General features: G+C 43.1%; 2 protein-coding genes across 7 annotated transcripts; one reads left to right on the top strand and one right to left on the bottom strand.

Moving 5' to 3' along the window:
- Window positions 1–37,569: 37,569 nt before the first annotated feature.
- Window positions 37,570–56,973, bottom strand: MFAP3 (microfibril associated protein 3). Of its 2 annotated transcripts, XM_059174107.1 has the most exons (4): window positions 56,812–56,973; window positions 55,529–55,702; window positions 45,150–45,614; window positions 37,570–41,924 (listed from the first exon to the last, which is right to left on the bottom strand). In XM_059174107.1, the coding sequence occupies exons 3-4, from the start codon at window positions 45,442–45,444 to the stop codon at window positions 41,131–41,133; spliced, it is 1,089 nt and encodes a 362-aa protein (XP_059030090.1). In that variant the 5' UTR covers window positions 45,445–45,614; window positions 55,529–55,702; window positions 56,812–56,973; the 3' UTR covers window positions 37,570–41,130. The 2 variants fall into 2 exon arrangements, with proteins under 2 accessions (XP_059030090.1, XP_059030091.1); XM_059174108.1 differs by lacking the exon at window positions 55,529–55,702 and having other exon boundaries at window positions 56,812–56,963.
- Window positions 56,882–91,403, top strand: FAM114A2 (family with sequence similarity 114 member A2). Of its 5 annotated transcripts, none has more exons than XM_059174103.1 (14): window positions 56,882–56,945; window positions 61,236–61,480; window positions 61,822–61,921; window positions 62,374–62,466; window positions 63,922–64,013; window positions 65,152–65,286; window positions 65,787–65,945; window positions 66,818–66,941; window positions 72,551–72,630; window positions 80,563–80,685; window positions 81,192–81,331; window positions 83,215–83,287; window positions 86,655–86,708; window positions 88,881–91,403. In XM_059174103.1, exons 2-14 carry the CDS (start codon window positions 61,250–61,252, stop codon window positions 88,980–88,982), a joined length of 1,506 nt encoding a protein of 501 aa, XP_059030086.1. In that variant the 5' UTR covers window positions 56,882–56,945; window positions 61,236–61,249; the 3' UTR covers window positions 88,983–91,403. The 5 variants fall into 5 exon arrangements, with proteins under 5 accessions (XP_059030086.1, XP_059030087.1, XP_059030088.1 ...); XM_059174104.1 differs by having other exon boundaries at window positions 56,902–56,966; XM_059174105.1 differs by lacking the exon at window positions 56,882–56,945 and adding an exon at window positions 57,071–57,224.
- Window positions 91,404–144,179: the final 52,776 nt, after the last annotated feature.

Genomic DNA, 144,179 nt, shown 5'->3' with positions numbered 1-144,179 from the left:
CCTGCTTCCTCCTCTCTCTCTGCCTGCCTCTCTGCCTGCTTGTGATCTTTGTCTGTCAAATAAATAAAAAATCTTAAAAAAAAAAAAAAAAGAAGATATGGTCCATATATACAATGGAGTATAATGTCTCTATCGGAAAGGGTGAAAACCCAACTTTTGTATCAACAGGGATGGAACTGAAGAGATTATGCTGAATGAAATAAGTCAAGCAGAGAGAGTCAATTATATGGTTTCGCTTACTTGTGGAGCATAAGGAATAACATGGAAGACATTGGGAGGTGGAGAGGAGAAGTGAGTTGGGGGAAATCAGAGGCAGAGACAAACCATGAGAGACTGTGGACTCTGAGAATCAAACTGACGGTTTTAGAGGGGAGAGGGGAGGGAGGTTGGGTGAGCCAGGTAGTGGGTATTATGGAGGGCACATATTGTGTGGAGCACTGGATGTGGTGCATAAACAATGAATTTTGGAACACTGAAAAAAATATAATTAAATTTTTTTTAAAAAAAGGATGGATGTTCCTACAGAATTTTGCATAGCGTCAAGAACACTGATTTCATTTTTTAAAAGAATACTAGTTTCATTTTTTTAAAGATTTTATTTATTTATTTGAGAGAGAGAGGAAGAGCATGAGGGGGGGAGGTCCAGAGGGAGAAGCAGACTCCCTGCTGAGCAGGGAGCCTGATATGACTTGATCTTGGGACTCCGGGATCATGACGTGAGCTGAAGGTAGTTACTTAACCAACTGAGCCGCCTGGGTGCCCAAGAACATTAATTTCAAATCAGAGAGAACTGCCCTCAAATCCTGGGTTTTCCACTTGCTAGCTGTAGGTATGAGGCAAGACACTTAATATCTCCAAGTCTGGCTCAAATGGCTACTTTAATCTTATATACTTCGCAGGACTGTTGTGAAGAGTGAATGAAACTATCTATACAAATCAGTTGGCTCATGTTTAACAATTGGTACCTTTTTAAAAGAAAGATGTTTTATTATTCTGTACTCTCCTGATGGCAAGGATAATGACTTAATTAGCCCTTTATACCTTATTTATCATGTCTTAGTTTTCTTTTTTTCCTCATTCTATTGTATAGGCTTTAAACATAGTAGATGTACATATTCATATATATATATATATATATATATATATATATTCTTATATATATAGGCAAGATGATAAGGAATCTGTCCTCTCATCCAGACAACCCGGTGGTTTTCTTCCTGGTCATCCAATCAATCCAAGGTAGGAAAATGGCTGATTTTGAGGAGGTGTCAGGTTAGAGTCTTAATTACCTAGCATAATTTTCTGGTCTTCTCCTTTGGAACCCCATGAGAACATGAAATATTATCTTTGCTAGTAGTGTAGCTTGGTTCTAGGGCAGCAGCCTGATAAAGTATGTGTTGCATGCCAGGTCGTATGCTAAGTGATTTATATATATGATAGTGGGAGGAATGTGGCCACTTGTCAGCAGTGTGATTATAATGGACACTGATCTTTGTTGCCTACCTGTATTGTTACCGCCCTCAATCATCCCTGCTCTGTGATATCAGAGGGGCAGGATCTCCTCAAGCTCCGGCTGTGGGCCATTGAATCAGGCATGGCCAACTAGGGCGCTCCATCACCCTGACCACAGTGCTTGATTTGGAAATGGCATGTGACCCTTGCTTGGTCAGTGGGGGTCAGTTCTGGGACTTTTGCTGGAATTCTAAAGGAAAAGAAGCTCATTCTGTACTGGAGTGGCTAGGCTAAAAGGATGAGGCCAGGAGGTGTTTGTGACCTCCATCTTGTGAACAAGAAGAAAAGTCTGTCTGGGGTGATGGTAATACAAAGGAAAGCCAAGGTAAGGGATAGATATGTTTAAGTCTTTCTATCTAGCTGAACTGGAAGACTATCTTATGCCCCGACATTTTAGTTACTTGAGCCAATATTTTCCCTTTTTAGCTTAAGCCAGTCAGAGTTGTGTTTCTATCCCTGAAAGAGTCCTAAAAAACCTCTCTCAGCTTCAGGTTCATCTTCTGCATGGGGTTTAATAATACCTCTCCCGCACATTTAGGTTATCTAGCACTGTGTTGGCACATACTGGGATCTCTACAACTAGTAATAATGCTTAACCTTCTTCCTCTGAACTCTGGGAGTGAGGGTGGCCATCCCCCTCTCTTTCAAGGCAACAGCTCCTCCTCTGTTGGCCAGCTGGATGGAAATTGCCCAGAAGGTCAAAGAGGGGCCAGCAGTCTTTTTTTCTAACTTGATGCAAATAGCATCATTTTATCCAGACGGATGGAGGAGCTCAGTGGAATGTATATTTGTCCCTGGGCTCCGGTTTCTGATTGCCACCCGGGATGTACCCAGCAGGCAGCCTGCTGTATTCTATGCACCACAACCAGATGACAAACCTTTGATTTTTGCTCTTCTCTACTTCTTGGGAATAATGGGTCCATAATGAATTACATCCCCAAGAATAGCTGTAATTGTAACAATGCCACAGAGAGGGAGCTGGCAAATCAACCAGTCCCATGATATGTGCCTACTTTGTTCCAATCACTCTCTTTGGAATGGGTACCAACTTTGTTTTTTCCATTCCCAAACTTTTAATAAGTAGTGGGCTTTCTGTGGGAAGTAGAGAATGAAAGCCTTATATCTGGGAGGTTTTATTCTTTGTTTGCTTGCTTTATTCCCTTTTCTGTATAATTTTCCTGGGAATTTGGTTTAAGGGAAGGAAGACTTCGGAATCTCTTCTTCCCAAATACATTAGCTGTCACCTGGCATTATGGCAAGGAATTAATACCTCCCTGATAGCTGAAGATGAAGAATCATTTGCATGCTGTCCAAGGTGCTGATAAATGATATTCTTATGGAAATCTCAAGGGAGACATCTTGGCCCAACTCAAAGACGGCATTGTGCACAAAGAGATGAGTGGTTGGGGCTGGGAAGGGGTGCTGCAAATGTTGGAAAAAGGGGAGGTCTTTGGCCACCCTGAGTCATTTCCTGTCAGCATATCTTCTTAGAAGTCCATTGCTATCTTGGCTGTTGGTGAGACCCTGGGATCTACACAGAACCACATTACGAGCAGTTAAGAGTTAGGATGGTAAATATGGCTCCGTAATATTCAACTGACATTGTAGGTAAACATAAGAAGAGTCAGTATTCATTATATTTACTAGCTACAATATTCCATACTTGCTAAGTGCCAGGCATAGTACAAAGTACTTGGTATCCATTTTCTCATTTTTTAAAAAGGTTTTATTTATTTATTTGACAGACAGAGATCATAAGTAGGCAGAGAGGCAGGCAGAGAGAGAGGAGGAAGCAGGCTCCCTTCTGAGCAGAGAGCCCGATGCGGGGCTTGATCCCAGGACCCTGGGATCATGACCTGAGCCAAAGGCAGAGGCTTTAACCCACTGATCCACCCAGGTGCCCCCATTTTCTCATTTTAAAAAAAAGTTTTTATTTTTAAGTAATCTCTATACCCAACATGGGGCTCTAACTCACAACCCAACATCAAGAGTCACCTCTTCTTTTAACTGAGCCAACCAGGCTCCCATGTTTTCATTTAATCCTTACAATAACCCAGTATTTAGGGACTATCATTGTCCTTATTTTTTAAGTCAAGAAAACTGGAACTTCAAAGAAAGATGGCTTGACCCATGGTTTGGCCCCAGAACCCATCCTTTTAACCATCATGTTATGCCTGATGAACATGCCCAAGACTGGGTTCTGTAAGACCCAGGAAAGGCAGCCTCCAGCTCATTAGGTGACTTAGAGCAAGCCAGTCTTCTTATCCGGCCTTGAATTCTGCATCTGAATTAGTGGGTTAGTTCTAAAATTTCCATGTAGAACCACATAGCCCTGGCTTAGTGCTAAAATCCTTGTCATTGGAGGTAAGCTTCAGTCATAGCTAGGGAAGCACATGACAGCAGATTCGTTCACTGAGTGGCAATAGGTCCCCATGACCTTTACAGTTCTTTTTCTATAAGAGCTTGGTGCCAGTATGATTTTTCACCTATTTTCAAATGCAATGGTCCAACATTTGTGCTCCCTGGGGCCTGGTCTTGCTGATCGCAAGGCAACTCTAGCTGCCTGTTGAAATTTGCTACGGTGACTCAGCAGGAGGTGGGGAGGAGGCACCCATCTACTCAGTCTTGCTCCTGAAGGCCTTGCTTGGCTGAGCACAAGGGCACTGGGTGGGAGGGCCTCATAATAATTGCTCAAAATATATTTGTTGCTGATGGTCCCTTTGTTTTCTGCGGGCTCCACATTCCCCTACCCCTGGCAGGGTTCTCACTTCATCGGATGCTGAATGCACATCAGGGAAACTTGTCACTTTCTTATTTGTGGGAAATGTCTGACATAGAGGGGCAGGTACCACTTAAAATGTCAAGGCAGCAGTGCAGCTGGCAGGTAAATTTCTGTATTAAAATCCACTTTCAGCTTTGGAGCAGGGAAATGATGTAAGATCCTGATTGCCGTCGGACGTGAAGGCTGCCCTCAGTCAGAGAGGAAGAGGAGAGCAATCTCAATAGTTCCCCAGTTCTTTGACCCATTTAAAATTCCAGTGCTGACTCCCTCACACTCACATTTCCAGTTTTTCCAACAGGGCACTCAGTTCCCCTCTCAAGGATCCTCTCTCTACTCCTCATTGATATACTCCTCCTCCATCATTACCTGTCCTCCCTCTCTGCCATGGCCTAGTGGAACAACGCCCTGACTTATCTTCCAGCCTCTAACGTCTCTGTATGACAATCTGTTCTGCATGTAGCTGCTACTTGAAGACTATTGAAGGGGAATTCTGAGCAGCAGATTCCCAGCATGTAACATTTTGCTGATTTCTTAAGTATTTACAGAGAACACCCCAATCCCCTGAACCCCCAAGCTTAACACTTCCTGAATGCTTGTTACGTGATGCCCGGACAACACTAAGCACTTTGTGCATTAACGTGTTCACCACAACAGCTCTCCGAGGTGGGTGTTACTAGCCTCATATTACAGCTGAGTAAACTTAGGCTAAGAAATTAAGTAACCTGCCTAAGAGCTCTCAATTTTTAAGTGGCTGAGCCAGATTTAAACCAAGTGGTCTGCATTTTTTCTCTTTTATTATTACTATGAATAAACTTTATTTTTAAGAGTATCTTAGGTTTATAGAAAAACTGAATAAAAAGTACAGAGAGTTCCCATTTATCACCTTATCTACACCCCTGCCCCAACAACTTTCTCCTGTTATTAACATCCTAGATTAGTGTGGTACATTTAATGAGCCAATATTGATACAGTGTTATTAACTACAGTCCGTTGTTTACATTACAGTCCACTCTTAGTGTTGTACATTCTGGTTCTGTGGGTTTTCACAAATCTGTAATGACATGTTTCCACTATTACAGTATCAAACAGGATAGTTTCCTTGCCTGAAAAATCCCCTGTGCTCCACCCATTCCTCCCTCCCTCCCAAGTCTTCGCAACCATTGATCTTTTTATTGTCTCCCAACTTTAGACCCAACTGTCTGTAGACTCTCAGCTCAGTAGTTTCCAGCTTCTTCCACTCCCTGTAAGAATAACGCAGGGCAGGATCCAACAAAGTCAGACTCTCTAGCACCACCATTGTGTAGGAAGAAGCTTCTTCAACCCACTCAGCCCGGTTCTGATTGGGCTTGTGAGTGCCTAAAAACTCTTCATCTGTTTGCCTGGACCCACACAACTGGCTGGTGGCTGGGAGTGAGAAGCATCTTCTACGTGCAGAGAATTCAGTGCAGAAGCTGAATCAGGTGGCGGACTGAGGCAGTAAAGGGCTGTTGGTTCAGGGGCTCACTTGGGTTGTTATAAAGTAGCCCATGCTTATTGCACCTGCCTGTGGCAAGCAAACCTGCAGCATGCTTTTCTGAAGAGTGTCCCCCACCCTCAACCAGATATGCACATCAGCATTTCTGAAGCTTGAATATGCATGTGGATTTCCTGGGCACCTTGTTAAAGTGCAGATTCTAATTCAGTAGGTCTGGGGTGAGGTCCGATATTCTGCATTTCTAATAAGCTCCCAGGTGATGCTGAGAGTAGCAAGGATGTAGGAAACAGGAAATGAATTTATCTTGGCTGTTTTGCCTGTTTTGTCATTGGGCTTGCTGCCTAATTTCCTTAAAAGCTCTGATTGTTTTTTATGCTTCAAAGAAATACTTGCACCTGGCTGAGTTCAATTCTAAATTCTACCATTAAATAGGGATATTTTCAACCGGCGGTGTGCTCAGATGAAGGCACCTGGGATGGAAAATGAGGCCAATTATTCAATAACCAATTTTGTCTTTCAATAAATATCTGCTGAGCTCCTATAGCGTACCAGACACTGTTCTCCTGGGATTCCCAGTCTAGCAGCCGAAGGGACCCAAACTAAGCAAGCAATCAAAATAATTTTAAGTTGCACTAAGTGCATGGAAGGATACTCATAAAGGGTTAAGCTGGAAACTAATGGGGGGAAGGGAGTATTTTAGAATAAGTAGTTGTGTGGTATTCCTACTGCTGCTGTAATAAATCAGTACAAACTTAGTGGTGGAAAACAACACAAATGTTTCTCTTTTAGTCACAGAGGTTAAGAAGCTCAGAATCAGTCTCACTGAGCTAAGGTCAAGGTGTCCTAGGGCAGCTTTCCTTCTATAGATTCTAGAGAAGGATCTGTTTCCTTGCCTTTGTCAGCTTCTAGAGGTCACGCATATTCCTTGGCTTATGACCCCTGCCTTGAATCATGCCAACTTTGTCTGTTGTCACATCTCCTCTTTGACTCTGACCCTCCCACCTTCCTCTTACAGGGACCACTGTGATGACATCAGGCTCACCAGGATCATCTCTCCATCTCCAGACCCTTAATCACACCTGCAAAGTGTGATTTCTGCCACACGAGCTACCATATTCATAGGCTTCAGGGATTAAGATATGAACATCTTTGGTGGGGGAGGGGTGTGGGGGGGTAGATATTATTCTTCCTACCCCAGAGATCAAGAAGGCCTATCTGAGGAAGTCATATTTAAGCTAAAGACTAAGTGCAAATCAGATATGAAGAGAGGAGAAGAATCAGCTTTCTCAGGAGGGGAAGCAGCAAGGGCAAAGATCTTGAGAAGGAGAGAGCGTTGAAGCCCCAGCCCGGGAGAGAACCCCGGTGCGGTGGAGCATAGGGGACAGAGAAGATGGGCTGCAGCAGACGGAGGGCCAGGTGTGTGGGCCCTGTGGGCTGTGGTGAGGACTTTGGAGTTTAACGCATGTGTTATTAGCAGCCATTGGAAAGCTGAACAGGTTCCTGACGTGATCTGATTTGTGCCAGGAGGAGCACCTGCCGCGCAGCTCCCACTTACACTTGCCGTGAGGTACTGTGCCCAAGGCCCAGTGGGCCCAGGTCCTCTGACTTCTCAGGAAAACATGGAAGTCGGGTTATTTTAAATGTCAAGCTCCCAATTTTAAATTCCTAACAACATATTGGAAAATACAAAAGCACACATCAAGTAAGGTTTGGCCAGGAGCTGCCAGACCAGCATCTCGGAAGCACCTACTTACTGTATGACCTGGAGTGAGTGATGGAAGGTTCTGGACCTCAGGTTCCTGGTCTGTATGGCAGAGAGAATAATGTTGGGTACTGGGGAGGGTTGTTGGGAGGATACGGTCTGTTAATGAGAGAATCCGGAGAAAATACTTAGCACAGTGCCTAGAAGCATTCAGTGGGCACATATCCATGTATATATGTGTTTTAATTTGAGGGGATTAGATGAAGGTTTGAAATAGATGACCTTTAAAATTGCTTTTGGCTCTGAGATTCTAAGATAAAAGATTCCTCATTAATCAGACCATATATTTAATAGCAGGAGACCTGAGTTGTCTTTCCTCACTTGAATTTAATTTCCTTACCCAGTATGCATCACTCAGAATACATGTTTGGTAAGATGACAACAGGCTCCAAGACAACTCTGCTGGATGGCCGAAACCACTGTGGTAGGTAAGGAACAAGGCTCCCTATAGCTGATCATGTACATCAAGGAGGTAAAGCCCTACTAGAACTTTGAGATTAACACCTCCGGAGCTCCTCAAAAGCCGGCACTGTGATTCCTTCCTTCTCTCTACCCAGGGGAGTAAAATCTGGGGAGGAGATGGGTGTATAGAGTTCATGGCCTCTAGGTAGGTGTGCCAGAAGATTAAAGGCTGCTGGGGCCATGCTAGCTACTTCTCCACCCCCAGGACCCTACTCAGAAAGCACAGAGTAGAGTCACGGCAAGCCTGATTCCAGGCAGAGCGCCAGGGACTCTAGGTTGTCACCAGGATCTGCGGGATGTGGTGCGTTCGAATTTTATCAACAAGAGCGATGCTTGCAAATGACAATGACAAATAAGTTGCACGGCTTCTTGGACTATCATCCAAGGACACTTGGCATTCGTACATACTCACGTGCACACAGAACTTTGATTTCTTTATTAAGCTTCAGAAGCAGTTTGGAGCTAGGAAGATAAAAACCATCTCCGATCACCAACATCTCTTTCTAACTTAGCATTCCCAACAGGAGACTGAGGTGACAGTCGTGGGCTGGGAGGTCCCAGTTCTCTGGATTGCAACTTTCAGGATCTCGAGGGTGAGTAAATAACCCCAACTGTGCTGCTTTCTGGGAATGTATGCAGAATGGCTCTGCACTGTGCAAACAGAAGGCATGGGGTCTGAGGCTCCTCATGCCTGGTGCTCGCAGCTCTCTTACGGTTTCTCTGTTAGCAAGCCACCAGACTGACTCCGGCTAACTCAGGCCCGAAGGGGTTGCTAGTGCAAGGCTGTGAGGCTGACAGAAGCAAAGGAAAGGCTGAGGCCTTGCACAGGGCCTGCAGAAGGCGTTCTAGGATCCAGGGCAGAGATGGGCTCACTCCTCGGGGACTCCATCTGGTATCGTGGATTTCAGTCTCTATGTCTTTCTGCTCAGGATTTTAAATCCTGAAAGATTCTGAGAGTATGGATTAGCTGTCTCCTGGCTCATGTGTGGTCGGTCCCCTGGAGTGCATACTATGGGGATGCAGATATCCCCAAAGAAATAGTGATGTACAGTCAGCCACCCAAACCCAAAGAAAGGAAGAAGGCAGGCAGCAGAAACTGCAGTCTCGTCTACCACAGAGGCCCTGCATGGTGACCCGCATGAAGGGGTTCCAGCCACCCCTCCTGGCCCATTTCCCATGACTCCCAATGTAAACCGTCCCTCTGCTTCGCCGCATTCTCCATTTCTTCCACTTTTTGCCCTGCTCACTCTGGGATGCTCTTCCTGCCTGTTTCTGCATGTTCCCATGCCCACGTCGCGGCAGGTAGGCCTCTTCCTGGTCTCTGCCTGTCATGCATCAGGGTTTGGGTTGAATGACACATGGGTTAGGGAATAGGCTTCACTGGGGAAAGGGAAAACTCATGAAGCTGGGGCGTCCACACCCCACAGAAGGAAGCCTGCTGGCCTCACAGCAAAGATCTGACTTCCAGCAGGGACCACCTTGTCCCTGCACTTCTCCTAGTTACGGGGCAACAGTAAAAAAACAACCCTGGAACCAATAGCAACCAATAACTTGGTGCTATTAGTTCAAATTTAGGGTACCAACTGCTTATAGCTGCCCCAAACTTGAACTTGAGATCCACAGAAAGAATCCTCCCAGGGTACCTGTGTGGCTCAGTCAGCTAAGCTGGCTGCCTTCGGCTCAGGTCAGGGTCCTGGGATCATGCCCTGCACCAGGCTCCCTGCTCAGTGGGGAGTCTACTTCTCCCTCTGTCTCCTCACCCTACTCATGCTCTTTCTCAAATAAATAACTAAATCTCAAAAAAAGAAAGAAAGAAAGAAAGAAAAAGAAATTTAGAGTACTTCCTCGCAGATGAAGGAAGCTATCAGCCCTGTGGAAAGATGTGTTTGGGTACCGTCCTCTGATGGGGTGAATTGAGAGGGATCCCGGTTCTAGCTAGCTTGTTACCAGGCAGCCCACATACCCAACTCTAGTGCCATTCCTTTTACAGTTCTTTCACTGATCCACACTCTTCACCCCCAAACCCCACAAACCAGATATTTCTCACTGCTCAGAACTCTTTGATGGGGCTGCTTTGAGAATGTGTCCTCTTTTTCCTGTTTCTATCTTTATGCATCTCTGCTCAGGCTCAGACCCTTGATTTCAAAGGCCCACGTTCCTGCCTCCTCCACTGAACCAGCCTCTCTTCAAGGGTGTCTTCTCTATGTCTCCTATCTTTGCATCCCTGTCACTGTTTGGAAGCTTGGCCCAAATAGGTCCTTCATACAATGTAGGATCAACAAAAGAACAAATTGCGGATTCAGCTGCAAGATGGAAATCTACCTAGAGGTAAAATGAGGACAGATCATGAAAGCAGATCCCTGGAAACCCAAGGAGATTACCTGGAAGCCACACTACCAGGAAGGGACTAATGGGAAGAAGCCTTTTGTGATATGGGGGTGGAGGTAGTCTTAGAGAAGGACTCTAAGGTGTTAAAAACATTGATTTCTTCAACAAATACTCTCAAGCAACTACTACACACACATCAGGCCCTGAGCAAAGCCATGGGATTCACCAGTGAATACGGCATTTAGGCCCCCTTGCCCCCCTCCCCATAGAGGGAACTGGATATTCTTTAACTTCCTCTAAACCCTGTGAGTGAATTTCCTTTGCTTCACTAAATCCTTCATATTTCAAGATAAATTAGGCCCTCCAGATTTACTGGTGCATGACGTTGAATCAGAGGGAAAACTGTACCAAAACATCCCTGTCTTTCTAAAGGATTAAAAAAAAAAAAAAAAAAAGAACTCTCTACATGTTCTCATGGTCACATGGAAGTTGAGTCAAGATCTACCCTGTTCAGTCCTGGGATCGAGTCCCGCATCAGGCTCTCTGCTCAGCAGGGAGCCTGCTTCCTCCTCTCTCTCTCTCTCTCTCTGCCTGCCTCTCTGCCTACTTGTGATCTCTCTCTGTCAAATAAATAAATAAAATCTTTAAAAAAAAAAAAAAAAGATCTACCCTGTTCAAGCCCGTTATTATGCCACAGACACAACAGGGGGTGGCATTGTTTTGACAGACTTAAAAGGCTTCAAAACCCAAATGGCTTAAGTGTATCGTGCTGTCTCTCTGAGCTGTCACTCAGAAATTTCTCCAACTACTGATCGAGCAAGAGTGAGGACAGATCAATGGTGGGGTAGCGAGAAGTCTGGCTTTCAAGTTCCTGCTTGTCTTACTCACTGGCTTTAGCCTTGGAGAGGGATGGGGGAGAGAAGGCATTGGTTTATTCTGAAAACCTTGACTTAATCACAAGGAATAAACCTTAGAGATGGCAAAGCCCAGGGCACGCATTCTACAGGGATGATGGGTGAGGAACCATGTTAATAACTTCCCTAATTATGTCCCAGGTTCTGTTCCCCACTCCTCTCTACCTTATTCACCCACTGGGATTAAGGAGCCCCAAAGGAGGGGAAGCTCCTTTTCCTACTGGCTCATGACATACAGTGAGGAAAACTGAGGGTTACTATATGTTAGAACAACTCAGTCTGTTTAGGAATATTGGTTCCTGTTGGACAAATGCATGTTCAGGTCACAGCTATTGGAACGAAACCAAGAACTACAGTTGATTTAAAAACCTGGACTCACTCCTCGTGTCTCAGGCTCAGGACCTACTCCTTGGGAATAACTTTCTCAGTACCACTCAACCAGAATCTGGCACTTCCTGCCTACGTCAGGGCTGTGCATACTTCCAGAAAAGCACCCCATGCCTACTTCTGAAACAGTCGTAGTTATTTGGAAGCATTGTGTATTGTGTGTTAGTCCATCTCTTTGAGAACAAAGAGACCATCTTATTCTTTTCTGTATACTCAGCACCTAGGAAACCTTCAGCAAACATCTCCTGAGCTAAGGAACTAAACACCAATGATTACATGTACTCCATATTAGAGCCGAAAGAGAGGGAAGCATTGGGGGTCAGGCAGGGGAGTTCTGAGAGCCAGAAGGAAAGAGGGCCCTAGAAAAGGGAACACAAAAGAGGAGCAGACTGGAAGAGAGAGAGGTGGAAGGTAATGCCACAAGAAGGAGGTGCGAACTCAGAAGGAGCTCAGTGGCTCTGAGTAAGATTCCAGGAAAGCATTGATCAGCCCCTGCCATTCCCCGGAGCCTGTTGCAGGGAGTGGATTCCCGTTATCGCTTCTCTCTGAAGTGCTAATTAGAAGATTAGCCATAGTTCGGAGCTCTTTACCTACTCTTTATCTTCCACAGCCCCAGTCTGAAGGGGAGGACTTCAAGGGAACTAATTTTCTGTACTGATGCCCAAAAGCCAGAATACTACTACAAGAGCTGGATGAAATCAGATTTGGCTCCTTGAGCTGGCTCACAGGGCTTTTCTTTGTTCCTCTGGTTGAAAAGCAAGGCTTCTGCATCTACCCTGATCATCCGTAGAACTGGATTTCAACCACATCTGTCATGAAAAGGGAGCAACAGAGATAGAAAGGCAGCAGATGAGAAAGGGAGTTTTGGGGTCCACATCCCCCATTTACTGGAGTCTTACCTTGTGCCAGGCATGGTGCTCAGCCAAGTACGTGGCTGGTCTCACGAGTCCTCACCTTGGGGGTAGGTGTTTTCATTATTCCCATCTGCAGAACGAGAGAACTGGAGCTGAAACTAAGTGACTTGTCCAAGATCAGATACCCAGTCCCCATTCAAGCCCATATTTGAGACCAGGATGGTCTGACTCTAAAACACACTCTCTTCACCATGATGCTGCTGAACTACCACTCACGGGGAGGTACAAAATCACTAGGGGGTCCTGCACAGGGATGACTGGGATGATACTAGGAGCTAAATGGTTATTACTGAGAATCGGTTCTGTGCCCAGCACTGTACTAAGTGGTTCGCCTACGTTTTCCTATTGACAGCCTCCCCAACAGCCCAGTGAGGGTGTCTCTGTGGTTTAGTTGTAGGTGAGAAATGTAAGGCCTTAAGAGTCTCATCCAAAGGGCTTATGCAGGTTGACTATTGAGTGGTGTGGTAGCAGAGCTCAGAGTGGAGACAGTCTGTCAGACTCCAATGAAGATGCCACGGTTCTTGGGACATCTTCAGAGGCTGGGGTTCATTCTGATTTACAGAACCTTCCTAGAGGAAGGGATCTCTAGGGATCTTTTAGTTCACCCCCTCTGCCTTTGGGTAGGTCAGTCATTCATTGTCTGCTTTTAACAGTTGCAGTGGGGTCAGGGACTTTCAAGTGCAGGGAGGTGATTTTATCAACTCAAGTCCTCCTAAGATGGGTAGGTGACTAAGAGTTTTCTGCTCCATCTCCCCGAGCTCCTGAGGACTTTCTCCATTTCATTCTCCCACCCGGTGCCCAACGTCCTTTGGATGTCATGGGGTCCTGGACCCCTTAATACCTGGCCTTGGCTGCCTTTTTCGAATCCCTTCCTCTCCCTAGAATTTATCTCTCTGTGTCCCTCCTGACCCAGTCAGGTGGCTAAAGTCAATTTGATCAAACTCATTTGCACTAAAGCATTAATGGCTTATTATAGCAATCCTTCCGGGTGAGTGCTGCATTCCGAAACACCCCATCTAAATCCTGAATGAATGCTGTACACGGCAGCACAGTGGCAGGTGGGCTGAGAGATATTTTGGTGAGGGGTTCCTTCTGATTAGGCAAAGTGCTTGACTTACACACAGAGGCAAGTCTCCCCCAGCATTTAACAGTTCAGAGATGTCTCCCAGGAGGGCTTCAGTTGCCTTAATCTGCAAAATGGGGATGGGGATTTTTGGCCGGGAGGAGGAGGTTGGGTCTGCTGTTCTCCTAGAGCATTAAGATCAGTCTAATGCCAGAAATCTAATCTAGGGAGGCACACGCTGTTGGGCAGCCACCAAAATTAATGAGAAAAATTGGAGTAAACACAATGTGTGTTTTGTCAACTGAGTTTGGGAGAAGGTGACTGGGTGCCAGTCTGCAGAGTCAGGCTCTCTGGGGTGTATGTACTTGGCGTATGTGCCTATTTGGAGATGCTGTGTGCTCCGAGCTAATGAATTCAAAGGCACGAATGAGGGCTTAGAAAAGAATGCCTATACCTGGATAGCTTCTGGAGAACCTTTCATTTACTTGAATCACGTCTTAGATCTGCCCTCTGTGATCAAACTAATGAGGAGTAGCACACACAATAAAGCCCCTCGGTGTGGGATAAAAAAGCCACCGTGCTCAATAGGAATGGCAAGAGAGGAAAAGCAATAAGTGATTGAAGGGCTTCTGTGATTCACTGCCTGGCATAAGCTTTACAAAGCAGGGCTTCTTCTTTTCTCTGCATCGGGGATGCAAGCATCAGGAATGAGCGAGAGTTGCCCTTTGATTGAGTCCTTTGTCATGAGGAGATCTTTTTATAAAGGACAGACTCTGGAGGAGCTGCCATTTTCTGACAAGCCACTTGCTTTAATTGATCAAATATTTTCATTGCTGGCTCATCCCTTTGACGGAAAATTTGCTTGGTGGAAAACAGGTACAAGATGGGTGATGGGGAGCTAATGCAGGAGTCTGGTGCTCTGAAAGTGGGAGGTGAGCTTTAGCAACAAGTCTATAGGGTAATGGTGGCACAGATGGTCCTAGTGACTGCAGGGGTTTTGGTGACTGGGGAAGATGGAGTAAAAGGGCATGAATTACCCCTAATCTTCATTATCTAGGATCTACAGCATAGTGCAAGATTGCATATGCAATGCTGGGGGAGGAGGGGGGGGGGCAAGGCATCTAAGTAAACTGGGTTGTGTGTTGGAAAGTCAACAGGAGAGCCTGGAGACAAACAAGAATAGACCCTCAGGGTGTGGGATTCTTAGGGAGTTGTGGGGATTGTGGTGGACTGCAAAACAATCAGGCTATCAGGGATCAGCCTCGAGAGAATAGTTCAAAGCACAGTCTTTTCAATCAGAAAAGCTTTGATGAGAAATCCAGCTCTCTGGGGCAGCTGGGTGGCTCAGTTGGCTAAGCACCTGACTCTTGATTTGGGCTCAGGTCATAATCTCAGAGTTGTGAGATAAAGCCCCAACTAGGGCTACGGGCTGGGTGTGGAGCCTGCTTGAGATTCTCTCTCTCCCTCTGCCCCTCTTCCACATGCTTTCTCTCACTCCCTCATCCTCTCTTAAAAGAAAAAAAAAATCCAATTCTCCCTCTTCTTGGTTTTTTGACCATGGGAAAATTACTGAACCTCATAAAATGAAAATAGTTTTAAAAGCAGCATGAGAAAGAGAGAAAGATGATCCCTGTATCAGTCAGTTTTCACTAAGACTTGGTGTTACAATAAATATCCACTCTGATGGGTTCGGTTGTGTCCCCCAGAATTCATATGCTTAAGTCTTTACCCCTAATACTTCAGAATGTAGCCTTATTTGGAGGTAGGAACATTATATATATATATAATTAGTTAAGGTGAGGTCATTAGGGTAGACCCTAATCAAATATGACAGGTGTCCATATTAAAATGGGGGAAACTTGGACAAGACATGCACACCAGAAAGATGGCACGTGAAGAGGATGAGGGCAGAGACCAGGGTGATGCTTCTTCTAGCTGAGGAGAGCCAAAGACTGATAGTTAATCACCAGATACTAGCAGAGAAGCATGGAACAGATTCTCCTCCAGTCTTCAAGAGGCGACCGAGGCTTGCTAACATCTTGACATCTTGATCTCAGACTCTGCCGTCAGATGTGAGACAATACATTTCTGGGGGTAAGCTTATGGTTTTGCTGAGTTGGTTACAGCAGCCATAGTGAGCTAATCCATCCACTGAATCCTGATGGCTTCGAACAAGTCGCGTCGCGCATAGGCTGCATGCCCGTTTTGGATCGGCAGGGGGCTCTGCTTTCCTAACCTTTCAGACAACCCAGGCAGATAGAGGGGCCGCCATCTCAACATGAAGCTTCAGGGCTCAGCGGGGAAGAGAGCATGGAGAACGGCACGCCAGCTCTTAAATACACTGCTTGCGTTTCTGATCAGGTCATATGATCCTGCCAGATACTAAGGAGGAAAGGAGGTCTAATTGTACCATGAACCTGGAAGGACAAAAGAACTAGATGATGGGCACAGTCATGTCTGCCACAATTATTTAAGAAAATCTGCATGAAAAAGCAATATCCACAATAGCCAAACTATGGAAAGAGCTCAGATGTCCATCGACAGATGAACAGATAAAGAAGATGTGGGGGGTGTGTGTGTGTGTGTGTGTACACAATAGAATATGACTCAGCCTTCAAAAAGAATGAAGTCTTACCATTTACAACAACGTGCACTAGAGGGTATAATGCTAAGTGAAATAAGTCAATCAGAGAAAGACAGGAATCATATGATTTCACTCCTATGTGGAATTTAAGAAACAAAACAGATTAACATAGGGGAAGGGAAGAAAAAAATAAGAAGAAAACAGAGAGGGAGGCAAATCATAAGAAACTCTTAACTCTAGAAAGCAAACTGAGGGGCGCCTGGGTGGCTCAGTGGGTTAAAGCCTCTGCCTTCCGCTCAGGTCATGATCTCAAGGTCCTGGGTTCGAGCCCCACATCGGGCTCTCTGCTCAGCAGGAAGCCTGATTCCTCCTCTCTCTCTCTGCTGGCCTCTCTGCCTGCTTGTGATCTCTGACTGTCAAATAAATAAATAAATAATCTTAAAAAAAAAAAAAAAAGCAAACTGAGGGTTACTGGAGAAGAGGTGGGGGGAGATGGAGTAACTGGATGGGCATTAAGGGGGGCATGTGGTGTAAGGAGCACGGGGGTCAAATGCAAGTGATGAATCATTGAATTCTACCCCTGAAACTAGTAATTCAGAATATGTTAATTAAATTGAATTTAGATTAAAAAATTAAAAAGCATTAAACAAAAAAAGAAAATCTGCATAGGAAAAATAATTGGGTAAAAATAATTGGGTAGAAATTTCCTAAAGAGCACTAGCTGATACTAGGATTACTATACTTTTCTAAATTTTCTAAAAATTTTCACAAAAGACATATATTACTTTAATAAGCAAGGGGGGGAACCTTTCACTTTTTAAAATGAAATAAAATAAAATTAAAAAGATCACTTATCTGAGGTTAACAAGTGGATGAACTGGAAGAAACTCAACTCTAAATGTCTTATTTTTTTTGGGCGCCTGGGTGGCTCAGTGGGTTAAGCCGCTGCCTTCGGCTCAGGTCATGATCTCAGAGTCCTGGGATCGAGTCCCGCATCGGGCTCTCTGCTCAGCGGAGAGCCTGCTTCCCTCTCTCTCTCTGTCTGCCTCTCCATCTACTTGTGATTTCTCTCTGTCAAATAAATAAATAAAAATCTTTAAAAAAAAAATGTCTTATTTTTTTCTTTCTATTGAGAGAATGAGATGCCATTATGTATCGTGAAATTCCCTTACCCCAGAGGCTTATATATAAGATGGACATAAATACCACTGGGCTGAGCTTATTATCTCCTAGACACCTGTTGATGGACTAGAGTGGCACTCCCATTTACCATGTTTATATCTGTAAGACAAACTTCTGTAAGGGAGACAGATTCAGGAGATAATGGGAGGGGATGTTTGCTCAAGGCAAGACAGCCTGCAGACGCGGAAGAAGAGAGGGTAAGTGATGGAGGGGAGATGCTGTCTCCCCAGAAGGAAGCCCTGAGATATCCCATGTTTGCACGTGTTTTTTTTTTAAGGGAGTGCTCCGAAAAGAATCTGGTGAGGTGTGGGGTAGCAGAATGGGGTGCAAAGGGACCAAACAAAGGTGCGATTTTGGGTCCCATCCAGGCCTCATTTGTGGGGAGCTCTAGAGTGTAGATTACACCTTACAGATGACCTTGACCTGAGCTGGGTTTTCATACTCCTGCCCTAGTCAGTCATTGACTCTCAGGCACTTCCGGAGCTCTGAAAACCAGCAGAGCACATCTCTGACTCTGGAGAAAGTCACAGGTGTGAGCCCTAGGAAGCTGGCCCAGGGATCACAGAAGTGATAAAAGGGCTGTGAAGGGCTCTGAGGGCAGCACTGACAGTGCCTACTATCATGGATGGCCCCTCACTAAAGAAGGAGGTTCTGTCCACCAGACACCTGGGCTTCACAGATTACACAGAAAACTTATCTCTGCTAGCACTGGTGGGAGGGACTCAGGTGGCCTTTGGAGATGCTTCCATCAGATGTCACTGGGAAGGACTGGCAGATGGTTGCCAATTTCCCTGCATGGCTGGGGGAAATGGGCATCGTATTGACCACATAGGACACAGAGTGAGGAATGGAGACCACAGTGTTGTTGAGTGGGATTGGCGCCTTTATAAAGATTGACAGGAGGGATGTTCCTCTTGACTTTTCTTGCTATCCCTCTGGATTCAGCCCACCTGCTTCTCTCTGTCTCTCTCCCTGTCCCCTGCTAAGTGTTAGAAGGCAAAAAGGCAGTTTCCTGAGGTCTGCATGAGTGGAAACACAGGAATTAGACTTGCAGAGTCAGACCTAGGTTCAAATCCTAGCCGTGTTACTTCCTAGTTGACTCAATGAATCTCCCAGAAGCTCAGCTTCCTTACATATAAAATAGAGAACAACACCTAAACTTACTGGGATCGTATTGAAGCTGGAGGGGACTGCAATCTTTCTGAGTCTTGATTTCTTCATCCATACACTAAATTATCATACAATTAATGATATATGATGTTGATGCTGATAACTCCTATCTTTCAGGATTGACGTGGGGGTTAAAGAACTAAAGAACAGATTTTTAACACAGTGGACTTTAATAGGACCCATCCTGGCTGACCTGCACCCTTTAAGTCTTAAGAGTTACGAAGAATGGTCTTTCCACTCATGCCACTACCGGTCAGGTGATTTTTCATTTAGGCTTGAAGCCCATTTGAAGTGCTACATCGTGTGCTTGCTTTCTTTCTTTTTTTAAAAGATTTTTATTTATTTATTTGACAGGCAGAGATCACAAGTAGGCAGTGAGGCAGGCAGAGAGAGAGGAGGAAGCAGGCTCCCTGCTGTGCAGAGAGCCCGATGTAGGTAGGGCTCCATCCCAGGATCCTGGGATCACGGCCTGAGCGGAAGGCAGAGGCTTAACCCACTGAGCCACCCAGGCACCCCCATCATGTGATTTTTGATAAAAATCCTTCTCTTTTCCTTCCAGCCCTTAGGAGCTTATGATCACAGCTGTCTCTGGGTAAACAGACACAGCCCTCTGGAGGGAGAGACACCTCATCACGCCGGGTCTCTGGGGGGGAATAACAACGGACAAGGAAATGTCAAGGAGCTTCTCTTTCTCCTGGTAAATGCCCTGGACCAAACGGGATCTGTTCAGTTTCTGGGCCAGAGGCACAAATTGAAAGCTGCGCCCATGCACTTGTCTCCTCACCTTTTCCTGCAGGAACCCAGAGGGGGATGAAGAGGCTCACTCTAAGAGCGAGAAAGATGCAGGAGTGCCATCGAGGCCTTCGTGTTTACAGGCTTTGAAAGGATGGATCTAATTTAAGTCTAATTTAATCTTGGCTCTGTGAAAGTACGGTAAATTCCAAGCCAGGAAGAATAAACTGGGATGCCATAGAATGTTAGAGATAATTTAATTCAACTCCCTCACTCAGTAGATAAGGAACCCGAGGTCCGGGGTGGAGGGGAGGGGAGGGGCCCCCCAATGTGTCCACAACCACCCATCAAGCTGCTGCTGGCTGGAACCCGGGCCAGTGCGCGGGGCTCTGTCATTCATTTCTGTGCCGTTGTCATGATTTTTTGTCGTATTTACACACCATCTGCACCTTTATTAACATGGTTTCTTTAATAACTGAATTGACTCTATTTTTTATTCCTAAACAAATTTATTTTGAAAGGAAGCTTCTGTAAAGGGAGAGCGAGGATCGTTGGCCACAAATAGAAGGAAACCGTGAAAATAAATGCTATGCAACGAAGCAATGCAGTCACGTTCTAGCGAAGGTATGCGAAGAGACCACCCACTCTCGCGGTTCAATGGGAGAGTCATAATGTTAATGAGAATTTCAAAGGGAATAGCTTTCTTACCACAGGAAAGGATGTTTTAAAATGTGCTTGTGGACCAGGTAACGTCTCTCCTATCGCGAGTGGCTCAGGTGATCGGGAAAGAAAAATAGGTGTGCAAGTTACTAAGGAGGCCTAATATTTAGCACTAGGTGAGTTCAAATCCCGCCTGTGCCATTTTCCAGCTATACAGCCTTGAGCAAGTTACTTAACCTCCTTCTGCTTCAGTTTGCTCGCTCATCAAATGGGAATAACAGTGTGTGTGGACTGTGGGGTTGTTGGAAGCATTAAATTAGATCATATGTTCAAGGTCCTTAGAACGGTACTTGGCACAGAGCAAGTGCACGACAGTAACAGGTACTATTGTAATTATCGCCATTAAAACTGAAATGGCGTTTACTCTTCAGGAGGATTGCAAACTCTATTTGAAGGATCACAAAGAAAATATTTTAGCCTTTGTGGTCTCTGTGGCCTCTGTTGCAATTACTCAACTTTGCCTTGCTGTCGAGAAAGTGACCATAGGCAGCACATACATAAAGGAGCACAGCCGTGCTCCAACGAAACCCCGCACAAAAATAGGCAGCAGGCCGGATTTGGCCGGCAGGCTCTAGTTTGTGCTGGAGGCTTCCAGGTATGGAAAGCAAAAACAGGCCAAATGCTTCATGTACGATTTTGAATAAAACATGGACCCACGTGAGGTAGCATCACATCTCACACCTTAGCCCAAATCCCAAACTGTGGAAGTCACGTTTCTGCATCTTAAATTTAGCCTTTCTTTCTTACTACCTACCACCATCTCGACTGTCCCCCAAATGGCCATGGGACTGCACAGCTCCCGAACTTGAGGTGGAGTCAAAGTTAAAAGCGTGGGCTCGGGCAGGCGTCAGAATGACTTGGGTTTGGGGCGCCTGGGTGGCTCAATGGGTTAAAGCCTCTGCCTTCTGCTCCGGTCATGATCCCAGGGTCCTGGGATTGAGCCCCGCATTGGGCTTTCTGCTCAGCGGGGAGCCTGCTTCCTCCCCTCCTCTCTGCCTGCCTCTCTGCCTACTTGTGATCTCTGCCTGTCAAATAAATAAATAAAATATTAAAAAAAAAAAAAAAAAAAGAATGACTTGGGTTTGCCAGTCACCCTGCCAGGAGGTCGTTTTCTCTCCGTACTTGAGGACATTGCTACTCAGCAGGGGGCAGTAATTTGCTCAATGTTACGCAGCCAACCAATGGACATCAGTTCCACAAACCTGAAATGAGGTTCTAATCTAGAAACCCCAGGACAAGCTGTGGGTCATCCTGACATTTTCTTCTCCTGTTTCTACTCTCCCTGATAAAGGAGGGAAAGGCTTGAGAAGGATTGATACTAAGTTGGAAATGAGGCTGATGGCTTGGGGCACTTGAGACCTGAGGAGGAAGGAGAGTCGAGCCCTCAGAGACCGCAAGAGAAGGTGGAAAGTGCATGAGGCTGACCTGCTCTTTCACTGGTGAACCCTCACCCTGTACCTGGGCAGGTCTTCCCACCTCTTTGTGCCTCATTGGCCCCCAGTGTAATAAGAAGCAACATTTATCGAGTTCATACACAGGGCACAGTGCTTTCCAATATCTTTATCTCATTTTCTCCTTACAACAACGCTGAGATTTTTATCCCTGTGGCACTGATGTGTTAGTGAGGCTCGAAGAGCTCATTTGAATCGCCCCAGGTCACAGAGCTGGAAATAGTGCTGCTGAGATTTGAGGGCTAGTTTGTCCAGTTGCAAGTTTTTTCAGGGCAAAAGACTCCTGAATAAAAAGAAGAAGAAGAAGAAGAAAAAAAGACTCCTGAAAGGGGTCCACAAATGAGAAGGCTGCACATGGATGTCCTAGAATCCTAGAAACAGAGTTAATGCATGTTGCAATATTGATGTGCATGGCTCTGTGCCACACCAGTCCTCCCCAAAACCCTGTGCACTGGGGGCTAACAGTATCCTCCTTCAGCACATGTGGAAACTGATGCTCCTAGATCTTAAGTAACTTGCCCAAAGTCACTCAGCTGCTAAGAAACAGGCTGTGGTTTGAATCCAGGTCAAACTCACTCCCAAGCCCATACTCTTAATAGGGTTTATTGTTCAGCCCAAAGCACTTTTTTTTTTTTTTTTAAAGTAGGCTCTGTAACCAGCACGGAGCCCAACATGGGGGTCTGAATTTACAACCCGGAGATCAAGATCGGAGCTGAGATCAAGAGTCAGAGGCTTCATGGCCTGAGCCACCCAGGCGCCACTGAGCCACAACACTTCTGAGAGTGAGAGTCGCCGTTAATGCCAGAGCAGAGGCAGACACGGCGATGTGTGGTCATCCCTGCCCTCGACTCCCGGGTCCTCCCCATTTCTCAGGGCCACCACGAATCATCGTGCCAGGAAGAACCTACCTCAGCTGACAGCACCACCGTTTTTATTAACAATTAACACTTACATTGATCTCAGGAAGCATTTTAGGAAAGGGGCAAAGTCCTGTGGAAGTGAAGCACTTAGGATTGGGTACTTGAGATTTTGAAGAAGGGTGAAGTTTAATTGCCTCTGGGGTTGCGACAAGAAATATCAATGAGCAGCTGCCACCACCCCCCTGCTTCCCTTCACACTCTGACTGCAGGCGCAGGATGAGAAGGAGAGATGGATTAAAAGAGCAGTCCAAGGCAATGAAGATAAGTGACTTCAGATTTGGTACGATAAGAAGACCAAGGCATTTCTTAGATCCAGAAAAGAGACCAGACCATTATTAGGCTTGAAACTGCACGAAAGTGACTCAAGGCTATTATCAGGTGGGGGCAGCGCTCGGGAGAATTGTCTCATCAGAATTCCCGGAATTCTGCCATAAGGGCCTTATCTCTTTGCATAAAAGTCTCATTCCTCTAGGACACTGTTTTTAAAAATAAACAACCCTAGAACTGTTTGAGTTCATTTTCAGTTATAAACATGGGGAACTTAGCACACATCGGATTTCCTTCTGAATTTGACAGATGGCTGAGAGGGAGGAAAGGCAAGTTTTGACAGAGAAATGGGCAGAGGGGAAGCTTCAGGACGTGGGTTTTTGCCTGAGGAGGTTACCTTAGCATGGGGTTCCTGGCAGCCAGGAGGCAGTGAAAAAGGGTTTGGGGCCTAAGTGCTGAGAAGATGGCACTAGGAGGGTCAAGCCCACCTCTGCTGCCTTGACCATGCCAAGTTCCAGGGCTACCAACCTGCAGAGAATGATGAGGACATGTGAGTCAAAGTGGGACAAGGCAAAGAGGCTGAGGAGCCAGGACCTTGGGGTGCTGGGGCGGCTCTGCTCACATGAGACTTCAGGCGAGTTAATCACCCTGGGATGCCTCATTGACCAAGCATGAAACTTGGCTGAAAATGAAATAATCTCTGATGTCTTCAGCTCTCCTACCAGAATAGGTTCTAGACTGTGTCACTAAGTGCATCTCCCTGTGCCTAAGTCAGTGGCTTGGAGCTAAAAGGCTCTTGCCTAGAGTGTAGGTATGGCCCAGGCCAGTGGCCTCCTCCTACCACCATGCCCCTTCTTGCCTTCATTCTCTTGGTGATCAAGGGGGCTTTCCACCTCTCTTAGTTGCATTTTTTTCTTTTTGATCTCTGGAGAGGGGACAGGAAAGAAGGGCCAGCAAGAGGGGAGTGAGGGTCCTACCCTGGGGCGTGGATCAGGAATTGTCTAAGAGAGAAGTGAGAAAAATAGTTGAGATCTTTGACTCCCAAATGGCAGCAAAGATAAAAATCTTACCTGGAGATGGCCCAAGGACTGACCACAACGTCTAAGAGGAAGTGTTCGGTAATGCCAGCTAAGATTTAGCTCCTTGGTGCTCTGGAGTTTTGTCATCTTCAATGAGGAATCAGGGGTGGACTATTAATATGAAATGGACATCTCCTCGGACAGGAGCTGGCTCTGTGCTTTATATCTCATTTAGTGCTCACAACAACCCTCCCAGGGAAATCGTATCTTCATTTCACACAGCGAAAGACAACAGCTTAGAGAGGGGAACTCATTTGCCCAGGTTTATACAGCTCAGAGGTAGAAGAGCTGGGATGCACACCAGGTCTGAGTGACCTTACGGCCCAAGGCTGGGCCCCAGCATTGTGCTACCATTTTATGAAGGAGCCAGATTTCATGATCCCTCTAGCTCACTCAACAAGTTTTGGTACAAGAAGAGGGGGAAGGGAGCAGGCTGCTGGGGTCCCAATGTCATTTACTAGCCTGTTACTTGGGGCAAGTTATTTAACCTCTCTGAGCCTTAGGTTCCTTACCTGTGCCAGGGGGGATCAGAATAGTCCTGATCTCACAGATGTGTTGTGAGGATGAAATGAACTTTCAAGTATGAAATGGGTTTACAGGCCTATAGTGAAGGCTTCATTCTTTGTAGCCATTATTATAATTCACGTTATTCTTATATAGTATGAAAATCAAATGGTGGCTTCCCTGACTTCTACATAGGGAGGGGTGAGGGGGGACATGAAAGGGGGACTTCTGATAAATCCCTGCTGGTTTCAAGTGTCATTTGTGAAAGCTAAGAAGTCAATCCCTCCATCACCAGAAAACCCGACCTGACATGGGGCTGGTTCACGAGGAGCTTTCACTAGATTTCGTCTGCATGACTCGCCCGTGAGGTGAGGTAGGGAACACGGATGTGCTGACCCTCTGGACAGGTAAGAGGAGTGGCCACAGTTGGAGGTGGGATAGAAGGCCTCTTTTGGATTTGTTCTTAATTCCCAAACCTAGAGTGTTCATCTCGTGTGTCACAGAGAATGAAAATAGCTTTTCTTGGACCCTTCAGGTGTCTCTGTACGTGGACAGATAGATGGCTACATTAATGACGAAAGGGGAGAGAGCAGGCCTTGGGACATTCCAGATGGAGAAAGGGATGTCTTCAAGCTAAGAGCTTCACCTAGCCTGCTGGGAATTCTTGGAAATTTGGTTTCTGGACTTGGACTTGGAGTAACTACCCACTCGACCTAATTCCGACCCTGGGTTGTGTCTACCTGCACCAGGCCAAGTCCTTCCCCTCGGCCTTTCCTCAGGAGCTTGTAGCTATCAACCTCCACTGACTTGTGAAAATGCACCCACCCTGTTGTGTTCCCTTCCCAAAGCTTCCTGGGTTTGGGTTGAGGCTGATCTCCAAGAGCCGCTTAGTCTGATGTTGGCCACAAGGCTTTAGGAGTTAATAACTCCTAAAGCGCTGGGTGCGCTTGGTTACCCTGATACTTTCTGCTATTTCCCACTTAGGACTCTATATTAGACTGGTGGGCTGTTGGGAGGAAGGGCAGCTGCTGGCCTTTCTGTCCGTTCTCTGTCCCAACAGCGGCCTCTTGTGTCCATCACCAGAACTACAGGCACTTTCGTCTGGTTTCCCGCTGTTTCTGTTTTCTTCCGTCTTTCTGTTCATCTTTGAGACCTACTGTGTGCCAGCCATGGTTCTAGACAGAGTGGACACACCAGTGAACAAAACAAAACCCTTTCAGTCATTACACTTTAATGCACGTGCTGGGGAGGCAGAAAATACACACACATGTATGCGCAGCCAAATGCCGGATGTTCAGAACTGTGGAAAAATAAAGCAGGGAAGAGGGGTCGGGTCATGACGGGACGGAGGATAACACTTTTTGATAAGGTGGTCAGGAAAGCTTCTGATGAGGTGGCCTCTAAGAAGGACCTGAGAGAGATGGGAAGGGGCATCTGGCTGGGTGGAAGGGCAGGAATGAAAGTCCTCGCAGTAAAGGTGCACCAGCTTGTTTCAGGGACAAGGAGGCCAGTTGGGCGGCAAGAAGAGCAGCAGGAGATGCTGCCTGAGAAGCTGTGGGGCCAGGCGGTGTAGGGCCTGGGTCCTCAGCCTGGTTTCAGTGTCACGTGGGAGCTGGTTCCAAATGCGAATTTCTGCGGAGGACGCCAGACCTTCTGAGCACAGAGCTCAGTGGGCTCCAGCAAGTCCTCCTGTTGAGGCGTGGCGGCTGCGGTCTGAAAACCACTGATTTGGGGCCTTAGAGGCCATGGCTTTGTCAGAGTCGAAAACTTTGACTTTTATGGAGATGAGAAGCTGTTGGAAGTTTGGGGTAGGTGTGGACCATGATACGACAACTTTAACAAAAATAAGGTTGAGATTCCAGTTTAATGAGTCTGATTGGGGCTGGGCAATGACATTTCTAAAACTCTCCAGGTAATTCTAAGGTGCATCCAAGCGTGAAGTCATTGGCTCCTGGCTGGAGAATAAGCCGAAGGGGGTCAAGGGAGGAAGCTGGGAGTTCAGTGGGGAGGCTACTGCTGTGACAGCTTGGATGGGAGTGGCAGCAGCAGAGGTGGGGAGAAGTGGTCCGATCCTGGATACACTCTGAAGGTCGTACTGCCAGGGTTTTCTGAGGGGTTTGATGGAGGGCATAAGAGAATGTGAAAAGTTAGGATGACTCCAGGTTCTTCCCTTGAGCAGGTGGAATGATGTGGTTTCCATGTGTTACCGTGGGGGAAGAACTGCAGAAGGGACAGGTCTCCCCAGGCAGGGCAATCAGGAGTTTGACTTTGAACATACTAAGTTCGACATATCTATTTGAGAGCCAAATGGAGATGCTGAATAGGCTTCAGGGAGATGGCCAGGCTGGACGTCCAAGTTTGTGCCTTGTCAATGAGATGATGTTGAAAGTCATACTGGACGATACTTCGGGAGGGAATATAGGTAAGAGAAGGCTGAGGAAGCCCTAGGGGCACTTTGATGTAGGAAGGAGGGAAGTAGGGAGAGAACCAAGGGCCAGTGGTGTCCCAGGAACCCAAGTGAGAAAGTACTTCAAGAAGGAGAGAATGGTCCAAGGTCACGAGTGGCTGACCCATCATGCAGCATGAAGACTGCTGGACGTAGCAGCCTCTAGGTCATGGGGGCCACAGGGACTGGGGACAGTCAGTGCAGGGGCTGGGTGAGGGTGAAGACCTGTTTGTAGAATGGGAAGAGAGGAGCTGCAGACACAAAGGATAAGTAAGTCTTTTGTAAGATGTTGCTGTAAAGGGCGTTGAGGAGAACAGGATCAAGAAAGCCCCTCCCCCCCTTTGAATATGAGAGAAATAACGACATGTTTCCGCCTTTGTTCGGAAAGATCTTCCAGCACAGGGAGAAATTAATAGACATTTTAATAACAACAAATATTTATTAAGCACATTTTTATGCTCCTGGCACCATGCTTAATTGTTGCACATGAATTATTTTCCTTACGTTTCCTCCTCTCCATAATCCTAGAGGAGGTTCTATTATTAACCCCGGTTTATAGACAACAGAGCTTGAGTGCTGAGGAATGAACTAATGTTCCCAAAGACACAGAGCCAGTGCAATGGGAGAGCAGAGTCGCTTTCAGGGCTCGAGCCTTTGACCCCTGCTCTAAAGCCTAGCTGTCAGGCTCCCTGTCTGTGGGAAACCCTTCTAAAGGCTTGGATTTTTGGTGCTCAGCTAGAAGAGACGAAACGACTCAGAACTGTCCCAAAGAAACCAACAGTCAATTAAAAGTCAACATGATGAAAGCACTGCTATCAAGTTTCCCAGTTTTAACTCAGGGAAGCTTCTGGATGGCTTACTCTTTACTCTGTCACCCCTAGCACAGCAACGCTGTTGCATGGAACTATTTACTGCCCGGGATATCCCAGTGTTCAGTCTGGTGGTGCTAGTCCTAGCGTCCCTGTCTGCAAGGCACAGTTGCTTTGATTCCATTAAACGTGCTCCCTTGCTTCAGCGCCAGCACTGATGCTCAGCTGTACTCCCAGCCCCTTCCTCACGGATGGCCCCTCTCTGCACCACCCTGCAGGCTGCCTGACCTGTCCAGCTCAGTGTCTGCTAACTGCACTACCATAACAGTCTGTATCCTCAGCAGAAACAAGAGAAAATACCTGAACAGACCCTCAGGGAGAATGCCACGTGGGCATGGAGTCTGAGATTTGAGTGATACAGCTACGAGCCCAGGAACACCAAGGATTGCTGGCAAGACCAGAAGCCTAGAAGAGGCGAGGAAGGATCCTTCTGAGAAGCCTTGAGAGTATGGCCTTGCTGACCCTCTGATTTCAGACTCCTAGCTTCTGAAACTGTGAGGGAATAAATTCCTCTTGTATTAAAGCCACCACATTTGGGGCAATTTGTTCTAGTAGCCCAAGGAAACTAATTCAGTGCCCATTGGTTGGGACATGGCTGTAGGCCAGTGAGATAATGCAGGTCAGGCAGCTTACTTTAAAGATGTGCACGGTCAAGTCCAAGAAGGGCAAGAAGTTTCTCCAAGATCCCATGGCTCTGTAGTTGCAGGCCTCGTATCTACTTGGTTCACTTTGTACCCTCTGGAACCTGGAGCCCTGCCTGGTACCTAACAGGGTACAAATGTTTTTTTGTTGAGTTAATGAATGAGTCTCTGGCTCAGGGTTCCTTCAAATCATGTTCTCCTGACTTGCCAAGTTTGAAACCAACACTGCTTTTACTAAATTGGCAATTCATTTTCTCCCAATGTTCAGATTAACACCTACCTGCGATGGATTGATTTTTGTTGTTGAAAATGTCAAGGCTTCCTGGAGAATTAGCCAGAGAAAATTTCTAATATGGAAGCATAATGCTTTATAGGTTTTCCTTTACTACCTAAAAAGGATTTTCCTGTCCCACCAGGCATTCCTCTTAAATAAAGGCCTGAAAACAATGCCACCTAAAGTTTCCTAATATTGTGCCAACCCACTGACTCCAGTTACATTCGGCCTCAGGCCTTGGGGATAAATTCTTGACTGGTTGTTCACAAGGATAAAGGCAACATGACTGATAGCCACCATCTATCAGGTAACTATGGGGTGCTGGAGATTTGTTAAGGACTTCGCTATGTTATCACCTATCTTACAATAAAGATTAATGATACCTTTCAAGGTATTGATTGTACCTATGTTGTCTAATAAGATAGCCACTCCACGGAAGGAGCTCTTTTCGGAGGCCTGACGTTAGCAATGACAAGCTTATGGTTTTGTGAACATATTGGAGGATGCTATGCTGGGTTTTAAAACTTCTAAGAACTTATTTTACAGATAAAGTCCCTCAAGTGTGCAAAGATATATGCCCAGAGATATTTGTTACAGGAATGTCTGTAAGAGCAAAAGGCTGGACATCTCTAAAATGCCCATCAGCAGGAGTTGGTTGAAGGGTACATTCCATTAACAGAATGCCAGAAAGCCACTCAAAAGAATGAGGCAGATTGATAGGTATTCCTACAGGAGAATGTTGAATACAGGGTCTGAACAGTTCCATTTGTGTATGGTTCCACTTGGGTAAAATAAACACAATGATAGAAGACACACATAGGAAGGAAGGTGGGAAAGAAGGAGAGTATAATATTATTTGTGTAAACGGAAGACAATTATGTAGAATATACAGAGAAAGAGAGGGAGGAAGAGAGAACATTTCTGGAAGAAGGTGTAAATTACTACTCATATACAGGGAGTACAACCAGGAAGCATGGTGTGGGAAACAAAGAAAAGATTTTTTTTTTTAACCTAAAAACCTTCTATACTGTTCCTATTTTAAAATAATATGCTTACATTCAACTTATCATTTAAAACCCAGCTATTTAAAAATAATAAGAAAAATAGAGGGTATGTGACTTGTTATTAACATCCTTGGGGACTGCAAAGAGAGCACAAAGAAATCATGCAAACATATTTCCGCATGGATGCTCAGAAATTAAGACAACATTGGCTCTTAGCAGAATTTATACTGATACATGCAAGCCCAGGTTAATAACATGCTCGGAATAGATAGACCAGGGATAGCAGCACTGAACACATGCAAAACAGAGTTGGCCAAGCTGTCAGAGGAAAGATATTCCAGAGCACAAATGTTGGACAGATGGATGGTGCAAGATGCTTTCCAAAATGTTACTAAGTCCCAAAAGAATACAGGAAAATATAATATGCAGCATGGGTTCTTAATTCATAAGGGGTCTCTTTTTTTCCTGGAGGAAACATTCACTTCCAAATTCTTTGTCCTGTTTTATTGGGCTAATGCGTTAGCCGTCAGATTTTAAGCTACACTGCTACAGAGTGATCTTAGTATTTCCCGACTGCTTTCTCTGTGCCAGCTGTTTTAGCCCTCACAACACTCCAGTGAGGTAGGGTTTTCTTTTCTCTCCTTTTTCTTTTTTAAGATTTTATTTATTTATTTGACACACAGAGAAAGAGAGAGACAGCGAAAAAGGGAACACAAGCATGGGGAATGGGAGAGGGAGAAGGAGGCTTCCTGCTGAGCTAGGAGCCTGACACGAATGGGGCTCCATCCCAGGACCCTGGGATCAGGACCTGAACTGAAGGCAGATGCTGAACGACTGAGCCATCCAGGCGCCCCTGAGGTAGGGTTTTCACAAACAGGTAAAGTGGTGTTCTAAGAAGTTACTTAAGGTTACTTGGTGAATAGGTGGCAGGAACTCCTTTGAGCCTCCTGCCTCCAAGCTGGCTGCCTCTCAGCATTGCTGAGAGTGGGGGTGCCCCTTAGGCATCTTATTCTGAGGAGAGAAAACTGAGGTCCAGAGGGGAAGAGACTTGCCCGAGGCCAGGCAGGCCTCTGTTCCTAGCACATATTCACTCACCCTAACAAACCTCTCCTTATAACAGAAGCTTCAGATGACGTCGAACTGAACTAAACTGGACTCTCAACATGAACAATACTGCCACAGGCCTCCAGGAATGAGGTTCCTTTCTGAAACCTGCATTTTCCAAGCCTGAATACCTACTTCTCGAATTTTGCGCTATGTCTGTGACCCTGAACACCATTTGTCAACTCCACAGTTTGTGGATGGCAGACGAACTGTGGTACACCTATTTTAACTTCGTCTGAACCAAAAACACACGTGAAAGCACACATGGGTTTAGTGGGTGCTTAATTTTCTTATAACACACACCTTGAGGTATAATGCTGACCATGTTACTCCTCTCTTTAAAAGCACTTCAGTTGTTTTTAGAATGAAGACTCAAATCCCTAGCCTGGCCCTCAGGGAGGCGGGGCCCACACTCTGGCCCCTGTGCCCCTGCCACTCTCAGGAGCCGTGTTGGGCATCTTTCCTCTGCTCCAGTGCATCTTGGCTCTCAGGGTTCACAGGCCCTACACAAGCTTCTCCATCTTCTGGCAGCACACTTCCCCTGGGCGACTTGTTTATTAGAGTCAGCTTAAAGGCCATCTCTTTGCGGAGGCCTTTCTCAAGCACCAGGGAAGGCCTTTGAGATTCCTGTCGTCAACTTGTTCACTGTACTCTTCCCTGGCAGACTGTGGCTCCAGGAACGCAGGGACCACATTCCTCTTGCTTATCACTCTGGGTAGGGTCCTCACTAACCAGTCTGCTGCTGGTGCTAATTACCCTCCTTGTTAAAGTCGACTAGAGAAGAGAGAAAAACTAGAGACCCCAGAAAGCATAATAGTTCTACATTTCTGCAATTTCAGAGTATGGCACTATTTGATACCCAAATATAATAATATAAGCTTATAATGATGTCCCCAAGTTAGCGGCAAAAAAGGCTTTGTTTAGTGTGCTGAGAAAGTGGCACTGAAATTCATTTGAAAACTATTTCCATTAAAAGAGTCAGAGTGAGGGGCGCCTGGGTGGCTCAGTGGGTTAAGCCTCTGCCTTCGGCTCAGGTCATGATCCCAGGGTCCTGGGATCAAGCCCTGCATCAGGCTCTCTATGAAATAAATAAATAAAATCTTTAAAAAAAAAAAAGTCAGATTGAAAAAAGTCTACTTATAATGGGAACATTAACAATCTAAAAAAACAAAAAACACTTAGCAAAATACCTATTGATGCCAGATAAACAAAGTATTACTCTACTTTGACTTAATGTAAGCTGTATTTATGAATTTTTATATTACGGATGGGTACATTTCATTTTCCCCCATCTTACACAGTCCCCAGGAGGTTCACGGGTAATAAAACAAATGAATTTCTTTCTCCATTAGGCTGTCATTGCCACTTTCAAATGGCTCCTTGCCCATACACTTCAATATTTTTCTCATAATAAGTGGTAAAGCCGTCAGCTTTCCCATTTATCTCAACTACCACCTTTGTGTTTCAGGAGACGCAGGAATATAATACCTTCAACCTACATCCAGGAAGGAGGTAAGTGGAGGCAAAGATGTTAAATGATTTAAGTTCACACAATTATTCAGTATTCGCCCATCCATCTTTATCAATCATGCAACAAATGTTTAGAGACTGCCAACCTTGGTGCCAAGCTCTGTTTTAGTTGCTAGAAATAAAATAGGAAACAAGATAGATTAGGTCCCTGTTTTCATGTAACTGATCCTCTAGCTGAGGGAAATTGCTGATTGATAACTAAACAAAGACATAAAAAATTAATATCAAATGGTGTTGTAGACTGAATATTTGTATCCTCTCAAATTCATATGGTAAAACTTACCCCTTAGTGTGATGGTATTAGAAGGCATAGATTTGGGGACGTGATTAGGTCATGAGTGTGAAGCCCACATGAATGGAATTTGTACCCTTATAAGAGAGGCCCTGGAGAGCTCCCTCACCCCTTTCCACCTTGTGAGGACACAGAGAGAAGACAGCCCTCTGTGAGCCAGGAAACGGGTTCTCACTGGAAACCCAGTCTGTTGGCACCTTGACCTCAGACTTCCCAGCCTCCCTGTGAGAAAGAAATGTGTGTTGTTTAATCCACTCAGTCTGTAGTATTCTGTTCTAGAAGCCCAAATGGACTAAGGCTGACAGTAACCAAAATTGTGATGATAATAAAAGGGAGTTGTGTAGCCTCATCTCTAACTCCAGCCCTGGCCGGACCTTCTGTGGTGTAGTCAGGGAGGCCTCTTGGGAATGGGGACAAATGAGCTGAGATCTGCACACCCGGAAGAAGCCAGTGAAGGGCCCATCTTGGGGAAGATCACTGTATGCAGAGGGAATGAGACCAGAGGTTTCTGAGGTGGCAGCAAGCTTGTTGTGTCTGAGGAAAAGCAAGGAGCACAGGATGACTAGGGGGTAATGAGTGAGCTGGAGTAGCAGGTGAGGAGCTCAGACACACAGGAAGCTTAACCCACAGGAAGGATCTACCTCCTACACTCGTTGTAGTGTGGAGAATGGATGACCTGGGAAGAAGCATGGAAGCAGGGAGCTCAGAGGGGCCTCATGTAGTATGGGCAAGAGGTGATGGTCTCTCCGACGGGGATGGTGTCAATGGAAGGAGAGAGTAGTGGGTGAATTAGATACTGATATATTGAAGTGAGACGATATAAAGCATTGATCTACTGGATAGGAAGAGTAAGGCAAATTGACTCAAACATGACACAGGTTTTTGGCTTGAGCACATGAGTAGAAGGTGGTGCCATTGGCTGAGAGAGGATGGTGGGGGTAGACACTGATGTATTCTTTTGGTATCAAGGCAGGAAAGCAAAATTTCTGTTTTGGGTTTATTAATTTTGAGATGCCTTTTAGAGATGCCCAGCCAAGTGGAGATGCAAAGTAGGGAGGTGTTAGATCCATGAGTCTGGAAGAGAGCATTTAGAGCCAAAGATACCATTTGGGAGTCACCAGTGTGAAAATGGCATTTAAAACTTTGAAAGAGGGTGATGCCACCAAAGAAGAGAGTGCGGTTGGAGAAAGGGCAGGCACACCCCCACAAGCCCTCAACCTTAAGTCCCAAACTGACCAATGGTCATATACCATAACACGAGAGTTTCACCCCTCCAATTGTATTAACTCAAGCAAACATTTACTGTCTCTCCCATATGAAACGTGTTACCCTGGGGGCCACGAAGATAGGTGACTAAAGCATGATGCTATCTCTCAACCTGGTCACAAGCTGGCACAGAAAGAATAACTATAACATAAAAGGAAGGCTAGTGTATTTCTAAGGGGGTGAAAGGGTCCTCAAATGATAAACTTGGGAAGACAGATGCTGAGCAGATCCTGGAGGGTCAAGAAATTGCATTTGCTTTCTGCTTCATTCCTAGGACACCTTCAAAGATTCCTGAGTTCCGTGATCAGATTAACCCACGTCTTTCGCATCCATGACTTCTTCGCCCTTCTGTGTCTAGCTCAAATCTCCCCCCAACCACAAATATTGCCCATCCTCTGCTACCACTGACTTTTCATCTTTAGCTCTTCTGCACTTACTATCTAGTGCTAATCTATTTAGCATTTTCAGGTGGCTTACTGCCGAAACATCTTACCTTTTCCACAGATGCCTGTAGGATGCCCTGCAAATTCCTTCTAAGTGCGATCCATGACTTAAATCCATAGTTCCTTGCTCAGGGCTAGGAACATAATACGCCCTCAAGCTGTGCCTATTGCTTCAAGTGTTCCTTCTTCAGGGAATTCTTCCCTGACCTCTGATGAGATTAGGCTTCTTTGTTCTTGGCTCTCACTGAATCGTTTTCTAGCGCACGTCTCAGTTTTTAATTACATACGTTCTATGTAACTATCTGAATAGGCTCTGTCTCCCCATAGGCTGTGAGTTCCCAAGAGCAGAGATCACCTCTGATTTCGCTTGTGGTAGCATCCCTAGTTTGCGTGCAAGAAACATTGGCTGAAAAATTGAAAAGGCATGGCCTGTGGTGCTCAAGGGGTCAAGGGGGCTGAGTGGAGTAGCCTCAGGCATGGTCCAACGGTCTGCCTGCGGTTTCTGAAAGAGCAAAGAAATTCACATGGCAAAACTACTGCACAGAGGGAGTTTCTACTGATGAACTTCCCTTCTGCTTAGGGACAAACTATTTCCCAGCGGGTGGCTCTTCCATCAGAAGGAGGCCCCTGAAGGCTGATTTATCACCACTCAGGGCACTCAAGTCCTCCCTTTCGCACAGCTGAGCAGGAGGCAAAGCAGAGTTCCCAACTGTTGGGAAGAATAAGCACGCTGGCGTAGCCACAGATCTTCCAGGCAGATGGAGGGACATATGTATATTTACATATATATTTCCTAATCAATAGGTTCCAGCAAAAACATGAAAACTCAAGAACATGATTGGAATTTAAGGAACTCTGAAGGAGTTTAATTCCTTAAAGGAAATTAGCACAATTGTTTCTTTAGCTGCAGACAACTTCAGGACAAAATAGTGCTATTGAATGATCAAACTTTCCTCCCTAAATATGTAAATCCCCTCTTTCAAATTAGGTACTTTCAGCATGTCTTCATTAAAAAAATGCATGCATTTCTGGGGCCAGCCAAAACAAGCTTTAAAGTCCTTTTTTTTTTTTTTTTTTTTTTTTAAATTTATTTGACACAGAGAGAGAGAGAGATCACAAGTAGGCAGAAAGGCAGGCAGAGAAAGAGAGGGAAGCAGACTCCTACTGGGCAGAGAGCCCGATGTAGGGCTCAATCCCAGGACTCCGAGATCATGACCTGAGCTGAAGGCAGAGGCTTAACCCACTGAGCCACCCAGGTGCCCCAGGTTTGAAGTCTTTTCACTGTATTTCTGGTCCCTGCCTGCTTCTCCTTCTCACCTCACCAGCCATGCAGGCCTATTTCTACTCTTTCTCTCTAACAGGCCAAACTTGATCTTTAGGAGCTTTGTCACTGCTCATTCCTTTGCCTGGAATGCCCCTTCCTCTAACCTTTGAATGTCCAGGCCCTCATAAGTTGGGTCTCAGCCTGCTTTGGAGAGGGTTCTCTGACGCTGATTAAAGATACCACCCGCCAGTCACTGCCACTGTGGAGTACCTGGCCCATGGGAGCACCTGGCATATAGTAGGTGGTCAGTCCACATCTGTTAATGAACTAGATTAAGATGAGACAATGATGCCCCAGGAGAATCCTATTATCTATTTGAGCCCTGCGTATTGGAGACAACGTGACAACGTAAGTGATGGCTTGAAGATTAAGACTCAAGATTTGTTTCTGATTCTTGTTTTGCTGATGCATGTGAATATCTTCAAGGAACATGGCTTGCAACTTTATCCCCTACAGAACCCTATTTTGCTCCTGTTAATTCATGTGAGGATGACCTTGTTGCATATTACCAGTTGCCTACAACTTTGTTCTATCCCTACTTCCTTCATAATAGAACCCTTTAAGGCAACATGCCCAGTTAAAAAGATACACATTTCCTCTTCCTGGGCTTTCTTACAGTGACAGCAGGTAGCCATGTAATCCAGCTCTGGCAGTGACTGACAGGAGTCAGGTGAGACTTCAGGAAAGCGCTCTTCTTGATAAAAAAGTAGACTCAGCTGCTATGTGTCTTTGCCCTTTGACCCTCTACCTTTCCTCCTGCCTGGAATGTAGACATGATGCTGAAGGTGCAGTTGTCTCATGTAGCAGGTGTTGTCAGTGTTCCGCCCATGACCCCGACGCTCATCATTCCTATATTCAACACAGCCTTCCCTCCTGAAAGCTCCTGTAACTCCTAGGGCTTTTGTTGGTTATAGAATCATGCTAGCCTATGTGTGGCAGGTTGAAAGTGTCAGAGTTAGTGAACCTGGGGGCAGCCCTCAATGAGAGATGGGAGTTGGTGCATAAATATCTGAGCTCTTTGGCCTTCAGGTGAGATCTTTTGAGGCATGAGCTACATATACTGGGAGCAGACAGAGCTCCTTGAGGTCCCCAATGGGACTGAATGAACAGCAGTGGCCCAAAACAGTAACCCAGTCATTAACACACCCTGGATTTGGTTTTCTTTTCTGTTTCACTTCCCTACTCTATCTTGGGATCACCTTCCAAATCAACTACTTACAGATGAATCCTTGTCACAGGCACTCCTGGAGGAGCCCAATCTAGGACATTTTGTGACCATGTGGATGAAAGCCACATCCTAAGGGTGGAGAGGAATCTAGAAGCAGCCTGAGTCCTTAATGCTGGACTTGAGCCCTGTACCTGCCTAGGACTGGCTTCCTCTGGACTTCTTGTTATTTGAGAAAAATAAATGTCTTATTTAGGTAAGCCACCACAACTGGCATTCTGTGGCATGCAGCCAAATGGAACTATAACTGAGAGAGATCTGGAGGAAGTTTTAGTTGACTCCAAACACAACCAGTCATGGCTGCTAACAAAGCTGATGCTCCGAATGCACGATTATTGACCCCTTGCCCTCTATTGGCATGACACAGCTAGCAGTGTTTGCTGATGTGTTACTTTGTTGAACGCCCATGTTAAATTTGTGAGATAGGTATCATCACCTCCATTCTCAAGTCCAAAGAGGCCAAGTCACATTTATACATGGCTAGCGGTGGAATCGTGACTCCAAAGTCCAGTGATCTTTTGCCATAGGGACAAAGAAACTAGGTTTTCATTCTAAGAATGAAAGATCCGTGATTTTTAGGTGATGAGTTGTAGCGTTACCTGTTCCCTTTGCCTGTCTCCTGAGTTCCTGTGCTTTTCCATCATCGCCCTTCACTCCCATGGCACTGCCGGCCTTTGCTCATACTTCAGGTACCCCTCCTACATGCCAAATCTCATCAGACTTTATATACTAATTGTTTTTTCCAAAACATGTGCTAAATCCTCTTTAGGCCTTTGCCAGGAATGCTCTCCCTCAGAAGTGAAAACCTGATGCACTTGGGCCTGCTTACTGCCTCCTCATGGTAACTGTGGGCAAGACATCCATCTCAGTACGGCCCATAGCACCAAAAACATACGGATGCTCGCTAATTATCTACAAAATAAAAATGCGCAGCCATGGAAGAATCCAAGTTGAATTCAAATTTACTCCTGTTTGAAATCGTTAACATAAAATTCCATCACAATAGAAATGAATATATACTCAGTAGATTTCAGACAAATGAAATAATAGTCCACTGAACATTCGATAAATATATTCAAGCATGACTTTTTTTTAAAAGAAAGGACAAAATCATAATGAAAGTGTTCATTAGAATGGTGACCATTTAAATGTCACCTGAACCATACCAAATAACACTCACTTTTATGAAATGTGTTGAGAACCTAGGAGTTTATGTATAAAGCTGAGCATTTTCAAAATTCCTGGGCTAGATAAGACAAGGTTGTGTTCTCTTACCGATGACTCAGGAGATACATACTTGTGTTGTAAGTGCTGGTGTGTGGAGACAGGGCTAGCACCCATGACTGGCTGTGCTCTGGAAAACAAGCATGCCATGCTCCCATGCTATTCTGGGACCCGGGAGACAGAGTCTGATCTGGGGTAAAACTACATGCAGGTTGTGGAGAGGAATGCACCAAGGGGTTCATGAGGCTGGAGGACCAAATAGAAAGCAGCGTGCTTTGACTTCAAAATGCATGTCAAGCGAGGCAAAGAAGGAACTTCTCACAACTATTTCAGATCAGCAACTCCTAAGGTAATTTATACCAGGGTAGTTAGGAGAAACACAAATGCTCATTGGTCCTGAATCAAGAATTTAACTATCAGAACAGATGCGACTTTGAGGATAGGCTTATTAAACTACCTAAAACTCAAGTCAGGTATCAGCTCAAAAGATGCCTGTCCTGGTATCAGCTGGCAAGGAAATCTATAAAAATGTTTACATATGTATTTTTGGTAAATTTATTTCACAAAGCCACCGTTTCATTTCATAAGGACAATAAGGCTCATTAAGTTACAATACAAAATTTATAAATGAGATGACAGGACTATTGAAACACATTTGCTGAGTAAAGGCATTTTTACTAACTATAAAACCCAGTGAAACAGAAGATTAATTACACCACAGTTATTGTCAAAAGACTTTTAGACTGTAGGTTAAGTTCAAAAGGTTAAGGATTTTATAAAAACGATAACATGAAACTATTAATTATATATGAAAAGTATTTGATTAGATACAGAAAATAATAATGTGTGGTTTTCTTCCTCTTGGAAACTAGTTTCAGAAAGTAACACCATCTCCAATTAAATTTTGACTACTGTAATTCTTTATCAGTGGCACCTTAAACTGGAAAATTAAAAATAATCCAGTTATTTTGGCCTCCAAATTAAGTCACCATTATGTTTCTGAAGTAATTCAACCAGGACACACTGGAGTAGTCTATAGTTACACAGTATCATGCAAGCTTAGATTTTTTTCATTAGTTCTTCTATTTTTCTGAAATCCCATTTCCAAGGACTCTGACCTTTCGATATGTTTACCTAAGGTTCCAAACACTCATGTCCATTGTGAGAATGTGGGATAAATCCATTTTCTTTAATGTGAGAAGCTACATTCCAAGAAATGACCCTGAACTCACTACACTGGGACAGGGTTGGAACTACTACCTAAAGATCTGAGGGATCGTCAGGGAACAGACCTCAGACAAGAGATTTTTAGCATTTTCAATTTTTTAAGAGAAACAGCCTGGGAAGAGAAAAAGTGTTCTGTAATCTAGGGTATGGTGAAGAGCCCTTGCTCTCATAGCTAACCGTATGAAAACATTATTCCTTAAAGACACACAGGTCTACGAGCCAAGGCAAGCTTTGGTTAAATGATTGGTAGCTTTTGTTTGGCTCTGGAGGTTTCCATGGAAACAGCCTGAGAGACAGAAAAGGCAGCATTATCATCTTTATCCATAATGCCATCTGATAAAACTGCACACTGATTCATTCATGCTCTCCAGAAGAGATGTATTACTTGCGATAAGCCTGGACAAAGGGAGGTGTGAGCTCTACCTGGTTATGTTCTCTATTTCCTTGCCTTCCTCTATTTGAAACCTTAAATTATAATCCTCATAAAACCACTTCTGAGCATTTCCCTCAGGAACCTCTAGTTCAAGTAAGGCTTCAATAATCAGAAGCCAAATGAAGAAACATCAAGCACCAAATGGAGCTCCACTGCCAACTTCTTAAAAATCATATGACACCAAGCTTCCTGTAGCTGAAGAAATTATTCTGAAGAATATTTACAATTCTATTATACATCAGGCCTCAGCCAGGCAAGAAATACTGTCTTAAGTGTTCATTATTCATAGTTGACTCAGGTGGCATCATCCATAATTTTTCTCCCTCTCTATATCTAGAACATTTGTGTGTGAATATAAACCTATGTACTGGTACCTATCTCTATGCCTATATATTTAATATATTCATATATACCACACACCATTACCTAATCTCAGTTCAGGTTAGTGCGTTTAAGAGAGACCACAAAAGCAGCCCTAGCTCAGAATTCTATATCTGAAGTACACAGAAATAAAAACCTTAACAACAAAATATAAACAAAATAAACCAGTTAATGAGGCATGCAGCCTTTAGCACCATATTAATGATCAAGGAGGCCAAGAATATTGACAGAAGTCTAAAGATGAACCCAGCTCTGAGTTTTCCCCCTGGAATAGGATCCCAAACACAGAAACCTCTTATGAAGTCCAGTACTTTCAAAAACGGAAAGCCTGAGAAATTCTATTAACAGAAATGTCAAAAATCCATGATTTGCCAGAGATAGATGATTTGACATTGTTTCTTATTCTAGAAGCACTGAAGACATTATTCCTTAAGAACAAACTGCTCACTTTTGGAGATCAGTTGGGAAATCAATGCCAGTTCAATGAACTAAATGGTACTTCAGTAAGTTAAAAAGACATGATATATCCCCCCAAAGGACCAGTTTATTCATGGAAAATAGTTTATTAATGAGCAGTTAGCTCCCTGATTAACTGTGTAACAACACAGACACTGGCTACACTAAAGAGACCCACCCTAGCACATATAATTGCACACTCCACATGGCAAAACATCTGAAAACCACGCATACCTCTATGCACTATGGCATATATCACAAAATAAAGTCTCAGCTTGATCCTTTCCATAAGAAGGGACTTAAAGCCTAAGAAAGGGTTTACTTCAAGATGTGCTGATGATTTCTGGCGTTTAACGGGGACAGGTAAGAAGTTACAGGGCTAGAAATGACTTACCATCTAATGCAAATCCCTTATCTTACTGGTGGGAAAACTGAGGCCTCCAGGTAAGAGGCAGCCCTAAGCACTGGAAGAACCATGACCAGAAGAGAAGCCATGGAACTGTTAGTGTGGTACTTTGTTCATTATGTTTCTCTCTCAAGCTTCTTTAAATCTTATTGTCATTTAATCAAGCTCGAGGAAAATGACTGAGAAATATCAGATATGAAAAACACTGAATTTTTACAAAGATTTTGGCAATAATTCACATTCTGATGTGCTTAATATTAATGAGGGGGAAACCCCAGTTATCTTTTGGTAAAGATGTTATTTCCTGCATGAAACAGGTTCCTTTTGTTTCATTTGGTGCTCTCCAGTGAGAGCTGTTTTTGTAGGTACTGGCAGAGCTCACAACTGATGGCTTTCATATGTCCCATCTTTGGAGTAAGAGTTTGATTCAGCAGATCCTATGTCATCAGGTGGGCTGAAATGATTGCTGTCTTGAGAATCTGTATCAATACTTTTGGTTTCCGACTGAAGGTGGACAGAAACCTGAACTGCTATCTCCTGGCCTTGTTCATTCAGAGAACCATCATCCGAATCTCCTCCTGGTGAATTACTCCGGCCCATCCCTGGGTTAATGACATAGATGCCACCTTGAGCATTCAAGGCAGGTCTCTCTTTAATTCTTTCTCCCATGTCATCAGGGTCATCCATTCGCACAGCCTCAAACATCTCCTCAACGAAGGCCCGACAGTTTAGAATAAGGGGTGGAAGAGGGACGCTTCTGGCCAGTTCTTCAATGTAACGGGCAAACTCCATGGTCTTAAACTGTGTGACTTTGGCGAGCTCCAGAGTCTTGGCTGAGGTGATGATGGGGATGCGCTTTGCGATCTCAAAAGCCTTCTGAAGCTTCTCAGCTCCTTCAGTCCTGAAGAATTCATTGATAGCCTTCTCGGTCTTACGAAGATGGCTGCTCATCATGCAGAGCCGTGTGACATTCAAGATGAGGGTGATTATAAAGGCAATCAGGCACACAATCATGTAGTAGACACTCATGTCTCCCGAGGTGAAGATAACACGCAGGGTGACAGAGTAGGAGGCACGAATTGGAGACGTGACGAAACATGTATAGAGCCCTCGGTCATCAAAGACCACACTGGTGATATTCAGGAAGTTATCAGAAACCAACCATTTTCCACCTGATAACCCAACAGAAATAAAAAAATTACAGCATAAAGAATACTATTACTGAATAAGCCAACTGCCTTACTGTAAATTTGCCACCTCTTCATGAGAGTACTTTAACTCATCTCTTAGCTTCTTCTACTTGTTTGCATCATGGAAGAAAGGGCAGACTTTTATGTCCAGAGTAGGAATTTAAACAGTCTGGACGTTAAAAGGAAATATTCTTCTCTGACATGAACCATAGCTACATTTCATGGCTAGACATAACAAGCTTTTCAGGGAGATAGGTATGTCTATATGATGCTATGTGGCCAATCTTTAAAAAAAAAAAAAAGTGTGTGTATTTGTGTGTGTGTGTGTACACACTACAACTCTGACCTATAAATTTTCATATCTTAGAAGGAAATGCCTTAGAAATACCAAATAAGGGTTTTTTTCTGGGGTAATGGGTTGAGTGATTTATGTTTTCTTATTTAACTGTATTTGTTTACTTTTGATAAGAAGAGACAAAAATGAACAAAACAAAACAAAACAAACAACCCTACCAATTTAGTTGAATTTAGTTCAACTACTAACTGGTTCATCATGCATGGGTTGCACATTTAATTTGTTTTCTTAGAAAAGGTTTGTTGATGTTATATTGATTTTCTGGCAAGAGTAACTAAAGCACAAGCCAAAAGGTATGTGTCACAAGTCAGGGCAAACAAGCTGCCCGGCAAAGAGAATAAAGTTGCCCTTAAGATGCCTAAAGGATCTCTGGGTTCTGTTTTAAAACTAAGACACGCTGCCTGTCTTCCTTATACAAAGGTACCTGCACTCAGGGAACATGTACACAAGAGTATGAAAAGCAAAGCCTATGCACCACCCACCTTGATTCAAGACCCTTTAGTAACTTGGCTCTGCCCACGCAATTCTGTTTGTGGTCAATTCTCAGTATATCCTGTACTTTAACTACAAAAGTCATTCAAAGATGGGATGGACAGGCTAACCTGGGATACAGGCAGAGTCCCAATGACTAGAGGTGTTGTCCTGGAGGAAGCTGGGGGACTGCTTGTTAAGCACCACCTGAGCGCCTAATCTTAAGAAGCTGAAGTTAAGAAATCTTCAAGATCTCTTTCATCCCTGAGATTCTATGGTTCTGGATAATTTTAATGGTACACCCATGAGTAAGCATTCTGGATTGTGTCCATTTTTACTGTCATCAAAATTTATCTGAATTCTATAGTTACATTTAAGAGCCATCTCTTCACTAATGTAAAAACAAAGAGGAAAATATATAATTATGGAATATATTCATTATTCCACAAGCTTCTGTTCTATGAATATGGAGCTACGGAAAGGCTTTCCTATGAATCCAAGGTATGATGAAGTACATACACTCCATTCATCAACCACTGTACTACCACCGCAATGTAAACTCTCTAGCTTACTTGCTGCTAATAGCTCAAGATTTATGAACCTTATACTAGACTGACAGGCTCTTTAAACTCCTCTCACTGGAGATTCATAAAATTTAATGCAGTTTACTAGAGCTGCTACTGAAAGCATCATTGATAGATGTTAGTGGTTTTCAAATTAAAGGCAAAAAGGAAGATGAAACTGCCATTCCACTTGGTTGGTCTCATCCTAACCAAGGCTTTGTTGATGTGGTCAGTCTGTAATGATCACACCGACTAAATAATTCAAATCTCAGATATGTTTGGTCAGGATCCTAGAGCCCAAAGGAAATAAGAATTGAGATCATTGAGTCCAAATGTGAAACCCCAAGTCACATTCAAAATAAATATTCTGGGCACTACTCTAGAGATTCTGACTCAAAAGATCCATATTCTTAAGAAGCTGATTAAAAATATTCTGTTCTGGGCGCCTGGGTGGCTCAGTGGGTTAAGCCGCTGCCTTCGGCTCAGGTCATGATCTCGGAGTCCTGGGATCGAGTCCCGCATCGGGCTCTCTGCTCGGCAGAGAGCCTGCTTCCCTCTCTCTCTCTCTGGCTGCCTCTCTGTCTACTTGTGATTTCTGTCAAATTAATAAATAAAATCTTTAAAAAAAAAATAAAATAAAATAAATATAAAAATATTCTGTTCTAACAACTTAAACTCTTAAAACCCCTGGTGGCCAGTTAACTCAGTTTATACAAAGTTAAAACGTTTAGCATACACTTTAGAAGAAAACACCATCTGTCTCCTTTTCTGTTTTCCATTCTAATATGAATAACCAAATATGCTTTGTATTCTAAGAGGTTAGACTATCTTTCTAGCAAAAAGGGCAAGAAGGGCCTTTCCTGAAAGTGTAGCTTAGGAGTATACCAGAATTGAATCTTTATCCCATTGATTTTTCACGGTGTTTTCTTTTTGAGGTACTTTAATACAAGTAGTCTTTAAAGTTTTCTAGCAGAATATTAGTTATGGAAATAATGTTCTGATTAGGATGTGTTCACAGGTTCACAAACAGCAAAATCAAATAAAGGCCTGTCAAAAAGGAGACCTTGGTGCATTATTATGTTTGGGTGATTTTTAAGACTGAGAGGCAAAGGTATAAGAGAAGCTCTCCTGTTTCAAGTTAATTAAGGTATAGCATAGAAAAAAAAAAATTGTGCTGGAAGCGTTTAAAGAGCTCCTTCTCAGTGCCCTTCTAATTCTCAGATGGACTTAAAGTTTTATGCACAGAGATAAAATCTTTTAAAAACCATCCTGGGGAAAAACAAAACAAAACACATCCTGGATTTCCTCTAAAATTTTTAGTGACTCATTTCCAAACAAAATTTTAAAATTTATGAGAAATTTACTTAAGTCTAGCCACAACCCTTCCTCCTGTGTTCACAAAGGGCCATCACCCTGTATGTCAGCCTTCCTCCTGTGTTCACAAAGGGCCATTCACATTATAGCCTAGGTGAATGGGGTTGTGCAGTACACAGCCTGCACAGCTGTCTGCAGCAGTCCTGACGGAGTCTACCTTCAATGAAGAAGGAAACCAGCTCACCAGCAGGAGAGACAATAGCTTCCTGTCATCATGTGAACACCTTTTAAATTTATAACTATTCTATTTCTTTCTTCTTCTGGTTAAGTAATTATAATTATTTTGCTTTTTCTCATAGTTATAACATTCCAGGCTTTTCAAAATTTTTAACCATCCTCTGGCACATCATCATTGAGATTCCTTGTTGCATATGCCATCAAACCAAGGAGACAGAAGTAATAGGAAACGAGTAACCTTGATTAATTATACCCTGGCATAGTTACCTCTGCCTCTGCCATCCAGCTGCTGTCCTTTTGAGTTGTACCAATGGACATCTTCATAGTGGTTGACTGTGAGAAGACACTCGAGTGAAACACTAGTTCCCTCTTTGGCTATGATGACATCATCCCCTGAGTGGGAACCTGCTGAGAGCTCAAAGCTTGGAGGAAATGATGAATTGAAGGAACTATGATTTGTTCCCCGGGGGGCTATTTGGTTGAAGCTTACATCTTCCAAAACAAAAGCTGCTGGGAAAGTAACACTCAACACTAAAGTGAACAGATAACAATGTGGCTTCATGGAAAAATGGAAGGAAATTTTGTTTAGGTTTGGAGAACTCAAAAGCTTGTATTCTATAACAGGAGCACGGTGGGTAATTTATTGCTTGATACTGGGAGTTTTCCAAAAAAGTGGGAGATTCAGGCGTATTCTGAAATCTTCAAGATTAAAAGATGTGAGTGGAGACCAACCTAAAAGAAAGCCAGATATAAAGTTTAACCAACAAAGACTCATAATGGGGTGAAAGTTTTATGTTCTAGAAATGAATAGATGTGAAATTGATTAGAATAATTGGTGCTGACATCAGGGAGCAAAAGAAAAAGAACGCCACCTAAAAATCTCACAAAGTAGAAAGAGCACTGAATTAGGAAACAGCAGACAGACCTAGATTCTCCCAGCTGTGCTACTAACAAGTTTTAAGACCTTGGCAAGTAGCATTCTCCCTTGGCCGTTTTCTCATCTGTCAAATGAGAGACTAGATGAGACCTCTCTAAAGACTCTTCTAGTTCTGAAAGACTATGATTCTATTTTATTCTGACAAATCTTATGCAACAGGGATTCAATGAAGGCTAAAATATTTAGCTTAACGATCTTTTATTTCAACCTGCACCATTACCATCTGTTATTATGTCAATAATGTAAATCAACTGATACATCATGATCATAACCACGGAGCTCAAAATTTGAGCAATCCAAGTATATAATGTATTAGCTTTAAATAATGCATGGATACTTGAGGTAGTTTTCTGTTTGTCTTATTATCAGAAAGAAAACTGCACTACTATATACACATGAACAGTTATTGACTTCTGAGGCTTTAGAACCCCCCTCTTGAAGAAGGCTGTTGGACAAAAGCATTTTCCGTTAACACTTTCTTCAGTATCAAGAGACAAAATACAGTATTTTTAAGTTTGTGAGAACACCAAATTTTAGCTCAAAGTCTGCAAAATCAGCCCAGGGAGGAACTGACATCTTCTATGTCTAGTTGGTAGAAATGCAAATATAAACCACAGGGAAAGAGTGCCAGACAGATAAAATACCACGAAAAAAGAACAAAATATCCCAGCATAAGAGTTTATGTGATTATGATCATCTTCCTGGTAATTTGATTCCTCTTTTAAATCACTGACTCTCAAAGAAAAATTTCAAGTTCTATTTCTGTAAAAGATAGGATGAAATGCCTAGCTTTATTTCCTATAATGGCCCCAAATAATTAGTTTTGGAAATGACTCGCCTTTGTACTTACATGAAGGCTGCTTGATCACAGAACATAAAAAGCAGTGGATCATTGTATTTAGCCATTAAATCCCTCAAAGTCTGAATCACAGTAAGCTGTAAATGTCATTTAATTTTCATTAGCCCTTGAAAGGATGGTTGAATGATAATAATAATCTTCTTTATCTTGCTATATCTTTAAAATAAAAGAGTGGACTATTTAGAATAAACAAAAGACTTCAGACTTTGTTATACATAGTTGATTGAACACATGTGTTTATTTCTATTTCCTCCCCAAACCCAACTAAAATGACACTAAAGGAAACAAAGAACTTGGGCATTGGCGGGGATTTCAGAAATGATCTAACTCATTCACTTTACAGTGACTTGCTCCTTTTAATTATACTGTATGTTAGTAGGGAATCCTGGCCTCTATTGGGCCAGAGTGGCGAGTGGAAACAATGGAAAGAAAACTTAGTAAATAAATGACTGCCATAAGCCAGGCACCATGCTTGGAGCTTGACACATATAAACTCCTAAGTTCTTTTTCAGTACAATATATATAGTTGGTGGAAAAAACTTTTGTCCTTTATTCTAGACTGCTGCTTCCCAAGTGTGAGAGGACATGACCGTGCTGAAAAGTGCTCTTCCTTAGAATTTCGATAATGAGTTCCTGTAGCTGTATCCTGTAGCTGTATCCAAGTCAGCATTTTCCCAGTTTCATTCATTTCTTCTATTGGCATGATTTTTTTTTTGTTGTTGCTTTTTATTAAGTCAACTCATTATTTTACTTTAATACATTTATTTCAAAAGGGAAGTCTATATTACATCTGTAAATATAAGTAACTGTACACAGAAATATGATGAAAACAAAGCAATGTCATTAACTGCTGTCTGCTAAAGGCTCTGAGCTGGGGGCCTCCTCTCTGTCAGGAAAACAAAAATAAAACAAATAAACCACCCACAACTCTACTTTATTCGAATACTACCTCATTTCTTTTTCTTTTTTTTTTTTTTTAAGATTTTATTTATTTATTTGACAGACAGAGATCACAAGTAGGCAGAGAGGCAGGCATAGAGAGAGAGAAGGAAGCAGACTCCCTGCTGAGCAGAGAGCCCGATGCGGGGCTCGATTCCAGGACTCTGGGATCATGACCTGAGCCGAAGGCAGAGGCTTTAACCCACTGAGCCACCCAGGCGCCCCATACTACCTCATTTCTTAACCTACCCCATCATCCTCTTCTTCCCTACCTATTCCACCACTGGAATACTATACTATACTATTCCAGTGGTGGAATAGGTTAGGGAAGTGCAACTATACTGTTGCTCTACTTCAAAACTGTGGTTTTGACCACAGTTTTATTATTTCAATTCATTTCATTTCATTTCATTTCATTTCATTTCAGAGAGGGAGTGTGCACGTGAGCAGGGAAGGCGCAGAGGGAGAGGGAGAAAGAATCTCAAGCAGGCTCCACACTCAGCTGGAAGCCCTAAGCAGGGCTCAATCTTGACCTGAGCCGAAATCAAGACCTGGACGCTTGGGGCGCCTGGTTGGCTCAGTGGGTTAAAGACTCTGCCTTGGGCTCAGGTCGTGATCCCAGGGTCCTGGGATCGAGCCCCGCATCGGGCTCTCTGCTCAGCAGGGAGCCTGCTTCCTTCTCTCTCTCTCTGCCTGCCTCTCTGTCTACTTGTGATCTCTGTCAAATAAATTTTAAAAAATCTAAAAAAAAACCAAAACTTGGACGCTTAACTTACTGAGCCACCCAGGAGCCCCAGAACAACAATTTTAGACTAGCAGTTATACATTTTCATTTATACTATACTGAGCACTTTCTATCTGCCAACCTATTGTATGAGGACACTGTCTCTGCCTTCATGGAGCTAAGTCTGGCAGAGGACACAGACACTAACTAAAAACACATGCAAAATATGGTAACTGCTGCCTGAAGTAAAGTACAGGACACTACGGTAGTGCTAAATATCGGGAGCAGCCTGTGTCACAGACAGCCGCCTTGAGAAAGTGAAGTTGCAACAGTACTTGAGGGATAAATAGGAATCGAGAATGGAAGAGAAGTGTCCTAGTAAGGGGACAGAGGAAAAAGCAGAGATATTACTGGTTAGGAGGTGTTCAGGAAAAAAAAGCTACAAATCTGGTAATGAGAAGGGGTGGCCAGAGCGCTGGGAATGATTCCGCATCTGGAGGGGAGCAGTCTGGGCCAACAGCACATCTGGAGGTGGACTTTGGAAGTGGAGTGGGAGGCAGAAGTGAGTGAAGGAGATAGCTGTGCAACAAGAAGAGGTCAAAGAATGTGGAGGCTCAAGAGTCGGAATGGGAATGCCTACCAAGATCAAGGCAGCTAGAGAAGACATCGGAAATAGAAAAAATGGACTTTCTCTCCCTGCTGAGATGCAGGAGCTTTGGAAGAATAAACAGCCTCCATATGAGAGGGCTGTGGGGCAAGTGGGGTCCTGGCAATGTTGCTGCTGTGTGGAATTCCCTCGTACAGCTTCCCAGAGTCTCCTCTCAAGTCCTGGCTCTCCCTCCCACGCGGTCCAGAGGATACCTGGACGCTGGCTGCCTTTTCCCCACACTTCCGGTAGCTGTCACCATTACACTACTCACTGGCTCTGGGATGTGCTGCTCTGTACTGCTCGGAGGTCCACCCCATCTCACCTAGGAGTTCCTAAAGCATAGGGGCTATATTTTTTGTTGCTATACTTCAAAACTAGCACATGTTCAATAAATATTTACTCATGGAAATTAGTTTAAATCTGATAAAGCATGTGATATACCTTTGTAAAGTGAAGAATGTTATGCAGTAGGGATTATAATTATTCAAACTGACATGCATTTACTAGTGCTTATTATATTGGGACAGCCAATGCTAACGATCTCCAGAGAACTTTAGAGGCATAATGCCGAAAGGCAGTCCTTGAGTCAACCCCAACTCCCCAAATCTTCATTCACCATCTTGTCCTAGAAAATAATAGTGGGGATAAATGATTACCAAGCCCAGGTTGACTACTAATACCCAGGGAGCTTGTTAAAAATATACATTCCTGTGATCCACACTAGCCCTAGTGAATAAGAATCTCCGGACTTGGACTTCGGAATTTATGGTGTTAATTAGCTCCTTGGATGATTCTGAGGCCGAGGGTCCATGGATTGGCACCCAGAGACTCTGACTATCTATACTTCCTTATTTCCTCTCCAATAGCACTGCAGACTGTCTGAACACTTCTAAGAAGAGAGAACTATCACTCACATTCCATTCTGGACTTAGATTACTCTGGATCAGGGGAATTGTAGGCCTCTGAGAAAGGCAGGGTAGCAGAGAAGTTCAAGGTACAATCCTTAGAGCCAGATTTCCTGGATTTGAATCTGATGGACTTTAATCAGCCTTGCAACTTTTATAAATGACTTAATCTTCCTGTGCCTCAGTCCCCTCATCTTTAAAATAGGGCAAATAATAGTGCCTGTTCTATAGGACTGTTGTGAGGTTTGAAGGAAACTGTATAAAACACAGGGTCTGGCAGCAGTAATCACTGAATAACCTTTACTTATTATTGTTGATTGTCCTTTTAGACACTTTAAAAATCTACATCTGACAATAAAACCATTATTTACGATAAACAGAACACCTCCACTGAGAATACTATGCAACCATTTAAAAATCTTTGAGGGGAGAAATTATTAATTTCAATCTGTAATTTAAAATTTTATATTTTTCTTTTGCTCATTGCAAATAAGTAATATGGATCAAACAGGCACTGTAAACTGAAGTAGGGAGTCCAACCATGATATATTACACTGTTTGTGTGAATTCTGAGTTCATGGTAAATAATCTTTGTTGTGATGTGCCTAACTTACCTTTCCCTTTTTTGAGATCTACCTCTATGTTCTGGGGCCCAGGAGGAAGTCAACCTTTTGCCAACTGAACTAATCAGAAGCTTTGATATTGTAATTTGGATTTGGACACAGTGGGTTAGGGCCATTTGAGAAAGAGAAGGAGCTGAGGCGGTTAGGTTCGGGCCACATATAAAGAGAAGCAGAGACATGGGACCACAGGGATGCAGAAGGGAAAGAGAGGGTGAAAAGAAGAGAGGGGAATGGAAAGTAGAAGGAGGGAGTGGGAGGGGAGCAGAGGGGAGGAGAGAGAGACTCACTAAAGTGCTGCTCTGGCTCTTCATAGAATTCTACTTCCTCCCTCCAATATGACTTTTCTTTTCTTTTTTTTTTTTTTTTTTAAAGAAATAAACATCTTTATACAATTTCATTAAAAATTAAAACCACAAAAATTAAGACAATGTAAAAACAAGAAAGGAAATGGAATAATGGTTAGGTAGGAGAAAAAAGATTAGGTTTGCAAAAGTGACTAAATTGTGGCTGTTACTACCAGGCAATCCTCATCATGGATTTCCACTTCCTCTCCTCCTTATCCACCAGAGTGCGGTGCACAAACTACCCAAAGGGTCAAGACTTGCGGTTCCTATTCTGTAGAGACACAACCATTTGCCTCTACTAGAAGTTTAAAGGAGTCTACAAGACAGGGTTTAGAAAAATACTATGAACACTTTTAAACTGCTCTTAGGTCAAAGGTGGCAGAAGTAGCCTGGTACACTGATTTTATGCCAGAAGGACAACAGGTCTTATATTATCCTCCAGTCAATAAAAGGAAGGCTCAGCCTGGGCACTTTGTACTCATACCATGGACATCCCAAACACAAAAGACTTCTAGTCTGAACTCCTGAAACACAATCCACTTGCAAATAAGAGACTGGTAAGCAAATGGGAGAGAAAACAGTGGTGAAGGTATGGGTCCGAGAAAGTGACAAAGTGACAGAAAACTGAGTGAAGGAACAAATCACCCTTGGAATCAGAATAGGTCTTCCTAGTCTTCCTAAATTTATTCTTCCTAAATTTCCTTGTGTCAGGATCAGTTTGCTACTTTCAACAAAAATTACATTGACTATATCCATTCTGTTCAAGCTGGTGTAATAATTTCCAAACAGCTCAGCTAAATCAGGGGCCCATCATGCTGAAGATGAAGTAATGGGTGCTGCAAGGGATGCCCAAGGTATTAGGATACTGTTTCATACCTCAGGAATTTACACACTAGTTTTGGGGCTTTCCATAATAGTATCATGCCTCCTAATTTTTTTTTTTTTTAAAGTAGGCTCCACGTTCAATGTGGAGCTTGAACTCACGACCCTGAGATCAATAGCTGTGAGCTCTACCAACTGAGACAGCTATTTCTTAATGCTGCAGCTGACATCTGAGGCTAAAAGGAAGGAGTTCAAAAAGGAAAATCAAAGTGCGACCTTATAAACAGTTAAAAAGGGCTATGCTAAACTTGTGGGTGAAGTTACTTGGTAGAATGTTTTATTACCTTTCTTCAGCATTAATAAGAATAACAGAAAAGTGATACTCAAATTTAATCCAACTCCTTTTTCATCTTTTAGGTACAATAAAACACAAGCTCTTCTAGGATCATGAATAATCAGAAATGTAGATGATTTTACCCGATAGAACCATTCTAAATATTGGCTATATCATAAGAAAAATAAAGAATGAAACAAAGAACAAAGAAAAGCCCCTAAGCTGTCATCCCTAACAGATTGCCTTGTTGCTGTTCCTGCCAACTTTAGAGAGAAGAAATATTTCCATTCAGCTCCAATTCTCAACAGAAGTAAATAAGGAAGTAATGTAGCTGATTTCCGTGCTCATGGCTCAATGTTAAGTTGGCTGAGGAAACTGCTGTTTGCAGAAATAGTTGTGGGATAATACAAAGTGGGGAAAAACACGGATACCCAGATGGTACTGCTTTCAAGTATACTGGGATATTAATGCTTTATTCCCCATAATTAAATGTGTTCTAGGTTGTATTTACAGCTCATCTACTTTTCTCTGCCTGCACTGTTATACTTGGAAAATGGAGAAGATCCCTCATGGCTGGCACACAAATGGACCAAAGTGGCATTCTAACTTGGCAAGGGGGAGAAAAAGCAAATGAAGAGCAGATTGTTACTACTCCTCCATTCTTTGCAAAGAACAAACATAAAACTCTTCTGATTATACTCAAGCATTATTATAGAGATCTGAACCATAAAAAGGTTAGTAATACCCCAAAAGACATCACCATTTTGAGCATCATTTTCTGAAAAGTTCCTAATTAAAATAGCCCTTACACTCCCAGTAGTATCTTAGAACCATCACACACTTCATATCTCGCATATGGGTGCTGAGCTCAAACTTCAACATATTTTCTGAAAAACACCTTTTTCTGTATTTACTGGAGCTTTGTTTTAAACTCAGGATCATTTCCTATAACTGTGCCTTATACCCTTTTGCCATATGCATTTACTGCAGCTACTGAATGCAAATGATAAAAATACCTACTTGATATAGGATGTAATGGGTCTAGATTTATGATCTCCTTACCCACTTTTTTTCCCTCTATAGTCTAAAAAATTAAACTCAGTATAACTAAAACAGAACTTCTCATCCTCACCTTCAGATCTATTTGTCTAGTATATACATATCTTGGATGATAGCAACACATATAGTTCCTTAGTTTTACAAGATCAAAGTTACAGGATCATCAAGGCTTCTTGGTCAGGAGCATGGAGTGAAGGGCCTGATCCTATTCCTGGATGAAGCCGTGGGTTTGTGAGGCCTTAGTTTGCACATCTACTGAATAAGGTTATTAGCAGGAATGACCTCATAGGCTAGTTACAAGCATTAGATGAACTAATGTGGGTACATTATAAATACATGCTATTGTTATTATTATTCTACTTCCTAGATGCTTTTCAATTAAATCATACTGTGTCCCCACCCTAGTCACAGTCCTTTTACATTACCTGCACACCACACTATTCTTCTAATTTCTAAATGGGTCTCACTAATTCCAACTATACCTCAACACCACTCCTCTAATAACTGGTCCTAAACACAAATCCAAGAAAGTCATTATGATTTAAGGATCTATTGATTTTCCACTGCCCAAGAGATAAGCTTCAAATTTTGGTCAGGCATCATAATTTCCAGGAAGGTTCAACTGGTAGAACAGAAATAGCCGGAGGAAGCCCAGTGGTGTCTGTGAGCAGAATAATTGCTTGTTGAATTGAAGGAAGGAATGGATCTAGAAGTTTAGTCTTCAGTTACACCTGTTACCAATTAGCTATGATCCGTTTCTTCATCTAGAGGCTGATTATCATTATCATTCCCTTCTTTGCTTAAATCTTACAATCTTCCCAGTTTTCTGTCATGGCTCAAAGCCTTAACTACACTTGTTTTACTGTAATCTCTCCAAATGACTTTTTACTTTAAAGTTCTGGTTCTAATTGTCCCTTTTGTTAGAAACTTCCTGCTCCTCGCCACAAATCTTCCTGTGGAAATTCCACCCTCTCTAGAGTATCAAACTCAAATTTCACTTTATTCAAGAGTCTAAAAACTTTTTCAGTCTTTGGCATAGGACTGGATTAAACGATCTGAATTCAGATGCTCATCAACCTGGCCATTAGAAAGGTACTTGCCACAAACTTCTTGCTGATTTTCCAGAGTCTCAGTCTCTGGAAAGTGTTAATGGAAACTTTTGAAGATATGGAAATATAGCTTTTATGTATAAAATTTCAGTGGGGAAAACACTCTAGAGTGAATATGACCTTTAACTGGCTTTCTCAAATTGTAACTTTTGAAAACATACCAAATTAAACTGTGGTGCTTGTTAAAGATGAATATTTCTTGGTCCCATGTGGGCTTACTGATGTGGCATCTCTAAGGGAAAGGCCTGGGCATTGGCTTTTTAATGTGCATATAGTTTTAATGACTTACAAATCAAGCCCGTATTTCCTTCGATTGTCCTAACAATATTGAAATCCAGTGATTCTCAAAGTGTGGTACAGAGGCCCCTGGGGTCTTTGAGACTTTTTCAAAATGATTTTCATAATAATACCAGAATCTTATTTTCCTTTACACTCTCATTCTCACACAATGTGGTGCAATCTTCCAGATGCTATGGATGAGTGCTACTACAAAAGAATGAACGCAGGAGATATGAGAATCTAGCTATCTTCTATTAAACCAGATATTCAAAAGACTTATAAAAATGTCATTCTTTATCTTTTTTATTTTGGGGGGAGGGAGGGGGGATGGGGAGAGAAAGAGAAAAAGAAAAAGTTGGGGGGGGTGGTTGGGGAAGGGCAGAAGGAAATGGAGAGAATCTTAAGTCGACTCCATGCCTAGCACCGAGCCTGAAGTGGGCTGAGATCATGACCTGAGCTGAAATCAAGAGTCAGACTCTTAACTGACTGAGCCACGTATGTGCCCCAAACAATGCCATTCTTAATGATTATTTTTGTTTTGGGAAATATTCTTCATAGAAATGCTACCCATGTTAACACATAATGAATTTATTATCATATGTAAATTTTTGAAAGTGGTTTTGATACCTAAAATGGTAAACACTGATAGATCTAAGAAACACGCACTAACTCCCTGGTGTTCTCAGTACGTTTCAAAAGGGTAATGAGATCCTGAGACCAAAACGTTCAAAAACTGCTGCTATAATTATTATCAACAGCATTTTAAATATAAGATTAAGACACAGTTAAGTGACTTACCAGAGATTCCATATTTAAGCCCCCAATTCTATGTAAGTTCCATTAGCACAGAATACCAGAGGAAACTACCTATTTTATAATTATACAGTTTTTTTTTTTTTGAATAGGCATTTTTAACAAGCTACCAGATGACAGTGATGCCCTTAAGTGTGGAGAAGCACCATGAAAAGCAAAGGAAACTATCTGAAGGGTTTTAGGAAGTGACAATTATTACATATGAACATTGAGAAGATAATCCTGAAGGCAACAGATGGAGTTGGCATACCTGGGTTCTTAAAATACCAAATCCCTGGGGCACCAGTGTGGCTCAGTCGTTAGGCATCTGCCTTCTGCTCGGGTGGTGGTCCTGGGGTCCTGTAATCGAGCCACTCTGCTGGGAGGGAAGCCTGCTTCTCCCTCTCCCACACTTCCTGGTTGTATTCCTTCTCCCGCTGTCTCTCTGTCAAATAAATAAATAAAATCTTTAAAAGAAAAAAAAAAAAGACCAATCCCTTTTCTTCTCTGGGACTGTTTTTCACAACTGTACAGTGAAGGTATCTCTAATGTCTCTTTCTGGCTTTCAATCCAGGTTTCATGCATTCTCATTGCTCAAAGACAACTTAAGGGATGCATCTTTCTGATGGTCAGTTTTAATCTTAAAATCATAAATAAGAGCACACCACTCTTCCCCACAGAAACCTTCAATGGTTTCCCATTGTTCTCCAAATAGAAGTCCAGCTCCTTGTCCTGCTCATAGACACTGCAAGATCTGGCCCATTGAAGCCTCTGGTCTCATCCTCCTTCCTCTTTTTGCACCAGTAATAGTGGCCTTTTTTCTTTCCCTTGACCTTGCTAAGTTTCTTACCACTGTTAAGGCCCGGTTATTCCTTCTGCCTGGAATGCTCTCCTCAAGATTTTCCTAAGGATTAGTCCCTCACTTTGTTCCATTACTTTATGCTGTTTAATTTTCTTTAAAGTACTCACTAACATCTCCCCCCCCCCCGCTATTTTGTTTATTGTTTCTTTTTATTTTTTAAAAAAGGTTTTATTTATTTGTCAGAGAGAAAGAGCGCGAGAGAATGAGCGAGCACTAGCAAGGGGGGAAGGGGCAGAGAGAGAGAGGGAGAAGCAGGTTCCCCGCTGAGCAGGGAGCCCGATGTGGGGCTGCATCCCCACACACTGGGATCATGACCTGAGCCCAACGCACAGGCTTAACCGACTGAGCCACTCAGGCCTTCCCCGCCCCCTCCTCCCTCAGCTACTATTTCAGATAATAGTGTTTGCTTGTTGACTTGTTTACAGTCTGCCGCGAACCAGAATGTCAAGTACCTGGGAGCAGGGCCAGGGGCGGCTTGTAAGCCGGTGTGTCCCGGGCCCCCAGGGAAATGCCTAGCAAGTAGCCGATGCTCAGGAAACCGACGATGGGTGAACTGCAGCTCAAGCCTGGCCTTCAAAAACGGCCGGGGGTATCCTAGCTCCCTTCATGTTGGCCCCCGACCCATCGGCTCAAACCCACGTCTTGGCACCCCGAGTACGTTCTCGCACGACCCCAACAGAATCCCCACTTACCAGACTGGCAGCTCAGTTCCTTCTGGCCTGAGCGGGGGCTTGACCCGGAAGTGCGCTCGAGTAGGCGGGACCGCCTCGCACGGAAGAAGTACTTCCGGGGCATTAGGAGCGGCTCTTCGGCGACTGTGGCGGCGGTGAGGGTGGCGGTGGGCTAGGTGCGGGGCTGCCTGCGAGGAGGCTGGGGAGGTGCGGGGGCTCGGGACTCGGGGCCTGCGGGCCCAGGAGGCTGGGGAGGAGGAGGAGGCCGTCTAGGGCTGGGCGGCTGACAACTCCCGGCTGGAGGCTGGAAAGCGCTTTGGTTATTGAAGCGTTACGTTTGTGTGAGGAATTCTAGTTGTCAGCGTTGGAGAAGTTGGGAGCTCTTCCTGACCTCTGGTGTCCCGTTTGAGACCTGGTCTTGTATGTGGAAAGAAGTGAGAGCGCCTGTTTGTTCGCCTAGAGCCGTACTAATAACGACAGTAATGACACGACCACCTCCTCCGTCCTAAAGCCCCTGTTACCTCTTGGAGGCTGTGTGCCAGCCTCCGTTCCCAGCCCCTCGCGTACCTCAGGTGCTGGAATCCTTGTAGGAGCCCTGCCAGGCGGGCGTGCTAGCCCCGTGTTACAGTTGAGGAAGCGGGGAAGCAGCTAGGGGAACCGACTTCCTCGCAGTTACGGCCGTCAGGAAAAGTTGGAAGAAAGTCCGATTCCGGAGCCCGTGTACTTAGCTGCTACACTAAACCCCCTGCATTTTGGTAACTGTGTGGCTGGAAGTTCCCAAGGAAAATGGGGGAGGGGGTATATGTACATATAAATGTGTGCGTTTTTATTTTTAAGAAACAGGACTCAGCCGTTTAATTTTGTGTCCGTTCCTGGAGTCTTCCCACTCCAACGAAAATAACATACACTCACTACAGGATACTTGGAAAACTTACAAAAACCTTAAATACTGCGATTCCGTATACCTGAAATTTATTCCTTTTTTGTTGTTGCTTTTCCTGTTAGAGAATGAATCCGTTGAGAACAGCCATTATAATAATGAAAGTGACGGTAATGATAATAGGAACAGCCACCACCTTTCCACCTACCCTAATGTCTAGCGCATTCTAGATGCTCATTAAATCTTTGGTGCACAAATGAAGGAATAGACGCAGTGCTTAATATTTTGGAATATGCCCTTCCAGTCTTTTATAAAATCATATTAGTTATTTATGGAATATGTATATTATATATATTACACAGTAGTTGCCCCTTATTTATGGGTGATATTTTCCAAGATGTGAGATGATAAAATGCCGATGAGGTGAATGATATAGACACTGTGATGTAGCATTAGGCTGCTGTTGACCTTCTGAAAACACCTCAGAAAGAGGATCATTTGCTTCCAGACTGTGGATGACCACCTGTACCTGAAACCTTAGATAAGGGGGACTGCTGTATATAGTATACTACTTATAAAATATATATTATTATGTTGTAATTTAGGAAGAGCATATAAGGAAAGTGAAATGATAGTGTAAAAAGAGTACATATTTATTTAGCCACAGAAAACATTGATTGAACTTTACACAAGAAATGTGTAGTCTTTTCTCTTAGGTTCTTGGAGTAAATGGGGCAGAAATTGTCATAAATTTATTTTTAATCTCCAAAACTTGGGTACATAGTAGGTATTCAAAAAATGTTTGCAAATGAATGAGTATTTCAAAGTTGGTGTGTATATGTGTGGGTAGTTTCATCTGAATTTTTTTCTGTGTGTTTTGGTAATGTATAATGTATGTATGTCATATACCCATATGATCTGGGCTCCATGGTGCTGTGTAAATCTATCTTTCTAGGCTTATGGCTTTTCATCATTCTCCCTGCTATATTAACTACTGTTATTTGTCGATATTCCATGTCTGTCCATTCCATTCACACTTCTTCCCATGTGTCGTTTCCACACTTTTGAATTTTCTCATTGGCACCTTCTCCTGCCAAAATCCCAAGTGCCCTTCAAGGTAGGTGTTGCAAGCTCACATGTATACTTGGGCTGATCAGGTAACAAATGAGCCACGTAGGTTTAGGTGGAGATTACAGAGAACTAGAGAACATTATCCTGTCTAAAAAGGCCCAGCAACTCTTTGGTTTGAGCTGATTATTACCATGTTAAAAGTGGGCCCAGTGTTACCAGATATTTCAATTTTACTAGAGAAGTTGAAAGTCTGTATTTATGTATGAAGTCTGATTTTTAAAAAAAATTTTTTTTCAGGATTTTATTTATTTGAGAGAGAGAGACTGAGAAAGCATGAGTGGAGAGAGGGGTAGAGGGAGAAGGAGAAGCAGACTTCCACGGAGCAGGGAGCCAGATGTGGTGCTTGATCCCAGGATTCTGAGATCATGACCTGAGCTGAAGGCAGTTGCTCAACCGACTGAGCCATCCAGTCTCCCTTGAAGTCTGATTTTTAAATGTTAGCAAATGATATAAAAGTTTGAACACTGTGCAGGCCAAATAACATTTAAAGGCTGGATTTAGCAGTCACATTCTCAGTTTATGGCCATTATTTTTTTGCTATTTCAGATACTTTGTGCGTGAATCCTATTCTCTGATTCCAGCAGACTTCTTTTCTGTTCTTTTAGCATTTTATATATACCTCACTTCTAATGCTATTTCAAAGGTGCCTTTTGTTTTTGTTTTGAGAGGGAGAGAAGGAGGGGGAGAGGCAGAGGCAGGAGTGGGAGAAAGAGAATCTTAAGCAGGTTCCATACCCAGCATGGAATCTGACTCGGGGCTTGGTCTCACAACCCTGAGATATGACCTGAGTGGACATCAAGAGTCAGATGCTTAACTGACTGAGCTACCTCAGTGCACCTGTTGAGCTGCCTTAGTTCCTTTTTTTTTTTTTTTTTTTTTTTTTAGCTGCCTTAGTTCTTAATATGTCTTTCTCTTCTGTACACTGGAAACATTTGATGGCTTGGATTGGGTCTAATACTGCACTTGGTAAATATCGGGATAAAATACATGCTTATATATACCTGAGTCTTTGGTATATATGCATTTATTTCTCCTTTGGTTATCTTTATTTCTCCTCTACTTGGTTGTCTTAGAAACCAGCATCTGCGTCTTGTAAAAACAACAGTGATATCTTGGCTTTAATTGCTAAAGAGCTGTACTTACGGAAGGGACTGAATTGGTTAGCGTTGCTACTCAAAAGCTGGTTTGATTTAGATTCTATCTGATAGCTTAAATTTTAAAATTTAATTTATAAATTGAGATAAAAGTAATGACTAAGATTTTTTAATAAGTCAATAAAAGGAAAAATTGATAAATTGGACCTCATTGAACTGAAAAACTTTTGCTCTGTTAAGAAGATGAAAAGATAAGCTATAGGCTGGGATAAAATGTTTGCAAACCATGTATCTGACAAAGGACTTGAATCTAGAATTTATAAAGAGCTCTCAAAACAGAAGAAAAAAAAAACAAAGAAAATGAGCAAAAGATTCAAATAGGTATTTCACTGAAAGGGATATACAGGTGGCAAGCACATGAGAAGATGTTATATATCAAAAGCCATTATAAAAATACAGTTTAAAGCCACAGCGAGATTATTACAGAATCGCTCAAAAAAGAACCACCAAATGGTGGTGAGAATGCTGAGAAACTTGATCACTCATACTTCACTGATGGTGATGTAAAATGGAAAGGGTAGCAGTTCTTCAAAACTGGCTAAGTACTTAACATGATCCAGAAGCTGCACTCTTGGTCATTTATTTCAGAGAAATGAAAGCTTATGTTTCAACAAAAACCCATAAATTAATGTTCATAGCCATTTTATTTGTAATAGTTCCAAACTGGGAATAGCCGAGATGTCCTTCAGTGTGTAAGTGGTAAAACAAATCCATCCATACCAAGGGCTACCGCTCAGCAAAAAAGGGAAGAAACTATTGATAAAACAACTTGGATGGATCTTGAGGCACTTATGCTGGGTGAAAACAGTTGATCTCAAAAGGTTACATATTGTATGAATCCATTTACATAACATCTTGCATGGAGATGGAAAGCAGATTGCTGTGTGGTGGTAGTGGGAGGTGGGTGGGGAGATACGGCTGAAAAAGGACAACACAAGGGATCCTTCTGATTGAACTCTTCTGTCTCCTGAGTGTGGTGATGGTCACACAAATCTATACGTATGATAAAATTTCATAGAGCTAAATACCCACACCTGAGCACCTGTAAAACTAATGAAATCTGAAGAGGCTAATGGGTTGTATCAATTTCCTGGTTGTCATATTACACAGTGGTTACAGTGGTCATTGCCCTTGGAGGCACCTGGGTGGAAGATACACAGATCTGTCTGTATTTCTTACACCTGCATGTGACTCTAGGATAATCTCAAAAAGCTTTAACAAATAACCTCCACCAAAAAAGCCTATAAGATTAATTTTTTTCTTTGACTTTTATTTTACAGGCAATGATCTAATCATGTCAGAGAAAGATGATACTGAGACTCCAGTGATAACTGAAGCAACCTCCACTCTTGAAGATGGGAACTGTGAGCCAGTCAAGAATTCTGAGTCTGTTGACCAAAGTGCCAAGCCAGAGAATAAATCAGAACCTTTAGCTATCACTCGGAAAAGACCAGAGTCCAAACCTTCCAGTGACCTTGAGACTTCAGAAGTTCTCCCTGTTGAGGCATCACAGGCTGTAGGCAAAGTAGAGTATCTGTTAAAACACTGGGATTAAAAGTTAAGGTTAAAAGGCATTTGGAACCAAAACCAATTTAAGATTGTATCTATTTGTTTCCTTTAAAAGCTGTAAAAAATTTTCTCAGTTTTATAAATGACTTTATGAGTAGTCGCCTTTGCTATATGGTACTTAAATACAGGTGACATAACATATGTCAGTCAAGCAATACAATTCTTTAGCTTAATGATATGTATTTCTTCACCTGTACTTGGGGCTAATAATTAAGATACCTTGTCTGTACACTCTCTTACTCTCTACTTTTCCCCTTTTCTGTTGCCTTTTGTTTTTCTACCTACGGGGAATAATAGGAGACTGTTTCCAAAGATGTACCTCAGACTGGATGGGGATATTGGGGCAGCTGGGGCAAGTCCTTACTTTCTTCAGCCTCAGCTACTGTAGCCACAGTAGGTAAGATCATTTGTCATTTTATTAATTTTTGTGTGGATGTTGCTACACATCTGTGTTAAAAATGACTTTGTTAATAATTCTTCCATGTTTACTTAAGGGCTTTATAGTTTGAGAATTCATTAGGAATGATGGACTGATTTATAGTATACCTGGAGTTTGCAGCATTTTCTCATTAGCATTTCTCATTAGAGTTTCTCATTAACGAGAAAATGAGAAATTGTTAATATAAAACTATTGTTTGGTGGTAAAGCAAGTTTATTGTGTTTTTTTTGTTTGTTTGTTTTATTTTTTGGTAAGATTACACTCCCAAACATTAGGTATGTATGGTCAGAATAACATGTCTGTAACCATAGTGATTTTAAAAATCTACAGGATTGTTTTGGTTTGTTTCTTCAGTTTAGGTGGCTAATAGTAATATTCAAATGTAAAAATGTAACCATTTTTCTCATCAGGACAAGGTATTTCAAATGTTATTGAGAAGGCAGAGACTTCTCTTGGAATTCCTAGTCCCAGTGAAATTTCAACCGAAGTCCAGTATGCAGCAGGTCAGTATGTGGAAACATTAAGATCTAGAATTTTGGGTCAAAATGGAACAGTTCAGCTCATTTTTCAGTATATATTTAATGAGTGTCTGATATTCAGGGCATCATGGCACTGGTGAGAAAGGAATTTGGAATCTTTGACTAACAGAGGTCTGTGTCCTTTAGCCACTTTAGTCATCTATGAAGTGGGATGATCTATGTCAAAATACTGTTACAAACATTAAATAAGGCCATGAATGTAGAATATAACAATCTCCTAGCGTTGTGTTTGGTGCAAATGAGTAACAACCCAAGAAAAATTAACTAAATTTGACTCCATTGTGACACGAAAAAATATTCTAATATGTTTAGTTTTGGGGGTTTATTTTTTTTGTGTGTTTGGATTTTTATAAGATGGAATTTAATTTAATTTAATTTTTTTTCTTTTCTTATTTATTTATTTATTTGACAGAGAGCGAGAGAGATCATAAGTAGGCCAAGAAGTAGGCAGAGAGAGGGGGGAAGCAGGCTCCCCGCTGAGCAGAGAGCCCGACACAGGGCTCCATCTTAGGACCCTGAGATCATGACCTGAGCCGAAAACAGAGGTTAACCCACTGAGCTACCAGGCATCCCAAAATTTAATTTAGATACCTGCTTTGATCAGTGTGCTCTTACTTAAGCCACAGAAGACAGAATTATAACCAGGAATCAAGGTGGCCTGGGACCAGAAAACAGGAAACTTTTCAGGCCCTGATTTTGCTTTCTCTATCACTTAGGGGCTTTATTGTCTCTCACTCTTGTTTCTCTTTGATCGTCTTATTTTTTTCTCCAATAAGCACAATTTTCTGGGATAAAATTTCAAATAGGCCATATTTTAAAAAGTCAGATTTATTGATTTTATAATTTGTATGTATAATTGAATGTAATATATATGTAAATATATAATTTATATACAGTAATACTTATTCTTTTTATGTACAGTTCATGTGTTTCAACGAGCATACAGTCTTGTTTACACAGTAGAATCACGGTCCATTGTGATTATACAGTATAGAATATATCCTATATGTGTATTGATAATCAAAATACAACAATATTTTTATCACCCCCCGAAAGACTCCTCATGCCCCTCTGAGGTCACTCCCATCACTTACTCTCAGTTTTTGGCAACTGTTAATCTATTTTCTGCTTAAATTTGACTTAAATTTGACAGAAGATCACATACATGGAAACATACAGTATAAAATGTATTGTTACAGATATCAGTAGTTTGTTCAAACAACTGGATTTCATTTTTGAAATGAAAATGAAAAAAGCTATGTTTTGGGTAAATAGTTTAAAATAATAAAACAAAAAGGGCTAAGGTTACCCTGTGTATTGGAAGCAGGGTCTAGTTTCTAATATTTCACATAGATGCTGATAAAGCAGTACTATTTACGGACCATTCCTTCATGTTTACACATCCCTTTCCTCCTGTAGGAGAGACAAATGCCAAAGAGAATGCAAACTCCTTCCCATTGACTGGGCCATTTGGTGTATTCTCAACCATCTCTACTGCTGTTCAGACCACAGTGAGTAAAATGCATGGTGGACTGTACACCTCTGTGAATATAGTGTTTTTTGTTTTATCTCTTCCTTTTTTTCTTGAAAAGCCATGACGACTGATTACTATTATGGGAGTCCAAATTGCTGGATAGATCACTTTGACCTTAGTGGAAGAGTGAGAGCTCCTTGAAAACGTTCTTTAAAGAAGTAGAGAGCAGAAAATGAAGAGTAACAGAGAGGCAATGTACATAATAATTTATGGAATATGAATTCTGAGTTTGGTGGCCTAGAAAATGTCCCTACTTTACAAAATATTTTTCCCCATAATTGCGTAACTATAGATGATTAGAAACATTTTTAAAGGATTTTATAGGAAACATAATGTCTGTCTTAATGAGAATAGATAACTAGTACTACTTAATTTTAATTTCTTGAAGTAAAACATATATACAGAAAAGTGAAGTTATAAGTATTCAGTTTGAATTTTTATAGTGTGAACATACTCAGACTAAAATTCAAACATGATGTTACATCATAGGTTTTCCACCTGTGCCCTCTTCCAGCCATCCGCTTCTTCCTTTTGCCCATCAAAATAACCACAATCCTGACTTCTACCATCATAGATTAATTTTGCCTACTTTTAAACTTGACATAAATGGAATCATACAGTAAGGTACCTTGTTGTGTTTGGCTTTTACTCAACATTATGTTTGTATGATTTCTCTTTGTGTAGTGTGTGTGGTATATTCCATTTTCTTTGCCATATTCCATTATATGACTATGTAACATTTATTTATTCCATGGTTGGTGAGTACTGGGGTTGTTTCCACTTTTTAGCTTTTACAACTAGGAATGCCATGAACATTTTGTATATCTTTTGATGAGCCTCTGTATGCAACCATGTATAGAGTTGTTGGTTCATAAGGATATTCATGTGGTTAGTGGTAGTGGATACTGACATACAGTTCTCCGGAGTGTTTGAACCTGTTTATAGTCCTAAAAGCAGTGGATGATTGTTTTAATTGCTCCACATTCTTGCCATTGCTTAGTGTTGTAAGCCACTATTTTATATAATCAAAACATGAATATGTCTTTTTTCAGTATTACTGTAATGAATTTAATTACTGAATGTAACTGAATGTAATTATTGCTTGTGTTTCCTAGGGAAAGAGTGTGATCAGTGGGGGTTTGGATGCCTTAGAATTCATTGGGAAAAAGACAATGGATGTAATAGCAGAAGGGGATCCTGGATTTAAAAGAACCAAGGGTCTGATGAACCGGAATTCTACATTGTCTCAGGTACTATTTGTCTTTACCCATTTACTTCATGTTTCTGTTTTGATCTGTATTTTTGCCTGTAGTAGACCTTGTTAATAATGCCTTTTGAAAAATTTTCAATGATATTTTTATTAAGGCTTTTTTGGGGTGGGAATGTGACTGATGAGAGCTTTAGTGTTTAGAAAAATGCCCAGTTCTTATTTTCCTCCTCTTTCTTTTCTGTAAGAGGCTCCTATCAGTACAACAGAAGGCGACAAGCCCTTTTAGAGTTGTTGAGTACATTAATGTTTAAAGCACTCTCCATCCGGTTCCTTGGTGTTATTTATTCTGTCCAAGATTGAATTATGTGTGACCATTTTTTCCCAGCAGTTCCTTAGCCTATCAGATTTGAATTGCCATGCCAGGAATGAAAGGGCACTGGTCTGTCCTGTTACCATCTCAGCTTTGCTTCCTTCAGCTCTCAGAACTCACCCTTGAGCTCCCATTACTTGCTGCAGGGTAAGCCTCCACCTTTTTTTCAGGTTTTACGAGAGGCAAAGGAGAAAGAAGAGCTATGGACCTCCAATGATGTTGCCTTGGAAACGGACAAGAAAACTCATTATGGGCTCCTCTTTGATGAATTTCAAGGCCTTTCGCATCTGGAAGCTCTGGAGATGCTTTCCCGAGAAAGTGAAATAAAGGTAATTCCAAATCAGCAATTTCAATTGGATGATCTCCAAACAAAGGAGCGCTGCATAGTTTCGTCTGTTTGTACAGTTGGAAGATGAAATGTATTTCACATGGAGGCTTGAGACTCTTGGAAAATACTACACCACAATAAACAAATGTTTAAACTAATTACTAGAAATAGAATGAGGATAGGGAATAGAAATAGAAAATAGAAATAGAATAGAATAGAATAGAAATAGAAAAGGATAGGGAACCAAGAGATCTTAATAGTACATCTGTGTTTTCCCTTTGCCTTGGTCTTTTTTTTTTTTTTTTTTTTTTTTTTTTTTTGATAGTCTCTCTGGCTTAAGCTGCCAATCTGGATACAATTACCTGTTAGTTTTTAATTGATTCAAGACTGTTTAACTTCCCCCTAATTTCTTAGTCATTGTTAAACACAAATAATTCCTGGATGTTTCTGGTTTTTATTTTTATTTTTATTTTTTTAAAGATTTTATTTATTTATTTGACAGACAGAGATCACAAGTAGGCATAGAGGCAGGCAGAGAGAGAGGAGGAAGCAGGCTTCCTGCCGAGCAGAGAGCCCGATGCAGGGCTCCATTCCAGGACCATGAGATCATGACGTTAGCCGAAGGCAGAGGCTTTAACCCACTGAGCCACCCAGGCGCCCCTGTTGCTGGTTTTTAATTTTTTCTTTTTAAGTATAAATTCTCCCTATCTTCCTATAATGACTGATCTCTTGTATTAAGATATTTAAAGAATAGTTTGTATTGACTGGTGAGCTCATAATTTTATTTTAATTTCATCTGTAGCCTCTTCTCCATTTGAAAATGTTTTTTTCTTTTGTACTCTCACAACTTTTTATTATTTTATATCCATTCAGGTGAAATCTATTCTTAATTCTCTAAGTGGAGAAGAATTAGAGACTCTAAAACTTGAATTGGAGCAACTCAAGGAAGCATTTTCCCTAGCAGAGTTCTGTGAAGAAGAGGAAGAAGAGAAAAAAGGTAATATGAAAATCCAGTATTTGAGTGGAAGCGATGTTAAATGTTTATATGCAGTGTATTGCCCTTGAAACTAATTATTTTCTCTTTAATTAACTAGTCTGATTTTATTTTTTGCTGTCTTGCCCCTGACTAGGTATTTGTATGAGTAGTTGGTCTTAAGTGCATATCTTTGCCCCACTTCTCCCTTCTGCTCCCCAAACTGTGACTTCTCCAGGTCTCATCTTGCAACTCACAAAACTGCCTGCTTTTTTTGCTTAGAGAATCGCCCTTGTTAGATTCCTGCCTCAGTCTGGCTGGTCATCCCTGTGAGCTTTTATATCCCTAGATACTGCTCCTCTGACTCTCTGACTCCAATGATCCCTGTCCTCATCTTGAATTCAGGCATGCAGGGTGGCGGTTATCCAAAATGTAGGTGATGATTTGTTTTTGTATTTTCCAAAGCTTTTTTTAAATGCCATATTCTTAGTATCTGCATACTCCTAAAAATATTAGTAATTATCAGGAAACAAGGTCATTTACATAAGGCATAATTTCTAGTCAACTGAATCTTAAGCTTTTGAGAGTTGTTTTATTTTAAAGTTTAGCTGGAAATATTTCTAATATGCATTATACACTAACTTTTTTTAGTAGAATCTAAGGAGTACAGTTTTTTTGCCTTTTTTTTTTTAATGAAATGATCAGTTACAAACATTAAAAGTAAAAATAAAAAACAAAACCAACATTAAAAATGACTAGAAAAATTCTTTCAGGGTCCATCAAGACGTATGAGTCAATCACTCATATGGTAGATTAAGTTAGTGATTTGAAAAGTGTGGTCTGCAGATTCTTGGGTTCCCAGGATCTTTGCAGGGAATCCATGAGTCAAAACTCTGCATCATAATACCAAAATGTCTTTTTTCTTTTTAAAAAATGTGTTATTTTGACATTCACACTGATGGTGCAAAAGCGGTGGGGAGTAGAATTACTGGTGTTTTAACACAGATAAGACAGTGATACCAAATTGTGCTAATACTTTATTTTCACTCCCATGCATTCATAGTAAATACATAAATAAATAAAATATTTTTAAGGTGCCAGTTTCATTTAAGCTTGTCCTCATGAAACAGTAACAGTGATTTATCTCACTGAGTCTTGACCCTTGAGTACACTTATTTTTCATATTTGTGTGATGCATACTGAAGTTGTCTCAAGGAAAAGCACTGTTATTTCAGCTGTAAGTGCAAGTACCTGTTTTTTCATGGGACACTATTTTTATTTAAAAAGATTGCAGTCACACAGACTCTTCAGAGCAGGCTATTTGGTAAACATTTTCTTGAAAATGAATGAAATGAGCCTTTCTTGACGGAAAAATATTTGTGAATAGTAAAATTTAAATTAACCTAAAGTTAGAATTTTGTAAAACTTACGTTTGTTGCTGTGGTGAGCTTGACAGCTTCCTAGTGCTTACAGATTTTTTTGATGAAATTCGTGGTCGTAGTAACAAATTTGATCTCCTAGGCGTATTTAAATGTGATGGCATTTAGAAGATTTGCATAATTCAGAGAATCAGTATTTTCCAGATGACTAATGAGTGGTGTTGCAAAGTCATATCTGGGCAAAAAATAGACCAGTAGATTTTAATTTAATGTAACTGAATTCAAAATTTCATTGTGCGATTTCAGGCTCTACATTATAACTAGCCTTTAAGACTATTTGTTGAGTTTTGGTGTGGTATTAAAGAATATCCACAATTATCTGCAAAGGCAATTAAAGTTGTTCTCCTCTTTCCAACTATGTGAGCTTGAATACACCATGTACTTAAAACAACATATCACAACAAAGTGAAGGTAAAAGCAGATAAAAGAATCCAGCTGTCTCTAAGCTAGGCATTAAAGAGATTTGCAGAGATATAAAACAGTGGCATTCATCTCACTAAAATTTTTCTTTTCTGGAAAATATAGTTGTTTTTCTTAAAAATTATGTCAAGTGTATTTAAGGAATTCAAACATTTCAGTTTTAATTTTTAATATGATAAGTGTTGACAGATATGTAACTTACATTAAAAAAGAACTTTTTGAGAACCTCTTGGGGGTTCTCAAAAAGTTTTAAGAATGTAAAGGGGTCCTGAGATCAAAGTGTTTTTGAGAGCTGCTATATTAAATTATCCTAAACTGCTATGCTTTTAGAGATGTTTCTGTTATTTTTCAGAATTGTGCATCTTTATGTTCTGTGCATTTATTTGTCCATCTTTTAATTCTCTTCACTTTCAGTGAGATTGCTTCTAATACCCTCTGAATCTCATTTTCTATCTTTAATCAGCTTTGGGTGGAAAACCAGTTAACCTACTCTTACTCAAGTTGTATATTAAAAGGAACGTCTGACTGAGAGTCTTAAGGCCTTTCTTTGAGAGAAGGAGGTGAAGTAGAATGTATGGATATTATACTGAGAGATAATTCCTCTTTTTTGTTCCCATCTGTGTTTTGTACTGCTTTCTAAGAGGTCGCATTGGCTGGTTATATAACACCTTGCTATATATTCTATGTAAAGATACTGGTCCTGATATAAAATGGCGCTTGAATAAAAGTTTTTAAGCTTACCTGAAGTATTGAATAGACAGTATAGCTTAGTGGATGAAAGGATGGGTTTTGGAGTTAGACCTGAGTTCAAAATCAAGATCTGCTGTTTCCTAAGTCATATGACCTTGGATAATTAACACTGAAATTCTGTTTTCTCATCTTTAAGAAGAAGATGCTAATCCCTCTCAGGTTGGTATAAGGACTAAATAAAATATTTAAGGTCTGATACATGGTAAGCACTTAACAGATGGTGGCTGCTATTTTCATTATCAGGGTGGCATAAGTAAATAAAGATCTGTGCTTAGCAGGAAATCCATAAATTAATTTTTATTTACTTAAGTTGCTCCATTGTTCCTAACTAAACCCAAGTGTGGCAGTCCCCAGTTATTTATAAACTTAATTTATTTGTACATAATACCATTAACAGTATTTGTTCAATTTAGTCAACATCTGGCTTTGCATAGTAATCAGAAATCCTGATCTTTAAGTACCATTCTGAGGACTCTAAGGCGTTTCTGAAAAGAAGGATTTGTGTCTCTGATATTTTTCTCCACTACCTGTTTGCCAGAGATAGAGGGCTCTGAAAAGAGAGCACTACAGTGCTACACACTACCCTCCCCAACAGTTTTCCCCCAGGGATTTTGGGTGAAAATGCAACACTGACCTTGGTATTACATTTCAATGAAAATGTAAAAAAAAAAAAGGCTGTGGTATCAAAGGGGAGAGGAAACCACAGAAAATGGAGACCCCAGCCTCTTCTAAGTCCCACCAAATCTCTAGCCATGCCTCCTTTCCATCCTCACACTTTTTTCCCCCTCTTTTTAAAAAAGATTTTATTTGTTTATTTGTAAGAACGAGGTGGGGAGAGAGAGAGAGCGGGCACACAAGCATAAGCAGGGGGTGTGGCAGGCAGAGGGAGAAGCAGACTCCCTGCTGAGCAGGGAGCCCGATGCTGGACTTGATCCCAGAACCCTGGGATCATGACCTGAGCCAAAGACAGACATTCAACCTATTGAGCCACCCAGGCATCCCTCATCCTCACACTTTTATCTTAACACAGCAACTACTTTTTACACTTAGGTCTGTGGGGCGTACATGACAGGCTCTCCAAACATTTTTTGATCAACCTTAGCAATAAAAGTTTTTTTGAGTACTTAGATTTAGTGTATGTACATTTGATGTTTATAAATTATATATATGTACTGCTATAATAATATATTACATATGTTCTAAAGTATACCCTAAAATAGAAGTTTTTAAAAGGAGAAGACAACTGTCTACAAATAAAATGTTTTGTTTTTCCCCCAATACTTTATTGGATTATTTTGTGAGCCCCTTGGGGTACATGGATCCCAGTATAGTATCAGATACTCCCTTGCTCCCAGATAATTTAGAAGCTTTGCTAGGAAAACAAAATGCCTGTTAGATTTTAGATTTTTAGGCAGTAGAATTTGATTAGGTGTTGCTAAGAGGAGTGATATAGGTTACAGCTATAGTATTTAGAAGACCAACTTTTCCCAACCCTTTTATAATGAGGATCACCAAACTATTTGAATTCTGTCTTGAACACCAAGAGAGAAGAGAAAAGGGATAGCAAATGGAGAGGGAAGAAAAGATGGAATTTTTTTCCTAAGGGTTTTGGGGAGAAAATAGGTATGAAGAAGTAATCATTTGCCCTGGTAAACCATAAACCGGTGATTAAGAAGTACTTGTATAGATTATAAGTGCTAGAAGATTTCTATATACAAGAGTTCTTGCTACATTGTACAGTTAAGAGAAGCTTTGGTCTGAGGAAATTAAGTAAAATTTAGATGAGTAGAAAGGAAAACAGCATTTCTAGCCATTTGTTTGGATGTGGGTTTTTTTTTTTTTTTTTATATTGACTCACCTATTTGCCTGTATGTTTCAAATATAAGCATAATATGTTTCCCATCATCTCTTAGGCTTCTTAACCCATAGCTTTATTACCATTCTTCCAATACTGTGGAATCCCTTTTTCTTTTCCTTTCTTCTTATCCATCATTATCTCCTGCCTGGATCCTCAGCCTTCTGCTCCCCTTCTTGCTCCCAATTAAGTTCATCTCCACCCAGGAGTCAGAGTGGATCTTTCTAAAATTTCAATTGGACATACCTGTCTCTCTTTAAAATCATTCAGTGTCTCCTCACCCCCTTAATAAAAAGCTGGGATTCCTCACCATTGGTTTTTAAGGACATCTTTTACCTGGATCCTACTTAATGTTCTAGCTCCGTTCTTACCTCTCTTCTCTCCCTTACATTAAGACACTTCCAAACATATTAAACTTGTTTCCGTGCTTTCTTTCACCTTGGTATCTTTTACTTGTTTTCACTGTTCGGGACTCTTTTTTTTCTCCTGGCTAAGTTATACTCACTTTTTATATCCTGACTTAAATTCCGCTTTCTTAGAAGAACAGACATAGTACCTGCTTAGTACTCTGCCTTCACCAGTTCTCATTCCTACATCTGGAATGTAATATAAAGAGCACAGGATTTGGACTGGAGTGGAAAGGCCAAGGTTTGACTCCTAATCTTTGCTGTGCAATTTTGTGGAAATAACCCCTTCAAGCCCTAGTTCATCTCTAAAATGGGATAATGATACTTTTTTGCAAGCCTATTGAAAGAATTCATTGGCATATATAGAAGGATTCTGTAAGCACTAACGCACCATGCTCATTTAAATTGCTGTTACTATTAGTGCTGCTGCTCCTGCCATGCCTCTCTTCTTCTTACCGCCCACCACCCCCATCCCTATCAGTCTTTCTGCAGTGTCTTAAATAGGACTTGAGTTTTGTTTTTGTTTTTGTTTCTGTTTTTTTGTTTAAATATTTTATTTATATATTTTCAAGAGAGAGAGAGCACGAACGTGCATAAGCTGGGGGAGAGGCAGAGGGAGAGAGAGAAGCAGGCTCCCCAATGAGCAGGGAGCAGATATGGGGCTTGATCCCAGGACCCTGGAACCAAGACCTGCACCCAAGGCAGATGCTAAACTGACTGAGCCACCCAGGTGCCCCTGTTTGTTTGTTTTTTTTTTTTCAGGGGACGAAGACTTTACCAAAGAGATAACAGATCTATTTTCCCAGCTGCATGTCTCCTCCAAACCCGAGAAACTTGCCAGGGTAAGTTATTACTTGGTGATTTTCTTTCTTTCTTTCTTTCTTTCTTTTTTTTCTTGTGTTGATTTAGTAGATAAAGAATATAAGATTCTAACTTCGTGGCAAGGGTGTCAACAAACTGGGGGTATATTCTGAGTTCCATATCTTCTACCTGCCTTCTGCTATGACAGGTTAGCATGCAGATCTCACATCTGCCCTGCCTGCCCCACACTTCTGCCACCCTCACCTGTTTTCATTTGGAATGCTGCTTATCTGAAAGCTCTTATTAGGCCACAGGGTTGGCAGCCTTTATGAGACCAGTGGGCTTGCCTCAATTGAGGTCTTCCTCTTCTCAGGGCTCTGAGTGATTCAAAGATGATGGAATGTGGCCCCAGTCCTTATGGACTGGATGGAGGTTATCATTTCCCGCAGCACAGTGACCCTTTAGCTTGTGCAAATGAGAGTCCCTTGGCCTAAGCCTTGGTCTTTGATGGTGGTGTCTGAGCTATCCTCACACATTTGGAACATGGAAGGGCTTTAGTCAAAGTCAGTAGGGAGGGTCTGTTTTCAGAGCAATACTCACCTCGCATATATGCCAGTGCCAGCTCATGGGACACTATCCACTGGGTCTTGAGCTGCTTGCTGCCTCTTCACCATCCTCTCCCAGTCTCTGGAACCATCTCTGGACCAGTTAATGGCAGGCATACATTGCTGCCTGGCCAGGATAGCCATTATAGTCACTTGCATACCACAGGGCAAGGAATGTGATGCTTGATTTGCTAGCCCACTTTGTCATGCCCAGTGAAAATGCTACATTCCCCAGGAAAATTTTCAGGCAGCTCATCTTCCTTGTCTCACCTGTAGCACTTGACCTCAGCACTTCTAGCTTGTATCATGGTAGTGTTTTTTGAGTTGGAAATAATATCAAATTTAGAGAAAAGTTGCACAAATAAAGCAAATAAAATACAATATCTTTTATGCAGATACACCCTTTGTTAACAGTTAACTCCATACATTTAATCATTTGTGTTTGAGCATTTGTTCTCTCATTACATGTCCTATCCCTTCCCCCCCTTTCCCCTTCTTCCCTTTCTCCCCTGTACAGCACCACACATGCACGCATGCATGTTGTTATTATTGGGACTGTAATTGTAAACGTGATAGCCCTTTATTCATAAATATTTTAATATGTACCTACTAAGAATACAGATATTTCCTTATGTCACCACAGTAGTTCTCACTTGCTCTAAACTTAACATTGACACCATATATTTTTTTTTTTAACAGATTTATTAGAGAGAGAGCAAGAGCGTGAGCAGGGGAAGGACCAGAGGGAAAGGGAGAAGCAGACTCCCCACTGGGTAGGGAGCCTGACTCAGGGCTCGATCCCAGGACCCAGAGATCATGACCTGAACCGTAGACAGAGGCTTAATGGACTGAGCCACCCAGGCATCCCTGATACCATATTTTTATTTAATCTCTTGTCCACTTGTCCACATTCTGATTTTGGCAGTTGGCCCCAAAATGTCCTTTGAATCAAATTTATTCCTCTAACATTGGAGCTAGTACATAATCATGAATTGTGTTTAGTTGTCAAGTACTTTTATTCTCTTTTAATATGGAGTAGTTCCTCATCTTTCTTTGTCTTTTATGATGAGAAATAACAAACTCCTTTCCCCCTATATAAATATAGAGTATTCCTCATTTGGGGTTTGTCTTGTGTTTTCTCATGACTAAAGTCAGGTTATGCCTTCCCAAGCAAGACACTTCATAAGTGACATCGTATCCTTCCCAGGCTATCACACCTACAGCACATGATGTCCATCTTCCCCTTATTGTGATGTGTTGCCTGATTTCTCACTGTATTCTTACAAATTTTCCCCTGTGGTACTAATAAACTTTCTGTGGGAGACATTTTAAGACCAACAAATATCCTGATTCTTCAATTTCCCTCTTAGATTTGGCATCTATGCATGGTTCTTGCTGCATCAGTGTTTACTGTGATGATGTATTCTAACCCCAGCATTTGCTCCACACTTATCAGTGAGCTTTGGCATTCTACTATAGTTATGAGCTCTCCCTTCTCCTGTTTCTTTATTTATTATCTGTTATTTAATATGATCTCACAGGTTTCTGTTTTTTTCCTTTGGTTTGTGATTCATTACTGTTTTAGTTAGTTTGATATTCAGATTGTCCTTCAAATGGACTCCTGTGTGACATGCACTTATCATTGTTTGGAATATTTCCTTATTTTCTGTCATAACAAGATACCCTGGACTCACTTTGTACCTTCCATATGCCTTCCCTGGAATCAGCCATTTCTTCAAGGAGCCATAGTTCCTTTTTAATAGTCCAGGCTAAGATGTGGGTAGTGGATGTGCTCTTCTTCACTGCTATGGTGTCTTTGCTTCTAGGCCTTGTGGGCAGAGCTAGGAAATGTACTCAGGTACACACACCCCTGTATTTGTACATGCACATACATACATATGTTAGAGATCATGAGTTCATCCTGACAACTCCCAATTTCAGTCCATCCCAGCAGGGTTCTTCCTGCCTTGCCTTTCCTCATGACACGTTTGTGTCTCTCTTCTTTCACAGAAAGAACCCCATCTCCCAACTTTAGCGCATGTCCTTATTTCCTCAGTTCCATAATGCATCTGAAATAGTTTCATTGCTTTGCCCATTCTACTATAAAAACAACCTACGGAAGGAATATATGATTTATTTGCTATCTCCGTGTTAATTTAATTTTTGAATATATAGAGTATTATCATGTTTCTGAAAGTCAAAACTGTATAATTCCCATCCATTCCATTTGCCCTTCCCCTTTTAGATATTAAACTTTCTTGCTTTTTGGCATGTCCTTCTTGTGTTTCTTTTTTTAGATAAGTAGATGTATTTTAAAGATAAGCAGATATATTTTCTTTTTATACAACAGTTTAACATGCTTTGTACTTTAGCATTTTGCTTTATTCTCTTAACCTTATGCATATGTATTTTTATAAATGTGTCATAAGTTGTTTTTATTTGTTTTTTTAAATGTGTATACCTTACCTCCCATCCTAAATCCTTTTTTTTTTTTTTAAAGATTTTATTTATTTATTTGACAGGTAGAGATCACAAGTAGGCAGAGAGGCAGGCAGAGAGAGAGAGGAGGAAGCAGGCTCCCTGCTGAGCAGAGAGCCCGATGCGGGGCTCCATCCCAGGACCCTGGGATCATGACCTGAGCTGAAGGCAGAGGCTTTAACCCACTGAGCCACCCAGGCGCCCCCTTTTTTTTTTTTTTTAAAGACTTACTTATTTGAGGGATAGAGAGAAAGAATATGACCTGAGCTGAAATCAAGAGTCGAATGCTTAACTGACTGAGCTACCTGGGTACCCCACCTTCCATCCTAAATCTTAAATTTCTTCAAGGCTAGATCTTTGCTTTATTGGTCCTTAAAATCCCAAATGTACTATTTCTTACTTTGTGGTGTTGAGTAAGTTGTTTATCCTCTTTATAAGAAAGGGATGATATAGAGTTCTTGTGAAGAATTAATGTGTTAGTTAATACACACAAAACTTTTATGGAGTCCCTGACTCATTGTAAATGCTCACCATTAATTGTCCTATGTATGGAAGCTAGCCTCATGTATTATACATTCAATTATTTGATAAATACACATATGTCAAGTAACTTTATTTTGCTAGGTGCTAGGGAAATACTAATTAAAAAAACATAATTTGTGTACTCAAGGAGATCATAATAAGTTATTTTAAAAAAGCAAGTAACCCCTTAGCTGTTTGGTACTACTAGTCATTCTCTGGAAGCAGTCTTCACATTGTTTACATTTTGGGTGTCGAGTCATAAGAGGTAGAATAGTTAAAGATCAGGGCCTGATTTTCCCCAAGGGTTTATATGGGATACTGTGTCATAAAGGGGAAAAGCAATGAAGCAGGAGTCTGAGAACACAGTTCTGATTCTTATTCTGATACTTGTGATGTGGGCAAATTCCATTTCTTTTCCTTTTTTTTTTTTAATTTTAAAAATTTATTTATTTATTTATTTATTTATTTGACAGAGAGATCACAGTAGACGGAGAGGCAGGCAGAGAGAAGGGAGAAGCAGGCCCCCTGCCAAGCAGAGAGCCCGATGTGGGGCTCGATCCAGGACCCTGAGATCATGACCTGAGCTTAAGGCAGAGGCTTAACCCACTGAGCCACCCAGGCCCCCCAGATCCCATTTCTTTTCTAAGCCTTGTTTTTTTTTTCCAACTGATAAAAAAACAAGTTGGTTGTAGAAACTAAGCTCCAAGGTGTCTTTTTTTTTTTTTTTTAAGATTTTATTTATTTATTTGACAAACAGAGATCACAAATAGGCAGAGAGGTAGTCAGAGAGAGAGAGAAGGAAACAGGTTCCCTGGCGAGCAGAGAGCCCAATGTGGGGCTCGATCCCAAGACCCTGGGATCATGACCTGAGCTGAAGGCAGAGGCATTAACCCACTGAGCCACCCAGGCGCTCCTCCAAGGTGCCTTTTAATTCTAAGTCTCCAGGCCTCTCCAGTGGGAAGGTCTAGACTGAATTCTGGGTGTGAGGCCTGGGTAGTATTGCATATTTTCAAAAGGTATGATAAATTACCTTGATTTGGCACAGTAGTTCATAATGACTTCAAGAGCAGTCATTCTGAGTATGTGCTGTGCCTACTTAAACATCTCCTTCAAGTGTACTACATTTATGATACCAGTTTTCTTCTTTTGTGTGGCCTTATCTTCATTTTTCTTTCTTCTTTTAATCTGACACAAATCAATCCCTGGTTTTTCTCTCATTTTATCTCTTCAAAGGAATTGCAGAGTATTTCACATACTATTTAGACTGTTAGTCATCTGTTAGGATTCTTTCCAGCCTCATCTCTCACTGTTCCTCTTTTCTCAAAATCTCACCACTCCAACCTCATCTTCTACCATGCTTCTCCCATATTGGTCTTCCTTCTGTTCCTTCAGTACACCCACCTGATTTTCCTCTGCTTATAGCTCTCATTGTCTAAATATTTGCATGGCTGACTCCTTTTAGATTTCAGATTTTGGCTCAAATTTCACTCCTCGAGACCCTCCTGACCACCCAAGCCAAGTCTGCCTTCTCTTCCAGTCCATCTTTCCATCTCTCCGTTTTATTTTCTTTGCTAATTTGTTCATTTGTTAATTGTCTTTCTGCACTAGAGTAGAGAAGAACAGGACCATGGTTTCTATTAGTTGCCACTGTACTCCCAGCACCTAGAACAGTGTGTTGTAAATATTTATAATGGATGAACTAATTAATAAAGGCCCCATCTGCGCTGGTCTTACTAGTTGCTTCACAGTTTTTGAGTTTTCTTGTTTCCAATCTTTTATATAGTTATTATTTTTTTTAATTTGAGAGGTTAATGCAGAGGTTAATGCAAGTTAATGCAAGTTCTGATCTGAACTTATAGATCAGAGCCAGATTGTTCTTGAGGGGTTTTATGGGAGTTCCTGTGTCATAGGAGAAAGAACCTTTCAATGAATATCTGGGTACATGGGTTCTGCTCTAGGTCATTCATGATTTAGCGTTGGGTGTAGCCCCATATGTTGATTTTAAAGGCTCAACCTCAGTGCTGTATGTTTAATAAAACCTGTGATTTTCATTTCTCAGCTGGAATGACTCTTACAGTCTTCTTTGGATTCCTAATTGCCTAGTTAAAGCTCTGAGTGCGTTCTGTCTGTATAAAGTTCCTCAAGTGGATGCCTTCATTTAATGACAATAAATCTTTTCTTAGAATCTAGGACACTCTCAGTTGCAAATGACAAACTGTAGTCAGACTGGCTTAAGAAAAAAGGGGCATTCATTGGCTCAAGAAACTAGAAAATCAAGGGGCAAGACTGACTTCAGGCATGGCTCTCTACCCAGGAACTCTACACCAGTCCTCACACCAATCTCTTGACTCTGCTTTCTTCTGTTTTGGCTTTATTCTTAGAGAATCTTTTCCACATGCTGGTAGGATAACCACTGGTAACTTCAGGCTGACTTTTTTCCAACAGAAGGGGGGCTTCTCTTCCCCAGTAATTTTATCAGATGTCCTGAAACTGATGCTCATTGACCTCGGTTAGGGTCACTTTTCCATCCCTGGATGGGTGTATGAACAGGGGGTTAATATTCTTGGTAACTAAACCTGAATTATTTGCCAACCCTTAGAGCCAGAGGGTGGGAGCAACCCTACCCAAATCACATGAGCTGAGAAAAATCTGGAACCTCCTACCAAAAGAAAGGAGATATGAATGCTGGCTAGGTAAAAACAGTAGGTATCCTCAGTAGTGTGCAGGCACTGGGTGTGTAAATTTAATTCACAGTTTGTAACCATCCTATAGCAATGTTGTTTATGTAGGAGATATGCACATTTAATTTCAGTGTCTTTTGGTAAGTACTAAGTTGAAGGGGTGTTCAGGGGACTGTGGACATAGAACAGGGTTGTTTAGGTGCCCAGTCTCCTGGAAGGTTTTTGAAAGTTTCCTGGAAAGAACAATGTCTGGTTGGAGGACTGAAAGAAAACTAAGAGCTGCCTTTATTTAGAGAAAAGAAAAGGGTGAGGAAGGGCATTCTAACCTAAGGGAATAGCATGAACAAAGAATGGGCACATTATAGGTCATTATTATCAGATCTTAAAAATGGAAAGTGGTCAGAGATGAAGCTGGAGAAGTAGGTAGGGTCTAGGTCATGGGTACTTCTTTAGTCATGCGTAAGAACATGATCTGGTTGATGGGGAGCCATTGAAGGGAAGAGGAATAATCAGCCTATAACATATCCTAATATATATGTCCAGCAAACAGTTGGAATATGTCATTTCATAAGAGGTCAGTGCTGGAAATAAGGATTTAGGAGTTTGCAACAGGTAGGGAATACTTAAAATTATAGAATCAGGATGGGTTGAGGGAAAAGGTATAGGGTGAGACAAGTAGAGGGCTAGGCTAGAACTCCAGGTGATGCTGTGTTTAAGGGGCTGAAAAAGAAGGATCAGTACATACAAGAGCCTAAGGAGGAATGCTTGTAAGGGTGGGGGCAGAACTGGAAGATGGTGGTATTAGAAAAGTCAAAGAAAACTGGAAACAACTCAAGACCCATCATCAGGAGAATGGCAAATTATGGTATATGTATAAAATGAACTACCACACAACAAGAAGAATCAGCAACTGATACTTGGAATAACAAGGATAAGCCTAACAGACAGTATGTTAGGTATAAGAAGCCAAACACAAATTAGAAAGGATTTAAGATCTCATTTGTATGCATTTTAAAGACAGGTAAAATTAATTTACAGTGAGACAGAAGAACCATTACCTTTGGGCAAGGGGAACAGTGACTCGGTTTGAGCAGTTTTTTTTTTTAAGATTTTATTTATTTATTTGACACAGAGAGAGAGATCACAAGTAGGCAGAGAGGCAGGCAGAGAGAAGGGGAAGCGGACTCCCCGCAAAGCATAGAGCCCACCATGGGGCTCAATCACAGGACCCTGAGATCATGACAGAGGCTTGACCCACTGAGTCACCCAGGTGCCCCTGGTTTAAGCAGTATTGACTTGGAAGGGGCATGAGGGGACCTTCTAAATGGGTGATGGGAATATTCCAGATCTTGATCTAGGTTGCAGTTACAAAGGCATATACACATGTGAACATTTCTTGAATTGTGCTCTGAAGATTTGTGCACTTTGTGTAAGTTATACCTCAGTTTTCAAGAAGGCCAAAGGACTAGAGAATTTCAAGAAGGAATGAGTGGACCATAGTGTTAGGTGGTGTTAAGAGAAGTACTAAGGTAAGTAGATAGGTGTATGATAAATGTATGTTTGGGTGAGAACAATAGTGCTGACTTACATGATGCTAACATATTTCTGGTAGGTGCACAATGTATATAGTTACCTTCCGGTGAGCTGAATTGAATTGTTGATGGGCAGTAATCTTTTTCTTATTTAGGCAAGAAATACTGCCTATGAATGGATCAATACATCTCTGGCCAAGCCATTAGAAGAAAAGGAAGAAGGAGAGAAACAGTTGGAAACAGAAAAAACTGACCAAATCAATAAAAATTCAATAGAGGTACCAAAGCAACTAAACCTTTTTTCTTTTTTAATGGTGTGGAGATGTTGGTATCACGATCAGGGACGTAGGCACCTTCTGTTTTGTTGTATCACTACTCATCATTTCGACCTTGTAATCCAAGATTGTAGCAGTCTTGTTCCAGACTGTAGAATGAAAGGAGTGAAGAAAAAGAGACTAAGGGTTTGTGTGTGTTGTATGTATCATGAGGAAAGTTCCCAGAAGCTGCTATAAGCCCCTTTTTATCTAAATCTTTTGGCCAAAACTTAGTCACGTGGTCACATCTGACTTCAGGGGAGCTTCTGTTTTTGTAGTTATGAGCCCAGCTTGTAAAATGACATCCCTGCCCTGGTAGAAGAGGAGGTTTACTGAAGAGCAGCTATTGGTCTCTGCTGCTTTCAAGATACCGAATCTTCCAGTATGAGAGAAGCAAGCTGACAGCATTTCCTCTGGGCTAAAAACAAAACAAAATAAAAGCCAATGCCTTGTTTTGTTTTTCTGTTCAGGATATTCATGCATTTGCAATCCGGAGCCTAGCAGAACTGACTGCCTGCTCAATTGAACTGTTTCACAAAACAGCAGCTCTGGTTCTGCATGGCCAGAAGCAGGAAGTGACCGCCATAGAAAGGAGCAGAGCTCTTTCCCAGTAAGTATAAAGGGTATTCCTTAAGGGGTGCAAATTGATCAGAGTTTTCTCAGCTTCCTTCCAAAGTTTTAAGAAACTTTCCTCTCGACAAGATACTATTCTCAGGTTAGAGATTTGTTCATTTTGGGTTTTAGTTATTAAGTAGCCGAAGGGGTTATTTCTTTTCATTGACCCATAGGTCTACATTATAAATGTTTTTATTAACTGGTTGTTTTAGTAATTATTTTTTATTGTTGATAATCTGAAACTAGTTCTCAGATACTGGTTTTAATAAAAATAAAATTTTACATAAATAAAAACAGTAGTTCTTTTAAAATTTTTTTTAAGATTTTATTTATTTATTTGATAGAGGGGGAGAGAGCTAGTGCATAAACAGGGGGAGCGTGAGGCAGAGGGAGAGGGAGAAGCAGGCTCCGTGCTTAATAGAGAGCCTGATATGGGGCATGATCCCAGGACCCTGGGATCATGACCTGAGCCAAAGGCAGAGGCTTAACAGACCAAGCCACCCAGATGCCCCAAAACAGAGAATAGTTCTAAGAACCTGAATTCTTAATAATGGTTATATTCATTATTGAGAGCTAATTATGTGCTAGGCACCATGCTAAGGGACTTAGGTGTATCATTTCTAATTTTTACAGTAATTCTAAAGGTAAATGATTAGTCCCGCTTTAAAGAAAATAAGGAAACACTCTCAAGAAAAATGAAATAATCTGCCCAGTTTCTGCTGACAGGGATTTAATCCCAGGCTAGGCTAAGTCCCTAAGCCCCCTTTCCCACCATATTGCTGATTTTGAATAAAAATTTTAAAAATAATAGAAAATAGATAGGCACAAGAGAAAAAAATACATCTGCTGCTTTCTAAATAAATCTAATTAAATAATGAGAATTTTCATTGGAAAAAAATTTGTGAGAATGTTTAGTGTGTTAGGATTGGGAGGGACCCTTGATGTTTTCCAGACCTATACTTCACTGTTCTCTGACATCCCACAACAGAGGGCCGGTTTTGTCTTCAAAATACTTAGGATGAGGGACTCGACTTCATGGTGTCCTGTTCTTTGGAAAAGTGGCTATTTCTACTTGTCCACCTATATATCTATGTTTATATGTACACACACATATATATGTGTACAGTAGGTGTATTTGTGTATAAACACACACACATATGTATAGGCTCCCCATTAATCATCAAATAAGTTAGAATCCATGGAGGGGCGCCTGGGTGGCTTTGCATTCGGCTCAGGTCATGATCTCAGGATCCTGGGATTGAGCCTCCAGTGGGGCTCTCTGCTCAGCGGGGAGCCTGCTTCCTCCCTCTCTCTCTGCCTGCCTCTCTGCCTACTTGTGATCTCTGACTGTCAAATAAATAAATAAAATCTTAAAAAAAAAGAAAAGAAAAGAAAAGAATCCATGGAAACTGGGCCTTTGCTTGTTTACTGATAAATTGCCAAAGCTTAGTTGGTATATAGAAGACTTCCAGTAAATATTTCTTGAATGAATGCATGCATATTTATTTTAACTACATTTGTGAATGGAATGTAAGATCTTTTAAGTACTGTCTTATCTCCTTAAAATGTATTTTCATTATTTCCTTTCACTTAACTTGAAAATCTAGTACTTTCTAGAGGATTATGAAGAAAAAATTATTTTCCAAGGACTGAGACTCCTCTTCCTGTAGCATGAATGCCTGTTCACATGGGTCCCCAGATACACTAGGTAGCTGATGAAGGCATATTTACTGCCTTTTAAAAAAGCTTGCTTCTTTGACATTTACTACCAGGGGTGATTTGTTTTCTTATAGTTGTTAAATATGCTTATTTAAAAAAAAGAGAGAGAAAGAAAAACAAAAAGAGGAGCCTTCCTGACTTTGCTCACTTCTTTCCTAGGATGACAGTTGTGTTGTGTAAAGAGTTGTCTTCTCTGTCCAAGGAGTTTACTACCTGCCTAACAACTGCTGGGGTAAGAATATTATTGCCTTTTATTGGGCTAATGTCTGTTCTGTGGGCTTTTTAAAAACAGCTCTATTAATGTAAAATTTTCGTACCATAAAATGTTCCCATTTCAAGTGTACCATTCGGTGGTTATTATTATATCTACAGAGTTGTGCAACCATGACCATAATCTAATTTTAGATGGTTTTCATCATCCCATAGAAAACCTTATACCATTAGCAGTTGCTCCCATTCCCTTCCCCTCCACACTTTACTGGTGCTAAACATCACTAATCTGCTTTCCATCTATAGACTTGTCTGTTCTGGACATTTTATATATATGGTATCATACAACATGTGGTATTTTGTGGCTGATTTCTTTCAGTTACCCTAACGTTTTTAAGGTTCATCCACATTGTAGCATGTATCAGTACTTACTTTAATAACCAAATAATCTTTTTGAACATATACCACATTTTTCTGTTCATCAATTCATAGACATTTAGATTGTTTCCATTTTTCAGCTATATGAGTAATGTTGCTACAGACATGCATGTGTGCTTTCCTTTCTCTTGGATAGGTAGGAGTGGGATTGCTGGGTCATGTGGGTGGTATGGGCCATTGAATAACTGCCAAACTGTTCTACAAAGTGGCTGTACCATTTTACATTCTTGCAAGCAATGTATGAAAGTTCCAATTTCTCCACATCCTCATCAACACTTGCTGTTGTCCATTGTTTTTTGTTTTTGTTTTATTTTGTTTTTAAATTTTAGCCATCCTAGTAGGTATCAAGTGGTATCTCATTGCAGCTTTTATTTGCATTTCCCTAATCGCTAATGATGTTGAACTTCTTTTCATGTACTTGTTGGCCATTTGTATGTCTTCTTTAGAGAATGTCTTTTCTAGTTTTGCCTACTTTCAAATTTGTTTTTTTAAAAGTTATTTTATAAATTGGGTTATTTATTTCATTATTTATATTTCTGTCATTTATTATTTTAATTATTTGTCTTTTTATTACTTACCATTGTTGAGTTGTAAAAATGCTTTATATATTCTGGGCATAGGTTTGTTATCAGATACATGATATACATGTATTTTCTCCCAGGCCATGGGTTTTTTTGTTTTGTTTTGTTTTTTTCTTTCTTGGTAGTGTCTTTGCACAAAAGTTTTTAATATATGTCTAGTTTGTCATTGTTCTCTTTTATCACTGTTCAGTACTTTGGGTATATTGTATCTAAAGAATCTTTGCCTAACCAACATCATGAAGATTTACTCCTGTGTTTTCTTCTAAGAGTTTTATTGTAGCTCTTACTTGTACATCTATAATCCATTTTGAGTTAATTTTTTATGTAGGGTACGAGGTGGGGGTGCACTTTCATTCTTTTGCGTGTGGATTTCTAGTCATCTCAGCACTATTTGGTGAAAAGCATTTCCATATTGAATTGTCTTGGCCCTTTTGTCAAAAGCAATTAATCATAAATATACAGGTTTATTTCTGGGCTCTCATTTTTGTTTTACTGGTTTTATGCCAGTACCATTTTGTCTTGATTACTGTAGCTTTGTGGTAAGTTTTGAAATCAAGATTGTAAATCTTCCAGCTTTTTCAAGATCTTTTTTCAAGATCTTTTATTTTGGGGGGGCCCATGCATTTTCATGTGAATTTTAGGATCACCTTGTCTTTGTTTAGCTGATCCTTGCGACTTATTTTTTTTTTTCTCCTTTTATGAAATTTGCAGTGTATTTTGTGCTACTCTTTGATTCCTGTACTGGAAATGTAGACTTTGATAAAATAAAAACCTCAACGTTTGGCTCTAGGTTTTTGGTGTTTTTTTTTTTTTTTTTTAAGATTGTATTTATTTATTTGATACAGAGAGAGAGATCTCAAGGAGGCAGAGCAGCAGGCAGAGAGCGGGAGTGGGGGGGAAGCAGGCTTCCCACTGAGCAGAGAGACCAATGTGGGGCTCGATGCAGCACTCGATCCCAGGACCCTAAGATCATGACCTGAGCCGAAGGCAGTGGCTTAACCCACTGAGCAACCCAGGTGCCCCCGTTTGGCTCTAGTTTTAAGGAGCGGTCCCTTACTTAGACTATTACGATCCTTATACTTTGCAGTTGCCAACCAGGAGTAGAGTTGTAATTAAAACAACTAACTTTTTTTCTTTCTTCTAAAGGAATTGTAAAAATTTACTGAAGGTGTGTAAACTATAGAACATGATCAGAAATCAGTAACCACAAATTAGGATAAAATCAGGGCATTTTAAATGAGCAGATAAAAATCATTTTGTGGTAAAACCAGATTCATAGATACAAAGAACAGATTGGTTGTTGCCAGCAGTAGAGGAGTAAAGGGTGGCCTAAATAGGTGACGGGGATTAAAAGGTCTAAACTTGCAGTTATAAAAAAAGGTATGGGGTATAATGTACAGCATAGTATAGTTAATAATTCTGTATTGCATATTCAAAAGTTGCTCAGAGAATAGGTCTTGAAACTTCTCATCACAAGAAAAATATTTTGTAGCTATGTATGGTGACACATGTTAACTAGACTTATTGTGGTGATCATTTTACGGTTTTGGGCCCCCCAAAAATAAAAGATCTTGAAAAAAGATCTTGAAAAAGCTGGAAGATTTACAATCTTGATTTCAAAACTTACGTAGATACCAAATCTTGTACACCTGAAACTAATATGGTGTTGTACATCAGTTATACCTCAATTTTTAAAAAATCACTTTGTGATGAATATGTAAGTGTCAGTGTGGCAGCAGATTCTGGGCCTTCCAACTCATTTAAGAACGTAGTCCAAATTAATTTTTCTTTATGATTTTAGATTATTCCTGTAAGGGATAGTCCTGGGATATCTCTTTTCCCCTTAATATTGTCTTTAAAAGAGCTTCTGGGATTCTTGAAGTTAATCTTCTGAGGCCAAATCTTTTCATGTTTCATAAAGATACTTTAAACCTGCAAGTGAGCTATAAAGTGCTAACACATAATAAGTTTCCATGATGTATTTCCATGTTTTTCAAATAGCCCATCTTAAAAACCATTGAGTATTTTGAGCACATGTTCCGTATCTGCATATTCTGTTATAAAATTGTTCTAATGTTTCTGATCATATGTATCATTTCTACCTCCTCTTCCAAAATGAAGATACTTTTTAAAGTCAATTAAAAAACTACAAAGGAATACACCATCAATTGGACAGCACAGGAAGACAAAAAGAAAGAAATTTAAAGCACTTTTGGAGATGATGTTTTGCTCTTTCTCAGTCCAGAATTCTTCTGTGCTTAAATTATGTATGCGTGTTTGTGTGTGTGTGTGTGTGTGTGTGTGTGTGTTTCCAAGTGGAATCACACTCTGCCTTCTGGTGCTTACTTAACAGTGTGTCTTCTGTCCTAGGTCAAAGAAAAGGCAGACATCCTTAATCCCCTCATCACTGCAGTATTTCTAGAGGTCAGTAGTTAATTTTAAGTCTAACTTTTAGGGTATTATGTATTATTAATGAGCTCTTTTTCAGTCTTTATTTTTTGACTTTTTTTTTTTAATCAGATTGGTAATTTGGCCATACTGATGCAGTTATGACCAAAATGGTGTGTAGTTGATGCAAATTCCCTGTTGATTATTACAAAGCATAATGATGAAGCTGCTGCGTGAAGTGCAAACTGGCAGTAGGCTGTCGGTAGTCAGTCCTGCCCACTGGCTGCTGGTGGATGATCTTTAGTCATGAAACACCTTCTAGAGACCAGGGGTAAACCTGAAGGGCTGAAAATTACAAACAGGCAAACGCTGCTTCTGAAAGGAGTAAAGTTTATACAGGGAAGACTTTTTACAAAACAAGACAAAACATTCCTTGCTAAGAAATTTGCTTTGTTTTGTCAAAGGTGCTTGTGTTTACAGAATCCTCATCAGTCCATTAGATCTAAGGAAGGGGGTGGGTTAAGTCCTTGGGAAAGGGAGATGTAAGAGGATCACATGATGGATTATATTGCCTTCTTTTTTTTTTTTTTTTTAAAGATTTTTATTTATTTATTTGATAGACAGAGATCACAAGTAGGCAGAGAGGCAGGCAGAGAGAGAGGGGGAAGCAGGCTCCCTGCTGAGCAGAGAGCCCGATGTGGGGCTCAATCCCAGGACCCTGAGATCATGACCTGAGCTGGCAGAGGCTTAACCCACTGAGCCACCCACGCGCCCCATTATATTGCCTTCTTGTGCGACCCTTTCTGTATTCCAGATTTTAAAAACTCTGTCTTATCAGTTGTGCAAACAATTTAGATGTTTGATATTCCGTTTTAAATATATTTATGTAAGTCAGGGGAGATAATTGGTTAGGTTTTAAGTAGGAATTGAAAAAAGTTTTTTAACTATTGGACTATTACTTCTTTAGTTTTAAATTCTTTTAAAATTATCACCAAGGAATTGCTTTTAATTCCTTAATTGCACAGTTTCCCTTGAATATCAGGATAATTATTCTGATAATTAACACTTAGTGTTTTTGAAAATTTGTGATTTAGTAGGTGGCAGAGTAGTAGTATAGGTGAGAAGTTTGCAAACCAGGAGTCTAGTCCTGTCCTGGGCCTCCCCTGATTTGACCCTGGACCACGCATTTACCTTCTTGACAATCTCATTATCTTTATATGCAATATAAGAGATCTAACCAGATGATCTCTGAGACCTCTTTTGGTTGGAAAATTTGGCAGCAAATGTCACATTAAAGTTTAAATAGGAGTACGTGCTATTGATAAATCCAAAAACGGTAAAATACTTAATAGGTTTTCCTTATTGCTGTTTCGATTTGGTTGTTCCTGATTACATATCTGAAACACTCTTGTCCTTTTAATTGTACATTTTTATCTTAACGTAATGAACGCTCTATTATTCTCCTGGAAGATTAGAACTTGTTAGATATTAATGAAGTCTGGAAAACTCTGAGCATGGAAATTTCATGATGCTTCTCGTAAATATGTCTGTTACACCACATAGAAATTTATCTATACTTATCATCTGAAAGCAGTTTTCCTTGTTCGTATTTGTAGTCTCTGTCTTGTATTCACTAATTTTATTGAGTCCATGGAAGAAGAGCTGTCATAGTAGACTGAAAATCCTGTTCGTGTAAGAGTCATAGCCTTCTAAAGTCCTTTGAGTAATTGACTAAAAGGTTGTGACAGAACCTACCCATTTAGTAGAGGAATAAATAAGCTTCAAATGCCAAATTCAAGCAGGATGTCAAAGAACAGCTACCATTTCCGATGGACAAGTTGGACAAAAATGCTGATATTCTTTTTTGGTACTGTCATATCTTTTATTTTTAACCTTTTTTTTTATTATGTTACGTTAGTCACCATACAGTACATCATTAGTTTCTGATATAGTGTTCCATGATTCATGTTTGCATATAACACTCAGTGCTGCATGCAGTACTTGCCCTCCTTAATGGCCCAGTGATGGGTACTTCATATCTTAAGAGCTAGATCGTTCTTTCCTCTCTAACTAACTTGAGTTTATGCTTTTGTTTCCCAGGTTACAGATTCAGTTAGATTGTACAAACTAATCTGGTTTTTTGTTGTCTTTTTAGTATATTTTCTCTTTTAAGTGACTGTGACATTTTCTTTTTTTCAATCTTGACAGGCCTCAAACAGTGCTTCCTATATTCAAGACGCCTTTCAGCTGCTCTTACCTGTACTGGAGATCTCTCTCATTGAGAACAAAACTGAATTACCAGAGGAATGAGCTGTAGGCCCAGGGTCTTTGTCAGAACATTGAAGAACAGAGAAGATTCAACCCAAAACTTGTGACAGCCAAGAAATGTCACTTTCTTTTGGGTACCCCTGAAGAATTGAAGGAGAAAGGATTATTTTAGTGTATAAAATTTAGGCAGGAGAGCAGGTTTAAAGGAGGTTTGTTGCCTTCACTGCTTGGCTAAAATATTCAGGTCTTCATACTGCCCTTCCAAGTTGTTAGAATTACTAAATTATTTGAGAAGAAACTTTTATGGGAAGTTCAAGAATAATAGCTCTAGGTAAAGGTTAATGGGGTACTCGGGCAAAAATATTGGTCTTTCTTGGACATGATGCAAAACACTAACAGTTATGTTATGGTTCTGTGTGATTTAGCAGCCCACTGATAGAATTGTTTGTGAAGCAAGAGAGAAACAACTTAATTTAGTATTCTAGAATTCCTGTGCTTGATCTCTTGATGCCATTACCTTTCTCCTTTCTGTAATAAAATATGTGGCTTTAGGAAAACAGTATATAGAAATTGTAATGATTACCTAAATTCTTTGGACTTGGTTAGAAAGTACTCTTCATGTACTCTTTAATTCTAGTAGTTGTTATGGCATGGAGGAGAAACATCTGAAGTATACGCGAAGCCACATGAATTAACTATGGCAAAGTGCCCTTTGGCTTCAAATTGTTCTCCTGTCCTAAGGTGACAAGCTTCAAGTTGTAGTTGAACCCACTCAGCTGGGTTCCAGACAAACAAGTGTAACTTAAAGAACCATTTCATGTTTGCGGGTATTCTGAGTCTCTCCAGGGTGTCTTTCATGCATACCTTATGTGCAGGGTAAATTCTGTAACAGCCAGCTCCAAAGGAGTATTGAAGCTCTTTTAGTAATGGGGTTTTTGTTATTTGAATATTGTTGAAGGGGATTATAGAGTCCCATAGAAATCATTTGGAACAGGATTTAACCTGTAAGACACAATATGTTTCTCCTTATTCTTTTTTGTTTTGGTTTAATGTATTTCTTAGCATGTTTATAAATATAACTTTTATCCTTTAAATCTTAAGCCTTCCTTTGCTCTCTTCAACAATGTAAGAGGCCGCTAAGGTGTTATCTTCCTAAAAGTTATTTGGTATCCACTCTATCCACTCTTTTTAAAAAATTCTCCCAACTTTATGGTTGGAGGTAAATATTGTGAGCTCTATTGCTCATCTTCTAAAATCTTTAAATAAAATGTAATAATTATGTTAATTGATCTTTTACTTACTTACTTTACTTACTTTTCCAAATATAAGCCCCAGTATTTTTTTAGACCACAGAAATAGCAAAACAAGTCTCTAACATTGACTGATCTCAACGCTATTTCTATGTAATTGCCTTCTTTGGGGGAAGGGAGCAGTTTGTAAGCAAGAAGGAAATAAATAGATTTGGGCTAAAAAGATACTCCATTAGCACTAAAATGTTACTCTGCTTATATTCTGTTCTATATGATCCAAAAACTTTTGGAACAGTTCTTTTTAAGATAAATCTCACCCTTCCCAAAGTAATTAATTCTGAAATTTCAGAAAAAAACAGTTGCCTGTGGTTACTAAAGCTGGTGTCCCCAGTCCTGATTTGTTGCCTCAAGCCCAGATTCTGTGTCTGAATCTGGTTTCGAAGCTGCTCACACCACTGACCACCTGTTCAGATGCTTGTACAGTTGTGGCTTGCAGTTTTTACTTTTCAATCTAGAAACATAGCTAAGGTTTTTCTTTCAAGGAGAGGGATATCGATATGGGGACAGACCAGTGACTCTTCTTATGCATCTATCCAGATACACACCTGAATATGACCAGTTTTAGGTTAGATCATGCAAAAGGCAGATGTGAATCACTGCCTCTTTTTTCTTACTTATCCCTCTGGTCAGCTTCCCCCACCCACCCAAATGTCCTTTTAAGGATTTAGGAGACCATCAGTGAAACGATGAAAGGACCAATTAATTCTGAATAACAATTGCCTACCTTTAACCTGAATATAATCAAAAAGAATGAAAGTTCCTTGATTGAGTAGAGAGAAGAACATAACGATTCTTTGGCAGGCAAAAAGGTAAATTCAGGGGATGCTTTGAAACTTACTGGATTATGGCAAGGAGTTTTGGATGGTGCATGCTTCATTCTGTTTGGGGTGGATACAAGATGTAGTTTCCTGATGATACCTCGGCTTTTGGTGCTATTTCTTTTAAATTTTCTCTTGTCTTTTACTGCTATGTCCTAATGTGTGCTACAAAACCCCTGTTTTGCAATTCACTTAACACCTTATTGGTAAAATGTTATTACTGGGGTAAGCTGCTTTTCTTCCTACTATTGGGATCTATTGGGAACTTTAAAGGCTGTGATTAAAAGAGACTTCATTAATTTGGTGTAAAAGAAATAGAAACATCTACAAACTAATTCTTGTTTTTTCTTTTTATAATGCCTTGCAGGTGTGTTAAGGACAAGCTATATTTACCTTACTTGCTTTTGATAGTTTTTTTTTTTAAGGCATAGACGCCTAAATTGACAGGTTTATGAAACGTGAATCTACAGTCCATGTGGCTGGCTGTTGGGTCCCCCAAAATTGGGTACCCCAATAATGGGTCCGTGATTAAAGGAGCGAGACTGATACAAAATAAAGGTCAAGTAAAGCTTTATTTCGCGCCAAGCATCAGGAATCAAACCGACCGTCAAACAGACGGGTCGGGGCCTCCCTGCTTTCCAGACTGACTTTTATAGAGCAAAGGCCATGTGGTTGGGCCTGGCCACACACAGGTGGCCAATAAGATTGTAACACACCCAGGAAACTCCACAGTGATGCTAGGCGACCAACTGAATTACAATTTACCCTAATAGACATCTGAACCAGCCTATTTAGGATTGGTGCCAAAAGGCTCCCAAAGGGCGGGGCCCATACTCCTTAGTAGCTAGGAGACAGTACGTGCCCCCTACTGATTGAATACCTCCACCTGGCCTGACCCACCCTTGTTCTTGGACTTTGTTACCTGGGACTGGTTTCCCGGACTTGCTTTTAAATAAGGTCAATTTAAGTTTTAGAACAAAATGGCAGGTCAACTGGGGTGGGGCTGCTCTGGCTGAATAGGCCCCTACACTGGCATTCATAGGAATCTGAAATGAGTGTGATGCACGAATGTGGATTTTCTAGGCCTATAATTAGGAAACAAGGCCTTGTCAGTCCTACCCCGAATGAGGACCTTCTCTTTCTTACTTGTTTTTATCTAAAGACCTACTTAAAGGAGAGGTGTTTATAAGTAGCTGTTGATGTCATCATTTGAGAAATAGACCTCTTTTTTTCTAGGTGTATTCTGAGTTTTAAAGGTGGGAATATTCTTCCAGTTGGAAAAACCCAGATTAAAACTGTACTAACAGGGGTCCCTCAACAAGCATGATATTTCACAAATGGCAGAGATTGAAATCTTTTACTCCTTACCAATATAATGTGATGTTCATTTTCATATAAGACTTAAAATGAAGCATTTGAGAAATGAGGAAGTTCTAAAAATAACAAACCTTAATTAATGTGTCATCAAGGTCTCTGGCTGATAAACAAGGAGAATTCTGAAACCTCGCCCAACAGTATCACTTTCCAGCTGCACCCTGATATTCCACAAGCACCATGCACTCATTTCCCCGTTTCACTTGCAGCCCATGTTACGACATCCGTGCTTGTGATTACATCATGTGGCCAAACCCCAAAGTTCCTTCATGTCTGACATCAGTTCCCCATCAACTTTTTTTTTTTTTCACAATGCAACAGAAAGTGATTTTATTGCTGTGAATAAAATACAACAAAGCTTAGCAGAAGCCCAATCAACTCTTTAGGAAATTTTTTATAAACAATTGAAATATTCTCTGAACTCATTTGTCCTGTAAGCCTCACATTGGTGCCGCTGAGCAATCTCTGCCATAAGCCACAGAGCTCTCCAAGAAAGGAAGTGGGGCAGATGCTCTGTTCGATAAATTGTGGTTGGGTTGGATGGACGTGTCTTAGATCTCATTGTCATTGTTGGGTCAGTCCAGCTTAGCAAATGTTTGCCAGATGCATCCGTCAAAACTCTCAAATCACTACTTTTGGTGGCTTGTGTCTCGAGAGACCAGTTTTTGCCATTTACATCAAACACAGAATGATGATCTATTGTTCAACTACCAGTAGTTAAAAAGAGGAAACTGACCTGTGTAGAGCAGCTTGAGTACCAGCTACCACAGAACACACTTTTCTTTGTAATCCTCACAACTGCGGGGCAGGGCAATGACACCTTAGCGTGTGGGCCTGCAGGATGGCATAGAAGTGAGGCGCAAAGACAGATTCAAAAGTGGGCCTCAGCTCCCTCCTATTCCAGCCTTGCGATCATGAGCAGGTGACTTAATCTCTTAAATTGCAGTTTTGACATCTGTGAAATCGATCTTGAAACAACGCTTGTATTATAAAGTCACTGATAGGATTAAATAAAATTATATGTATGAAGTGCTTAGAAGAGTGCCTGCCACATGGCACTCTGTGCTTAGTGCTTACTAGCCAGACACTGCTCTGATCGTTTTACGTGGACTAATTTAATCCTCACGACAGCTCCATGAGATAGGCACTAGTAGCATGCCCATTTACAGAACAGAAATCTGAGGCACAGAGGTTAAATAACTTGCCTGACACACAGTCAAGTAGTAGAGTCAGGAGGCAAACCCAGGCAGCTTGTTACCTGTGTTCTGTTTTCAACTAGGACATCACACTGCCACCGTAACAACTATTAAGCTACTTTGTTACAATGGTTATGAAACAGTCTCAGAGGGTTCAGTGATTTCCCCCGCATTTCACAACTCTAAATGACAGAGCTCCCGCAGTGTGAGCCCAAGTTGTCTGGCTCCCAAACTCACGTTTGTTCTGTTTTATTTTTTCAAGGGGAAAGGCGTGGTGGTTCCTGTCTAGTGATAAATACCTATAGGGGAGCATCTGGGCGCATTATCCGAAGCCACTAGAAGTTGGCATAGAAAGGATGGTGTGGTGACAAGGCATGTTTGCCACAGCGGGAAAAAAAGATCTCCGTGAAGTAAGAGCATCTGTATCAATTAGCAATCAAAAAGGAGAGAGGAGTACACAAATGTTCACAGCAGCCTCATTTGTAACAGCCCCAAACTGGAAACTATGCAGATACCCTTCAGAGGATGAATGCTTAGACAGACAGTGGTACATCCACACCTGGATAACTACTCAGAAATTAAAAGGAATAAACTATTGATCCATGCAGGAACTTGGATGAATCTCAAAGGAATTACACTGAATAAAAAAATCCCCAAATGTTACATACTGTATATTCCATTCGTATAACATTGAAATGACCAATTTATGGAAATGGAGACCAGTTAACCGTTGCCGGGGGTCAGGAATGGGGATGTAGGAGGAGAAAGGTAAGTGTGGCTTTCAACGGGCAATAGGGGAGATCCTTGTGATGGAGAACCTTAACTGTGGTGGACACACAGACCTAGTCATGTACAGAATTTTCAATGTACAGAATTTTCAATGTACACACAGACACACGCACACGGGTACAAGAAAAATGGAGGAATCTGAATGAGATAGGTGGATTGTATCATTGTCAATATCCTGGTTATAAAATTTTAGTTTTGTAAGATGTTACCTTTGGGGGAAACTGGGTAAACGATATACGGGATCTCTCTGTTATAATTGCATGTAAATCTTCAATCATCTCAATAACTATTACAATTAAAAATAGAGGGAGGGGTTCCTGGGTGGCTTAGTCAGTTAAGCATCTGACTCTTGGTTTCACCTCAGGTTGTGATCTCAGGGTCCTGGGATCCAGCCCTGCGTCAGGCTCTGTGCTCAGCATGGAGTTTACTTAGGATTCTCCCTCCCTTCTCCCACTGTCCTTTCTATTCTCCCCCCCAAATAAATCGATAAATTTTGGTGGGGGGAAGGAAGGAGAGAGCTTTGGGCCAGGGGAGACAAAGAGTCCAAAAATGTTGTCCACTCTCCGGATTTAACCAATCCAGATTTAACAAATTAAGGGGCCTCTTATGTGAAAGTCCCTATCATAGACAGTTGGAAGCCAGGATGGTGGCAAATGTGGCTCTGTCAGCCTCCTCTCCATAAGCAGGCACTTTGGTAGCAGGTGTTAAGCTAAAGGCCAAAGTGGAAGAGAAATACCAAGATCCCAAGTAAGCGGAGAAAGAATACACAGTGGCAACGAGCAATCGCAAATAAGTACTATTGAGGTTTGGAGGTTTTTTTCTGCATTTCCTAAGTCTTCAGGATCAGAGGAGGAGACCTTTGAGGTGGTTCTTGGTTCTCCTATATCGTCAGGGTTTGTTTGCATGGCTTAAAAATGGGCCTGCTCAAACGGAATTGGGATGAGGGAACATCGCCACCTAGTGTTGGTGGGCCCCTCAATTGCCCGTGGCCGTTTACAAGCCCCTCAGCTTGTCATTCTTTCCTGGCTCATTTCCCCTGATAAGGCAGAGCAGCAAAATGTTTACGAGCAAAGGTGAAGCTAGACAGCCTCAGTTCATATCCCTTCTCCACCTCTTCCTGGCTGGAGGACGTGGAGAGTTGGTCAACCTCTCTATACGTTGGTTTCATCATCTGTCCAATGGGGACGACAGCAGCCTCACAGTTGGAGAAAGTCGTGTACACATGTGCTGGGCACAGAGCCTGGCTGCGGCAATCACTCCATATGTGTTAGTTCGATGACTATGACTCTGAGATGTCGGGCTCCAAAAGCTGCTTCATATTCTGCAAGCCAGAGTATCTGTTTTCTTCCCTCCCTCTGCCCTCCTTCCTCCCTTCATTCTTTTCTTCCTTTCTTCCTGGGGGGTGGGGTGGTAGGGCGGGCAGGGGGCTAGAGGGAGGGGCAGAGGGAGAGGGAGAAGACTCCATGTGCAACAAGGGGCTCGATCTCACGACCCTGAGATCACAACCCCAGCCGAAATCAGGACTTGGATGCTCAACCAACTCAGGCGTCCCAAGCCAGATTTGGTTCTGTCTTCACGGTGAGCCTCTTGGAGGCTGAGAGCAGAGAAACTGGGCTTCTTTGTCTTAGTCCTTTGGCATTTCTTTGGATTTCTGTTTTCTCACCCCTAAAACAGGAATAATAACATCTGCCTGTGTTTGCCTTACGGCCTCTTGTACACATGTTAAGATAATGTATGTGAGAACACTTTAAGAAGAAGAGGCCCCCATAAGGCCTAGGATCTTAAAAGATAGTGTAAAGGAAGTAGTGTCACGTAAGTCACATCCAGCCCCCAGAGGGCGGATTGCTGTGGAACGCGGTATCAGTCTGGCATTTGCTCCCTGTCTACCAGTACCCCTCCCCCCGCACCTCCCAGGGCTGTCCCCACCACGGTCACGTGTCCTAGTCACAGAATCCTAAGTGTCTGGTTTGGGAGTGTGAGACCCGAGAGCAGGAGTGGAGTGACGTGGGGCGAGGTAAACCCTTGACCAGCTTCGTCCTAGCCACCCTACCAGTTTAAACCCGCTAGATTCTGCTCATTTCCTTCATCCTGGAGTCAAGCTTACGGGTTGGGCTTCATTTCCCACCTGAGCACCCCTGAGCACTTTGTGACTAATGAGCTCCTCTTAGAGAGTTACTTTGGAGCATGGCAGGAAGGGGTCTGGATCCTGAACATCTGGAGCATCTGGAGGCCCAGCAATATTCCTCTGCATGCTGGTTTTCTCTTAGGGCTTTTTCTTGATACTCCGCCACCAAGGCAAGATTGCTCACGCTTCCAGTGACCAGTGCCTGTCATGTCCCTGACCATGCTTTTGCATGGACAAGTCATCTACACAGTAAAAGTAGCCAACGTCTGGCCAGTCCTTGCCAATCAATGTAGGCAAAGTCAGATGGTGGCTGCTGAGAACCGTGCCACCTTCTGTGTGTGAAGAACTTCCACGTAAGTATTTTCACTCCCATTTTAAGATGGGGCATATAAGGTCTGAGGGAGTCAAGAGGAGTGTCCAGAGTCAATCAGCTTGCAGGTGGCTCTGCTGAAACGTGCTCCCTACGGGTCTCCTCTGGAGCTCGCTCAGGTTCCGGGAAAGAGTGGGCTCTCACACAGTCAGACGAAAGCCTCCTACTGGGTCATGCAGGCACCTCCCAGCTGATAGAAAAGAGACTCAGAGGTGTGAGTGCTTTCCTAATGCCCTGGGAGGTTATCGCTAGGCTCTGCCTTCTCCATCCAGGACAGAGGCTGACGTTGGTGTGAGTCGCGATGGCCTCTATCGGGGCTGGAGAGCGTCAGGGGCCGCTGCCCTGGAGGGATGCCCCGCTTGTGCGTCCCCTGACTCCCTGTAGCACAGTGTTGAGGCCTCAGACTGGGTCAAATCGCTCTGGGTTCAAATTCTGCCTAAGCTATTTACAGCTGTGCAGGGTGATGTACCTTCTAAGCTCAACTTCCTTGCCTGTAAAAAAGGAGTAAAATCAGCACATTCCTTGTTAGGGATGTTTTGGGTTTACCCAGGGCTGGCTACTTAATTTGCAAAATGAAAATGCAGGGCTCCTTGTTCAAAAGGCAAGAATAAAGCTTTTCCCCTTCTTCCACAGTCCCTCCCTTGGCCTGTGGTGGTGCTGGTTATTTGCTAGTAAAAGGCATGTTTCCTCAGGCACAGGAGTCCTTTCTGGGTGAGTGCAGACCCTCGCTGGTGCCTGGGGTCCCACCCGGAGACTTAAGTGTTCTGGGCTGTGTGTAAACCAAGGCTCCAAGCCCCCAGCACGTAGTTCACTATCCTATCAGCCTTTACTTACTAAAGCTAAATTCAAGATAAAATTATCGAACATTTTAAGATGGTGACCACAGAGCACTCAACCCCCAAATGTAACCCCTTCTGAGTGTGGGACTTATGTGACTGCATTGGTGGCCTGCCCCCAAACCTGGCCCTGAACTTGCTTATAAGCAGTTAGCACAGTCTTGAGCCCATAATAAGATCTCACCAGGTGCTCAGTAGAAAAAGCCACAGCTTTGCTCCCCGGTCCCATCAGGAATCCCACGGCTCAAGCCCTCACTGGAGCTTTGCATCTGCAACCTAGCTTCTGGGAGAAGTCAGGGAAGGTGTGATGATCACCTTTGTAGAAATTGGGAAACTGAGACCCAGAGAGGAGATAAGACTTGGTGTTGCTTACCCTCTAATTAGTTTCAGAGTCAGAAGCCAGTGGTAATCTCTAGATGCTGGGCCAGTGCTGAGCATCTCAAGTTCAGCATCCACTCCGGGCCTCCTGACATTACCCGGGCATCGTGAGTGGTGATATCCCACCCAGCTCCTGTGGGGAGAACAATTTCTGCCCTCCCCCTTCCATAGCTTTCTGAAACTGCTCAATACCAAGCTTTTCCAGAAAGCCTTCCCTGCCAAAGAACTCCCCGTAAGACTTTTTCTTGCATGTGCTCATTCACCCAAAATTCAATTGTATGGAATATAGTTTATTGCTTGTGCCTTTAATATTAACTAACTTTATGAGCATGTTTCTGGCTTACTAAATATTTTTTAACCTTATTTATAATAGCTCCATAATATTTCATTTTAGGGAAGCTCCATAATTTATTTGACTAATCCCCAGTTATTAGACACTCAGGGTGTTTCTAATGATTTGTTAGTTACTGAAAGGCGATGTATAAAGTTCTAAACTGGGGATAATCATCATACCTGGCTCATAGACCCTTGTGAAGATTAATTAAATACAGGAATAGCATTTAAGAAGTGAAACAGGTAAGTACTATGCATGTGTTAATAATATTATTCTGTTAGCTTTGTTACTTTGATAATGCTACTGTTGATACTATTTTACACACATCCTTGAACATGTAAGTGATAATTTCCTAGAAGTTGCATTACTGAGTCTGAGGGGAGGGTGTAGTGCGTCCACGATTTATGGAGGGTATGGCCTGCAGCTAGCAGGGAGACCAGGGGGCAAAGGGGGGGGGCTAGGATTGAGCCCCAGGCTTTGGCAGGAAACATTTGTTATGATCTGTGATGCCTGAGGACATTTAGACAACCCGTCTGTCCACTTCAGAGCTGAAAACAGGAAGATATGGGGAGTATAAATCCATTGGGAAGGACCCAGAAAAGCTCTGATAGCCCAGCATAGACAGAGGACTTTGCCCTCCAGTTCCAGAACATAGAGTGGACATCTTTCTGTGTTCTCTTCCTTGGTTCCTGCTACGACTATGGAATTTGGGCCTTGGATGTAAGGTGGTGGAGATGAAATTGGATGGGATCGTTGAGGCTTATTTATTTATTTATTTATTTATTTGACAGATCACAAGTAGGCAGAGAGGCAGGCAGAGAGGGAGAGGAGGAAGCAGGCTCCCCACCTAGCAGAGAGCCCGATGCAGGGTCCAATCCCAGGACCCTGGGATCATGACCCAAGCCAAAGGCAGAGGCTTAACCCACTGAGCCACCCAGGCGCCCCTGGTTGTGAAGTCTTAAACAGGCATCTGTGATATTCGGCTGTCACGTCAGGTCAGCACTGGGTAGAGGAGCAAGGCAGGATTAACAGCTATCTTGGTGGTTGGCCTGCCCCCAGATAACTCCTGTCAACTGTCTTCTGTCACGGGTTTCTGGTTTTGTAACTCAAAAGTAGGTGTCTTTAGGATGCCCCTTGTACAACACTGTTACCTAGGGAAGAGGGTAGATGGAATGGAATGGTAGAATCAGAGGATTTCAGAGATGAAAGGGAATGAATCCCGTCTAGTATTCTCGTTTGTGAGTCAGAATCTACATTGAGGCTTGAGTGGAATTTGCCCCTTTAAGGTCATTCATGCTGATGCAGGGGAGCTACACTTTGAGGAACTCTGTACTATAATATCCCAGGTAAGTTGGTTGCTTCTAGTGTTGGGGAGCTCACCACCTCAGGAGACAACCTATTCCATTTTAGAGTAAAGCCAAGTATAAGAAAGATCTGCTATGTGGAGCTGGAATTCACCTTGGTATAAATTCCAGTCACTGGACCATGCCCCAGGGCCATGCAGAGAGGGTGCAATCCCTCTAGCCTTAGATGGGCAGGTGGACTTGATAGTTCTGCCACGATGAGGATCTGTGAGTCAAGGTCCTATTGGCAGAGAGCACTTATGAATCTCAGTTGGCTGGCCTTTGAGAAACTCATTTCCCCTTCTTGCTGGGGTGGATGCCTCCTTCCAAATACAGGAGTGGCTTTCAAAACAAGAGAGCAGAATCCCTGGGGGCGGGGGGAGGGCATCATTGAGCAAGTCAGGGCTGTGAAAGCAATTCCTGAGGTTGGGTTTGCAGGGCAGGGGTGCTGAGCAGGGGCCTGGCCAGTTCCAGGACCTGGCTGCTGCCCGGCTCCGCCTCTAACCCTCCAGTGGATTCTGAGCAAATCCTGTCCCCTCACTCCCCCATCCCTCCAGGGCGAGGGTGGGGGTGGGGGGGGAGGCACAATTTTCACATCTGCACAATAGCCCCTTCCAGTCTTCCCATTCTGAGATCCCAATCTCAAAACCTGGCTTGCTCGCATCCTACCTCCTCTTTGCTACTCTGGCTGGTTTTTGGGGGGTGGGGGGCAGCAGGGGGAGCACAGTTCATGTTCTTAGGAGAGAATCACAAGGCCAAGGCTGAGAAGGGACACTTCAGGCTCATGCAGCAGCCTGGCTCTTTTAGGTGCTGGGCCCAGCTGGGGGCATGAAGCATGGAGGGGTGGGCCTCAGTGGTGGGTGTCTCTGCTCTGATACAGGTGTTGAGGGCTGTGGGTCCCCAGAGCCGGTGCTGTGGGCCTCAGGGAAGGTCTATGGACTGTCAAAGGGTCCCTCTTCTGCACACATCCCGGGTCTTCACCTGACCCCATTTCCTTGTTTAGTCAGGAGTTATCTGAGGGTTGAGGCAAAGCGAACTCCATGCCTGCGAGCACGGACCTTCTGTGCATTCTTGGGACATCGCTCTCACTTCCCCTGGCCTCTGTTTCCTCATCTGTCCAGGGGGCTAACAGTGCTGACCTTTCAGGGCTGATATGCTCATCCTAGAAGACAATGTCTCTCATCACCCTCCGTAAACTGTTACATGCTGGGAACAGGCTGGCTATTGTTACTCTATTTGTTCTCAGGTTGGCGTGAGAGAAGCAAGAGATCTCCATCAAGATGGCTTCTGTGCCAAAATGTGAGTTCCTGGCCTTCTGCTTTCTTGCGATTTTTTTCTCTGTATCCTAGTCACTTGGTTAGGGAGGCCGTGACTTGGGGTGTGACAGGAAAGAGGGGCTAGCTGAGCAGGAAACTCTTCCCAGAGTTGCCAGAGTTCTGACTAGTCTTTACAGAGAAAGGAAACATCTCTCAGGGAACCTGGAGGCACAGACCAGCAGGACTGGGGTGAGGCTACACCAGCTATGGGCAGAGGTGGCCCCTGGGGAGCTTATGCGCAGGGGCTGTGGATGTTGGAAAGCACTGACACCGTAGGTATGTATCTCCTACAGGGACACTCCATTGTCATTACGCACACCAGCCACCATGCGTCCCTTCCCACAGCCCATGTGAGCGCCAAAGGCTGACCCCACCCATTGCAGTGCCTAGTAGAGGCTCCAGGTCTTTCCTGGGGAAGTGCTAACATAGAGGGCCACCGGCCAGTGTGATGGGGGAGCTGGCAGAGTTCCTCCATTGATAGTCAGGCCCTACTTGGTTGGGGAAGGACCCTGGATCAGGAGGAAGCAATCTGGGAGTCTACCCCCACCATGGCACCAACTGCCTCACATCTTTGTAGGGATGCCCTTTCCTTCTCTGGATCTCAGTGTCCTTCCCTACACAATAGGTCCCTAACCCCTTCCCCACCCAGTTCTGACGATGGCAGCAGGGTTCAAGTAGAAGAATGCATGCGAACGTGCCTTGAGAAAGCTGAACACACTGAGTGTGGAAAGGGATAGGACATGGGGAGAAGCAGACTTGGACACGTTCAGGTCACACCAGCAAGCTAGCCTCCCTGTGAGCCCGGTTTCTCTACACCATCCCCTCCAGAGTTGGCAAAGACACTGACAAAGGGGCAGCAGAAGGAGAAGGGGACTCTGTAGAGCAAGCCACGTGAGGGGCAGCAGTGGAAGGTGGAACAGGATGGTGAGGCCTGGGAACCCTCACTGGGTCAGAGTCATCGGAAAAGAGCTTGCCCGGGGCACAGCCACCAGACCATGGGGGAGACCCTCTCTGGGGGGACTATGCTTCCAGATTTAAGCTGCTCCTGGCAATCACATGTCAGAACTTGGGATGCGGAGAGGCTGGCTCTGCTCAGGTATAAGAGGACCTGGGGAGGAAGCTGTTGACCAACTTTAGTGCTGTGTGAATGGACCAATCACCATCCAGGGGCTCTATGCATGGATTCAAAACCCACCTATATACTGACTGAGCAGGGCTGAGAGGCCTGGGGAAAGGGACTGTGGGCTTCATAGGGGGACGGTGATTATGAGGACATTGTTCCTGTCCCCGGAAGGAGCAACTCTGTCCTGATTCCACTCCAGCCTCACTTTAGCTGGTCAGGGAAGCAAAGTCATTTGTCCAAGTCCTGTGTCTAAATTCTGCATCCGAGCAGCAGCATCCCCATTCAATATCCTCCTTTTCCCCGGAAACTGACCTTCTGAAATGAATTTCTTTTTGAAGTTGGTGAAGAAGAGGTAAATTGATATAGCTGCCTTCTGCCTCGGGCATCTCTTGGAAAAGTCATAAAGCAGGAAAAGATGCTAAACCATCATTTCTCTGCTTCTTCTCTCCCCTCCGCTTGTAGCCTCTCAGTGCCTGGGGATCTTTCCCTTTCCCCTTACCATGCTTACCTGAAAGAATCCAATAGCAGCTGTTTATAGTTTAAGGTCAGAGACTTTTAGAAGCTCGTGTCAGAATTTGGACAAAAATCTACGTCTCCCCATTGCGATGTCCCCTTTGCTGGTCTTTGCTGCACTGGGTTGAATTTGTTTCCTGTCCTGGCTCCCCAGCGCTGCACCTGACTCATCTTGTTTGGCACCTGCGCATATCCCACACTCAGCAGAGGGGCTGGAGGAGGGGGAGGTCCTCTGAGGGCAATGAGGGCTGCAGACACTGTGGGACACCTGGGCCAGCTGCAGGACCTCCGCATTGACGTCGGGTCTCCATGGCAGGAGGACAGAGGCAGTGAGCATGATGGCAGCAGCAGTGATGAGGACCCCACACAGAATGCGTGTGAGAGGCACCAGCCGGACTGTCTTCTTGGACTCAAGCACCCAGAGCCCCAGGGAAACTGGAAGGGACTTGCCAGAGGTCACACCGAGAGTCAGAGAGAGCAGGGTTGGTCCTCAGGGCTGCTAAATCCCAGGACAGAAATGAACCCACAGGGGAGGTTCTGGCTGAGGACTGATGTCACCTCAGAGTGTCAGAGAGGGTGCCCAATGTCGGAGAGGTGTCAGAGCAGGGCCAGACCTGGGATGGGGATCTGGACTCCTAGCACAATGCTCCCTCTACTGACCTAAGTTGCCCGAGTTCCGGGCCTTGAGCCCCAGACATTATTCAGGAGACAAGGAAAGAAAGTGCCCCCTCTACTTCCAGAAGGGAGCTTCAGGTCTCTCTGTGAGAAGAAGCCATAGAATCTTGCAGGAGGGGGCACCTGGGTGGCTCAGTCAGTTAAGCGGCTGCCTTCAGCTGGGGTCATGATCTTGGGGTCCTGGGATGGAGCCCCATGTTGGCTCCTTGCTCAGTGGGGAGTCTGCTTTACCCTCTCCCTCTGTCCCTGCCCCAACTCATGTTCTCTCTCTCTCTCAGATAAATAAACAAAACAAAAAAAGAATCCTTCGTGAGAAGGCAGGGATTAACATGCGCTGTGAGATGGGTAGCTCTCTATTTGAGTCCTGAATTACCTGCAAGAGAGAGACACACAGGCATGGAGGGATGAGGGTGTTTCACGTGGAGTGCAGAGGAAAGTGGAAACAGGGATTAGCAATTGAATTCTGGAGAAATTCAAGGTGTGAAAGAAGCAGGATCTAAGGCCAAGGCTGGGACCCCCATGACCTGCTGGGAGTTCCCACATGCTCCGGCCACACAGCCCCTGTCACTTCCTTTCTGTGTCGTCTCCTTGGCCAGTCTGACTTGTCTCCTCCTGTCACACAGAACCAGGAAGGGATCACCATGAAAAAGAAGAAATGAGTCAATTAACTACAGGAACTGGCCAACAGGGGAGCCAGATCTGGAGCCCAAGAGAGGTGGGAGCAAGGGCGGCGAAGGAGGAGGAATGTCACAGAATGAAATTGTCCACTTAGACCAGGAAAGCCTTTCGTGTTCCTTGTCATTTCATTCGGATCATTCCCCCCCCCCCCCCATAAATGCCCTTACAGCAATAAAATCCTAAAACTTATTTAGCCCCTATCATACCAGAGTCCTGGTGCTCGGTGCTCTTCTCAATGATTTACTGTAATCCTCCAAACAACCAAATAGGTCTGTCGCATCATCATTCTAAATTCCTGACGGGGACCCAGGTCTAGCGAATTTAAAAATCTTGCCCAGAATCAACATAGCTGTGGGGTGGGTGGGGCGGGAGGAGGGGTTCACATGCAAGCCTTTGACAGTCGCGACTATCCACAGGTGAAACACACGAAAGGCCGACCTCCTCCACTTAAAGGCTCCCTGCATCCCCCGCAGGTGCTCTGCAGCCCCATCAGCCTAACACGAAGGAGCCCTAACTAGATGTAAGCGTCTGGACGTGAACTCGGCTAGATTGACCAGAATGCTGAGGCATAAGCAGGGAGGAGAGTGAGATAGAAGGATCCTTGCCGGCCCCGGCAGCAGGAGACGGGGATTGGTTCCCAGCCTGGACTCGGAGCAGGTGGGAGACCTTGAGCACGTTGCTTACCGCCTCTCTGGTTTAGCTTCTACACCTGTAACCCCAGAAATAAAAACTCAGGCAATAAAACCGTTTCGGTTTCCAGGGCGTTTGGCTCCATCTTCTGGTCAGTTCTTACCACTGCAGCTTTTTGCAGGGTTGTGATCCGCCTTGGGCAGCTTCTGGGAAACTTCGGGTCACTGTGGGGGCTTAGGGCGGAGTAAGCGCAGAGCAAGGGCTGACCTGAAAGTCCAAGGAATTGTTCTGGTCTCTGGGCTGCGTTGACCCTCTGCCGCGAGTGGGTGGACACACTCAAGGAGGCAGCCGGTGGGGCTGGAGCCCCACATGGCACAGTACTATGGGACATTAGAGACCATGAGTTTGACCCCCCCAAAGTATAGAAGGGGAAACTAAGGCCTGGGAAGAGGTAGGGACCCGCTCCAGGCCACACACATAGGTTCCAGATCTTGTGACACCCAAATTTCCCGGCCTCCCCTCTGCCCAGCTGCTTCCCCTCTCTCCAAGATGTCCGACCCAGCTGGTCACGTCTGCCCTTCCTCCTGAGATGGAGCCATCTGCCTAATAAGTGCACTGCCCTGTCCACCTGCTGTCACGACACACCACCCTCTCCTGGTCTGAGCTCCACCTCCCTGAGCCAGGGCTCTCCTGAGAGAATGGGCACACGGCAGGAAGAGGGGTGTGGAGACATGCATTCTCCTCCAGCCCAGCCTTCCCCCCACCAAGATGGTTGAGAAGATGAAATGTGTAGGTGATGTGCGAGTACATTGTGAATTCTTGAGGCCTCCGTTAAAGTATTACATTTCCAGATGTGTCTGGCTCCTCCTCAAGTCACACAGGTTCCCACGCGTCTGTTGGAGCCAGTCAGCCTGCAGGCTGAGGGAGAGGTGTGGAGAGCTGGAGAAACTGGAGAAAACGCAAATATGTGGGTACAGAGGTAATACTTAATCTTCTAGTCCGGCCTGGTGAGGACCTGAGGTAGCCATTCTTCTAATCTTCTGGCATCAGAATCTGGGACCTCTTGGCAGAATCTGGAGATGAACTCCTTCCTCTTGCCCAGATCCCACTCATTTCTGGAAGATGAGTGAGTACAAGTCTGAGAGAGTATCTTGGAGGCACTCCTGCTGACCCAGAATCCAGTCTTAAAATGCCCAGAAGATGTAATGGGGGAGGCAGAGGAGGACTAAGGCCCAGAGGAGCAGCCCGAAGAGGCAGGAACCCTTCCTTGCCTGGATCTTGAGTTCCCAGGGCAATCAAGATTCTGTTTGGATAGCAGAGGGTTGGAGAAACGGGAGGTGAAGAGGGAAGGTTGGGGTCAATCAGAGCAGACTGGCTGCTCTTCCCTGAACAGTCCCAAAATGTGGGGTCACTGCCTTTCCTAGAAAGCCCTGTTCCTCCTAAGGCAGCTCTTTGAAAAGACCTGCTTAGCATTTCCAGGCGGTGATTCTGAGATCACGAATGTCAGAGTCCCCTGGGGTGAGCTGCAGCATCAGATCCTGTGAGACTGGCCTGGGAATCTGCCTCCATGGCAGCCTCTGCAAGCTTCGGGAACCACTGGTTACCCTCTGTCATGTTGGAATCCAAGCCCCCACTCTCACCCTCTTCCCTGGGGACCGTTCCACCAACTGTTTCTGAGAGGATGTAGTTTTTTCCTTTCTCAATATTCTGCTCCTTTGTCACTTCCCATGTTCTTCCCTCTTATTCACAGTCTCCATGCCTGTTTTGTATATAGGGCACCATGGGATTCGGGGCAGGGTGTTTTGAACAAGAAAGGATGTTGTACTTTGTCAAATGCTTTTTCGGCATCTATTGAGAGTATTATATGGTTCTTGTTCTTTCTTTGATTAGTGTATTGTATCACTTTGATTGATTTGAGGATGTTGAGCCAACCTTGCAACCCAGGAATAAATCCCACTTGGTCATGGTGAATAATCCTTTCAATGTAGTGTTGGCTAGTATTTCAGTGAGAATTTTCGCATCTGTGTTCATCAAGGATATTGGTCTGTAATTCTCCTTTTCGATAGGGTCTTTGTATGGTTTGGGGATCAAGGTAATGCTGGCCTCATAAAATGAGTTTGGAAGTTTTTCTTCCATTTCTATGTTTTGAAACAGTTTCAGGAGAATAGGTATTAATTCTTGAAATGTTTGATAGCATTCTCCTGGGAAGCCTTCTGGCCCTGGGAAATTTTGATGACTGCTTCAATCTCCTTACTGGTTATGGGTCTGTTCAGGTTTTCTAATTCCTCCTGGTTCAGTTTTGGTAGTTTATATGTCTTTAGGAATGCATCCATTTCTTTCAGATTGTCTAATTTGCTGGTGTATCATTGCTCATAATGTTCTTATAATTGTTTATATTTCTTTGATGTTGGTTGTAATCTCTTCTCTTTCATTCATTATTTTATTAATTTGGGTCCTTTCTCTTTTCTTTTTGATAAGTCTGGCTAGGGATTTATCAATCTTATTAATTCTTTCAAAGAACCAGCTCCTAGTTTCATTGATTTGTTCTACTGCTCTTTTGGTTTCTATTTTATTGATTTCTGCTCTGATCTTTAATATTTCTCTTCTCCTGCTGGGTTTAGGCTTTCTTTCTTGTTCTTTCTCCAGCTCCTTTAGGTGTAGGGTTAAGTTGTGTACTTAAGACCCTTACTGTTTCTTGAGAAAGGCTTGTATCACTATATACTTTCTCTCAGGACTACCTTTGCTGTATCCCACAGATTTTGAACCGTTGTGTTTTCATTTTCATTTGTTTCCATGAATTTTTAAAAATTCTTCTTTAATTTCTTGGTTGACCTATTCATTCTTTAGTAGGATACTCTTTAGCCTTCATGTATTTGAGTTCTTTCCAACTTTCCTCTTATGATTGAGTTCTAGTCTCAAAGCGTTGTGATCCAAGAAATATGCAGGGAATGATCCCAATTTTTTGGTACTGGTTGAGACCTGATTTGTGACCCAGAATGTGATCTATTCTGAAGAATGTTCCATGTGCACTAGAGAAGAATGTGTATTCTGTTGCTTTGGGTTGGAATGTTCTAAATATATCTGTCATGTCCCTCTGTCATTTACAGCCTTTATTTCCTTCTTGATCTTTTGGTTAGATGATGTGTCCATTTCAGTGAAGGGAGTGTTAAAGTCTCCTCCTATTATTGTATTATTGTTGATGTGTTTCTTTGATTTTGTTGTTATTGTTTATATAATTGGCTGCTCCCACGTTAGGGGCACAGATATTTAAAATTGTTAGATCTTCTTGTTGGACAGATGCTTTAAGTATGTAGAGTGTCCTTCCTCATCTCTTATTATAGTTTTTGGCTTAACACCTAATTTATCTTATATAAGGATTGTCACCCCAGCTTTCTTTTGATGTCCATTACCATAGTAAATTTTTTTTTATTACCACCCCCTCACTTTAAATCTGGAGGTGTCTTTGTGTCTAATTGAGTTTCTTGTAGACAGCATATCAATGGGTATTTTTTTTTTAAGATTTTATTTATTTATTTGACAGAGAACACAAGTAGGCAGAGAGGCAGGCAGAAAGAGAGAGAGAGAGAGAGAGAGAGAGAGAGAGAGAGAGAAGCAGGCTGTGCACTGAGCAGAAAGCCCGATGCGGGGCTCGATCCCAGGACCCTGGGATCATGACCTGGGCCGAAGGCAGAGGCTTTAACCTGCTGAGCCACCCAGGCGCCCCAATGGGTATTTTTTAAAATCCATTTTGATACTCTGTGTCTTTTGATTGGGGGCCTCGCCAGCATCTGTCATTTCCTGACTTGTTAATTTTAGCCATTCTGACTGGTGTGAGGTAATATCTCATTGTGGTTTTGATTTGTATTTCCTTGATGCCGAGTGATATGGAGCACTTTTTCATGTTTGGTCATCTGGATGTCTTCTTTGCAGAAATGTCTGTTCATGTCTTCTGCCCATTTCTTGATTGGATTATTTGTTCTTTGGGTGTTGAGTTTGATAAGTGCTTTATAGATTTTGGACACTAGCTCTTTATCTGATATGTGGTTTGCAAATATCTTCTCCCATTCTGTCAGTTGTCTTTTTGTCTTTGCTGTGCAAAAGCTTTTGATCTTGATAAAATCCTAATAGTACATTTTTGCCCTTGCTTCCCTTGCCTTTGGTGATGTTCCTAGGAAGATGTTGCTGCGGCTGAGGTCAAAGAGGTTGCTGCCTATGTTCTCCTCAAGGATTTTGATGGATTCCTGTCTCACATTAAGGTCCTTCATCCATTTTGAGTCTATTTGCATGTGTGGTGTAAGGAAATGGTCCAATTTCATTTTTCTGCATGTGGCTGTCCAATTTTCCCAACACCATTTATTGAAGAGGCTGTCTTTTTTCCATTGGACATTCTTTCCTGCTTTGTCGAAGATTAGTTGACCATAGATTTGAGGGTCTATTTCTGGGCTCTCTATTCTGTTCCATTGACCTATGTGTCATGGTCTGTGCCAGTACCATGCTGTCTTGATGATGACAGCTTTGTAATAGAGCCTGAAGTCCGGAATTGTGATGCCACCAACGTTGGCTTTCTTTTTCAATATCCCTTTGGCTATTCGAGGTCTTTTCTGGTTCCATATAAATTTTAGCATTATTTGTTCCATTTCTTTGAAAAAAAAAAAAAAAAGGATGGTATTTTGATAGGAATTGCATTAAATGTGTAGATTGCTTTAGGTAGCATAGACATTTTCACAATATTTATTCTTCCAATCCAGGAGCATGGAACATTTTTCCATTTCTTTGTGTCTTTCTCAATTTCTTTCACGAGTACTTTATAGTTTTCTTAGTATAGATTCGTTGCCTCTTTGGCTAGGTTTATTCCTAGGTTTTGGGTGCAATTGTAAATGGAATTGACTCCTTAATTTCTCTTTCTTCTGTCTTGTTGTTGGTGTAGAGAAATGCAGCTTATTTCTGTGCATTGATTTTATATCCTGACACTTTACTGAATTCCTGTACAAGTTCTAGCAGTTTTGGAGTAGAGTAGTTTGGGTTTTCCACATATAGTATCATTTCATCTGCAAAGAGTGATAGTTTGACTACTTCTTTGCTGATTTGGATGCCTTTAATTTCCTTTTGCTGTCTGATTGCTGAGGCTAGGACTTCTAGTACTATGTTGAATAGCAGTGGTGATAATGGACATCCCTGCCGTGTTCCTGACGTTAGCAGAAAAGCTTTCAGTTTTTCTCCATTGAGAATGATATTTGTGGTTTTTCATAGATGGCTTTGATGATATTGAGGTATGTGCCCTCTATCCCTACACTTTAAAGAGTTTTGATCAGGAAGGGATGCTGTACTTTGTCAAATGCTTTTTCACCATCTATTGAGAGTATCATATGGTTCTTGTTCTTTCTTTTATTGATGTGTTGTATCACATTGACGGATTTGCAGATGTTGAACCAACCTTGCAGCCCTGGAATAAATCCCACTTGGTCGTGGTGAATGATCCTTTTAATGTACTGTTAAATCCTATTGGCTAGTATTTTGGTGAGAATTTTCGCATCTGTGTTCATCAAGGATATTGGTCTGTAGCTCTCTTTTTTGATGGGATCCTTGTCTGGTTTTGGGATCAAGGTGATGCTGGCCTCATAAAATGAGTTTGGAAGTTTTCCTTCCATTTCTATTTTTTGGAACAGTTTCAGGAGAATAGGAATTAGTTCTTCTTTAAATGTTTGGTAGAATTCCCCTGGGAAGCCGTCTGGCCCTGGGCTTTTGTTTGTTTGGAGATTTTTGATGACCATTTCAATCTCCTTACTGGTTATGGGTCTGTTCAGGCTTTCTATTTCTTCCTGGTTCAGTTGTGGTAGTTTATATGTCCCTAGGAATGCATCCATTTCTTCCCAATTGTCAAATTTGTTAGTGTAGAGTTGCTCATAGTATGTTCTTATAATTGTCTGTATTTCTTTGGTGTTAGTTGTAATCTCTCCTCTTTCATTCATGATTTATTTGGGTCCTTTCTCTTTTCTTTTTTATAAGTCTGGTCAGGGGTTTATCAATCTTATTAATTCTTTCAAAGAACCAGCTCCTAGTTTCGTTGATTTGTTCTATTTGGTTTTTTTGCTTTCTATTTCATTGATTTCTGCTCTGATCTTTATGATTTCTCTTCTCCTGCTGGATTTAGGGTTTCTTTCTTGTTCTGTCTCCAGCTCCTGTAGGTGTAGGATTAGGTTGTGTACCTGAGACCTTTCTTGTTTCTTGAGAAAGGCTTGTACCGCTATATATTTTCCTCTCAGGACTGCTTTTGTTGTGTCCCACAGATTTTGAACCATTGTGTTTTCATTATCATTTGTTTCCATGAATTTTTCAATTCTTCTTTAATTTCCCGGTTGACCCATTCATTCTTTAGAAGGACGCTGTTTAGTCTCCATGTATTTGGGTTCTTTCCAAATTTCCTCTTGTGATTAAGTTCTAGCTTCAGAGCATTGTGGTTTGAAAATATGCAGGGGATGACCCCAATCTTTTGATACCGGTTGAGACCTGATTTAGGACTGAGGATGTGATCTCTTCTGGAGAATGTTCCATGTGCACTAGAGAAGAATGTGTATTCTGTTGCTTTGGGATGAAATGTTCTGCATATATCTGTGATGTTCATCTGGTCCAGTTTGTCATTTAAGGCCTTTATTTCCTTGTTGATCTTTTGCTTGGATGATCTGTCCATTTCAGTGAGGGGAGTGTTAAAGTCCCCTACTATTATTGTATTATTGTTGATGTGTTTCTTTGGTTTTGTTATTAATTGGTTTATATAGTTGGCTGCTCCCATACTGGGGGCATAGCTATTTAAAATTGTTAGATCTTCTTGTTGGACAGATCCTTTGAGTATGATATAGTGTCCTTCCTCATCTCTTATTATAGTCCTTGGCTTAAAATCTAATTGATCTGATATAAGGATTGCCACTCCTGCTTTCTTCTGATGTCCATTAGCATGGTAAATTCTTTTCCACCCCCTTACTTTAAATCTGGAGGTGTCTTTGGGTTTAAAATGAGTTTCTTGTAGGCAACATATGGGTGGGTTCTGTTTTTTTATCCATTCTGATACCCTGTGTCTTTTGATTGGGGCATTTAGCCCATTAACATTCAGGGTAACTATTGAGAGATATGAATTTAGTGCCATTGTATTGCCTGTAAGGTGACTGTTACTGTATATTGTCTCTGTTCCTTTCTGATCTATTATTTTTAGGCTCTCTCTTTGCTTAGAGGACCCCTTTCAGTATTCCTGTAGGGCTGTTTTGGTGTTTGCAAATTCTTTCAGTTTTTGTTTGTCCTGGAAGCTTTTAATCTCTCTTTCTATTTTCAATGATAGCCTAGCTGGATATAGTATTCTTGGCTGCATGTTTTTCTCGTTTAGTGCTCTGAATATATCATGCCAGCTCTTTCGGGCCTGCCAGGTCTCTGTGGATAAGTCTGCTGCCAATCTAATATTTTTACCATTGTATGTTACAGACTTCTTTTCCCGGGCTGCTTTCAGGATTTTCTCTTTGTCGCTAAGACTTGTAAATTTTAATATTAGGTGACAGGGTGTGGACCTATTCTTACTGATTTTGAGGGGGGTTCTCTGCACCTCCTGGATTTTGATGCTTGTTCCCTTTGCCATATTGGGGAAATTCTTTCCAATAATTCTCCCCAGTATACCTTCTGCTCCCATCTATCTTTCTTCTTCTTCTGGAATCCCAATTATTCTAATGTTGTTTCATCTTATGGTGTCACTTATTTCTTGAATTCTCCCCTCGTGGTCCAGTAGCTGTTTGTCCCTCTTTTGCTCAGCTTCTTTATTCTCTGTCATTTGGTCCTCTATATTGCTAATTCTTTCTTCTGCCTCATTTATCCTAGCAGTGAGAGCCTCCATTTTTGATTGCACCTCATTAATAGCTTTTTTGACTTCAACTTGTTTAGATTTTAGTTCTTTTATTTCTCCAGAAAGGGCTTTTATATCTCCTGAGAGGGTTTCTCTAATATCTTCCATGCCCTTTTTGAGCCCGGCTAGTACCTTGAGAATCATCATTCTGAACTCTAGATCTGACATATTACCAATGTCTGTATTGATTAGGTCCCTAGCCTTTGGTACTGCCTCTTGTTCTTTTTTTTTGTGGTGAATTTTTCCGTCTTGTCATTTTGTCCAGATAAGAGTATATGAAGGAGCAAGTAAAATACTAAAAGGATGGCAACAACCCCAGGAAAATATGCTTTAACCAAATCAGAAGACATCCCAAATCGTGAGGGGGGAGAAAGGGGATAAAAAGAGGTTCAGAAAGAAAAAGGAAAAAGAAAAAGAAAAGAAACAATTAAAAAAAGAAAACGAATAAAGAAAAGTATAAAAAAGAAAAAATATATATATATAGATTTATCCTAGATAAACTAGTTAAAAAACGTTAAAATAGAAAAGGGTAAAAGTTAAAAAAAAATTTAGCAGAAGAAGAGAAAAAAAAATTGAAAAAGAAAAAAATAATTAAATTAACTACAAGACTGAAGAATCATGGGGAGAAAGCCATGAGTTCCGTGCTTTGCTTTCTCCTCCGCTGGAATTCCGCTGCTCTCCTTGGTATTGAAACTGCACTCCTTGGTAGGTGAACTTGGCCTGGCTGGATTTCTTGTTGATCTTCTGGGGGAGGGGCCTGGTGTAGTGATTCTCAAGTGTCTTCACCCCAGGTGGAACTGCACCACCCTTACCAGGGGCTGGGCTGAGTAATCTGCTCGGCTTTTCTTTCAGGAGCTTTTGTTCCCTGAGGGCTTTCCATAGAGTTACAGAGGACGGGAATGAAAATGGCAGCCTCCTGGTCTCCGGCCTGGAGGAGCCGAGAGCCCAGGGCCCCACTCCTCAGTGTGTCCTCAGAGAACAGCGCCCAGTTACTCCCGTCTGCCTGACCTCTGGCCGCACTCCGAGCTCACCAAGCCTGCAACCGGTTCAAGGTAACCCCGAGCTGGGAGCTCACTCCTCAGCTCTGTCTCTGTAGCCAGCTTCTCGTTCTAATACCTGTAAGCTCTGTGACACTCAGACACCCCCGATCCTTCTGTGACCCTGCGGGACCTGAGGCCACACTGACCCCGCATGGGCTTCACTCCGGTTTAGCCTCTGGAGTGACGTCCCTCAGTGGAACAGACTTTTAAAAGTTCTGATTTTGTGCTCTGTTGCTCCACCGCTTGCTGGAAGCCAGCCCTTCCCCCCGGGGTCTATCTTCCCATCACCTTGGATTCACTTCTCTGCCAGTCCTACCTTTCAGAAAGTGGTTGATTTTCTGTTTCTAGAATTGCTGTTCTTCTTCTCTTCAATCTGCCATTGGATTTGTAGGTGTTTGCAATCTTTAGATAAGCTATCTAGCTGATCTCCTGCTAGCTGAAGTAGTCTCAGCCTGCTACTTCTCCGCCATCTTGACTCGATCAGAAAAAAATTTTTTAAATGTAACTTTGAAAGACTAAAGGATCATGGGGAAAAAGCCATGAATTCTATGTGTTGCTTTCTCCTAGCTCTGGAGTTCCACAGTTCTCATTGATCAGTGAACTTGGTCTTGGTTGGATATCCTTTGCTGATCTTCTGGGGGAGGGGCCTGTTGCCGTGATTCTCAAATCTCTTTGCCTGAGATGGAATTGTACCACCCTTGCCAGGGGCCAGGCTAAGTAATCTGCTCAGGTTCGCTCTCAGGAGCCTTTGTTCCCTGAACGCTTTTCGCTTTCTGTAGAGCTCTGGAGGACGGGAATAATAATGGCGGCCTCCTAATCTCCTGTCTGGAGGAACCGAGAGCTCAGACCCACTCCTCAGTGTGTCCTCGGAGAAAAGTGGTCAATGCCTCCCATCTCCCTGGTTTTTAGCTGTGTTCCAAGCTCATCCAGCCTGTGACCAAGCATTTCTGTGTCTGGTGTGTGGCCCCATTTGGAGTCTCCAAACCCAGCCAATTCCTGCAGCACACTCCCATTGGGAGAGGAAGGTGAGTCTCCCCAGATCTGCCACTTGTGGGGTCCCTCTTGAAGAGTAGTGGCCCGACTGTGCCTTGGATCACAGTTTAAGGTAACCCTGAGCTAAGAACTCACTCCTCGGCTCCATCTCTGCAGCTGGCTTCCCCACGCTGATACCTGGGAGCTCTGCTACACTCAGACACTCTGAGTGTCCCCATGGGTCCTGAGACCACACTGTCCCCACAGAGGCCCCCACCCCCCGATTAGCCTCTGGAATGATGTCCCTCAGTGGAGCAGAGTTCAGATTTTGTACTCTGCTGCTCCACTGCTTGCCAGGAGCTGGACCCTCCCCCACGGTCTATTGTCCTGTCGCTTTGGATTCACTTCTCCACACGTCCTACCTTCTGGAAAGTGGTCAATTTTCTGTTCCTAGAGTTGCTGCTCTTCTTCTCTTCTTCTCTCCTGTTGAGTTTGTAGGTGTTTAGAATGGTCTGATAACTATCTAGTTGAATTCCAGGGACCTGATGATATTTTGGTCTCTTACTTCTCTGCCATCTTGCTCCTCCCCCCACCCCTGTTTGTCTCAAGGTTGAGCTGACCTCCTTGCCCTTGTCTTCTCCCAAGACACCACTGAATCTCCCCCCAGCCACCCTTACACTTGAGCGAGCTTCAGTGAGCCTCTGCTTCTTTCAAGAACTGATTCCCAAGCAAGCCTGGAGGAGGCTTTGGGGAGGGGGGAGGCGGCCCGCAGACCTGCCTGAGAAGCACATGTTCAAGCTGGGGAAGCAAACGCTCCATTCTGCTCAACAGACCATCTGTCACTTCTAGTTCCCTCCAGGATCTGGAGATGACTCTATTCCTCAGCAGACGTGCACAGAACAGCCAGCTCCCAGTGGTTGGCTGGTCTCCGGCCAGTGAGCAGACTCCTTGCTTGCCTGAAGCTGAGTTAATGAGGCTCTGGCTGTGCTCACTGGCACCTCCAGGTCTGCATTCCCCTGATGTTCTGCCCTCACTGGGCCTCTCCCCGCTGTCCCCTGCTCAGACAAAGCCCAATCACTGTTTCCTCCTCCCGGAAGCCGTCCTCCCGACTGACCCCGCAGCACACACAGATCCTTTCCTCTCTAAACTTTCTTAATACCTCTTGTCTCTCTTATCCTTTCATGTCTATGGCTCTGTGATTATGTTGCATAAGGGGCTATTATACTAGGTTACAATCTGTCAAGCTTGCCATGGGAGAGGAAAAGGAAATCCCTAAATTCATGTTGCTTCAGATAACAAGAGCCCTTGTGATGTAGAAGGCTGTGTGGATTCTGTGAATCTACCAGGCACAATTCTAAGCCCTCAAGATCCAGCAACTCCTATGCCCTCATGGCTGCGTCCAGAACAGGAACCTGGGCACAGGGAGGTTGTCATTTGCTGGAGGTCATGTCTATGGTCAGAGACAGAGGGCAAAGGAGTTTCTGTGGCAGATTCTTTCCCCTCCCACTCTGCTGACCAGTGCCTAACCGTCCACCACTGGTATTTTGTCCTGTGACCTTAAGGATGTGAATCTATAAAATTCAGGTATTTCTTGGGAGAAGGAAAGCCAAGAAAGAAGGAAGGAAGCCCTCCCATTTCCCCTAAAGTGACTTCCTTGAGCCAGAACATCTGTATGACCAGCATCCTTTCATTTTCTAAGTGTACCCTATGGAATGCTAATACGTTGGGATTTTAAATAAGATTTACTGAAAAAAAAAAAAAGAAAGAAAAGGTAAGTGTGGGAAGCACTAGGTTAGACAGTTGTCTGTACAGCATGACTTCTCAGAGCCTTGACATGCTGGGGTGCACCGTGGGTCTAGAAGAAGGGGAGGAATGTGCTGTATTCACTAGACAAATCTGACCGTGGATTTTATTCTCACCATTCACCTCTCAAATCGGGCTTCCATGGACCCTTCCTTGTTTGATGCTGCCTGACCCACTGGATAACTGTGTCACCACTGACCAGTTACTCACATTTTCAGTGCTTCCTGTGGCACATCACAGTGTTTCCTGCCCTTCACTTGCATTTGGTGGCCTTGCCAGCAGTGGTTTCTCAGGTAGACAAGACAGACCCAAATGACCCATCTTCTCCTTTCCCCCAGGACTGTAGGGTGCCCTGTCACTAAGCAGCTGCCTCTACAGGGTCAGGAGCAGGGGGCAGCTGGCTCTCTTTGCCCCACGTCCTTGCTTGACCTCACTCACTTGACCTCACTCACTCATCCTTTTAGAAAACTTTTCTAGCATCTCCAAGGGGCTGGGCCGGGGCAGGCTCCCTGTGGGAATCAGAACCTGCTCTGACTTGGGGTCTGCGTGGGTGGATCGGGTGGACAAAGGGAGAGAAATGTGGCAGTGGGTGGTGCGCCTGCTGTCGGGGGACAGCTCGCTTTCTTCTCGGGGTGGGGCCCAGTGGGGTGCTGGGAGGTGACCCAAGGCAGGTCCACCCAGAGCTAGGCCTAGAACAGTGACAAGAGGTGATAGGTGAAGCTTGTGGCTGAGAGCAGGCAGCAGCAGATTAGCCCCCGACAGGGGCCCTGACCCCCTCCACCCCTCTCTGGCTGCAGAGAGTGGTGATCCTGCTGTGCTGTGCTGGCCGGTACCCTACTGTGCTCTCCCTCTCCATGGCTAGCCCTCTGCAAACTTGTGAGGGAGGAAGCGTCTGTGTCTGGGACTCCAGGGGGTGACAGCTGGGGTGGTTGTGTTCTCACTGTACCCCAGCATCGGCAGTGGGACCCACGGCCCTCCACTCCCTTCTCCAAGCCCTTGTCGTCCCGCTCCGCTTTCTGCGCATCCAGCCCCTTGTTCTGGCACCTGTTCTGAGTCTGGTGAAGAGGGAGCCACTCTAGGAGCAGTTTTATGTTCTTGTGGAACTCTTGAAAGGCAAAGAGACTGAAAGTTCACAAGTGGAGCTCCATAGAATCGGGTTCTAGGACACCAGAGTCAGCGAAGAACAGAGAAAGGCAGGTGGCTGGCATCTCAAATGGCGGAGGTCAGGTGCCAGCACGCAGGGCCGGACTGGGAGCCGAGGGAGACTCTGATGTCAGTGTTTCTAAGGAACGTGGTCAGTCATTCATTGGTTGTGGGTTAGAAGGCACATGGATTCGGGAGTCCACCCTGCTTTGGGTCCCTGCCCCACTGTGGACTGTGTGAGCTTTGTTAGGATTTAGGGCCTCTGGTTCCTTCCCCACAGAATGGTGGTACCGTCTGTCAAATGCGATTATTGGATTACATGAGGCAAGGCTTGTTGACATGCTGTGTTCATTAATCAGTTGCTGGGCCACAAGCAAAACAACCACTCCATGATGTTCTGGGCCTGGGACTCATGGGTTTTGGGTCCCTGCTTGCTTCCTCATTCTTTTTTTATGATGCTCTGAAACCAGCTTCCTCACCACTCCCTCTCCTTGCAATGGGTTTTAATATTTAATATTTCCCCGGGGCCTTTCCCTTTAGTATGAGAGCCTTTCAGGTCCCCTTGCGTGCATTGTGTCCAGCAATCGGAGACTTGGCACATCTGTAGGATGGGCCACACCATGGCCTCCTGCCCCACAGGGAGGCTCAGGACAAATGAGAGGGTGTGTGCACCTGTACACCATATACATGTGCAGTAAATGGCTGGTGTTTCTGACCCCACTGCCTTGCTCCACACCCAGATACTCCTTCTCACGGCAGAGGTTACAGAAGACTTTCCTGGACCAGGTGAGACCTGCTGGGCTTTGAAGGAAAGGAGAACTTTCACCAAGATGCACGAGTGGCTGTGAGATTGGATGGCGGAAGGAGGTTAGAGAGAGAGGAAGCCAGCGGCAAGTCTCAAGGTTTGTTTGGGAGACAGAGAGGAGGCCCTCCTAGCCCAAGTTGTTGGTTTGTTGAGGAAACCAGTGGGTGAGAACCCCGAAAGAATAGCGTGGAGCCGTGGAGTCATAAAAGGCAGAGCTGGGAGGTGCCTGGGTGGCTCAGTCGTTAAGCATCTGCCTTCAGCTCAGGTCATGATCCTGGAGTCTTGGGATCAAGTCCTGCATTGGGCTCTCTGTTTGGTGGGAAGCCTTCTTCTCCTTCTCCCACTCCCCCTGCCTATGTTCCCTCTCTTGCTGCATCTCTCTCTGTCAAATAAATAAATAAATACAATCTTAAAAAAAGGCAGTCTTCCTTGCAGGGGGAATACAGAGGTGTCACTGGGTGGTACCGAGAGCCTGGTCTGAGGCTCAGCTCTGCTGTGTGTTCTTGAGTAACTGATCTGGATTACTCCTCTGTGTCAGGGAAACACGAATTCTTGCCCTGCCTACTAAAGGGAGCAGAGTAATCCACCCCCACATGTGCCCCTTTGGCATATGGATTTTCTTGAATTTAAATTATTTGAGAAACAGCCAGAACAAGAAGGATACTCTGACCATCTTCTGTTCCCCAGAAAGCAGGAAATAAACCTCCCAGATGAAAGCTGCTCTCCCAGGGCGCCTGGGTGGCTCAGTGGGTTAAGCCTCTGCCTTCAGCTCAGGTCATGATCTCAGGGTCCTGGGATCGAGCCCCACATCGGGCTCTCTGCTCAGCAGAGAGCCTACTTCGCCCTCTCTCTCTGCCTGCCTCTCTGCCTACTTGTGATCTCTGTCTGTCAAATAAATAAACAAAATCTCAAAAAAAAAGAAAAGAGCTGCTCTCCCTGTACCAGGAGGAGGAGAGACATCTTTACCTCCAGAGACAGGGAATTCAGGGATGAGAAGCCTATATAAACAAATTTGTTAATTCCTCACTGATACCCTACCTTAACCCCAACCTCTTTGTCTTACCAATTCTTGTTTTTATTAAGGATTTTATTTATTTATTTATTTATTTATTAGTTGAGGGGAGGGGCAGAGGGCGAGGGAGAGGCAGAGGCAGAGAATCCTAAGTAGACTTCTGGTTCAGTCGGAAGCCCTAGGCAGGACTTGATCTCATAACCCTGACATCATGATCTCAGCCCAAACCTAGAGTTGGACGGTTAACCTACTGAGCCACCTAGGCACCCCAAGTCTTACCAATTCTTCACAAATTTATTGTTTCTTTGTCTAAAAGGTATAAGAGCTGCCTGCTTTGGTCACTTCTTTGAGTCTCATATTTTCAAGGGGACTCCTGTTCCTATGAAATTAATTCATTTTTCCCTGGTTAATCCATCTTATGCCAATGTAATTATTGGACTAGCCAGCGTTCGTAGAAGGGAATACGGGAGAGGTTTTCCTCCCCTACACTGCTCTGTACTTGTGAGGATTTAGTGAAACCTGGGCTGAGGATTCACTAGATGCTGGCAGGGGGCTCCCTTCTCTATGGATCTTGATTTTACTGTCTGTGAATGGAAATCCCACTTGTTCCTGGGTGCAGGGTGGCTGTGAGTCTAGCCATGATACCCATCCCTGGGAAGGGAGAGGAAGGTGGCTTGGGGGAGCCTTAGGGAAATGGAAGAACTGTTGCCCTACGCATAACCAAGATTCTTCCCCTCTCTGCCCACCAGCTTCTCAGAAAAGACCAGCCTTGTGTGGTGGCTGCTGTGAGTCCCGAAGCTGGGATTCTCTCTGTCCCTTTCTTTTGGTGAGCTAGGTCACACGGCTCCAGGTGACGAGCTCCCGTTCTGGTTGAGTGTTAGGCTCATCTGTCCTGCACACCCAGGGCTCTGGCATCCTGAACATTCATGGAAGGAGGGACCTGAGGGAGTTGCCCATGCTCTTCCTCTTCTCCTGTCACCTGTCTCCATCCCCATCCTGACTTCATGGCTTCATCCATGCACAGGCCTTTCATTTTCCAGGACAGAACCTACAAAGCGGATAGTCCCCGGCTGTTCTGACAGCACCTGCTTCTCATACCAGCATTGGCACAAGTTTCCAAAGCACACCCCTCCTCCCCCAGGAGCCACTGCAGACAGGAGTCTAGGCCACATTTCATAGGTAAGGAAATGAAGGCCAGGGGCAGCCGAAGGAGACAGCCTTCTGGCAGACTACGAACCCCTGCCCTTGTGTTCTTTGCACTGTGAGTGCTGGTGACTCTAAAACACAGGGTGGCCTAAGGATCATGTGGGAGTTTGCTAAAATGCGGATTCTTAGGCTATCATCCCCAGACAGCAGGTTCAGAGCAATATCAGAGGGCCTGAGCAACAATATTTTTGACCAGTACTCAGGAATGATGATACACACCAGGACTCCAGAATCCTGCACTGCCCCTCCTTGTACAGCCCCAGAGGTGTGGTGTGGTGGGAGCAGAGGTCCAGAGGGAAGAATAACCTTTATGGAGTTCTCACCAGGTCAGTTCCTTTACCTGCATTATCACCCTGGAAGGAGACATTATTCCTCTCACATAGATGGGAAAACTGAAGCCGGGGGAGAGGTTACACGGTTTCTTGGACGTCTCAAAGCTGGGACTTGGACTCAGGTCTCATAGCTCCAGAGCTCAAATCCCTTCCACCCAAACGTTTCCAATGAAATCAGCCCCACGCCCCCCAGGCCCATCTCTAAGACTCCCACTCCGTATTTGCCAGCTGGGGTTCGAGATCCCCCACGTTCAAGCGGTCTGTTCCTGCAATGCTCCTTTCCTACCAACAGGTGGCAGTGCTGCACTGAGTATGTGGCGAAGGGGCGGGCGGGCTAGGATCTTCTTCCTCCACCGCCCTGCCCCGCCGCTTCCCTCCCACCTTCCCGCGTCCCCGGCTGTGAGATTGCAGTTGCGGTGCGGAGCTGGTTCTGTTGGTTACTTCGTTCTCCTCTCCAGGGCTGGGACGCCCCAGGGATTGGGAATCCTGGGTCGGTCGTCCGCTGGGAGGCGGGCCGCCAGTGGCCGCAGACCCAGCGTACACGGGCCAAGTACCTGCTTGCGGTCCTCGGGTCCTCGGGTGCATTACCCCAAACCCTCTCCGATGTGCTGTCATTCCACCCGCTTGTTCGGAAGAGGAGACTGGAGCTCCCAGAGGCTTCGGCGCTTGAACCTGGACGTTTGTGGCTGTAGAGCTGTGCACAGAACATTACCATCTCATCTCTATAACCCTGTAACCACCAGTCCCTCATTTATGTGCGTGGGGAGACCGAGGCCTGGAAGAGAGGGATTCAGTCTTGGGAATCGGTGGCAGGGCTGGGGCGAGGATCCAGGTCTTCTCACAATTTGGGGCCTGCCCTAACTCTTGCCCTTGAACAGCTGTGGATGAGGCCCCCTGGCAGCAGGGAATCTATGTGGGGAGCACAGGGTCGTTTTCGGGTGCTGCGCTCAGAGCCAGGCCAGCAGGGACCCTGGTAGTCCTGTTGCCATGCGTCCCCAGCTCCTAGCATGGTCTGGTATGGAGTCAGTGCCCAATTAATATTTATGGAGGAAAGGGCCATTCTTCCTCTTGTCTTCTTAAGCTCTCGTCCCTGGTTGTTCAGCCAGCAGGCATTCCATAACCTTGGGTCCTCTAGCCCTGCTGGAGGCAAACATTCACTTTCTTAGCACAGACTGCCTCCTTGTTCTTCAGATTTCCAGATTGGTCCTTTATCTGTCCTGCCTCCACTCCAGATGGAAAGACCCTGGGGGCCAACGTCTTCTGTTCCCATGCATCCTTTGTGATGTTTATCACAACGTTGAATATAAAATAGGCTCTATACGACAACTGTCTCCTGTTTTAGCTAAGCGGTATATGTATTCATTCTTGCAAAATAGAAAAGAAGCCAAAGGAAGAAAATTAAAATCATCCCCATGATAATAGCATCCTTTTCATCAATGATATTTAATGGCAGTGTGTTTTTCCCTTTCTCTTTTTATTATGCAAGAAATATGTATTTATTGTACAAATGTGAAAAATACAAAGAAGCAAAACCATATTAATTCACTGGAAACACCTCTTCATAAGCCTGTCATCAATCCCATTAACAATGATAATGGCAATAACCACCTCTAGGTACCAGCAGTTCTACCTAAGTTTTTTAGAACTTTATTGAGGTTTAATTTATACACCATAAAATTCCCTTGTTTTCATGATTAATGAATCATTTTAATGCAAAGATTTTGACTAAATTTGGGGTTGTGCAACGATCGGTATGGTCCATTTTCTAATATTTCCATCACCCCAGTACAATCTCTCAGGCCCATTTACAGTTAGTCTCCAGCTCCAGGCAACCCCTAATCTCTCTGCCATCTGCACAGTTCTGCCTTTTCCGAACATTTCGTATGAGTGGAATCATACACTAGGTCATCTGTGTCTGATTCATACACAGTGATGTCGGACAGGCACAGCTTCTCCTTTCCAGGTGAGGAAATGGAGTCTTTGTGGGGACAGTAGGACTTGCCGAGAGCAGCCACCTGAGCAGTGAGTGCAGTCGCCTGGCTTCCATGGAGGTTTCCGTCAGCCGTCACCACCCTGTCGTTGTGACAGGGCTTTTCACGTCCTGTCCTCGGCAACCGTATGTTCATATGTGTTTTTTATTCCCAAAGGGATTGCGTTCTACGTGTTCTATGCATTCTATTGCATTCTATGTGTTCTCACGTCCCTCTATTTCACTTAACAATGGCGTTTCCGTGGGATCGGGTGTACATCAGCAACGGGCACCGCAGATTCTTGGCAAGCACAGAGTGACGTTTCAGACTTTGGGGGCTCCTTGGCTGGGCGTCAATACCAAAGCTGCTGCTTCTCAGCCATGCAAATTTGGAAAATTTACTCAATGGCCGTGTGCCTCAGTTTCCTTGTCCGGGAAAAGGAAGGGGTCGTGCTGAGCTCCTCAGGCTGCTGTGAGGATTAAGTGAGCTAATACTTACAGAGCAGCTGGCCCTGGGCCCTGCTCAGTCAGTGCTGCTGTTTGCTGCCAGCTGTTGATTAACGAACAAACTCCCGCTTTGCACATCGATTTCATCCTGGAAGCCGGCATCCCGGATAGGGCAGCTCCGCACTTGACTGCCCAGCTGGAGAAGGTCACACTGTCTCCCTGTCTTCTCCTGCGCAGCTGCACTCTCCGCCAGCTCCTGCGGAGTAGTGGAAGAAGGGCCTGACGAGGTCCGCAGATTGGTGATAGCCTTTTTCTGGCTGTGAGTCCTTTCCGGGAGAGTTTAGGAACGGAGCTCCAGGGCTGGGAAAAATTCTGGGATCAGCCCCAGGAAAGGAGGGTAAAGGATCTCCGGTTCGTGGAACTGGAATAGGAGTCAGCTTCCCCCTCCCGCCTCCCTCCTGCTGCCCCCAGCCCACTTGGGTCTGAGGCACCGGTGTGGGTTCTGCTTGCTGCTACCCCGGAGCCGGAACACAGTTCGGCGCCATCCGTCAGCCTGCAATTAATGAAATGGAGGCACACAGGCTGGTTTGCAGATTGTGGGTGGGAGGACAGGATGTGGTGGGAAATAGCTCTCCCACTCTAGGGGCGGGGGTGGCATCTGTCTGTGTTCCCCGGGGCTGTGGCAACAGAGGCTGCTGGGCACTCACACGGGGGTGGTGGCCTTTGAAAATCTCTGCCAGGACCCAAACCCTCTCCTTCTGTGGGGTCAGAGGTGGGGACGCCAGCATTGCCCTCTGGGCCGCAGGGTCGGCAAGGCTGGAGCAAGGACACTAGGCACATCCTGGGGGTTCAGCGTGGAGCTGGGGACAGGCATGAGGAAGGCAAGGCCTGTTCTCGGGTGTGGGGGTGGCACCCTGGTGCTGGGCAGGAGGCATGAGCCCAGGAGGGGAGTCCAGGCTGGATGGAGCTCGACCACAGGGACGCAGAGGAGAGACCTGGGCTATCTGCTGCTGCCTACGGCAGCGTGTGGACGTTAATATAAACAATCTAAAGAGTTTGGGTGGAAATTCAGTTTTCTGGCTTTTCTTGGAGAACTGGAAGTTCTTCTACTTCTATAAGGCAGCACCCCAACTGGGGCTACACAGTGGCTGCTCCCTTTGGATGGGGCACCCACTTTCCGGTCTGATAGAGTCATCCAGCCCAGAAGCCAGTGCCATAGCTATTCTTCCACCTACACAGCATGAGTTGCATTCTAATTTTGTGGATTTGTGACCTTTGGTCTGGGAATGCTGTGCTGGAGATCTGGCTCCCTCCTTAGAATGGTCAGAAGGCTCCAGAGGTAGTGACTCCATGCTGAGACCCGAAGGCCCAGACTGTGCTATGAAGAGTGCTACCTCTACCCCAGGCAGAGGGCATAGCAAGTACAAAGGTCCTGAGGCAGGAAAGGACTTTCTGTGCTCTTGGAACTTGTGGAATGGAGTGCTCAAAGCAGACTACGCATTGAGAAAAGGAAAGAGAATGTTTTGGAATAAGCTAGAAAGATATCCCAGCTGGGGCAACTGAGAATGGCCCACTAGGAACAGAAAACAGAGGTTAGAACTCACAGAAGGCAAGTGGTTCGGGCAGCTAAGAGCTCCCAGGGCATCTCTGACTTGAGGCTGACCTGGGCCTCAGGGATGATGGAAATTGCTGGGTGCTGCCTATACCTTTTTCTGACCATTAAAGGAATTTCTGCACTCCCCTCTTGAGGGAGCTCTCAATAAATTGTCCTCATGCAGTGGTATCTGAGCGTCCTTCACCAGTTCTCATCTGGACTCAGAGGGAGAGGGTAGGGGGTTCTCCTTGGCTGAGACCTGACATCAGAGCACAGACTGGGATGTCCTTCAGCCTTGACTCCTCTGCAGCCTGACAGACCCCAGAAGGCTGCCCACCCATGGAGTCACCAGATTCAGGGCACTGGGTCTTAGAGGACGGCAAGAGGAACATAAAGATGAGAAGCTGCCCTTTGGAGCCGTTCTTTGGACTCAGATTTTGGGGGGAAGGCTACTCAGCTAAGCCCCATGTCTATGTGGCTCCCTCCCCTAGGCCCCAAGGAGGCAGCTGACTTCAGTGCTGCTAGGGAGGGAGGCAGGTTCCTGAGCCGCCGGCAGGCTGTGCTGCAGGAGGACTTGCTGTCCCTTGGGAGCCCTTCTGAGCTTTGGGAGCTTCTTGGGACCTCGGGGAACACAGAGGCCTTTCTGTTCTATTTTAAATATGATTTAATTTTTTCTAATTATTAAAGAAGTGAATGTTCATTCCAGAAAATATGGACAAGGATGCAGAGAAAAATGATGACTCCCAAGGTTATGCTGTGAAACTTTTGGTACATAAGCTTCTGGGTGTCTTCTCTTCAAAGGTGCACACACACCGTGCAGTGTGGATGGTGGGGACTGTGGAAGACGAGGGACACTCTGGACTTGCATGATCTGGATTCAAAACCTCATTCTGCTGCTTGTTAGTGGTGTGGTCTTCAGGGAGCTACTTTGTTCCTTTGTGCCTCCGTGTCCTGACCTGGGAAATGAGAATCATGACATTGCATTCCTTATGGGATGACACAAACCACACCATTTGTGACTTGTTTCTTTCATATTGTTCCTTCAGTCAGTATGGATTTTGTTCCATAAATCTGGCATGGAAAAAGAAGGCAGATTAGTTCTACAAATCAAATATTTCCTCACTCTGTGTGTCCCCTCTGCCTCACTGGCGGGCTGTCGGTGTCACCCCTTGGGTCTCACTGGAACTGGAAATAGTAACAGCCTGGCCTCAGGGCCTTTGCACACACCATGATGTGGCCTCTATGGCTGCTCCTGCAGGGTCCCTTGATGGCAGGCCAGCTGCAGTTTCTGTGTTGGGTTTGGCAAAGTGGTCTTTGTCAGGATGGGGCCGGGCAGGGGCTGGAACTGGGGTCGAACCCTCTGGGGTATGCTGCCACTATTCCCCTGAGGATCACCATCTGCCTGAGGTACCGTCAGGGGACAGAGGCAAGGAAGGGAGGAGAGGCGAACAGTTCCCACAGACTTTCTTCACACCTCTCCCTTTTCTCTCATGTCTTTCCCTCCCCACCAACAGCTTCCCCCTTTCCCCTGAAAATTGCCCCAGTGAATTGAGAATTTAGGACCCAAACCCAGGAGGGAGGTTGCCTTGTGACACAAATCTTCCCTGAGGCCGGTGAGCACAGCCTTGGCTTGTGTGGGGGAAAAAACTCCAAAAGCCCCTGTTCTCCGCAATTCTTCTACCCAGCGACAGCAAACACTAGTGACTATCTCAGCTTATTACACTGTGACTGTTTTCTTAATGTCAGTATGAATTCTTTTACAAGATCGTCTTTATTAGTTGCAAGAGATCCCACCATGTAGCTATTTCCTCCTGCATGTAACCAGAGTGAACATTCTTATGCCCAAAAGGCAGATGGATCTCTGATGTTTTCTCAGAATTCCTAGAGGTGGGATTATTGGGCCAGACAGTCTAGCTTTAAAAATGTATATATTGGGGGGTCCGAGTCGCTCAGGTGGTCAAGTATCCAAGTCTTGATTTGGGTTTAGGTCATAATCTCAGGGTTCTGAGATCAAGCCTTGCATGCAGCTCTGTGCTCAGTGGGGAGTCTGCTTAAAATTCCCTTTCTCCCTTTGCCACTCTCCCTGCTCATGCTTTGTCTCTCTAAATAAATAAAATCTTCAGGGCGCCTGGGTGGCTCAGTGGGTTGATCCTCTGCCTTCGGCTCAGGTCATGATCTCAGGGTCTTGGGATTGAGCCCTGCATCAGGCTCTCTGCTCAGTGGGGAGCCTGCTTCCTTCTCTCTCCCTCTCTGCCTGCCTCTCTGCCTACTTGTGGTCTCTCTCTGTCAAATAAATAAAATCTTAAATAAAAAATAAATAAATAAACTCTTCATAAAAATGTATATGGATTTTATTAATTCAAATCTTTTGCTGTGGTATGAACAGATAACATGAGATCCACACTCAACCAGTGTTTCAGTGAACACACAGCGTTGTCAACTGTCTGCTGGTCTCTGAGCTGCTCATCTTGCAGATCTGAAACCACGACCTACGGAACAGCACCTCCCATGTCCCTGTCCTTCCGGCCTCTCCTCCAGCCTGTTTTTCACATATTTGGTCTTTTTTGTCTTCCAGACTGAAGTGCAAATTGCAGGCCAATTAGCAATATACCAAGTCCTAAGTTCTTCCCAGGGACAGAAGGGGACGTTTGGGCTGGCTCTGGGAGCTTCGCCAGGCCTGGCTTTTGGGACCCAGTGGCTTCTTTCTGTAGGTTTCCTGAAAGCTTCATAAAGCCCAGCAGTGACGTCCTCCTGGTTATGAAGCACGCAGCAGACTGTGCCTCCTTCCCAGATGGCTTTTCCTGAAGTAGCACCAGGAGCTCGCTTCGCTTGGGCTGAGCAATGGGGAACAGGCACACAGTAGGTCCCTAGGAAGTGGGTCCTGCTAGTCTTGCTCTGGGCTGGTGCCCACAGTGAGAGGAGAGACTCCTGAACGGGGCACACATAGGCACTGGAGCTTGTGTACATGCACCACACTGCAGACTTGCCTCCGGGAGGCTGGCAGAGGATGGGTGACAGGCACTGATGTGGCAGAGGTCTTTGGGACATCATTACAGTGCCGTGGGCCTTGTGGAATGGACAGGCCTTGCGAGAGGCAGAAACAGCAGAGGTCTAGTTGATCATGCAAGAGAAGCAGCCTGAGGGACAGAGGCTGGAGGGAGGGGTCCAGTCTGTCTGATACGAGCAGTTTAATGTCACAGGTGGCAGCTCCCCCGGGGACGCCCCGCGTATACTCTCAGTGGGTCCTGGCAGCTCAGCCTCTGCTTCATGGCAGAAAAAGGTTACAGTTTGGGGCATTTTAGGGAGAGGGGAGGTTCTCTGAACAGCAAAGGCTCATTCCTTCATTCTTAGAATTAGGTGGCTTTTTCCCTTCCAAAATTGTTTTCTGCAGTTGCTTCTAAATGTCCCATTTGCAAAGTGTATCAGTCTACGATGGAATTTTCATTTGTCTGTGACAAACTGAGAGAGAGAAAAAAAAGACTGTGAACTGAATTTTTAATGAGGCTACATTTATTTAATTTAAGGACTCTCCTTTCTTCTGAGGCAATGACCTTCCTTTTGGTGTTAAAATGTTCTTTCTTTTATGAAATGATAATGAAAGTAAATGGCATTCTCTTTCACACTCCTCACTTAGCAATTTAAAAAGCTGGAAGTTCTAGTTCTAGTTCTAATTCTAGTTCTGGTTCTACCCTTCCAGGCATACCCCCTCCTTTGGTGTTTGTGTGTGAGCTTAGTCAATAAAAATACAAAAATTTAGGTTCTACTGGATAAGTCCTCTCAAGAGTGAACCTAGCCCATGGTTTTACTTGACCTATTTGTTTTTATCCAACAAACTCTTTATTTGAGAAATATCAAAGGCTCACTCTGTGCCAGGCCTTGAACTGGGAGCTGTGGCGGTGAGCTTGGCTGTGTGGGTGGGGTGGATCACCCCTGGCCCAGGTTCCCGAGACCTTGACCTGCCTGTGGTAGACTGAAATGCCTCCCAAAGATACCCATGTCAAATCTTTGGGACCGACACATGGACTTTATTTTGCAAACACTGTGAGGAGGTTTGGAATGTTGAGAGGAGGCATTTATGTTGGATTAGCCAGGGGCTCCTAAGGCAATCACATGTGTCCTTTTAAGATTATAGGAGAGAGACAGAGGAAGTTTTGAGACAGACACACAGAAGAGAAGGCGGTGATGTGGAGATAGAGGCCTCAAGTAGGAGAGCTGGCAGCCCCCATAAGCTGGAAGGACAAAGAACAGGTCTTCCCCGAGAGCCTCTGGAGGGCATGTGGCTCTGCCTTGACTTTGGATTTCTGACCTCCGGAGCTGTGAAAGAATACATTTATGTTCTTTTTCAGCCACCAAGTCTGTGGTAATTTGTTATTGCTAGAAACTAACATGACCTCCAACCAAGGCAAGGAGAGAGGCAACCGGGGTAAATTCCTGGGGGGCTGGCTATCTGCAAGGGTCAGGACCAACTACATTGTTTTTCAATACAAATCCTGTATAATGAGTTTTGCTGCTGGGAAACCCCTGAATCTTTATCACAAAGGCCTACACTGGCCCTTTGTGCCCTTGCTCTGCACGACTGTATACCTGCCTGGAGCTAGTAACATCAGAGCGTCAGGTGGGAAATTGACTCCAAATACAGGTGCATGCCATAGTTATTTTATTTCTCTAAAAGAAGTTGAATCTGCTGCAAGATTTCATTTATCTGAATGTTGGGGAATTCAATTTCAGTCATCCCGGGGGCTTTTCCTTGTCCCTGAGAATGGAGAAATGTTTGAGGTCTTGTGCACTTGCTGGGTGGCTCAAAACCTGCGTCTACACAGTCACAGCAGATACCCTCCTTGTTCAAGTCTATTTGACCATCAGGCTGGTGGCTCTGCACCTTCTGTGCCAAGCTGGTCCGTGGGAGTCCCACTGAGTGACAGCACAAAGCCCCTTAAGATGTGTCCCTTTTAAAGAACCTAGATGTCCATCAACAGATGAATGGATAAAGAAGTTGTGGTATATATACACAATGGAATACTATGCAGCCATCAAAAGAAATGAAATCTTGCCATTTGCGATGACGTGGATGGAACTAGAGGATATTATGCCTAGCGAAATAAGTCAATCGGAGAAAGACAATTATCATATGATCTCCCTGATATGAGGAAGTGGAGATGCAATGTGGGGGGGTTGGGGGGTGGGAAAAGAAAAAATGAAAGAAGGTGGGATTGGGAGGGAGACAAACCATAAAAGACTCAATCTCAAAAAACAGACTGAGGGTTGCTGGGGGGAGGGGGGACGGGAAAGGGTGGTGGGGATATGGACATTGGGGAGGGTAGGTGCTGTGATGAGTGCTGTGAAGTGTGTAAACCTGGCGATTCACAGACCTGTACCCCTGGGGATAAAAATACATTATATGTTTATTAAAAAAAATAAATTTATTAAAAAAAAATGTGTCCCTTTGATTTCCTCCAAGGCACCGCCTTCAATTCCTCAGCAAGGAACTGGAGGCCCCCTTAGACAGCTGTCCTTCATCCACTCAGCCCTGGAGGACTTTACTATTGCTTCTCCTCCTCTGCTTATTAAATTCTAAGCTCACTCCTCTCCCTCAACTCTGTAACAGTCTAGAGGAATTCTCCTGTTATGGACTTAATTGTGTGCCCCCATAAACATGCTGTTTGGACCCCCCTCCCCCAGTGTGAGTGTATTTGGGGGTGGGGCCTTTAAGGAGGTCATTGAGGTTAAATGAGATCGTAAGGGCGGGGCCTTACTCTGATGGGGCCGGTGTCCTCAGAAATCCCAGAGATGTGTGTGCGGAGAGAAGAGATCACGGGAGGACACGGCGAGAAGATGGCTGCTGGCAAGCCCTGAAGTGAGGTCTCACCAGCCCAGACTGTGCCTTGATCTTGAACTCAGAGTCTCCAGAACGGTGATAAAGTAAGTTTTGTTGTTTAAGCCATTCGGTCTATTCAGTCTGTGTTATTTTGTTATGGGAGACTTGGCAGACTCATACACGCCCCAGCGAGGCTCGGCTTTTTCAAAATAGAAACCAAGGAAGGAGTCATTCTTCTGATGGCTTCCCTGATCTTTTTATCCTGAAATACCCAAGGCTGGGTGGAGGAGGTGTGGAGAGTTGGGGGGGTGTGGAGGGGGATGATGGGGGGGGCGGAGGGGAGGGGAGTGGCGGGGGAGGGTGGCAGAGGAATGAATGTGCAGTGAGGCCCTCTGCTGGTGATGTTGGTCCAGGACGGGGAAGCATTCTGTAGCCTACCCAGGGCACTAGAGTACCCATATACAGCTAATTCATTATCCCGCCGTCTTCGCCCTGGTTCTGTTTGCAAACATGAATATCCTGGGGCTGTGTGCTGTCCGACATGCTCCGTTCAAGGCCTGGAGTGCCCAGAGCCTCCAGCAACCAGGCAGTGCTCTTCCAATTCTGACATAACTGGGCAGGAGAGGGATGTGTTATGATAATGCCTCACCAGTGAGAAGGAAGTAGAGAGTTTTTCATTCAGTGTTTCCCAAAATACAACTCCTGGAGTCAATGGTAGTACCCAGAGCAGAGTTCTATCGTGTCAGATGAGGGAAATGTTGGATTAAGCTGATTTAAGCTTGAAGAGGGGGTTTCACATATACAGCATTTTCCAAACTCTGGGGCAACTGAACTGTCCCCTTACCTATCATCTTGTAGGATAAGTGTTTGGTGAATCCCCTTTTGTAAACTGCTCATATTCAGTGGAGAATTATGAAACATCAGACCTGAAAAGGATTCTTGAGGTTATATAATCTGAAGCTGTTGGATCTAAATTTGGGGAAATTGAGGTCCAGGGAGATGAAGGGACTTGCCAAGATCGTCCATGGCAGAGCCAGGGCTGGATCTCAGGGTTCCCGATGCCCAGCCTGGTGTTATGGGAGGCATTTTTCTGGAACATGCTGGCTCCTGGGAGACTCAGCTAGACACTCAGGCTTGACCTGACTCTGACTCAGGGGGCAGTGCTGGCTTTGATTGGATCTAATTCTGACACTGAGTGGCCTGGGAAGCCTGGGAAGGTACTCTGCATCTTGCCTATTTTCTTAAAAGGAAGAAAACATTTTGCATGTGATAAATCATCCAAATATATTTTATCCAGCACATTTCCTGTAAGAATGAAGGCCTCAGGGAAATTTAATCCCGTGTTTCTGATTCATCTTCATTGGAACTCATCTGTTTTCTCGTTCTATACATTATTTCCCTGGTCCCAGCTGTCTGAGCTTTCCTCTGAGCTCTCTTACTTCAGAAACAAGGCATCCTATTTGAACAGTTGGAAAGGCTCCCCACCCCCAATCATCACACCTCCCTGCTCCCCTCCCCCAATTATCCAGGGAATTCTTAAGTACAGTTCAAAATGCATGTCAGAGGGCTGCAGAGAACCAAAGAGTATTTGGGGTAAGAGGATGGAAGTGATTAATGGCTCCTCCAAATCAGGCCTGGGATGTTCTAGAATGATTCAGCCTACACAAGTCATCAAGGGGTAATTTAACAATCTTTGCAGAAGAGCAATTATTTCAAAGCCCAGGACCAATTCTTCCAAGAGGAGGAAGGAAGGATCTGACGCTGCAGCATGAAGGAATTAGGTTAGACATATGGCAGGACTTCTTGATTAAGATGGTCTCAAACACATTGGAGTGGAGATGAAGGATTTACAGAGAGGCCTGTGGGATGGCAGAAAGATCATAGGCTTTGAAGGCAGAGGTTCTGTGTCTGGTCCTGCTACTTTTGATGTATGGAACCTTGGATAAGATACTGATCTTGAGCTCCCATGTCTCTACCTGAAGAAATGGAGATGTTGTACCTACCTCACAGCATTGTTGGGAGGACTGAATAATGTATGTCATGCTCTTGGACCACATGAAAGGCTCAAAACTGGTGGTTCTTCATATGATGATGATGATCCCAATGATTATGACAAGTGATCAATAAGCATCAGTTCTCATTCCCTTACCTTTACAGTCTCAGTGGGGAGTGAAGTCCTGTGCTTGTGAATTACCCAGTGGCTGGGCTGCTCCTGAGGAACACTTGAGCACAGACTCTACTTCTCCCTTGTAGGTGAAGATACAGCCCACTGAGGCTGAAATTGTTTCAAAGACCCAGAGCGCCTAACATCTAGAAACATTCCCTCCCATGCACAGGTTATTTGAGTAAATTCTTCCTGAATGGTGCTGTGAGACTGTTACAAGAAAACTCTAATACAGGTAAAATAGATTTTTCAGATCGGGGAAGATTCTGTCTTTGGTGGAGAAAGACGTGGGTGCCCAAGGGTCCCCCTTTAGTGGATTTGGGGGTCATCTGGAAGCTGTTGCACTGCATGGCCACTTTCCTTTGGCTTCAGTTACCGATTTATTTTAGAAAGGATTCAGAAATTTTCAGTAGGTGTCAGTACATGGGCTCTTCCAGCCAATAAACAGCCTATGTGAAAAAACGCTGTCCCAATTAGCTAGAGAGCCCGGCAAGGTAAAGGCCCAAGTGGGTATAAGCAGTATAGACTGAAAGAGAGAAGAATAAGATCAGGACAGCCAGAGCAATCAAGGCAAGCTCTCCGGAGGAGTGGGACTTGTCTAAGCCATGCCAAGACTGCTAGCTCTTAAAAGAGGCGGGGATGATAGGTGAGAGGCCATTCAGGTGGGAAGACAGCCTGGACCAATGGTTAGAAATGAGTGTGCGGGCACCCTGTAGGAGAGGAGTAAGAAACGAGACAGGTCAGAGGGTTGAGTGTGGCTTGTTGAGTCTTTGGGAGTCACGCGATGTGCCATTTGAGCTTGAGATCCTTCCCGTGAGGAACAAAGGAAGGTTTTTGATAAGAGAACAACATGGCAAAATGGGCATGACTATGTATGGAAAACAATATTTAAGTTCTGAGTAGAAAATCTACCAAACCTAAAGAAAACTGGAGTGGTGGTGGAATTCAGCTATAGAAAGAATTTGTGTTCATGGTTTAACATAGAAAATACAGAAAAGTATAAGAAAAACGTTAGTCCTACTACCTCTCGATGATTTGTTCTAATTTTGCCTTTTCTTTATGTTCTTTTACATAGTTTTTCCATGTATACATGTAGTTTGTATATAACTCCTTATACCTAATATGATAGTCTAAGATAGAACAAAGCATTCCCTTGTTTGTAGATTTTTATTTTGTTTTAAAATTTCTATTTATAGGGGCACCTGGGTGGCTCAGTCAGTTGGGCAGCTGCCTTCAGTTCAGGTCATGATCCCAGGGTTCTGGGATCCAGTCCCACATCAGACTCCCTGCTCAACAAAGAGCCTGCTTCTTCCTCTCCCTCTGTCTGCCGCTCTGCTTACTTGTGCTCTCTATCTCTCCACCAAATAAATAAATAAATAAATAATCTTTTAAAAATAAATAAAATAAAATTTCTATCTATAATAAATGTGATTTAGTAATCATTTTGTTTGGGGATTTATTTATCTATCTATCTACCTATATGCTTGCACTTAGATTGTTTGTTTTAAGTGCTACCCAAAGTAGAAATATTGTATCAAAGTGTATGAATAAATTAAAGAATTAGAGATTTTTGAAAAGCATTGCAAAATTACTTTCCAAAAGGGTGGCATCACTGTGCATGTCTGTTAACAGTGTTTGATCATGTTTGTTTCAGTACCTCTTGCCTACACTTCATATTCTGAATTAAAAAAAAAACCTGCTAACTTGAAAGGTATAAATATTTTAATTTTCATCTCTTTGATTACTTGTAAAGCTGAATATTTTTCCATATGTTTGTATGGTGTTTAAACTTCTCTTATAAATTGCTTACTAACATCCTTTGGCCAATTATTTCTATTGAAGTTATGGTGTTTTCTTATTATTGAATGAACTCTTTATATAGTGATGATTTTGATAGTTCTTTTTTCTGTTAAAAAAGTTTCTCTTGGAAAAAGATCAGAAAATGAAAAATGAAAATACATTTTTTAAAAGGAAAGTAAATGTCAATTATACTCTAATAATCCAGAGAACAGTATTGTTGATATTTGGTGAACATCCTTATAGGTTTTTTTCTCCTAGTCATATAGATGCATATAAATAGAGACCTGTCAAAAATGAGAAAAATGGGGCCACAATTTTGATAACATTTTGTTTCATATAGCAAGTTATAGACATCTTTTCCATATTACTAAATGGATATAAATTTATCCTCATTACTATTTAGATGGTATTTTATTGCATAGATAAATACCTTGTTTGTTTAATCAATCTCTAATTTATATATTGAACAGTTGCCATTTTTTTGTGTGCTACAATGAATACATTGTAGTTATAAGTAAGTGCCACTGTCCTATTTCCTGAGGAATAATTCTAAGTGGAACTATTGGGTCACTGAGTGATTGTATTTAATGTTTTGATATATTGTTCTCTTTGAAGAGCTTTTTTACAACTTTGCCAATCTCGTAGGTGAAAAATAACTGTATGTATATATCATATATATGTATGTATTTCGTGGTGGTTATGGGGATCAAGAGACTTCTAATTACCAACTGGCTATTTTCTTTTGGGATGTTTATGCTGAGATGTTTATCTTTTTCTATGAACTCCATATATTTTTCTTTTTTTAATAGCCCATTCTAGGGCACCTGGGTGGCTCAGTGGGTTAAGCCGCTGCCTTCGGCTCAGGTCATGATCTCAGGGTCCTGGGATCGAGTCCCGCATCGGGCTCTCTGCTCAGCAGGGAGCCTGTTTCCTCCTCTCTCTCTCTGCCTGCCTCTCTGCCTACTTGTGATCTCTCTCTGTCGAATAAATAAATAAAATCTTTAAAAAAAATAGCCCATTCTATTGGTTTTTAACCCTATAAATCTCTTCTTCTTTCTGATTTTCTAATTAGATCTGGGAAGGTATTTTTTAAATTACCTTTTTGATATCTGGGAAGAACATGGCTCTCTGGAGAGGTGGAGGAAGGCTGGCAATTTGGAGGTAGTGATAGAAACATTTGTGTTGTACATGGAGCATAACAGAAGATTAGTCTGAATTTCTAGCTGTTGTTGTTTCAAGTGGCACCTCCATTCTCCTAGACACGAGAATCATCCTTTCATCTCTATTTCTTCATTTCATATATTCCGTGGGTCAATTTCTTCCATTTCTTCCTCTGAAATGCATCTCGGCTTTGAACGTTCCTTTCTCCCCCATATCCTCTGAGTCTAGATTATTGCCACTGTGTGTGTGTGTGTGTGTGTGTTGTGTGTGTGTGTGTGTGTGTGAGTGTGCCCACATAAAGCTCTAGGAGGCCAGACTTTTGGCCATCTTACTGACTACTGTATCCCAGCACCCAAAATAGACCCTGAAACTGAGTAGGTGCTCCACTGATAGAATTTAAAATTAACAGATGGATTAGTAGCAAAGGGTGGGTGGTTTAGCTGCTTTGCCGGTCAGAGACTGCCTCTCAGGAAGAACTCAGTCTGTCTACTGTCTATCGATCTGGCCATCTATTTTTTTCTCAAGTTTTTATTTAAATTTCAGTTAGTGAACATATATTGTAATATTAGCTTCAGGTACACAATGAAGTGATTCAGCACCTCCATACAGCATCTGGTGCTCATCACAAGTGCTCTCCTTCATCCCCATCACCTATCTCACCCGTCCCCCACCCGTCACCCCTCTGGTAACCATCAGTTTCTTCTCTATAGTTACAAGTTAGTTTCTTGGTTTGCCTTGCACTCTCTCTTTTTACCCCTTGCTCATTTGTTTTGTTTCTTAAATTTCATGTAGGATGAAATCATATGGTATTGTCTTTCTCTGACTGACTTATTTCATGTAATATTATACTCTCTAGCTCCATCCACATCATTGCAAATGACAAAATTTCATACATTTTTTGTGGCTGAGTAATATTCCGTTGTGTGTATGCATGTGCGTGTGCATCTGTGAATATATATATCACATCTTCTTTATCCATTCATCACTTGATGGGCACAGGCTGTTTTCATACTTTGGGCTGTTGTAGATAATGCTATAGATGCTATAGATGTCTATAGTGCTATAGACATCAGGGTACATATATCCCTTTGAATTAATACCTTTGTGTTTTTGGGTAGATACCTACTAGTGCAATTGATGAATTGTAGGGTAGTTTTTTTTTTTTTTTTTTAAAGATTTTATTTATTTATTTTTAGAGAGAAAGAGAGAGGGGAGTGTGTGGATGCAGTTGGGGAAGGGGCAGAAGGAGATGAAGAATGAGAGAAGCAGACTCCCCACTGAGCAGGCAGCCCAAAGCAAGGCTCAATCTCCCTTTTTGAGGAAGCTCCACGCTGTTTTCCAGAGTGGCTGCACCAGTTTGCATTCCACCAGCAGTGTGAGAGGGTTTCCCTTTCTCCACTGCCTCACCAACACCTGTTGTTTCTTATATTATTGATTTTTGCAAATGACATATCTGATAAAGCATTAGTATCCAAAATGCATAAAACTCGACATATAGAAATGAAAAATTCAACTTAAAAAGGGGCAGAAAACATGAATAGACATTTTTCCAAAATAGACATAGGTGGCCAATAGTCACATAAAAAGATACTCAACATCATTGGTCATCAGGGAAGTATGAATCAAAACTGCAATGAGAGAGCACCTCATACCTGTCCAAATGGCTAAAGTTAACACAAGGACCATCCATTCTTTATTCATGGGTGTCTGAAATCCTTTGTGAAAGAGATAGGTTAAAAAATGAATTAATTGGAGTTTTAGCTAAGGTTCTGTCAGTAATAGATCTTGAACTACATCAAGTAAAAGAGGGAACCTACTGTAAAGCTGTGGGTTATTTTCATGGAAACCACGGAGAGTGATGTAGCTGGACCCTAGGAAGGGCTGAGAATGAAGACAGTGAGACTTTTGGTCTTTGGGCTTACTTTCCTTTCTTGTCCGCTCTTATCTATAATTTTTATTAATGCTGAAAGCAGGTTCCTCTTCTTCTTGGACCACAGGAGTGCCTGTTTATGGCCAAGTCATAGCTCCTGAATTTGTATCTTCTCTATTCAAGAGAGTTGTCTAAACTAGAATCTCTCTATTTTATTTCCAAAAGAAAAGGGCCAAAGAACTGTGACCTGGGGACAGAGTCATGTTGTAAAAGCATAGCTTGTAGAGGTCCAATGCCTAAGGGGTGGTTAAGAGGATGCTGGGGGGCTTTGCAGATACTGTGAAGGAGTCTACAATTACTATCATGAATCAGGCTTTAGGCTGGGTGGAACAGGCTGTCTTTGTCAATCAGTCTCTACTGCACTTTCTCCCTTGGAAGATTCAGTCCATTTTGGTCAATGGATATCCAGAAGAGAAGGAAATAATTGTAGGGCTAATGGAGCACCAAGAAAATGGGACTATATGGGAAAGTGTGGAACAATGTTAACATATGAACTTTGGGATTAGTGGTAACTTTTAAAAGGACACAGCTGTCTACTGTTTACCTTAGTAATTCTTCCTCCAACTGGGGTTGCCCAATTTAACTGATATATGAGGTTATGTGTGTCCCATGCAATATTTAAGACATACTCATACTGAAAATGTATTCATTATTTGTTTGAGATTATAATTTAACTGGATGTCCAGTATTTTATCTGGAGATCTTAATCCCAAAACTATTAGTTATAATTGGAGAGGAAGGTTGTACTAATCATACTTTTTGAAATTCAAGTGTTTTGGCACCTCTCAACTAAACTAGTGTGTTTCAGGGACTAGATTATAAATCATTTATTGCATATTTCTGGAAGGCAGGGCTGAGGGCAATGTGGAAAAGGGGTACATCCATGAGGTAAACATTAGTATTAGTATTTTAGTATTCATTTTTCTTTCCTACACACTAAAGAATTCAATTCTCAGACACCTCATTCAGTTGTGTTTCAATATTAGAGATTTATTCCTTTGGCAAAAATTTCCAACATTTTGATAAAATGAGTATCTACTTAGAACAGTAACAAGTCACACCAGGCATTTAATACGTTATCAGGGTCTTCTGATGAATAAGTAGTATAGTTCCAACTGCTTTCTCCTCTACCCACAACCCAGCCAAAACTGATTTCTCTCCCTTCTACATTCCCATAGGTGTACTTTTCATTCTAAAGTCTTTATTCAGTACCTACTATTTATTTACCAGACATTTTGCTAGCTCCTAAGTGGAAAGTGATGTCCAAGACATCCCTGTCCTCAACTATCAGAATTCTCAGCACTATATATGAATGCATGCTCTCTGCCTCCCTATAGACTAGGGGCTCCTTATGTCTGTAGCCTCGGCTTCTAGCATAGCATCTCACACAATTGTCATATGTGCTTGAAATATTTGAGAGGATAAGTTCTGGAACATGTGGCTGATGGGTTGAAGATACCTTGGCTTCATTCATGATTTCCAGATAGGCTGGTTCTTTCCAGTGGGTTGACTGCCAATCAATCCCACATGTCAGTCCATAGTCTCTATGAAATTCCAGGATGATTTGGGACTTTTTTGCACAAAGTGCACTAGTGCTGGGCCCAGCAATATTGGGGAAGGGGCACAGAAGTGAAGCAAAGAGTCTTCAGGGAAGAAAAACCATTACATTTAATGCAAGGCATAGGCTACTGTTTTCTCTAGCCCTTCAACTGTCTCAGAAAGTGTCTGGGGATTCAGACCTGACTTGGAGAAGCATTTCAGCAGGTATTACATTTGATATAATATAGGAAAAGGCAATTCACTTTTTCTGAAGGTGTTGATGGCTGCTCTTATTTCCGAGGAGAGTTCTCTACACTCGTGACAGTTTGACTCCTTCCCTCTGAGTGCTCCCTCCTTCATCAAAGCAGCATAAACTTCCCAAGCTAGAGGGAACCTTGGACATCAGAAAGGCTACCCCTTTTATTTAGCTGACCAGGGTAAACGGGTTTAGAGAGGTGACGTTACCTGTTTGAGGCCACTTACAAAATTCATCGTTTGATTCCTAGTCCACTACTTCATCGTCTTCATAAATGGTTTATGAACTTTTAGAGTATTCTTTAACAACAGTCTTTAAAAAAATAATCATATGAGGGATACATATGTACACACACATTTATATATGCACACACACATATGGATAAGGGTAGAGTTGCTCTGATTAAAGTAGGGCTGATGGCCAGCTCTACCATGCCAGTTTTCCCTTCAACCCCTTTGGAGCACCTCCAAAGAACCGTGGGGTGTGGGGGAACCCACCTGGACAACCGGCATTGTACCCTAACTTTGACCCTGAAAGTTTTTTCATAAGAAATCAAATAGGTTTCTGACCATAATCATTCTAAAATGCGAGAGTGTGCTAGGCTTGCTCCATTTTGTCTCTAATGCAGAACAGAAATCTGGTGCGGGGGAGAAATTACAGACAGCCAGGAAGATGTCTAATACAGTTTGGGAACCAAGAGGGTGATGGGAAAAACTGTCATCCCCCAGCCAAGCTGAAGGATGAAGATAACATGATCAGCATCTCTGCACCCACCCACTGCTTTTCAGCAGGAACACAATCTAGTTTCCTTCCTCTGTGTTTTGTGTTTCTACACTCAGATTTATGATAGATAGAATCATCAAGTGCATTTTAACATAACAAGATTTCTCCCCAAAGGTAAATACCCAATACAGCTATTTCTACCACTTGTTCATGATAAGGAAGATGGAGGAAGACACAAGACGCTTGCAATGATGAAAGCTTTTAGAGGATCTTTCCCATGAGTGTGGGACATAGCACTAGTTATTGGATGATTATATCTCTGGACAGACTCTTTTATCATTCATAGACGAAGGGAGAAATTTCATTTTTTCTTTGCAATTCCCTAGACCCTGTCTAACCTAACAAAGATGGTGGCTCCCCTTAACTTCAGATTTCAACTTTTTAGACTTTGAAGAAATAAATTCTTAATAGATGATTATCACAGTAATAGAATCAGAGAGAAAAGTAAAATACTCTTTGGAAGACACTGTTTATGGCCTCCCAGGCTCCAAGACTTCGCTATTAAGCTAACAGATGGGCACATCTTATGCTTCAATCTTCCCTTGCGGTTGGTATCTGAAGTCCTTTTTGGATTATGAAAGATATTTACATGTTTAAAGGGACTGTCCCTTTAGCTAAAATGCAAAAAGCACTTGGGCATAGGCATAGAAAATCTCTTCATTCTGAGATGGAGAGCTATCAGCACCACCCAAAGCATTTTTGCATTTAGATTTTACTTTGTCCTTGCGATTATTCTCAGATGGTACCAAGAATTTTTAGGCAGTCACTTTAAGAAATAAAAGCAATCACCTTTTAAATTCCTTAAACCCCAATTCTAAAGCAACAGCTGTAATATACTACCAGAGAGCCAAGTGTCCAACCAACCCCCTGCCACAAGTTCTCTGATCAGAGTGCCCTCAGATTTCGTTGATTTAAGGGCAGTTTTCTTCTAACATGATACATATTTGTAGTTCTAACCGCATGACCAAACAAAACAACAATGTATTTGCAATGTTCTTTGAATTAAAGGTGAGTTTTACAGTTTATTTTCTGAATGATAAAAAGAGAGTATTTATTAAAAGCAAAGAAACTCTAGCAATAGCCAAGTCTACCTTATTTAACATCCAAAGAACTTGTATGCAATAAATAATTAAATAGTAACATTCTGAGGATAAGTTCATTCAATTGCTAGTATTTGGTAATTGTGTTCCTTCTCCTTGCTACAAGCCTGCAAACTGCCTGTCTCCCTTACCCCTGCTGGGAGGCTCACTTCTGCTCAATGCGCTGCAGGTAGTCCAAGTGAACATTCAGACCTGGCGTTTTTGCTGGTGGATAGGACCTCTGGATATGCTAAGTCACTCAGTGAGGACCCTGTGTTCTCTGTCCATGTGTTCCAACAGAGTAGCCACATTCCCTGAGAAGTTCTGTCATATTCCTCTGTAACCACTGAAATAATTGTTACCCCGCCAGCCCTACACAGACTTCTGTGCTGGGGGCACCGTATCTCCAAGCTTCTTACACTGTAGCAGAAGTAAGTCCAATTCTTTGTCCAACCTTTTGTGACTGTTTCATTTTTCCTGTATCCCTTTCTGAAATGACCACATTTTCTCTATTCTTATTCTCATCATGTTCCTGGTTGGTGGGTAGATACAGGAATTCTTCACTGTCTTTGCAGGAAAAGGTTAATAAAGAATGCTAGTCCTCAGAGAGTCCTGCTTACACAATTGACCTGTGGCTGGTGTCTGAAAAGCTGGATTTTGAGAGGTTCCCATAATTCCTTAAATGATTCTCTTATTACACCTAACCTGTTTGTACAAATGATGTGGTTTATGATGCATACCTGCTTTCCTCTGGGAGTCTGGAACTTTAGAATGTGCAAGGCAGAGGGTGTCTATGTGAGCAGCCCCAGCAAACACCTAGGGTGTTGAGTCTCTAGTGAGCTTCCTGGTAGACAGCGCTTCAGGCCCATCATAATTTGATGCCGGAGGAAGTAAGCACAATCCTATGTGACTCCACTGGGAGAGGACTATTGGAAACCTGCTCCTAGTTTCCTCTAGACTTTGCCAGATTTACCTTTTCCCTTTGCTCATTTTGCTTTGTATGCTATGATAACTTACACTGTAATAAGTAATAGTTATGTGCTAAGTCCTGCATTCTAGTGAATGATCAAAACTGGGGGTGATCTTGGGCAATCCCTCCTCTCTAATAGTAGTTCTTCAGCTCAGGACTCCAGACTCTACAGCTGGGCATTTGTCCGTAGACTGCAGTAGTTCTAACAGCTGTGGAAATGCCAGAGGGTTTCACTGTAGATAGTGTGGCAGCAACAATGTTCTCCTTCCACGTCTTTGTTTATTGAGGTGTGATTTACTTAAGTGAGGTGTTCAAATCCTCTTGTTGAACTCATGTGATGTATTTCTAAAAACAAAACAAAACAAAACAAAAACCTCCTGCCCAGTAAAAGCTCCTGCCCAGTAAAAGCTGATGATGCTATTGCTTCAAAGTTAATTCCTGGGGCCTATAATTTGAGCTGCTCTAGAGGTGGTTGTCAGGTGTGTTTGCAACTGGTTGGGAGAGTCCTGGTAATGGTTAATTTTGTGTGTCAACTTGGCTGGGCCGTGGGATGCCCAGGTATTTGTCAAACATTCTGGGAGTGTTTCCAAATGAAATTAATACTGAACTGGGAGTGGATCTCATCCAATCAGTTAAAGGCCTGAATAGAACAAAAGTCTGGTCCTCCTCTTGCCTGACTGCCTTGGGCCAGACAGAAAGTTTTATCCTGCCTTCAGACTTGAAATGAAACATCAGAGCTTCCTGGTTCTTGAAACTGTTGGACTTCAAACTGGAACTTAAACCATCAGTTCCCCTGGGTTTCTAGCTTGCCCACTCCCTGAAGATCTTGTGACATTTCAGTCTCTATAACTGTATATAATCATATGAGCCCATTTCTTATAGCATGTCTCTCCTCTCTCTCCATATAAATGTGTGTGTGTGTGTGTGTGTATATATATATATATATATATATATATATATATATATATATATATTCTGTTGGTAAATTTATTTGGAAAACGCAAATGGTCCTCAAGCTAAACATTCTTGCATTAGGTGTTGAGAGGGACAACCCTATAGGAGGTATGGTCGTTGTCTTTCCTCGGTTCCAAGTGAACTGTCCATAGGAGCACCAGTGCCTCCAAATGAAATGGGCTCGTGACTCTTAAGTTCTCAGCCATAGCTACTATTCCCACTCTAGACTCTGAAGTACAGATCAGTTTCTTACAAGAAGAACATCCTTTCTCTTTCCCTTTACTCTGTGTCTTTATCCTCTTCCCTAAAGCTTGTTTCTTTTTTATTTTCTCTTATTTCCTCACTTTGGATTCATATGTATATTTATGATTTTTCATCTTGGCTGCTGTTCCCAAGTGTCTTTATGCCCAAGATTGTGATTCTTGTTCCTTATTATTCCCCTTTTATTATTTTCCTTCTTTCCTTTTAACAAGCACCCATAGCTCCTTATCTATAGCCATAGCTTGGCACAAAGCTTCAACTGTCTTTGGTAAAGACACATTGGGAGACAATATGCTCATGAGTGTTGTGTAAGGGCAACGTGTTCTCAAGAAAAACATTTGAGGTGGGAAAATTTACAAAGTGGTATGGAACTGTGGCTGCAGCTCCTATGTTATGGTAATACCGCACACTGGGAAGGCTCACACCTGCCCTTTTGTCTGCTTTTCCCTTAATTTTCTCCCTATGACTTCCTTTGCAGATGACACTTGGTTATACTTTCCTCTGATTCTCCAAC

This window comes from Mustela lutreola, chromosome 5, assembly GCF_030435805.1.
Source record: "Mustela lutreola isolate mMusLut2 chromosome 5, mMusLut2.pri, whole genome shotgun sequence".
Classification (NCBI taxonomy): domain Eukaryota; kingdom Metazoa; phylum Chordata; class Mammalia; order Carnivora; family Mustelidae; genus Mustela; species Mustela lutreola.
The sequence above is the reverse complement of the archived record's forward strand: the minus strand, read 5'-3'. Positions and strand labels throughout refer to the sequence as shown.

Coding starts and splice junctions, on each gene's coding strand:
- MFAP3 (XM_059174107.1), bottom strand. CDS start 45,444: ATGAAGCCACATTGTTATCTGTTCACTTTAGTGTTGAGTGTTACTTTC. Junction 41,925..45,149: donor GCTGGATGGCAGAGGCAGAG/GTAACTATGCCA, acceptor TTGGGTTATCAG/GTGGAAAATGGTTGGTTTCT.
- FAM114A2 (XM_059174103.1), top strand. CDS start 61,250: ATGTCAGAGAAAGATGATACTGAGACTCCAGTGATAACTGAAGCAACC. Junction 65,946..66,817: donor CCCGAGAAAGTGAAATAAAG/GTAATTCCAAAT, acceptor ATATCCATTCAG/GTGAAATCTATTCTTAATTC. Junction 72,631..80,562: donor AACCCGAGAAACTTGCCAGG/GTAAGTTATTAC, acceptor TTTCTTATTTAG/GCAAGAAATACTGCCTATGA.